Source organism: Pelodiscus sinensis, chromosome 11 (genome assembly GCF_052426305.1).
Source record: "Pelodiscus sinensis isolate ZL-2025 chromosome 11, ASM5242630v1, whole genome shotgun sequence".
NCBI classification, from domain to species: Eukaryota; Metazoa; Chordata; order Testudines; family Trionychidae; genus Pelodiscus; species Pelodiscus sinensis.
Window position 1 is genome coordinate 16,944,953 of NC_143062.1, and position 129,201 is coordinate 17,074,153.

Consider the following 129,201-nt stretch of genomic DNA (forward strand, 5'->3'; position numbering starts at 1 on the left):
TAGACAGAGCCTCTGTGTGCAAAGGGGAGCCAGATGCCACAGTTGCAGAAGTAGGTGTATATGGGTGAAAAGTACTGGTGTCATTGCAGCATTGAAAGCTAGAAGAGCCCACTCCTGTTTGAATGTGCGCAGGCCTGTTAGAAAAGCAGCCAATCCTGCTGTAAAACTGCCAGCACTCAGTTCACAATCCTTGAACAACGTTTCCAAAGCTTGCGCGCCCTCCCCATTAAATACCTGAGCTTTATTGCCTATTTATCACACACACACAAAGCCTTATTTGCATCCACAAGCCATGATCCTTATATCAACAGGTATCAGTCCCTCTTTCAGCACATCCTCCCTTGCTGTATAGACCAGAACAGACTGCAAACCTTTGCACAGCATTTAATGGTGCAATTGTCCAATTATTTACACATTTGCTTCCTAAATATATCTGGTCTTTGATTCACCCTGTACCTTTAAATTAGTGTCCCCCAGAATTAGCATTCCTGGAAGGGTTCTTTCCCCTTCCTTTGAATGGAAATAGATAATCTTTGGTTTCGGCATCTCTTTGTTCTTGCAGAACTGTGAACATTTAAAAAAACACTTAAGGAAATACAACCAGGATTAAACAATGTCATGACGACTCAGCAAAGCAACCCAATCCCTGAGTGGTTCGACAAGAACCTGAATACGCAGTGGCAGATGACAATCCAATTCCTGTGAAACCAGATTTACTCCAATGGAGCGATACAGGTGATAACCGAGATCAGAATCTGGCCCATCTGGACTCATTTATGTGACACAGCAGTAAAAAAAGGGCCTAATCCAGCCCCAATTCAGATGGCTGCCAGGATTTGGGAATTGCTGGGAGAAGCAAGGCCCGCACCACAATCCTTGATGCTTTCCACTCTATGGGTTCCAGGTACAGTGAAGTAGCACCCAGGGCAGGCAGCAGTGGAATCTTCAGGCCATGCAGCTCCCACTGCCCAGGTAGGTTAGAAGGCAGATTCACCTGCTCCCTTTCCACTTGTTGCATCATCCCCCTGGGGTATCCAGAGCCAAGGAAGAAGCTGCTGTGCTCCCTGGGACAGCATGCCTGCGTGTGTGGGAGCTTTCTTCTTCTTCACCCATATGCTTCATTAGCAGATTGTAGCTTCCTCTTGCTACAAGGGTGCAAGGGCTGTGTCCCACGGCAAAGATTTTTTAGGCAATGAAGGGGGCAGGGAGGTAGGGGAAATAGGGTGGAAATATTTTGGTACCATCATTTCTGAATTTCAGAATATAGGATGGACAAATTCCTCAGGCCCTGAGCACAGCCTCAGCATGGGGAATATTTCATAGACGGCAGTGGCGACAGCAACTTTCGTGGCATCGCTGGCTAACACAGATTATAAATGTGCAAGAGGGTCTGGTTTGCAGCATTGGTCCTAGGGCTGACACCTTAAGAACTGGAACTGCCCTGGCTGGAACTGATGGAGAGCTGGAGGCTGCAGGTCTGATCGGAGATCTGCAAGGAGAGAAAAGCAAGGAGTCAGAGCAGCAGGCCAGGTTGTTATAATTACCAGGTGGGTGATGACTAATACCTAGGGTCCCCAACCAAAATCAGGGCTCCCAGACAACATCCACATTATTAACAGTATTATTTGCTTCCCCATTAAAAATGTTAATGGTGATGCTCAACACGACACATATTAGCAGCGATGAGGGAACACAGGCCAAAAGAGGGTGAGAGCAGATTAAAGAATAGGTAGCTAAGTTTGATGTCGTCAAATCTGCAAGGCCTGATGAAATTTACAATTTACTCTCGGCTATGTAAGGAACTAAGCTAAAGCAATCATGAAACTGTTAGCAATTATTTTTCAGAACTCTGGGGAGGGAGGGGAGTTCATAGATAAGTGGAGAAAGGCACACAAAGTCCCTGCTTTGAAAAAGGGGAACCAAGAAGACCCAGGGAGTTACAAAGTATCTGGCTAACTTTGTTACTAGGCAAGATATTAGAACAAAATTATTAAATAATTTGTAAGCACCTTAAAGATTAAGGAATAGTCAAGATGATTTGTCAAAAGCAGACCTTGGGAAACCAACATAATTTCTTCTGTCAGGACAACCAGCCGAGTGGCTTGGGGGAAGCAGAAGATGGGATGTTTCTTGATTTTAGTGCATTTGACTTAGTCCCACATGGCATTCTCTACAGCAAACTAGGGGAAATGGGGTCTTGATAGAACTATTATGGGGAGGGGGACAAAAGTGGATGAAAAACTGTACTCCAAAAAGTAGTTTGCTGCAGTTCACTGTTAAACTAAGGGGCTGCAATGGAGAGGGGCCATCTCCCTGTTTGGGGTCTGGTACTATTCTCCAGCCTGTTTGGGGTCTGGTACTATTCTCCAGCCAAGTCATTAATGAAAATAATGGACAAGAGAGGTTGCTTATAAAACTTGTGGACAATGCACACTGGGGTTGTGAGCATGCTGGAGGACTGGATAAGAATTCAGAACAACTTTGATCAATTGGAGAACTGGGCTAAGCTCCACAAGGTGGCAGCCTCTCAACTCTGAGGGGTGGTGCTGAGCGTATTGGCAAAGGAGGCCTGTCCCTCGTCGGCTGGGTCTGATTGCTTGGGGCCTCTTACCTCTGTCAGCATGTCAGTGCCTATGAACAGGCCCTGTGGGGAGGTGAAGGAGTCATCAGAGAAGGAGCTGCCGGATTTACGCTTTGCTGCAAGGAGACAGAGTCATAGTCACTGCCAGGTGCAAACCCTCCCACCTCCTGCACAGGGAATCTGTGACCCCCCACCAGTCTGGCTCCTCAGTCCTAAGCACAGCCAGGGAAAGAACCCAGGAGCTGTGACTCCTAGCCCTCTGCCCTGCTCTAGACCCCATTCCCCCTCCCACTTGGAATTCTTGTCCTGTTCTAAAGGCCTCAGAGTACCATTGTGGTTCTAGGTCCCTGCATGAGGCCTCAGGGGACTTGGGGGTATATGGAGAGGCAGCGATTCCCAGTGGTTAAAGCAGAACAGCACAGCTGGTCTCACAGGACTGGCTGTCCCTGGGGGAAGTAATTCCATACTGGGCCAGACAGGACCTGAAGGGCATCTCCCTCCCTGATTCATTCCCCTTCCAGTCGTGGGAGCCTGTTACCGGATGCAGAGTCCCCCAGGGCGGTGTCGCTGCTGGAGGACGAGGGGCGCCGGGTCTCGGTGAAGCTGCGCCGATGCAGCTTGGCCTGGGACTCCCGTCTCTTCTCCTCCTGGGCCTGTGAGATGCAAATAGCATGGGGCTGGATGCACATAAAGGGGAAGACCTGAGGTGGGGGGGACCTAAGCAGGAGAGCATGGGGGGAGGTGCCTGGCAAGTAACCCCCTCACCTCTCCCACTGGTTGTTCAGAGATGAGCCTTCTATAGAGGTTACACCTCCAAGCAAAGAATGGTTCTCCGGTCACTGAGGGCCCACCAGAGACAGTCTGTTACTCTAGGTTCACCAAAGGCTCACTGCAACAGCTAATTAGTGTAGAGTTGCTCCCCTCACTCACGCTGGCTTGTTACTGTAGGGTCTCTCATGACTAAACATCACCTTGGCCGAAGATCCAGCCCTCCCTGCACCTCCAGAGCTGGCTGTAGCCCCACCTCCTCCTTTGTGCTCACCATGGGCAGGTCCTGCAGCCGGTGTTGCCCATCGCCCGGCCCCACGTGCACCAGGTGGTTGAAGTTGGTTGGGCCAGAAATGAGCTTCGACCTCACGCTGGGGTCTCGCATCATCTCCCTGCAGGGAGAACGGCGAGGAGCAGATAATAGCTGGCAAGTTCCCTGACTGGGCACACGCAGTTACAAGAAGGGACCTGCTTACAGCCATTTGTGTACAGACACAATGACACACAGGGGCACCCCTACAAGGGGACACGCATGTACACACATGCACACAGACAGCTCCGGAGACATGCATGAACAGCTCAAAGACACACACATGCACACAGACAGCCCCGGAGACATGCATGAACAGCTCACAGACACACACATACAGCTCCGGAGACATGCATGTACTGCTCACAGACACACACATACACACAGCAGTTCATGCAGTCTCCGGGGCTGTCTCACAGACACACACATGCACACAGCTCCGGAGACATGCATGTACTGCTCACAGACACACACATGCACACAGCAGTTCATGCAGTCTCCGGGGCTATCTCACAGACACACACATGCACACAGCTCCGGAGACATGCATGAACAGCTCACAGACACACACAGCTCCGGAGACATGCATGAACTGCTCACAGACAAACCTGTGCATAGCAACACCTGGATTCAAGGCGCAACAGCAATGTAAGCAGTGGGTGGAGGCAGGTTTTGCAGAGGTGAGAGGGGCATTTGATCAGGAGTGGGGCACTGGGGAGTGAATCTGTCCAGCATGCGCCAGGCAGCAGCAGCAGCATGGGGTCCCCACCCTAACATTGTGCCGCAGCGCACAGGGTCACTGCACCACCCAGGTTTAGTGTGACGGGTGGCTGGGAAAACTGTGAGCAAGTGGCATTGGACCAGGCCATGCCTATGATCCCGTGGCCCAGAACACAGCCCCCAGCATGGCCTGGGCCTCGCCTGACTGGACAGGATTTGTTGCCATGGAGGAGTAGGGGGGCAGGCTCACTCCAGCTGTGAGAACATTCATGGTGCACCCCTTTGTTTGTCACTGTGTACTGTGCTCGGCGCACCACACCTACATGATGGCGTCTGGGGGGCAAGGTGGGCAGTGGGGCAGTCACTCCCCCTACCCAGCTAGCTTTTCCATTGGATTTAGGGTGCTAGCATGGGAGCAAAAGCCCAAGGCTCAGTTCCTGGCTCTGCCACAGGCTCTATGTGTGACCTTGCCCAAGTCACTTTCTCCCTTCCCATTTCTCACTTTCCCACTTGTAACATCATAAGACCTATCCTCTTATCTGCTTGCCTGTGAGCTCTTTGAGGCATGGATTGGCCACATCATGCCCAGCAAGATGGGACTCCTGCCCGAATTTTAGGCCTGGAGGTTAACACCACGCACAGCACGATGGGACCCTTTTGGGGGAGGGGTATGGGCACCACTGGGACATGTACAGTACTCTCATGGCTACAGATAGCATGTGTGCCAAGCTAGTTAGGAGGGCATGACCAGCCTCTATTGCCCAACAGGCTTCTGGGGGAAGACAGGAGGGGAGTTCAGGATACACACCTCCCCCCAGTCTTGACCTCACCTCCTCTGCTGCTGCCTCTCCTCTGCTGATATACGGAAAGAGAATTTCCGCTTGTTCTTAGTCCTCATCAGCTGCCGGCGGGTGTTGTCTGTGGTCTCTGGAACATTGAACTCGTCCTGGTCTGGAGCAGAGGGTGAAGTGAGACTACGAAGATGGATATGCTTGTAGTGACGCCATTCAGCCACTAGATGTCAGTGTCTCCTGGACTAGTGGGTTGGGTACGGGAGCCGGAGTCAGAACGCCCACGTTCTATTCCAGACTCTGCCATTAACCTCGGGAAAGCGCCTTGCGCTCGCTCTCTGTGCCTCTGTTTCCCCTCCGAGCTGTGTCTGTTCAGGCCTTCCAGGCAGGGACTGACTCTCACAGTGCAGCACTCAACATCTCCGTCAGGCGCTGCAGTAATGGCACTAATGGGACCACTGCATGCTACCACAAGGCTACAAATAATGGACAGCACATAATGGGGCCCTCATCTCCCTTAGGGGCCTTTAATGGGGGGATGTGCCCCACTATGGAGGGGTATGCAGTGGGTCTGGCCAGCCCCTCCCAGAGTGGTGATGAGGGAGTGCCACCCAGCCCCATTCTGCCCCTAGCCCCATTCCAGTCCCACTCCACCAGCTTTGGTCCCCAGCTCCCAACCCTAGCCTGGCCTTGACTTTGCTCCATGCTGTGGTCCCACCTCAAGCTGAAGCTCCAGTCCCGGAACCCAGGCTTGGCTCCTAAATGAGGCCCACACCTGAGCTCCCAAGATCAGCTCTTGCCTCAGCCTCAGGCGGGTCATGACTTAAAAAGTTTAGGGCACACTCCTGTAGGGCCTATTAAAAGGGAGTACTTTTAATAATGTACATGCCACAATGGGACCCTAGGCGCCACTGCTTCATAATGGCACTAGTACTTGCTGCGGGGGCTCCAGATGGCAGCATGATTCTCAGCCCAGGCACATGGCTGGAACCAGAACCGACTGGTGAGCTCCTAGCTGTATCCCACCTCTGAGAGCAGCTAGTGCCTGTTGCTGGTACACGGCTACCAATCCACAGAACTCCACGGATTAAAAAAACATCTTAAAAAGTGAGTGGTCCTGTAGCACCCTAGAGACGAACAAACTCTACTCCACACTGAGGTCAGTGTAAATGAGGGAGGTCCGTGTCCAGCTGCCCTGGGGCATTGCCAGCTGAGCCCGCCAGCATTCTGACTGCACGGCCTGGGGGGCGGGGCGGGGGCGGGGCTTACCTGCAGACTTGTTCTTGAGGTAGGTCAGGCGCACCTTCTCACTGCCGTAGGTGCAGAGGGAGCCCTCAGAGTTCAGGGACCGCACCTGAGCAAAGGAACAGGAGTCATTCCCGAGCACTGCTGGTCCCAAAGAGCCACTCGGCAGCCCCCCAGAAGGCAGGTCATTGGATCCCACTACGCTGAGGTGTAGAGAGGTAATGGCAGAGCTGAAAAGAGAACCCAGGAGTCCAGGTTCCCAGCACGACTCTTTTCCAGTCACTAGACCCATTCCTCTCCCACCGCTGGCAATATCATCTAGGAGCCCTGACCTCAGCCCTCTCTGCTCTAACCATGAGAAACTGCTCCCCTCTCAGAGCTGTGAATGGAACCCAGGAGTCCTGGCTCCCAGCCCCATTAAATTAAGAATGATCCAAGAAAAGTTCTGCTGCACTTTATCAGCCAAGCTGTTCCACAGTCATTCCAGACCTGGCTAAATCCTGGGACACGGGGCTTCCTTCTTTCCCCTAAAAGCCTCACCTTCTTCAGAGGGAGCGTCTGTATCCATTCAGCCTTCCGCACATCAAACACATCCAGGGCGTTCTCGCTGAACACGCTCAGGTAGGGGGCGCTGTAGCCTAGGAGTAGAGAGACCAAAGGCATTTTAAACTCATGCAAATCCCAGCTAATAGTGCTGTCCGTTTCATGGCGGGACTGGCTGGCATGAAAATGGCTTGTTAAATACCTCTGACGTTTTACTCCAATCTTGGCTCGCACTGTACAAGGGGACAGCAGAAGACACATACATGGCAGTTCATTTAAAAATGAGACGACATGTTAACCTGTGGAACTCATTGCCACAAGAGGATCCTCAGCCCCAAGTGACTGAAGTAGGTAAGTGTCTGTGTGGAGGAGTATGGTAGGCAGGGCTCTAGCTGAAGAGACGCAATGTTTATAGGCAGGATACATCCTCCCATAGCTCAGGCTGTCTACTGCCTGCTATGCCAAAGGGCGGCAGGGAGATGAGTCTGTGGTCCTTGGTGCCCACAATGGCATTTCTGGAAGCTTCTTTTGAAGCATCTGACTGGCCTGGCAGAGATGAGTCACTAGGCTAGATGGACCCAGGGCATGAGCCAGTGGGTGTGGGGTGATACCGGGGTAGATGGGCCCAGAGTGTGAGCCAGTGGGTGTGCGGTGATACCGGGGTAGATGGGCCCAGGGCGTGAGCCAGTGGGTGTGGGTGTGGATACTGGGGTAGACGGGCCCAGAGTGTGAGCCAGTGGGTGTGGAGTGATACCTGCTAGACAGGCCCAGGGGTGGCAGGCAAGTGGAGACTGAGGGTGTGTCTAGACTACCTAGTTTTGTCGACAAAACTATACCAGCGTCTACACTACTGCTGAGTTCTGTCGACATAACGTCGACAGAACTCAGCAGTTTTGTCGACGCTGGTAAACCTCATTTTACGAGGCATAACCCCTTCTGTCGACAGAACTCTGTTGACAGAAGGTGTTATTGCCTGTAACGTTGCATCCAGACTACGGAGTTCTGTCGACAAAGCAGCTTGCTTTGTCGACAGAACTCAATGTGTCTGGATGCTCTTTGTCGACGGAACTTTTGTCGACAGTATCTGTCGACAAAACTTCCGTCGACAAAACGTGGTAGTCTAGACCCGTGGTCCCCAACCCGGTGCCCGCGGGCGCCATGGCGCCCGCCGGGCTCTTTACATGCGCCCGCGGAGCAATCTGGGCTGGCAGGTGCCAGCCCCGGGCGCATGGCTGGTCCCGCCCCCAGGGGCGCCGCGCGTGCCCTTGCCGGTTCCGGCGCCGACCTTGCCCCCCCCCCCCGGGGGCGCCGCGCGTGCCCTGGCCTTGGCCCCGCGGTGCTTACGAGGGGAGCGCCGGCCCCGGGCGCGTGGCGCTTACGGGGGGGCGCCTTCCCCGGGCGCGTGGCTATGGGGGGGACCCCGCACCCGGGCATGCGGCTGGGGGGCGCCGCCCCCGGGCGTGCAAGTGTCCCCGCCCCCTGGCGCCCGGCGGGCGAACGGCTACGCCCCCTGGCGCCCGCCAACCTGAAAAGGTGGGGACCACTGGTCTAGACGTACCCTGAGGCTACCAGGCCAGATGGGCCTGGGGTGTGATCTGGGACAGCAGATTCTGGTTATGGGGCTGCCCCCTGCTGGAGAGAATAGTGCTCTCCTCTTCTCCCTGCACGCAGCATCTCTGCAAGCAGGAGCTGCCTCATCGGCCTTGCCTGCCCCCAACCTCCGGTGACCCCAGACCCAAAGGGGGCACCACTCACAGCAGCTCAGGGGGGTTGCTGGCCACATTAGCTCCTGCTGCCGCGTCCTCCGGCCTTGCCCATCCACGTAGAGCCCCAGCCCACTGAAGCACAGGATCAGCTCACTCAGGCTGACCTCCACGGCCCGCAGGGCTTCCATCTGTGCCACGGCGGCTCCACGGGGGTCCTCAGGGTGGGGCAGGTGGACGGGCGCCCCCTCGTTCAGCAGGGGATAGAGGGAGAAGCCTGCAGGGTAGCCCACGCAGAGCCGGTCACCCATGATGTCCAAGCACTGCACGTAGCCCTGGGCCTGGATCTCCTTGATGCGCTGGGAGTAGGGCCGGGAGGGGGTGAGCTGGTAGCACAGCACCTGGCGCTTGGAGGCCACGCACAGCACAGAGGTAGTGCCCCGGCAGATCAGCCCCGACACCATGGCCTGGCAGTTCTTGGTCTCAGCGATCTTGGTTCCCAGGGACTCTGGTGTCTCCAGCTCGAGCCAGGAGAAGAGGCGCACGCTGTGGTTCCTACCACACAGCACCGAGAGGACCTGGGCCTGGGGAGAGACCAGGAGCAGTTGGACCCGCCGGCAGTCGCCCACCTGGAACACCTCTGCAAAGAGAGACGGACAAGGATGAGTCAGAGAGGTGCAATCACAAGGGGCAGCATTGCTACAGGGCCAGGGAGGCTGCACTGGAAGGGAGATGCTTTTCTTTACCGGTGTAAATTTGGAGTGATCCCTAATTAATTCTGGAATATTGTAAGAAATCACATTGGTGTGTAAACAGGATCAACCTCTGGCTTGGCAGAATTACACCCAGGTGTCAACTTGGAGCGACTCTGATTAACTCCATGAGCTGCTCTGCCTTTACAGTGATTTGTAACTTCCATCGGAACTTGGCTCGGTGGAGATTACATCGAATTTATGCGTAACATTGGGGGTGACCCGATGCTCCAAAATAAAGTCAGAGTATAATTGATTTCAGTGGAATTCATCTTGTGTTGCAGCAGCATTAAAGGAGATCAGCAACTGGCTTAATTACCTAGAATGGATTGCTCACTGGAGTAAATCTTGAGTAAATCAGAATACTTCGGTGCAGCTACTCCAGATTTACACCGGGTTTATGACCAAGGCTGGACTCTGGCTCAACAACTTGACTGCAGCTACTTGAGAGAGCATGTAACCATGGTCAGAATGCAATCAGGAGCCCAGTGAAGTCCATGGACTCACTCCTGATTTATACCAATATGTAGCAAAAACCAGACAGTTCTAATGACCTCAAAGGAAGCTTCTCCACAGGTCACTGAACGCAGAACATGGTCTCTAAACCCAATTTATGTAATGAAGTTACTCCAGATTCACACCAGGTTTAACAAAATCTGACTTACCCAGCTGCACCCCTGTTCATAGCAGATTATCTATGTATCAAAATGACTTTGTGGACTTATTCCAGTTTGTAACGAATATCAATGTGCTCCTAAGTCCACTGACCTAAGTGCAGCTACACCAGATTTACTAGCCGTTTCTATGTAACAAGACACATCACTGAACCCCAAAGTCTGCCTCAAAGATTTCTCTGGGGGCAACTCTAGATTTACACCAGATCCAGAGCCTTGACTAGTGCCAGGTGTGGCTAGCCATCTCTTCCCTGTGCTGGCCCTTGGACCAGCCCAGCTGCAGGTGTGTCAATGCAAAACCCCTCCCATAGGCCTGCGAACGCACCCCCGGGATCACTCTTACCGTTGGTGAGCAGGTGAATCACAAACAGCCCCTCCTCGGTTCCCAGTGCGATCCGCTCCCGGTCTGCAAGCAGGGCAAGTGTGAGAGTCAGGCAGGGGCCTTGAGAAAGGCTGGGCTGCACAGGCCGACTGGCTCCTCCCGATAGGCCCCAACTGCTCTCAGATGCTGCTCGAGTCACGACATCCCCTTGGAAGCTGGGGATTTTATTATTCCTCATTTTCCAAACAGGGAAACAGGGCAAAGGGTGGCACAAGGACTTGCCTGAAGTTATAGGTGTCCGTGAACGAGCAGGAAACAGAATCCAGGAGTCCTGACCCCTCCCTCCTTGCTCTAACTACTAGCCCCCACTTCTTCTCCCAGGGCCCAGGAATCCTGGCTTCCCATTCCACCCCTCAGCCAGCAGATTCCACTGTCCTCCCTGGTGACTCATCCTCGCCCCCGATGTCACCTCACCAATGACAGCAGCGGAGAGGGCCTGTGGTATGAGCGGCAGGCCATTGTCATAGGCCTCCTTGAGGATATAGACAGAGCGGTCGTGGTGCTGGTTCTCCTGTAGGATCCGGTGCAGCTCCATCAGCACCTGCACCCACTGCTTCATCTCGGCCTCACTGTCTGCAAGGAGCAGCAGGGAGCTGGTGGTGGGGGGCACGGCCAGCTGGGAGGATGTGATCTAAGGGGAGCAGGGGAGGGCAGCTTAGTGTTGCTCTAAAAGATGGAGATGTTTAGGGCTGGACTTGGATCTCAGCTCCCCTGGGGTCAATGCAGAGTCACCCCCTCACCGCAATGGGGACAGGGCCGGATTCTGAACTCAGCTCCACTGGGGTCAATCTGGGATCAAGCCCTGACTGCAGTGAGGTCAGGGCCGGAGTCTGATGTCCGTTGCTCCTGGTGTAAACGCAGCGAGCCCATTGGCAGGAGTGGAGTGACTCCAGCTCGGTCCCCGTGGTGTAGCCCAGTAGCACTTGCCCCTTGCGATAAGGCGAGAGGGCTGGGATGGAAGTTGCCAGGATCACACCCTGACCCGTGCTGGAGTGACAGGACTGCAGCTGCGGAGCTGGCCCGGCAGCACCCCACGCCACTACCCACCCGGAAAATGCAGGGCACATCCTTGTTGCTGGCGTGGATGACGTCCGAGGCCAGAACCGACGTCACTGAGAACTGTTCATCCCTTTAAAGAGAAGACAAGAGCCATGGGCACTAAGGATGTTAAATGGCGGTTATCTGGCTAATACAATTTGTATCGACTAGACGATTAGTCAATAAGGGCCGCTCTGCAGAGCCACAGCAGGGGCTCCACGGGTCAGTGAAAGGCTCTTACACTGGGAGGAGAGGGGGAAATGCCAGAGCCTTTCCCTGCTGCTTCCCAGCTGCCGGAGCCCTTCCCCTGCAGTGGGGAAAAGCTCTAGGAGGGGGCAGGCAGCCGGACACTACACTACTACAACGAGCAGCACAGAAGTGGCAGCACAGCTTGGGTGAGCAGCCAGCTGTGGGGGAGAGAGCATCCACCCAAGTATTGCCCCTAGGTTCAGGCCTGTCTTTAGTCACCCTAAGCAGCACCCCACCTCCTGCACTGCTGCTTAGACTGGTGCTGGGGGCGCAGGACATGTCCATGCTGCTGTCACAAGGGTGCGCTGTAGATGATCTTGCATGTGGCAGGGCACCATCCTCACACCCTGTGGGTTCACAGCCCTGGGCACCCTGAGGGTGCAGCCGCGCACTGAGGCCCAGTTACTGAGAACGAGTTACCTGCTGGGCGAGTCTCATGCACTGATGCTTTTTACAAAGCGCAACGCCCCCCTGCATTGGCCCTCAAATCCAATCCCTCTGCCCCTAGGCAGCTAATTGCTCACAGGTGGGCTGAGATGGGCTCATTCCCCTTAAAGAAGCCCTAAAAGGGGCCAGCACCCATTAAAGGAACCGGCCACCCCATGATAGTCACACACGGGAGGTGACTGTCCTCTGCTCAGCACGGGCGAGGCCTGTAAGAGAGAGGTGGAGAGTCCGGAGGGGTGACCACACAAAGGCTGAGGGGACCTGACAGCAGCTTTCAATGCATCCAAGGTTGTCAGGAGGACGACGGTGGATCAGTCGTTCTCCATGTCACCGTGGGTGGGACGAGGAGCAAGCGGCTTGGTTGCAACAAGGGAGATTTAGGTGAGATACTAGGAAAGCTGCCAGGCTAGTTAAGCAGGTTACCACGGAGATGGCAGGATCGCCAGCACCAGTGGGTTCTCCGAACTCTTGTCAGGGCTAGTCTGGGTTTACTTGGCCCTGCCTTGGCTCATGTGCCTGGCCTGGATGGTCTTTCGAGACCCCTTCCAGCCCGACATTTCTATGTAGCCCAGTGTGGGGAAGAGACTGCTATCGCCCATGATCTGGCCACGCTGCCCTCACTGGCATCTGAGCGTAGCGCAGCTTTAACTTCAGCCTGAACTGGTCTGACCCTCCCAGGACAGCCGTTCAGCCAGATTATGTGAGCGCCAAGTGGCACTGGACCTGGCAAAGCCCTGGCACAGAGCCTGCGAGCTCAGCAAGGATGCCGCTCTCCCCACTTACAACATGGTGCCTCTCAAGAGTTGCTGCTTTATATGAAACATGGAAATCTTGCCTCGACGTAGGGTGGTTCTGAGACCTCTGTATTTGGCACTGGTATGGCCACTGCGGGAATATGAGGCCCAGATCTGGGGACCTTAATTCAAGCAGGATGTTGGTAGGTTGGAGAGGGGGACACCAGGCTGGGAGGGCTCAGGGGTCAGACGCAGAGCGGAGAGGGGGGATACCAGGCTGGGAGGGTCCAGGGGTCAGTCTAAGGGCGGAGGAGCAGGGATACCAGGTTGGCAGGGCTCAGGGGTCAGACGCAGAGCGGAGAGGGGGGATACCAGGCTGGGAGGGTCCAGGGGTCAGTCTAAGGGTGGAGGAGCAGGGATACCAGGTTGGCAGGGCTCAGGGGTCAGACGCAGGGCAGAGGAGGGGGGATACCAGGCTGGAAGGGCCCAGGGGCTGATGTGTGATGGCAGAGAGGGCTACAAGGCCAGGTGGGCTCAGTGGTCTGACCAATAAAGACTCTTCTTGGGTCCCCGTTCCCTGCGCTGTGCCCCCCCTACCTCATATCCACGACCTGCGTGATGCTGACGCCACACTGGGAGCCCCGGCCTTCTGGCACGTCGTACAGGAAGAGTTTGAAGTCGCTGACGATGGCGAATGCCCTCTGCCAGCCCTTCTTCACCCCCGCTGGCTTCGGCACCTGCAGGGACAGGGGAGGGGCCAGACGGCAGCAAGAGTTACAGCCCCATTCGCCACAGGAAGTTTTGGCCAGTAGTTGGCTCACCAGCACAGGTGCAATAGTACCCAACAGGACTTGACCCAGCCTCTGTTCCCCCTGCGACGGGGTGACTGTCATATGGGAACCAGATACCGAAGGGTGAGTGAGTGACCGAAGTTCCACAGCAAGTCAGTAGTATGGCTGGGGATGGAACCCAGGGGTCCCGGCTCCCAGCCCCTCTGTGCTAACCCACTAGGCCCCACTTTCCTCACAGAGCTGCAGAGAGGACCCAGAAGTCCTGACGTCTGTGCCCCTGCTTCAACCACAATCACCAGAGCCGAGAAGATTGGGGAATGGGTGTTCCCAGAACCCTCTCTGCCATGCCATGGCACCTCAGACAACAGCCAGGTAGATGGGGGCTCCCGCTGAGGGTGGGGGACTTACCGACAGATACCCCTCGAACGCTGTGCCTGTCCCAGTAACCGGGTTGACCCCCATGGTTTTCCGGAGCTGTTCGGGGGGTGTGGGACAAATGGCTACTCCCCCAGCACAGGACACATGGCAGACGTAGTTACAAGCTGCAGGGAGAAGCCAGGATGTGGGGCATAGGTGAAGGGATTTTAACAGGCACCTGATGTAGGGAGAGGGGCCAGAGACCCAGGTACCACCCCCAGGACCCAGCGTCCATCTCTGGCTGGCAGGAGACCCAGATGCCAGGCCTCCATGCCTTGCCTGGTAGAAGACGTGAACCAGCCCCATGGCTCAGTGCCTAGCTTTGCTCTCTTCAGGAATTTGCCTCAGGGAGGCAATTGGAACAGGCCCTAATTGGATCCCTGCAGGGGCAGAGCCAGCCCTGGGCCTCACTCACCCTCACAGGCGTAGCCCTGACGCAGCAGCCCCACCATGAGTGCGGTGCAGCGCGAGCATTTGGTGGGTACCGTGAAATTCCACATCTTGAAGCTGTGAGATTTTGGCTGGAAAACAGGGGGGGAAACAAAAAGGGGCCTTTGATTTGCAGCAGAGGAGAGATTTTGGGAAGCCACCAACACAGGAGTATAAATGGGTGTTTGTCTGATGTGTGTATACACACACTGCATCCACACAGACCCACACAGTGCTCTACACACATGTACTAACCACCCACATTCATCTTTACACAGCACATCCCACACCCACTGCACAGACCCATGCCCCAGACCCATGCTCCTAACAGACATGCGTAGCTAAACACACCCCTAGGCTGATATCTACACACACAGCATACATGTGTACAACAAATACACAACACACATATACTGGGGCATATGCCACATCCCCATGCTCACAGCTTACTGGCATACACATCCATGCATGCTCATAATCTACATATACACCTCATATATACACGCAGCACATGTATAATGGAAATATATACCATGCACCCCGGCTAGATTAAATATGCATCAGCACTTGCAACACAGGCAGAAAAAATACAATATCGGGGAAACCCAGCAGATGTATCTGACACATGCACACCTTCCAAGCACCCCCTGCCATAGAACAGGCAGGCATAAAACACACAGACTGTGTCTAGACTGGGCCACTTATTCCGGAAAATCAACGACGCTTTACTGTACAAAATCAGCCGCTATTCCGGAAAAACTATTCTGCTCCCGCTCGGGCATAAGTCCTTATTCCGGAACACTGTTCCAGAAAAGGGCCAGTGTAGACAGCCCAGTAGTCTTTTCCGGAAAAAAGCCCCGATCGTGAAAATGGCGATCGGGGCTCTTTTCCGGAAAAGCGCGTCTACATTGGCCACAGACGCTTTTCCGGAAAAAGGGCTTTTCCGGAAAAGCAGCCTGCCAATGTAGACGCTCTTTTTCCGGAAATACTTATAACGAAAACTACTCTGTTTTAAGCAATTCCGGAAATTCATGCCAGTGTAGACACAGCCACAATGTAGCAATGTGTGCAGAAAAAAATACCCACATGACAGCTGAACAGGCAGGGGGTTATCTGAGCTGAGCAAGTGTACACACACTTGTCCACACTGCTACACACAGGTAACACACACGTACACAATCCATGGTACAAACCCTCTCCATGACACCCTCACAAATACACAATAAATCCTCTTTATATAAATGCTCAGATTTCACTTGTATTTCACGCCACACACCAGAGAGAAACCACAAGAACATGCCAATATGAATACACATTCATGCCACACACACTTATGCAAAGCCACTAGTAAAAGGCAAGAGAGGATTTCTCCAGTAGCCATGCATGCAGACCCAAAGATGCTTACATAGGTGTCCAGCACACCCCAACTATCTCGCACATTCAACCATAAAATCCACCCTCCATTACTTTCAGCTCATCAGGCTGACACAGTTACGGTCCGGCAGTTTCCTGTAACCTACAGGTGCAGCTGGCACCACAACCAGATGCACTTGGCCTCCCCACCCTGATGGAACAGGCATTCTAGCTGAGTGGACCAGGGGTGGCCTGTTTGGGTGAGATCAAGCAAGACTCAAACCCCCATCGTGGGAGGCTGCGGCCAAGCAGCTGAACCACTCAACCACTGCATCACACCAGCTGCAGATTGAGCAATCATCTGCCTAAGCGTGGAAAAAAGGACAGTTGTGATCTTACATAGCAGCACAATCAGAGATCACGACTGCGAAACAGAAAAACTTTCATACCTAAAGCCTCCCAGGAACAGACCACAAAAAATACAGACACACACAGAGCAATGCCACAAACACAGCACTGAGCCCTGACTCCCAGCCCTTCTTACCCCTGCTGTAGCACAGCGGTTCCCAACATGGGACATGGACCACAGGCTGCCAGGCTGCAGTGGCTCTGGGACTGTGGTACACGGCCCCGCGCCTCCCTCCCCTCCACAGCTGTTGGGAGAGGAGTGTCCTACATCGCCTCTCCGCCAACCAGAGCCAGGCAGGAATGGGGCCTCCTCCCGAGCGCAGAAGAGCGAGGGGGCTGTGCGGAGCCCAGCACAGCAGCCTTATAACAGTGGTGACCTGGGCAGCAGTGCTCAGCTGGCAGCTGGGGGGCAGCACAGAGCTAGGTGATGGGGGTGGGGCTAGAACCGGGGGGCTCTGAGGTTGGGGGCCTCTAAGAGAGGGGGGGGCTGGCACTGGGAGGTTCTGGGGGCGAAGCTAATACAAAGGGCTCTGGGGGCAGGGCAAGTACTGGGGAGCTCTAAAGGGTGAGGGACTCTAAGAGGCAGGGGGTGACACTGGGGGACACAGGGCATCCAAGGTGGGGAGCTGGCACTGAGGGTTCTGGAGGTGGGGCTAGTAGTGGGGGCGCTTATGGGGGCAGGCTTGGCACTGGGAGGCTCTGGGACCAGGGATAATATTGAGGACAGGGGGCTAATGCTGGAGAGGGCTCAGGGGGCTAGGTGCATTGGGGCTCTGGAAGCCAGAGGCTGGCACTGGGGTGATAGGGGCTCTAAGGGGTGGGGGGCTGGCACTGAGGCATTTGGTTTGGGGGCTGGCACTGGGGGGCTCTGAGGGTGGGAAGCTGGCATGGGAGGATTGGGTGCAGGGGACTCTGGGGTCAGTGGCTGGTGCTGGGGAGTATTGGAGAGGTGGGGTGCACTAGGGGTTAGGGCTGGCTCTGAGGGGGCTCAGTGGACTGGAGTGTACCCTAGTACTGGTGCCCAGAGCCACTGCAAACAGCTGGCTTCAGCTGCGGCAGCCGCCCGCCATGTGGCCACTGATGGAGCCGAAGCCGGATGCTCATGGTGGCTCTGGGGGCTAGGGCTTTTGGCGGACAAGTAATGTTTTATTTGCACATTTACATATTTATTATGCAAATCATGAATATGCAAATAAAATGTTATCGGTCCACCAAAAATTCGTGAATGGGTTTGCCAATCCATGGTATAAAAAAGATTGGGGAGCCCTGCGCTAGCACACCCAGCAATATACTCCCTCATACACACGCCCTCCCCTCCCCAACAGAGGAAACACACCCACAAACCCCAGGTTACCTTGAGTGCACTGGAGCTGCTTCCTTCTGTAGCAACAGCCACATGTGCAGGGGGCTTGGCGGGGGCCAGCTGTGACAATTCCAGGCATTGGGAGCAAGGAGAGAGAGCAGAGTTAGCGTCAGAGCTCAGCAAAAGGAGCCACAAGTGGCTCTTTCCACATCAAAGCTGCAGAAGAGCTGGGAATAGAACCCAGGTGTCCTGCACTGAACCCCACGCTGCTTTAACCCACTGCGCCCACATCCCAATGCCCGCCAGCACCCTGCCCCCACCCAGACTTTCAACCCCCGCCCCTCCCAGGGCTGGGGACAGACTGCCGAGGGCTGGGCCATGGTAGAAGTGTGAGCGCCGGGGAGCAGAGAGCGACAACCTCCATTTAAGCCCCTTATGGGGCATCACGCAGCCAGGCTGTTGGCATTTACTACTCACGTTGGCTCGGAGGCTCCTCCTCCCTTCTGGGCGCAGCTGGGTCTCTTCAGCGGATCTCCGATTTTCCTGTGGGTCTGGGGGGCTCCCAAAACTGATCGCCTCCTTCTGCCAAAGAAAAAGCACCGTGCAAACCCAACCCTGCATCTGTAGCATGTAAGGCAGGGAGGCCTCAGAATGGCACTAGGGGGCGCTCTCCCCTCTGAGTCAGTGCTAGCCCCGGTGCAGCTCTAGGGAGCGCTGTGCTGGAGACAATGGGCAGCTCAGTAGGGGGCGCTGTTCCTTTTCAGTCAGTTATCAACCCAAAGCAGCTCTGGGGGGGATGCTCCAGAGGCTCAGTAGGGGTCGTTGTGCCCTTGCAGACAGTGCTGACCTCAGAGTGGCACTAGTGGGAACTATATGAATCGAGGGCTATTAATTCCCCAACTAAAGCTCAAAGTCTCCCTTGTCCGTGTCTTGAGACCTGAGCCAGAAATAGAAGCCAAGAGTCCTGACTTCCAGGCCCCCAACCTAACCAACAAACCCCATTCCTCCCCCAGAACTGGGGGGAAACCCCGTGAGTCTTAATGCCCTTGCTTCTCAGGGCTCATTGGTTCCATTCTGTCTCAGACTCCCCACCTGCCCTGCTCCAGCCACAGCCTGACAGACATACCTCCGCACTCCAGAATGACAGGAAGGGAATTAGCGGCCCTTGCTGTTTTGTACCTAGAGGAAAGGGAAAGATTGTAACACACAGCGCCAGTGTTACACCTCAGCAGCCACCTGTCTATGGCCCAGGGAGAACTCCAGTTTTTCCCTCCCAAAAGTGTAGATGCTATTTGCCCAAAAGGAGAATCATAGACTCATAGAATCCTAGGGCTGGAAGAGACCTCAGGAGGTCATTGAGTCCAGCCCCCTGCCCAAAGGACCAACCCCAACTAAATCGTCCCAGCCAGGTTTTTGTCAAGCCGAGACTTAAAAATCTCTAGGGATGGAGATTCCACCACCTCCCTAGGTAACCCATTCCAATGCTTCCCCACCCTCCTGGTAAAATAGTTTTTCCTAATATCCAACCGAGACCTCCCCCACTGTAACTTGAGACCATTGTTCCTTGTTCTGCCATCCGTCACTACTGAGAACAGCCTCTCTCCATCCTCTTTGGAACCCCCCTTGAGGACGTTGAAGGCTGCTATCAAATCCCCCCTCACTCTTCTCTTCTGCAGACTAAATAAGCCCAAATCCCTCAGCCTCTCCTCGTAGGTCGAGTGCTCCAGCCCCTAATCATTTTGGTTGCCCTCCGCTGGACCCTCTCCAATGAGTCCACATCCTTTCTGTAGTGGGGGGCCCAGAACTGGACGCAATACACCAGGTGTGGCCTCACTAGTGCCAAAAAAACGGGAATAAACACTTCTCTAGATCTGCAGGCAATGCTCTCTCACACACACACACACACGGCAATTCACAGACCTCAATGAGAACATGACATGCTGGTTAGGGTTGGGATCTGGGAGTTTTCACTTCTAAGTGTCCCACCAGCACTGAATTATTACAATAGCATCTATAGACCCCAAATGAGGTTGGGGGTCCCCGGGGCTCCCCCTCCCCGAGTAAGCCCAGCACATACCTCCTCCCCTCCGTTGTTGCACACACAGTGAGGGACAGCCCCTGCCTCACAGAGCTGCCTGGAGCTCTTGGGCTAGGATTACAAAAATCTGTTCTGTGCCCAGCATGATGGGCCCCTGATCTCAGTCTGTGCACTGCCTGACACAACAAGGCCCCTGATTTTGGTCAGGGAGGCTTGTGCTGCACCTGTCACAACAGGTCAGGAAGGCTTGTGCTGCACCTGTCACAACAGGTAAGCCAATGACCTCGTGCAAGGGTGGGCCTGACAGCACCAAGAAGGACACTTGTCATCCCCCCAGATCTCGATTGCAGGCACCATGCAGGCCCTGACATTGTAGGGGGGTCTCTGGTCCCTGTCTTAGGGGAGTCTATAGCACTTGGCAGGGCTCCTGCCCCACATCTTGTCTGGGGCTCCCCTGGCTAGAGTGGTAACCACCCAGCAGCCCCCCACTCCCGAGACCAGGCCGCTGTGTGAATATTCAACCAGGCTGAAAATTCCGGGGTCTCACCTTCCGCAGACCTGACCTTCAGCTCCTCCTTCAGCTTCTCCAGCTCCAGCTTCAGGGCCTGGTTCTGTGCCTCGGCCTCTTGCAATTTTCTAGTAAAAACAACCCAACAACAAAAGAATTATCTTTATTACTCCAAAGGTGCCAAGGGGCCAGGGCAGCCCACACAGCTGAGGTGTCCCCTCTGGAGACAGATTTACCCTGACAAACTGCAGGAGATGAAACCTGTGAAGTAGTGTTGTCTAGCGTTGCAACAGGGGCTGTGGCACCTCTGTCCTAACCCCAGCTCAGGAGGGAGTGGAATCTTGTGGTTAGAGCTGGAGGGGCTGGGAGCCAGGACTCCTGGGGTGTGTCTAGACTACTGAGTTTTGTCGACAAAAGTGGACTTTTGTCCACAAAACTATACCAGCGTCTACACTACCGCTGAGTTCTGTCGACATAATGTCGATAGAACTCAGCAGTTTTGTCGACACTGGTATACCTCATTTTACGAGGCATAACACCTTTTGTCGACAGAGTTCTGTCGACAGAAGGTGTTATTGCCTGTAGGGTTGCGTCTAGACTACAGGGTTCTGTCGACAAAGAAGCTTGCTTTGTCGACAGAACTCAGTGTGTCTGGACGCTCTTTGTCGACAGAAGTTTTGTCGACAGATACTGTCGACAAAACTTCTGTCGACAAAACGCGGTAGTCTAGACGCACCCCTGGGTTCTGCTCCCAGCTCTGAGACAACACTGACATCTAGTGGTTAGAGCAGGAGGGGCCTGGGAGCCAGGTTCTCTCAGCCGTTGCAAAACCCCCAGCTGTCAGGCAAGTGTCGTAAGGTATGGGGGTCCCACCCCTTCCCTGGCTAACAAGTATCAGCATCTCACCGCTCAGTGGCCAGGTGTGCAGACTTCATCTCAGTCAGCTCCTCCTGGACGCCCTGCTTGGCCCGGATCTCGGCTTCCAGCGCTGACTGCAGCTCCAGCTTGGCCGAGGCCTCCATCTTCTGCAGGCGTCTGGCCTTCCAATGATTGTCCTTCAGAGAGGGCAAACTCAGAGCTGGCTGGGTCAGAGGGAATGGGACTCCCAGCTTTTCCCTTTAGGGAGCAATGGTCCAGTCCCAGTGAACTGGGAAATGGGATATGGGGCCTTTCCCCTCTTGGGGGCGCTGGCTCCAGTCCCACTCAACACATGCAGCCCCACTGAACTCCTACCGGGGTCCTGGCACCAGAGGGCTGTGTGCTGATGTGTTTCAGGGATTCCAGCTCCTCCGTCATCCGGGTGGCCAGAGCCTGGAGATAGCCCCTGGACTCCTTCTCGTCGCTGACCCTGGGGGAGGAGAGACAGTCTGGAGAAAGCTCTGCCAGGAACCAACGAGATCAACTCCAGCAGGGCCTGGGCAGCAGCCTCTGCCCCTGCAATCTATTCCCCAGCCCCAGAGAAAGGAGCCCCCAGCCCGGCACGTTCAAGTCAACCAGGTAAGTGATCTGGGGGAAGTGCAGCTGGAAATGAACCCAGGTGTCCTGTTTCCCAGCCCTTCCTGTTCTAACAACTGGACGTCACCTCTCTCCCAGAGCTGGGGGTAGAATCCAGAGTCCTGATTCTCAGCGGCTGCGCCCCCCCCGGCTCTAACCATTAGACACCACTCCCCTTCCAGAGCTAGGAGCAGAACCTAGAGTCCTGATTCCCAGGCTATACTGCCATTTCCTAGGACAATGTGTCTCATCTATGAGCAGGATAAGCTTGTGGATGCTGTCACCCCACCCACAGCGAGCCCCGTTGGAGCTCTAATCCCGGCGCAGTGTGGGGGGGCTCATACCACTGCAGGATGTCAGCGATCTGGGCCTCCCAGTTAGTGACTGTTTCTCTCCGTTGCTCCAGCGAGCGCAGCTCCTGCTCCAGCTGCCTGTTGGCCGTATTTAGCTTCTCCACCTGACCTAGGAGCTGTGAGTAAAAGAACAAGACAGAGCTAATGGGACTGTAGGAGAGAAGACCCCTGCAGGTAGAGCTGGCTGGAGAAGGGGCTTCCATTCCTTTGCCATTCCAAAATATCAGGAAAAAAATTATATCGAGTCGATCCCAAAATACTTTTTTTTTTTTAATTTTCAATTAATCAAAAAATCAAAAAAGTTTTCTGTCAGGTCAGTTGAAAGGTGTCATTTTTAACTCCCCCTTAAATATTTAAAAACAAAAATTAAAGGTAATTTCAAAATGAGAATTCATTTCATATCAATAAATCAACACGTTCAAGTTTTGGAGATTTCTGGTTTGGGGATTATTTGATTTTGACCGAAACCATTTTCTGAAGTTGACTCTTAACTCACAAAACATTTCAACCTGCCTGAACTGCATTCTTCACTGAAAAAAACATTTTGATGGAAAAATTGTGACCAATTCTACCTCCGCCCTCCCCTCAAATCCTTCCTGTTCCTTTAGCTTAGGATGCCGCAAGAGATAGCTCAGTCCACTTGTAGCTGGCCTGTTGGCTGAGTGTCACTAGCGTGTTCTATTTACTGACCAAAACCTTGACTAATGCAGAGGTATGGTTGGTCTTGTGCTGTGCCAGATCATCAGCATGGACGGCTAGTATAGGCAAGGGAAGGCACTGCCTTCCCAAAATTGCCTACACTGCTCAGGTGCCCAGAGGGGCTGGGGCCGTGTGGCACAGCAGCCTGGCTCCCAGGCAGCCGGGGAAGGTTGGGGCTACACAGTGTGGCAGCCCCAGCCCTCAGCTGGGTTGGGTGGGGCTTTGCTGGAGGGTGGGGGAAAGGTTGTGAAGGGTCATGGTCTCAGGGAAGGGGTGTGGCTTAGAGTGGAATGGGTGAGGCTTTGGATGCCTTCCTCAGCTGGGCCTTCACCCGCTGTCCATGACCATCACATTTAGCAAAACTGAAAGCGCTGAAAACCAGAACATCTAGAATTAAGGTACAAGCATTTTGCTAATTATCTGCTGGTCTCAGATTCCATTTCCCTCAAATAACTGCCCCTCGCTCCCTCTTCCCTGGATGGAGACAGACTGGATCACCACCAGCGGGTCTTTCCCCATCTTCGCTCTGGAGGAGGTGTTAAATGCTCACTGCCCAGATGCAGCCCAGGTTCCATGGCCACAGGGCGTCCCCTGCAGCCACCCAGCTCATGAGAACAGTGACTGACTTGAAACTCTCTTGGCTATTCTCTCTGCGCACCTGCCTTGCAATGTAGTCAGCCTGCGCGCCTCGCCAGACAGCTTCACTCTTTTCCCAATCACATTTGTAATATGGCTTCTCCCCAAAAGCACCTGGTACTAAGCACTAGTTGGAATAAATGACAAGTGATTGGAATCTGGGACCCTTTGGGAAAGGGCTACTCAACACGCGGTCCATAGGCCACATACAGCCCGTGGCCCATTTGTTTGCAGCTCGCTGTGTGGTTTGGATTTACGTGGGGCTCAACACGCAGCCCATGGGTGGGAACCAAAACAAAAAAGTAGCCAATATAATGGTCTTCTGTTGATATGCGTTTAGTAGTTAAATTCCTGGGCTGTCATTGCTCATTAAAAGTGCTGTCATATGGGTGGAAATCGGGTAAATGTTGCATTTTATTGATATCAGCAGAACTGACTTAGATGGGGCCTGCATGTTGTGTAGTCTTGCCTTAATCTTTGTATTCATACCCTTCAGTGTGAAAGAAACTATCTGCATATATTTGCATATATATTTGCATGTATACGTAACCACACTTAAGTTGAGGACCTCGGTATGTGCTGTGAGTATTATTATGGCCCCCAGGGCTTCCAAAGTTGAGTAGCCCTGCTTTAGGGCATGATCAGACCCACAGTTGAGCCCCAGATCTATGCAATCAAAGTTGGCAGAAATGTCAGCATTAAGAAATGCTGGGAGGCAGGGGGGTGGGGGCACCTGTATTTCAGGAACCTCTTATTTGAATGACCCCAAATTTATATCACTAACTCTACTCTGTGCCCCCATGAGGCAAACCAAATTTCGAGGCAATCCACTTAAGCCTGTGGGTTTTACAGCACTTAATACCTTTAAACAGAAAGAGTTTCTCAAGCTTAACTACAGCACAGCTGTAGTGGCAGCAACACATGGGCAAGATCTGTACAAAGCAGCTAATGAGCGTCAGGAGAGAGTGCTATCCATGGGAGAGCTCTGCATACAGACAACAAATAGCCATTAACATTGCCAGTGTTCCAGGCAGCATCATTTCTGGGCTTGCCAGAGCCAGTTCAAGCTGTAGCACACCATTGCAAATAAGTGCCCACATACAGCTCCGAGTGCAGTGCAGTATTTGCTCAGCTGGCCAATGAGATGAGACAGAGCAACCCTCAGGTACCAATCAGTGAAACCCCCACACCTATACTGGCTGTGGTACGCTGTCTCTCTATGGCACTGAGACCACCTACAGCGAGAATGATGAGTGTGTGCTACAGCCTTAGCTGAGAGGTATTCAGTGTTTAGCTCATGCACTAAACTCCAGAGGTCCCAGGTTCGATTCTGCGTACCGATGTTACATTATGACATGGGATAAGACTCTGTGCCTCCTCCTGCATGCAGCAGGGGCTCCTGCTCCCCTCCTTTGGGGGCTAAGACCTAGTGCTTGCAGCTGTATTCCCTGCTCCAAGACCCTTTCTTCTACCACCTGCAGCCCATAGGCAATCCTGCCAACTGAAACCAGGCAGGCTGCAGGACCTTCCCATCAGAAGATGCCCCCTATGGTAGCAGGCAATACTGCACCTTACAAAGATGCAGCCCCTGCAGCTACCCAGTGACAGCAGCACATCAGCCATGCAACCCAGCAGTGACCAGGTTGCAAAGGGCTGGAAGATGCTTAGCAAGTCCCCCTTGGAGAAATGGAGAGATTCAAATTCCTCTTACCCTCTCCTGTTCCTGGGTGAATGTACTGGTCTTGTCCTGCAGCAAACTTGTCTCCTGTTCGTTCTGGTCTTTCAGCTCCTTGTGTTCCCATAAACTAGAACCCAGGGGTTGGAAAAGAACATTAGAGCCACGACCAACAGGAATAATAATATTAACCCCTAGCTTGTACGCAGTGCTTTCTACGCATAGATCTCAAAATGTTTTACAGTAGTGCTCTTCAACCAGGAGTACACATACCCCTGGGGGAACACCAAAGTCTTTCAGGGAGTATATCAACTCATCTAGCTGTTTGCCTAGTTTTACAATAGGCTGCAGCAAAAGCATTAATGAAGTCAGTACAAACTACAATTGCATATAATGACTTATTTCTGCTGCTCCATATGCGATACACTGGAAAGCAAGTACAATATTTATATTCCAATGGATTTATTTTATAATTATATAGTAAAAGTGAGAAAACAAGCAAGAGTGCTATGACATTCTTGTATTTTTATGTCTGACTTTGTAAACAAGTTGTTTTTAATTCAGGTGAAATTTGGGGGTACACAAGACAAGTAAGACACCTAAATGGGGCACAGTCATATGGAAAGGCTGAGAACTACTGTATCACAAAGTGGAGGCTATGTCTACACAGCTTCCCTCTTCCGCAAAAGTCTATGCAAATGAAGCACAGATTAGCATATTGCTGCACTTCATTAGCATAATTAATTAAGAGCCATTTTTGCACAAGGGGTTTTTGTGCAAGAGCCATTCTTCCTGAAAAAATGAGGAAGCTGCGTAGACGCAGCCAGATTGATAACATTATCCCTATTTTACAGATGGGGAAACAGAGGCACAGGGCGGTACTGACTTTCTTCAGGTCACCCAACAGGCCAGTGGCAGAGCTGGGAACTGAACTCAGTCTGGTGCGCTAACCACTCAGCCACATAACAACTGTGTCTGAAGGATATTTCTTTCCCAAGTCCCCCCCTATTAAAAATGCATATTTCTGAGTTTAAAAAATGCAGATTTCTTTAGGGATGTTTTCTTTAAATTTGAAAATAGGAAAAAATGAATAATTTGACTCTGTTCCCTCCATTTAGCCACTGAATGGAATTGAATAAATGATTCTTCCCCCTCCTCCCTCACTCTGTCACCCTCACGAAGTACAACTTCCCAAATTTCTGAAAGGCGACAGAGCAGGAAAAAGGGAAACAATTCCTAGGGTGCAAAAAGAAATCATCACTGGGCTGTCCAGTTCTGTGCCAGACATAGAGAAATGAAATGAAAGGGGCTGAGAGAGGACGGAATAAAAAGGAAAGAGGAAGATGAAGAAAAACTCCAATTTTTTTCTTGCATGCAAAATGTCCCCAAGATAAATTTTCTCACAGGAAAAATCCACCTTTCTCCCCTTCCTCTCCCAGAAAAAAAATAATTCCACTTGCTGCCCCCGACCAATGGGATAGTGGGAATGCTGAGCCCAGGAGAGGGCTGTAGGTTCGAATCACCCCTCCCCACTTACCTCTCCTTCCTGACTTTCTCCAGTTTTCCCTGACGCTGGGCAAGCTCCCCTTGCAATGCCCCCAGCTGGCTCTCCCTCTCCTGCAGTGGCTCACTCAGGCTCCTTCGCTCCCCCTTGGTCTGCAAGTCCCTTTGCAGGAAGCTGGGGTCCTTGGTGTGGTTGGGGCCAGAAGACTCCAGAGAGGCAGTGCCATGCTTTGCCTGCAGGGGGCAAGAGAGTTCATCCACAGGCACCCCCTTGACTAGTACCGTGGGGGGTACTCATGTGGTATTAAAAACTGGGTAAAGCCTTAAAAACTGGGATGCCTAAGCCTGCAAGGGGCCCAAAAGCTCCCTCCAGGCACCCTCACTGACCAGGCAAGGGACCCTCATGCACCCACCATTCACCCTGCTAGAGTCTCACAAACTGCCGCCAGAGCTCCGCTGATCATGCAAGGGGCCTTTATGCACCCACCAACAGCCCCCCTCCCCGGGGTCTGCACGGACCAGACAAGGAGCCCTCGTGTGCTCACCGACCTCTGCCCCAGAGGCCCTTGCTGGGCAGGGAAGGGGAATGCTTTGGGGGCTTCACGCTCTGCCTACGTGTGCAAGGGGCACTAGTGCATTACCCCACACCCACACATGCATACCCAGGCCCCTTCCTCCTCACCTTCAGCCCCTCCAGCTCCCGCCTCATCTTCCTTGCCTGCTGCTCACTTCTCTCCTTCAGCTTCCGCTGCTTGGACACCTCGCTGCAGAGACCTTCAATCCGAGACTCCAGCTGTGGGGAGGTGGAAATCAGCCCCCAGAACCCCCCACAGCCCCAGGGCTGGGAGAATGGGGGCCTGAGGCAAGGGCATGGGGGCATTTGGGCCCTTCCCCTACAGTCAGCACCAGCTCCAGCCCCATGGGAGGAGGAGTGGCTGGTTCAGTGGGCAGAGAACGAGACATAAGGCCATTCTCCCTATACTGATCCAGCCTCAGGGTGAGGTTGGGATATGGACCCTTCCCCCGCACCCACCCTCAGGTCATCCCCTTGCTGCCACTCCTAGTGATGTAGGTTTGCAGCATCTCAGACAAGTCTCTAGCAAGGACCATGACTAACTGCCCAGCCTCAGGGGAGAGACACCGGAGGGTGGGGGAGAACAGGGTCAAGATAGCAAGTCCCAATAGGAGCCAGGACAAGGACAAGGAGGGGAGGCTAAACACTCCCTGCCCCCAAACACTCCCTGCCCCCACCCCAAACATCCACACAGGAGTCAAGTTCAAAGGAAGCAGGGACCCTCCTCAGACCCTGCCACACCCCCTCTCTGTTTGGAGTCACCCCCCAGGATTCCAGCCCCTCCTGACCTAAAGCAATTCCCACAGGGACTGGCTTCTGTTCCCTCTCCTTAAGGCCTTGTCTACACTCGAGATAAGGTACAATGTATTAAGGTCAATTTTTGAGCATCCAGTTTTGTAAAGTTGAAGGTGCATGTCCCCACTGTGCACAAGTGTGTGACATGGTGCATCCCCAGTGGGATGGCTACCATCGACTTTGACAGTGATGCACTGTGGATAGCTAACCCACATTTCCTGCTGCCCCTTTACATTCAGGGTTAGGCTTCCAGCGCCTGATGGGACCAAAACAGTGCAGCAGCTGATTCTGGGTACATGCCATCAGCATCCCATAATGCACTTATCTCCCCATCCCCCCCACAGTTGAAAGCAATAGCAAACAATCTTTTTGTGTCCTTTTTTCCTTGGTTATCTGTGCAGATGCCATAGCAGGGCAAGCGTGGACCTTGTTAAGCAGCAAAAAACTATGGCGATCATAGCAAACTTCTCACGCCTTATGCTGCAGTATGTCCAGAGCCTGTCCAGGGCTTGTCTGAGCGAGGAAGAATCTGAGGAGGCCATAAACAGACTCTTGTGTGAAGCACTTGAGTTGAGCAATTGAGAGATGCTGGCGGCATTCTATCCTCTTGACACAATGGAACGCCGGTTTGGTGCCATGAGGCAAGCACAGACTGGTGGGACTGCATAGTTACGCAGCTATGGGACAATCAGCAGTGGCTGCAAAACTTTCGCATGTGTAAGGCCACTTTCATGTACATGTACAAATTTCTCTTCTCTGGCCTGAAATGCAGCTACTGCTCAGATGGGAATGAATTTGAAGTGGGGAAATCTACAGCGGGGGCTGCTGTGATCCAAGTAGCCAAGGCCATCAGAGTTCTGCTATGAAGGGTAGTGATGGTGAGAAATGTACAGGGCATTGTGGTAGGCTTTGCTGCGATGGGGTTCCCTGTGGTGGGGTGATAGATCTAATGCATATCCCTATCTTGGCCCCAGACCACCTTGCCAACGAGTATAACCACTGCAGACGGTACTTCTCAACGATGCTGCAGGTGCTGGTGGGTTACAATGGCCATTTCACCAACACCAGTGTGGAATGGTCAGGAAAGGAGCATGACACACACATCTTGAGGATCTTCCGTCTCTTCAGAAAGTTGCTCCCTAAGAAGAATGATGAAACTTTCTTCCCTGGTTGGAAAATTAACATTCATCATCATCAACAACCATGGGCTCAACGCCCGTTCATGTCCGATGCCTCCCTCACTATTTCCTGCCATCTTTCCCTGTACAGTGCGGAGTGGCTTAGTTTCTGTAGACTAGCTCCACACCGATCCACTATATCATCTACCCATTCTCTGTGGGCTCTGCCTCTCCTATTCGGACCATCCATTATGCCGAATACCAGGGTCTTAACTTTTTGCTCATCGTTCATTCTGCAGATATGCCCGAATAGCTGTAACTTCCATTGTATAATCCTCTGTAGTAGGTTCTCTTTCGGCTGTATCTTCCTATATAATTCCTCATTGGTGACCTTCTGCATCCATCCTATTCTCAGGATCTTTCTATAACAACTCCTCTTGAACGCCAATATCCTTCTTTTTGAATCTTTCATTATCACCCATGTCTCACATCTGTACAACATGCTGCTAAATACACACATTTTCAAGATGCTTCTTTCCTAAGCTAATTGCTTTACTTTTGGAGGTGTTGAAATGCCAATGGTGATCTTTGGAGATCCAGTCTACCTCTTGCGCCCGTGGGCTCAGGAAGCCGTACACAGGCGGCTTAGACCATGGAAAGGAGCAGTTCATCTACAAACTGAGCAAGTGCAGAATGTTGGTAGAATGTGGGTTTGGATGCTTAAAGGGAAGGTTCTGCAGTTTAGTGACTAGGTTAGACCTCAGTGAAAGCAACATTCCCATTGTTGTGGCAGCCTGCTGTGTGCTCCATAATATCTGTGAAAGTAAGGGGGGGGGGGATTTTATGGCAGGGTTGGGGAGTTGAAGCACAACATCTACCCACTAGTTATGAGTAGCTAGACACTAGGGCAATAAGGAGAGCACACTGAGGGCACTGCAAATCAGAGAGGCTTTGAAAAACAGCTCTATGAATGGCCAGGCAGTGATATGACAGCCATGCACGTTGCTCTTCACAAGGTGCTCCCTGCATTAAGTGTGCTAGCCTGTTAATCCCCTCCCCCCCATTCCACACAAGTAATAAAGATGCTGTTATTGAGAAATCATGCATTTTTATTTAAAGGAACACAAGGAAGCAGGGACAGAAATGGAGTTCAAGGCAGGAGCTTTGGGGGGGAGGGGCATACAACGGTTCCCCTGTTCAGCAATCACACAGCTGTGAGAATGACAGTCTTTGTTGAGGGGGTTGAGTGTGAGGCTGACCTTGACTTCCCCCCCAGGGCACTTGGAAAGAAGGCTATGGAACTTGGCGAGGAGAGAAGAGAATGTGGTTCAGCATGGGCCAGAGGGGGTCTCTGTGCATCTGACTCTCTGTGAGTCTACCAGGTGCATCATCAGCTCCGCCATGATCCTCAAGACATTCTCCTGTATCTTCACTTTGCGTTCCCTGCACGCTTTCCTGTCCTTATTCTCTGCTTACATCTCCTGCAGCAGCATTCTTCTCTATTCATTTAATTGCCCCCTGTCCAAGCAGGTGGATGGCATTGAATGTGACATCCTCCTTGCGTTTTTACCTTCGTATCTGTGCTAGCCAAACAGCTGACAGGGCTGGGGGTGGGGGTGAGGGGGCTTGACAGGAGATACATCGTAGAACGTAGACCCTAATCTTTTAACATAAAAGAACATCTGTCCAAGACAATAGGTTTGTGTCATACACGAGGCCAAAGTTATGCTTTTAAGGGCCCACTGTGTATCAGGTTACACCACAGAGACCTTAAGGGAGCAGCCAGATTCGGTTTGGCAGCTGGCATGCTAAGGGACAGGTTGGGGCTCTCCCTTTTGCTTCTACTTTGAAAGTATGTGCAATACAGTGCTTGCAAATAGCAGTTCTTGCAGCTAGTCAAGCATGTATGTTTGCAAAGAAGGTCCACAGTGGTGTGGCAGCAGGGCAGGTGCTCACATGGCGACATAGTGTTTGGTGCCCCCTGTTTTCCGGGAAAGTGCAACTTTCCCTTCCCACAGGAGCCTGCAGCTGAGATGGTGTCCAGGCGCGGCAGAAGGGCAAGTGCTCACGCAGACCCCACGGAGCCTGCGGGCAGGAGCGGGAGGGGGTCCGGGCATGGCAGCAGGACAGAAGCTCAAACTATGCTTTGTTGGGCATTAGCAAACTGTGGAATCAGTGACAGAGCTTCTCCTGCTTCCTCCAGATTACCATGCACGACATCAGTCTTCTCTGAATCACACAGCTAGGGAGCAGATGCTGATTGAATGTGGCCACAGTGCTTTGTGCCGCAATGATGCCAGGCCACTCACTGCTGGCTTGGCGTGGGGAGGTGCCCTACCATGGAGGACGGAATAAGGCCGATCTCCCCAGAAACTTTGTGAGAAGGATGAAAGAGTTTCTCTATGAGAGCTTCATGGGGATGTGCAGGGAGGATTCCCCCTCCATCTCCAGATACGTCAATAAACTCTTCCAAGGAGCCCCCACTGTACAGGCAGAGTGGCTGCTACAGATCACACCCGATTGCCTTAACCCTCTTGTAGCATGATTAAAAATATGAACTCACCAGAAGAGCCCTCCTCACCATCAGGGCCCGGCAGCAATACATCCTGGGAGGAGGAGTTTGGCTCCAAAGTTATAAAAAGGTCCTGGTTGTGGGTGAGACTGGATACTCCGCTCGCCTGCTCAACATTCTCTTTCTCCTCTGTCATCCACACTGTCCTCCCCACTGTTGTCTGAGGCTGTTGCCTGAAGAGTCTCTTGATGGACTGGGATGGGACACTGGTTGGGCCCCCCTAGACACCCATGCAGCTGCTCCTAGAAGCGGCATGTTTGTGATGTTGACCCAGATCATCCATTTGCCTCCTTTGTCTTCTGGTACACCTGCCTGAGTGTCTTTATTTTCATGTAGCTCTGCTGGGTGTCCATGGCGTGTCCTTTCTCCACCATGCCCCGTGCAATCATTCTCGGCAGAGATATCAGTGTTTCTTTTGCTGCTTCATAGTTCTGCCTTAGCAGATTCCTCTCCCCACAAGGCAGTGAGGCCCAGGATCTCCGGCATGCTCCATGCTGGAGCTCGTTTGTGACCCTGGGCATTCATAGTCAGGTGTGCTGCTGAGGTGGACTGCCGGCTCTGAGGGCTGCTCACCACGCTGGTCACACAAGAAAGGAAATTCAAATTTTCCCAGGGAGAGCAGCAGAGTGGAAAGTCCTGGCCAGAGTGATCACACTGGGGGACTGTGGGACACCTCCTGGAGGCCAAGAACGTTGCCTTTCACGGTGCTGCATCTGTACTACTCTAAAGTCGACCATGCAAGGTCAAATTTACCATTACTTCTCATGACAAGCAGGAGTACCAAAATTGTCTTTAACAGCCCTTCAAGTTGACAGAACAGGGTTGGTGGTGCAGACTCATTGTTTAGAAAATCGACCTAATGTGGTGAAGTTTGACCTAAACTCCTAGTGTAGACTAGGCCTCAGCCACCCAGAGAGTCTCAGAGACAGCACAGAGGAGTCAGGATTATTGGAGGACTTGCAGCAGCAAAGCCCTTGTGATGCAAAGAGTTTGTATTTTCTAGGTGCCCTGCCTGTTCTTAAAGGCTCCCAGCTTAATTAGACTCAGCTGTCCCTGCATGCCAGGTAACTGGGATTTAACCCTGTCCCCCACCCCCTTTGGGGAATGCAGTCAGTGCTGGCCAGCAGGGGGCACTGTGCATTCAGCACAAGAGACATGCGATGCAGCATGGTGCACAGTTGATGGGCTGCCAGCAGGAGGTGCCAGGGGGATGCAGTTGGTGCTGAATGATGCATGGGTACAAGGAGGCATCAGGGGAAGTCCCACCCTTAGCACAGGGAAGCTGAGGTTGGTGCGGCACAATGCAAAGCTGAAGGGCATCCCCCAGGGGGCATCTCCTGCATGCAGCAGGGCAGGACAAGGCCTGGTGCTGCACACACACACAAGGGCCTCACTTGGAGGAGGTACCCATGCTTGGCGCAGTCAGGATGGGGTGGGCACTGCCCAGTTACCTCCTTGCGCCCACTTTCCACCCGTGCCAGCTCCTTGCGCAGGCCATCCACGCGCCGGGCAGCTGCCTCGGTCTCCTCCTGCCGTTCCCGCAGCTGGCGCATGTGCCGGAGTAACTGGGCCCGCAGGTCTCCGCACTTGGCCTCAGCACAGCGCAGTTCCTCCACTGTCTGCTTGTGCCTGGCCAGGAGCTCCTGCAGCTCCTGGCCCTGGGCCGTTTGCCTCTCCTGGGCCTCCGATAGCTCCTGCGGGGGTACAATCTCAGCTAAAGAGAACTGCTGAGCTCCACCCCAGAGGCTGCTGCATCTCAGCACTAGGTGAGGGATCGGTCTCGGAACAGCCCCTTTTCCCCACCACAGTGGGGGCTGTATCTCTGCCAGGCAAGGGAGCCCAGTTCTAGGCGGGTGGAACAGGGGGCAGCAGCAGGATTCTTGGAAACATCTCACCTTAAAGGCCTGGTCCCTCTCCTGTCTGAGTGATTTCACTTGCTTCTCCAGGATTTTCACCTGCCCCGATGCCGCCCCCTCCAGTCGCTGTTTTAATGTGTCTTCGGCTTCCGACTGGCTCTCTGAGCATGAGAGAGAGACCAGGGAATTTTCTAGGATTCCTTACATAGGCCCAGCCAGCCCGGTATCCCCCTCCTGCTGCCCTGGATCAGAACAAGGGGCCCATTTAACCCAGTATCCTCCCCCAGCACCCCCCACACCAGACCAGACCCCAGTCAGATCAATGGCCCAGCTGATCCATGGCCCCTTTCCTGCAGGCATCGGTACCTGTCAACTTTCTACACAGCATCTCTGTTTCTCTCTGCAAGCTCCCATTTCTGAGTCCATGGCTGGGGAGGTGGAAACCTAGGGGTGCGAGTGGGAGAGGGGGGATCGGGGCAGCACATCTGCATACGAAACCGTCAGGCAGAGCCAAAAGGGGTCAGCCCCCAAAACTGGGTGAAATGGAGTGAGCAGGAAGGAGCAGAAAGGTCTCAACCTCTGGGAGGGGAGAGGGGTTAGAGCAGGGGCTGGGAGTCAGGACTCCTGGGTTTTGTCCCCAGCTCTGAAGATTTTAGGGTCTAGAGGAGGAGGCTGGCAGGTAGGGCTCCAACCTGGGTCTGATCCCAGACTCACTGTCACTTCCTCTGTCTGCTGGGGGTGCAGAACACCCACACCTTGGTGTGTGGAGACCACAGGAATAAGGGTGTAAGAAGGGGAGCTTCTAAGTTACTAGACAAGGCAGATTTTTTGGATTTAACCCTCCGAGCCACCACCTGCCTCACCTCTAAGTTTCCGGGCCAGCTCCACCTTCTCCTGCTCCAGGTTCCGGATCCTCTTCTCCAGCTGGGCCACCGCAGGGGACATGGAGGGGGACAGGGGCTTCACAGAGAGGGGGCTGGGGATATGGTGGAAGTAGGGGGTGCACATGAGTATCCTGCCTGGTCAACTTAGCCCAGGGTGTGGCTCTTTGTCACCCCCTGGTGGCTGCACAAAATAGCAGAGGCCTTGGCATCCTCAGGCTGGGTGGTCCTTCAGCTGGACCCCTAGAGTCTTGTGTCTCTAGATCTTGGGGTGACAAGTTCAATCCTGGCCAGAGGGCACTAAGTTCACACATGGCCCATGAGGGGATACCAGGAGGGATGGGCTCAGTGCAGCCAGGAGAAGGGATACTAGCTTGGATCGGACCAGGGGAAGCGGAGACTGACGGGATGAGACCATGGGTCTGAGCCTGAGAGGGGGGATTACGGACAGGTGTTGAAATGATAATGCCTCTGGCGCCCACGGGATCAGCTATGGAAGGGGAAGGGGTGTCCTGCCTGGGGCCTGTACTCACCAGCCGGTGGTGAAGGTGAACCCCACAAAGGGAAGATGGTGGCCGGTGAATGCATTGTGTGAAATGGGAGGCAGTGTCTCCTGGAGATCAGAGAGGGGACGTCACAAAGAACATGGCAGCTGCGTATTCCTCAGCCAGCGCGGATACACCCCTCTCCCAGGTGGGGCGCAGGGGCTGAGGAACCTCAATGAACCTACAGCCTCAGGGGAGAATGTTCCCCAGCACAGCACTGCGGCCAGCACTAACTGCAAAGGCAGAGCCCCCTTCCCAAACCCCACCCTGTGCCTACAGTACAACACCCCCTACTGTCCTTCCACCCCCTTTAGCACAGCGCTCCCTACTGTCCTTCCAGCTCCTCCCTGCAGCACAGCACCCCCTACTGTCCTTCCACCCCCTTTAGCACAGCGCCCCCTACTGTCCTTCCATCCCCTCCCTGCAGCACAGTGCCCCTACTGTCCTTCCACCTCCTCCCTATAGCACAGAGCCCCTACCGTCCCTCTACCCCTGGCTGCAGCACCATGCCCCTAATGTCTCTCCACCCCCTGCAGCACAGCACCCCCTACAGTCCCTTTACCCCTTCCCTGCAGCATAGCGCCCCTTACTCTCCTTCCACCCCCTCCATGCAGCACAGCACCCCCTACTGTCCCTTTAACCTTTCCCTGCAGCACAGCACCCCTTACTGTCCCTCCACCCCCTCCCTGCAGCACAGCGCCCCCTACTGTCCCTTTAACCTTTCCCTGCAGCATAGCGCCCCTTACTCTCCTTCCACCCCCTCCATGCAGCACAGCACCCCCTACTGTCCCTTTAATCTTTCCCTGCAGCACAGCACCCCTTACTGTCCCTCCACCTCCTCCCTGCAGCACAGCGCCCCCTACTGTCCCTTTAATCTTTCCCTGCAGCACAGCACCCCTTACTGTCCCTCCACCCCCTCCCTGCAGCACAGTGCCCCCTCCCAAGTTCCCACCCCCCTGCAGCACAGCATCCTCTAGTGCCTTCCTCACCAACTCCTTGAGCGTGTCGTCGTCCACATCGAAGTTGGAGGTGTCTGCAGGGCTGCTGACCTCAGGCACATAGGGAGGCGTGCTGGTTCGGATGTTGTCCCAGTCAATGGCCTTGAAGAAGGGGTGCCGCTTGAAGTCCTCAATGCCGTTCTGGCCGAGTCGCCGCTCCTGCTGGCACAGCAGCCCCCGGATCAGGTCCTTAGCTGGCTCCGACACATCTGTGACATCTGGGGGGAACTGCAGGTGGTCCTGGACGGGGCACAAGCCAAAGGGGCTCAGTGCAAGGGCACTGATGGGGGAGTCAGGCCGGAGCTCCTTGCTGGCTTCCTAGCTTGATGCCCTTGTGCCCATTGAGCTTGGTGATTCCTGGACAGAGCTGTCAGTACATCGGCCACAGGATCCCCAGGTGTTCAAATGAACATGAACACACTCAACTGGTCCAAATGGCCACACAAGACACTCTCCTGCATGCACCGTTTAGTCAAATGCAGGCAGATGCATTTGTATCCATCCCCCTCTGCTTCTCCAGACTTCACCATGCTACACCCGTTTTCATCCCCACGCATCCAGTCTTCCTCCATCCATCCATGCAAACACCCCTCTGCCCCTCCACTCCTCTTATGTACCCACCTGCATCTACCCACCCACGTTCCCCTCCCCCTCCCTCCGCCCCCTCCACTCCTCCTACTCCCCACCAGCATCTACTTACCCTCCCTCCCCTCCACTCCTCCTACTCCCCACCAGCATCTACTTACCCTCCCTCCCCTCCCCATCCCTCTGCCTCCTCCACTCCTCCTACTCCCCACCCGCATCTACCCACCCTCCCTCCCCTCCACTCCTACTCGCCCATCTTCATCTACCCACTCATCCCTCCCTCTCTTCACATCTACCCATCTCCCTGCAGACACCCATCCATTCACCTAGACATCCTCATTCACATACCTGTTCCAGTGACATAGCCAGTGGCCCCAACTTCAGGTAGGTGGACAAAAATAGGGAGAGGAGCGGGACAGGAGGGATGTGGATTAAGCCCAAGCCCCATTCCCTGGCTGGAGAACAGGGTAGGCCTGGATACAAAGTGGGCCCACTCTGGTCCACCTGTGGCTACACCCCAATCTGTCCATCCACCCAACCAGCCCCATTCAACCACCTATCTGCACATAGCCGTCTACTATCCATCTACCCCATTCCCCATCCAGCTGTGCTACTCAGCTACCCATATTCATCCATCCACTGCCCATATTTACCAATCCATCCATCTTCACCTACTCATCCACCCACCCAAGTTCTTCCCTCCATCTATATCCATCCATTCAGATAACTCACATTCATCCACCCATCCATCCATGCCCATTCCTCATCCGTCCACCCCCATCTACACACCCACGCCCCCCCCCCACCTCCTCTCGGATCCTCCCAGACGCCCACCCCTTTGCAGCAAAGCCCGCACTGTCCATCCCCGGTTCCCGAGGCCCCCTCAGCAAGGCTTAGCCAGGGCACCCTGCCCTGCCAGGCTCACCTGATGGTTCATGATCTTGCCATAGGTCTCTACTAGGGACTCAGCGTAGAAGGGCGTCTCCCCGAAGAGCAGTTCGTACATGCAGACACCCAGGGACCACCAGTCGCACTCGGGGCCATATTTCCCCTTCCCGTCCTCCATGGCCTGCAGGATCTCAGGGGAGATGTAGTCAGGGGTCCCCACTGCCACCGCAGACTCCACCTGGCCAGGAGGGGACACAGGGCGTCTATCTCTGTGTGCAGCCATGGCAGCCCCTGTCCCATGGGATCCTCAGCCCAGAGCAGACAGAAGCTGCTGGTCAATCCATCCCCATCTCCTCAAAGGAAGGAAGGGCCAGGAGCCCTATTGTTCAGGAACTGTAACTCTAGATTAACTCGAGTCCTGGGCAATAGGCCTTAGGGGCCGATCCCTCCCCACTGGGAGGAATATGCCATAGGGGCTGATCCAGGCTTGAGTCTGTGGGTTTCCTGCTCTGCAGGCAGCACACGCTCAGTGCCTGCGGCAGTCTGTGCCTCTCACCATCCCATCTGGTCGCAGACGAAGACAGGAGCCAAAGTCGGCCAGACGGATGTGCCCGTTTAGATCAATCAGGATATTGTCCGGCTTGATGTCTCTGTGGGGAGAGAGGGGAGAAAGCAGAGAAGCATCAACCATTATAAAGTATACAGGACCAGAGGGCTACAGCTGGGGGGCTGGGAGCCAGGATTCCTGGCTTGTACCCCAGCTCCAGGAGAGGTGTGGGGTCCAATGGGTTAGAGCAGAGGGGAAGTGGAGCAGGAACACTTTTACTAGTGGGGGTGCTCAAAGTCAGCCTCCTTACTCCTGCCCCCCAAGCTGGGAGTGGGCACTGAGCCAGGAGTAGAGCCCCAGGGCTGGCAGCTGGAAACTGGTGGGGGGAAAGCCAGGACCCTGGGGGCAAGACCGGCAGCAGAGCCCTGGCTAAAACCTGGGGTGCAGCAGCACCTCCCACAGCCCTTAGTTCCTGTGCCTGTGGCTGGGAGCCAGGCTGTACCTGTGCACGTATTGCAGCTGGTGGATGGAGTGAATGGCCAGCACCATCTCGGCAAGGTAGAAGCAGGCCATGTCCTCGGGCAGCCGGTCTTCAAACTTGCTCAGCAAGGTCAGCAGGTCCCCACCCACATAGTAATCCATCACCAGGTACTGCAGACAGGAGCAGGGTTAGCTGGGAAATGGGGAGGGGGGAATCCTTGCAGGACATGAAAAATAACTCCCAGCGACTACGAGCCATCTTCTGGGAATACCCAGCATCTGCAGCTCCTTCCACCAGCAATGCCAGCCACCCACACAGTGCCCCCTGCTGGCACCACCAAGCCTGCCCCCCACACCTCCTGTTGGCAACACCACAGCTCCTCCTGCTGGCAACACCCAAAGCTTGGTAGCTTCTCCAGCTAGCAATGCACAGCATCACCTGCTGGCAACACCCAGCCAGCTGCACAGCTCCACCCGCTGGCAACACCCAGCCAGCTGCACAGCGTCACCTGCTGGCAACACCCAGCCAGCTGCACAGAGCCACCCGCTGGCTACACCCAGCAGTTGCACTGTGCCACCCGCTGGCAACACCTAGACAGCTGCACAGTGCCACCCGCTGGCAACACCCAGCCAGATGCACAGCGTCACCCGCTGGCAACACCCCGCCAGCTACACAGCGCCACCTGCTGGGAACATCCAGCCAGCCACACAGCGCCACCTACTGCACAGAATAGGGCCTTGCAAAAAATTCCTCTGACTGCAACTGGATTGAAACCAGGCAGGCAGGCTGTGCAGCCGCTTGCTCCAGGGAAGGGTTATCCAACACATGGGGACAAGGAGATGGTGCTCGAGGGACAGGGGGTCCCCTAGCAATGCAAAAGCTCTCCTCAACTTCCCAGGGGAGAGTCTTACCAGGTACTGCTCATCCTGGAAGGCGTAGTGCAGGGTGGTGATCCACTGGCTGTCCCCTTTCACCAGTACATCCCTCTCTTCCCGGAAGCAGGCTGTCTGCATGTGGATCACAGGGAGACGGGGAAGGCTCAGGAGATGCATCCCAGGGGAGGGAGGCTGCAGGGCTCTTTCATTACAAAGCCACTGCAGAAAGTGCTGCAGCATTGGAGTGATGGGCCCATCCAGCCCAATATCTCCCCACATCCTGCTCTTCTGGATCAGACACATGGGCCCATCCAGCCTGGTATCCCCTAACCACCAACCCTTCCAGAGCAGCCCATGGGCCTATCCTGACCAGTACCCCTCCCCCATCCTCTGCCAATCCATCAGGCCTGAAAATGGAGTACCTGCCCTTGTTCCCTGCCACTAGGCAGAGGATCTGTGGGATGACAGGGAGAGAAGCATGGGTGGGGCTTGGGTTAGGTACCTCTGCTCTCTTCAGCATCTCCCACTTGTGCAGTATCTTCATGGCGTAAACCTTCTCGCTGTTCCGCAGCCTGACCACTGCCACCTGGGCGAGAGAGGGGATCAATGAGGGGACTCCAGGACCTGGTTTGAATGAGCCCTGAAATAGCTGTAGGAGCAGCAGGAAGGACATGGCTGCTTCCCCCGCCCTCCCTGGGAATAATCCCACTCCCTCCGTTACCTCCAGGCCCCAGGACCATCCCTGCCCCCCCAGTGACAGCAGGTGGTACTGCACCCTGCCGGGACCCAAAGCCCCAGCCCCAGCCAGTGACAGCAGGTAGTACTGCACCCTGCTGGGACCCAAAGCCCCAGCCCCAGCCAGTGACAGCAGGTGGTACTGCACCCTGCCGGGACCCAAAGCCCCAGCCCCAGCCAGTGACAGCACCCAGAAGGATACAGCCGCAGGCTGTGCCTGGCACTGTGGCAATACCTGGGGACCACTAGCCCTCCTGAGTCCAAGCCGGGATGGCCGGCAGCGCTCACCTCACCAAAGGCCCCTCGCCCGATGACTTTCAGAATCTCAAAGTCCTCCCGGTGCAGGCACATCTCCTTCACCTTGCTGACCAGCGGGGTGGCTGGGCAGGGACACAAAGAGCACAGTTTGGGGACTGCCTGCTGCCTTGGTGCTACCCAGGGGCTATGCAAATGAGGGCACTGCCTGGAGACACAGAGGGGGGGCTACTGGATTGAATCCAGGAACGGGATCGATTGGTGCAGTGCATCTGTACAATGGGCAGAACAACCCTCCCTTTGTCTAGTTAGACTGAGAGTTCTTTGGGAAGAGACTCAGTCGCAAGTGTCTGTGTAGCGCCTGGCACAACGGGGCCCTGATCTCAGTCAGGGTCTGTACAGCGCCTGGCACAACGGGGCCCTGATCTCAGTCAGGGTCTGTACAGCGCCTGGCACAACGGGGCCCTGATCTCAGTCAGGGTCTGTACAGCGCCTGGCACAATGGGGCCCTGATCTCAGTCAGGGTCTGTACAGCGCCTGGCACAACAGGGCCCTGATCTCAGTCAGGGTCTGTACAGCGCCTGGCACAATGGGGCCCTGATCTCAGTCAGGGTCTGTACAGCGCCTGGCACAACGGGGCCCTGATCTCAGTCAGGGTCTGTACAGCGCCTGGCACAACGGGGCCCTGATCTCAGCCAGGGTCTGCACAGTGCCTGGCACAACGAGACCCTGATCTCAGCCAGAGTCTGTGCAGCGCCTGGCACAACGGGGCCTTGATCTCGGTCGGGTCTGTGCAGCGCCTGGCACAACGGGGCCCAGATCTTTCTTAAAACCTCTGGGCATGGCCAAAACATGAGTATATCTGGTTGGATTATTTGCACTACAGGGAATTAGAGCCAGGACTGCTAGTTTTAAAACCATCAGCCTCTCACCTTACCCTGGGGGACTGCACCTCTGGCTCTAAGCAGTAGCACAGTAGCATGCAGAACCCATGGCTGAGGCTGGACCCCCTTTGGGCCAAGTGCTGCACAGACCCACAGTGAGGGACAGTTCCTGCCCCAAAGCTCTTACAGCCAAGACAGACACAGGTGGCAGTAGAAACAAAGGCCCTGAGAGGGGAAGGAACTTACCTAGAGTCACACAACCCTTCAGTGCCAGGGCAGGGAACAGACTCTAGGGGCTTGCCTACAGCCAGTAGGGAGAGCAGCTGTCCCAGTTTTATAGGGACAGTCCTGCCGTTCAGGGCTTTGTCCTGTATCGGTGCCTATTTCCCGCACCCCCTCTCAATTATTCACACTTGCTCTCTGGTCACTCTAGCAGCAGCCCACAGCAACGTGTCTCAGAGCCCACCCACCTCCATGGCTTCACAGCTCCAGCACAGCTCCTTTTAGCCCCAAAGCACAAGTCCAAGTGTGGATTCCCAAGCCCCAAGATGCCCTACCATGGGTGGCAGTTTGCTGTGCAGATGTACTTGGGCTTTGTCTACACGACATGCTTTGCCGGCAGAGAGTATGCAAATGAAGTGCTGGTTAGCATATTGTTGTGCGTCGTTTGCATAATGTATTCAAGAGAGATTTTTGCGCAAAAAAAAAGCAGGGTGGACATTTCCTTTTTGCACAAAACCCCCTTTTTGCACAAGATCCTTATGCCAGCCGGGAGAGGGATAAGGATCTTGTGCAAAAAGGGGGTTTTGTGCAAAAAGGAAATGCCCACGCTGCTTGTTTTTGCATAAAAACCCCTTGTGCAAAAACGGACCAGAAGAGATTATGCAAATGAAGTGCAAGAAAATGCTAATCAGTGCTTTGTTTGCATTTTCCAGCAAAGCACATAGTTTAGCCATAGCCCAATGGGCCTGACTTGCTTCCCCTCCCCAACCTGCTACACCACATGTTCCTCCCTGACCCAGGGTTAGAACCCAGGAGCACTGACTTGCTGCCTAGTGCCCTGTCCACTAGAGCCCAGGACTTTCCTAGCTAGGGCCTCCATAGATTATATATGATGATCTAAACAAACTGGCTAATCCCCAGCGAGGGGGCATTACATGGGCTCTGCTGACTGGCTTCCAGCAGGTGTTTTGAATTCCAATTATTCCTTCCATGGAGCAAAAATGTTTTGCAAGACATTGGGCAAAAGGAGAGGCACCCCGATGGCTCAGCCAGTGACTGGATCAAAGCCACAAGAGACTTGCTGAGCTCAGAATTCCAGCACCATAAGCCTAGCTACTGCATGAAGCAGGTGAGAAAATGAGCCAGGGAGAGTGGCCTGGCTGTAGCCCCCGCAAACATGCTTGCTCAGTGCTGTTTGCATGGCTCAGGGAGGGGGCCTGTATAAATCACTCTCCCTCCCACTCAGCTCAGACCCCACACTTGTCCCAGGGCTGGGAATAGAATCCAGGAGTCCCAGCTCCAGTGCTCTAACCACTAGACCACACTCCTTCCAGAGCCACTACAGAACCCAGAAGTCCAGCCTCCCTACCTGCCCACAGTAGCGAGCACAACACAAAAGTGAATTATGATGTTGCAACTTTTCCAGACTGTCTCCAATTAGGTGCTTGTGGTTGCTATGCACCAACTTGTTCACCTGCCTCAGATGCCCATTTCCCCACCCCTCTGCAGCACCCCAAGGACTGGTGTGCTCAGGGCATGCCCCATCATGCTGTGCCCCCCCTCCACCCACGACAGGGCCTGGGATAGTCCCTAGAAGTGGCAAGAGACAGTCTGACTCTGAGGTTATTTCAGCCTAGTGCCAGTTTCAGGAAGAGTGCGCTGGTTTCACCAGGAACACAGATGAGACCTGCCAAACTTGTTTCAAGCATGAGACACCCAACAGTGGCTGGATGGGAAATCTCTGGGTGTGCACAGCCCTTTGCAGACTACCCTACAATAACAAACCAAAGCTTATGCTCTTGGCTTTGATGGAACAGTGGGGTCTTGTGAGTGGCTCAGGAGAGCCAGAGCGTGCAGGTTCTAGACCAGCTGTAGAAGGGGGTAGTAAGGCCTATTGCATTACAACAGGTAGACTCAGAGACAGGATACCTGGGTGCTTGTCTTGGGTCTTCACAATTTTCTTTCCCACCTGGGCACAGTAATAGTGATGGGCAGTGTCTACTGTAAACAGCATGGAGGGTGGGGTCTGGTCTGGATGTGCCTGGGAGAACCTGCATTGCTGCATTCCTCCCTCTAGGACCCTGGCGCAGCAACAGTGCCAGGTCTGGAACCACACAGCAGGGACTGGCAGATCTGCCTCTCACAGCCTGGGCACAGGTCCCTGCTCAGCCACTAGGAACTCAGCTGAACAGTGACTGACCTAATCAGCTCCTGGGTCTGATGGGGAGCAGCAGGGAGAGTCTGCCGATACCAGGCTAGTTGGGCTCACATGATCACAGTGTTCCAAGCTCAGCTCCAGGTGCTGCTGTAATCATCATAAGAAGCATGACCTAATGGGGAGCTGCACTAGGCTGGGGTCTGTCGGTTGCACTGTATGGTACCAGCAGTGCACACTCCTGCTGCACTATGGCACATGAATGAAAAGATGCCTGCGGTAACAGGGCCCTGCTGTTGGCAGGCCCAAAATCCTGGCCCAGCCTGCGAAGGCCTGACGCTCAGTTGGCATTCCTGGCTCTGCCTGGCTGTACTGGGCTGGGCTGAGTGTTCATCACTTACAGCCTATCGCTTGAGGGTGGCAGGGAACGAGGGTCAGTCTGTTACTGCCCAGCATCTGGGGGATTCTGGAGCAAATCAGGAAACTGGAAAAAGGGGGCCCTGGTGCCTCCGTAAAGCTAGACCTCTGAGCCACTCTGCAAATGCTTGCAGAGCAGAGCACTGGTCAAGGGCACCTATTAACGCTTCAGGCTTTATACCAGGCCTGCTCCATCCTCCTCAGAGAGCGTAACACAGTGAAGACCCAACAGGATGGCAGAACTAGGGCACATATAGAGCCAGTGGCAGGGGCCGAGGGGCACACACACAGCTGGTGGCAGGGACCAGACCAGGGGCACACACAGAGCCGGTGGCAGGGACTGAGGGGCACACACAGAGCTGGTGGCAGGGACCGAGGGGCACACACAGAGCTGGTGGCAGGGACCGAGGGGCACACACAGAGCCGGTGGCAGGGACTGAGGGGCACACACAGAGCTGGTGGCAGGGACCGAGGGGCACACACAGAGCTGGTGGCAGGGGCCAGACTAGGGGCACACAGAGCTGGTGGCAGGGGCCAGACATGGGGCACACACAGAGCTGGTAGCAGGGGCTGAGGGGCACACACAGAACCAGTGGCAAGGGCTGAGGGACACACACAGAGCTGGTGGCTTTTGGGGAGGAATAGGAAATCCTATGAGAGAGGTTGGGGCACCAAGCACTTCTATTGGGGGAGTTGTAGGGAGTCCCTGAACTGATGGGTGCTAGGAGGGTGGTCTGAGGGAGCTGGTGGGAGATGGAGGGAGGCAAGTCGCCCTGAGCTAGGTGAGGAACTCGGCCTACACAAACTGCCACATGGGAGCACCTCCTCCCCCCACTCCAGAGCTTGTGTGTAATGCAGCAATATTTGATAAGTAGGAGCCTACCAAATTCTCAGTCCTCTTGGGGCAGTTTCACAGGCATGGGGTTTTTGAAGTCATAAATGTCATGTTTCAGCTTTTTAAATCTGACATTTCACGGTGTAGTCCTGACCCAAAAAGAACTTTGGCGGGGGTAGGGTTGCAAGGTTATTTGGCGGGGTTATGATACTGCTACTCTTACTTCTGCACTGCTACTGGCAGGGCTGCCTTCAGAGCTGGACAGCTGTAGAACGGCAGCTACTGGCCGGGAGTTGGACCCTCCAATCGTGGTATTGCCACCCTTACTTCTGTGCTGCTTTCAGAGCTGGGTGCTGGAGGGTGGAGGCTGGCAGCTGGAGGGGATGGCTGCTAGCCAGGCACCCAGCTCTAAAACTGGCACCCTGCCAGCAGCAGCAGCATAGAAGTGAGGGCGGCAATGTCATAGCACAGGGGTCTCCAAACTACGGCCCGCGGGCCGGATGCGGCCCGCGAGGCCCTCTCATCCGGCCCGCGAGGCCCTCTCATCCGGCCCGTGGAGACCTTTTTGTCTACGGAAAAAAAATTACGTGAAGAACAATTTGAGAACAAACTTGTCCGATGATAATCTCAGGTCACTGTTGATGTTAGGGACAACAAATCTAAAGCCAGAAATGTCTGCTATTTTGGCATCCAGGAAACAATTTCACCATTCACACTAATACAGGTGTTCATGTGTAGTGTATCAATGTGTTATTAAATAATAACTGAATAAAATAATATTAAATAAATAATTAAAAACAACATCCATGTTTTGATTGTTTTTTATTTGGACCTCAAGTGTGTAATCGGCCCCCGAAATGCTGTTTGATAGTTAATGCGGCCCTCGGGCTGAAAAGTTTGGAGACCCCTGTCATAGCATGTCACATTTACTGCTGTGCTGCTGCCTGCAGAGCTGAGCTCTAGGGCTGCCAGGTGTCCAGTTTTCGCCTGGACAGTCTGTTTTTTCTGGCCCCCCTGTCCGGTAAAAAAACCCCAGAAAATACCAGGCATATAAAATGTCCGGTATTTTCTGTTTTGGACAGAAGGCCCGTGGAGACATTCTTCCCCTGCTGCATCTGGTGGGGGTAGGGGGAAAGCATGGGGATTCCTTAAAGGTGCCCCCCCCTTTTTGGGGGGCTCAACAAGTTTGGTCTTCTGGGTTTGTTTGTTTTTTCTCCGTGTTCGGGATTTTTGGTGAAAGCATCTGGCAAGCCTGTCCAGCTCTGAGGGCAGCAGCACAGCAGTAAGTGGGACTTGCTGTGGCATTGCCACCTTTATTTCTGCGCTGCTGCCGGTGGGGTCCTGGCTTCAGAGCTGAGCGCCTGGCCGACAGCCACCACTCTCTGGCCACACAGTTCTGGAGGCAGCACAAAAGTAACGGGAGGGCAACACTGCAACTCCCCTAAATAACCTTGGGACCTGCCTGCCACCTGCCTTGCGGGTCAGTTTGAGAAACTCCCCCATGTGAGAAAGGTTGGTCTCCTGTGAGGTCTGCTTGGGACAGGGTAAAAGCGCACTTCATAAAACCAGCTTTCACAGGGCAGCCCGGACTTCGTCGTCTGTGACACGTTTTTCATGGCCGTGAGTTTGGTAGGTACCTATTAATAATGCTGCTTGGGGTGCCGAGGCCACTCATCTCTTTGCAGCAGCTGCAAGGAGACAGCTCAGCACCTTCTGCTGCTAAAACCCTACGTCCTTCAGCTAATGTACAAATGCCATTAGCCACTAGCAGTGTGGGGCTCATGACACACAGCCAAGCAGGCTGATGCCAGCCAGTAGAGGGCAGCAGCAACTCAGATCTACTGGCCAGCATGCTGCAAGGTTGAGCATCCTCAGTCCAGCCCTCCCTGCTCCGTGCACTGGACACCGCCCTGCCTTATGCCCCGAGCTGGTGATTGACCCATCCAGCCCCTCACCCCATCTCACAGCTGGACCCTGCTCCAGAGTTCTAGTGCCAGAGAGAAGGGGCTAGAACAGTGAGGTGCAGGGGCTGGGAGCCAGGACTCCTGGGTTCTAGCCCCAGTGCTATGAGGGCAGTAGGAGCTGGGGGGTTAGAGCACTGGGGAAGCTGGGGCACCTGGCTTCTATCCCCCATGTTCTGGAGGAGCAGTGAGCACTGGGAGGAGTCCAGCTCCCTGGTGGGGCCACAGGAGAGAGAGATGGTGCCCAGGCACGTTGGGGCAGGTGCCAGCTGAGTCACAGGCACCGGCAGTGTCAAGAAAAAACAAACAATCTCTGCTTCAGCCACAGGGAGGCTCCCTACAGAGCAGGTTTGGGGGCTGGTGGGAGGCAGGGGGGTTAGGAACAGGAGGAACCAGAGACAGAATTAGGAGGCGGGGGCATGGGGATGGCAGAGGCAGCATGAAGAGGCATGAGGATCAATGGGGAGGAAGCAGCATGAGATTCACGAGTTCCATGGACCATTATGATTATTGAGACCAACCTCCCGTGTAACGACCATGGAGAATCCCTGCATGAATCCCCCTTTTGGATCAGAGCAGGTTAATCACTGGGACCCCAAGGCTTTTTCAGAGGCACTGTTGGGGGCCCAGCGCACTGGGAGCGGCAGTTGGCAACAGGGAAGCACCAGGAGGGGAAGAGCTATGGCTGGGCTCCGCTGCCAGCCCCCTCGTAACAACTCTGTGGCCAGGCAGGAGCCAGATTAAACTCTGACTCCTGCAGTCACTGGGATGTCTCCTGCCCAAGCACTCCCTCCTCTCTCAAGCCAACAGATCCAGCTCCAGCCCACACGCCGAGATCAGGGTTTCATGTTTGCAGACAGAGGTTACAGGGGCAGCAGCCAGCCTGTGCACAGGACGGGGAGCCGGGGCTCTCAGCATCTATCCCTGGCTTGGAGGAGATTGGCTAGACAGAGGGAAAACAGACACCAGGACTCCCAGGTTCAATGCCCACCTCTGCAGCCAGTACAGCATGTGCTTCCGGCAAGTCCCTGCCTCTCTGAGCCGCCCGTTATTCGCTAGCTGAGGGCTTGTCATACAGTTATGAGTGTGACCGACACGTTGTGGCTGCAGAGCAGGGGATGCCAATAGTCTGTCATGGAGAAGGCAGGCGTTTCTGTTGTTGGGAGGCCCACACGCCAGGAGTCCTGGTAGGGGAGGGAGGCGACAGTTGGAAGTCAAGATTCCCGGGCTTTCTTCCCAGCTCTGGGAGAGGAGTAGCATCTACTAGTTAGAGTGGGTGGGGAACCAGGACTCCACTCCCAGCTGTGGGAAGGTCCAAGGATTCATGTAGCTTGGAGTCCTGGGCTAACAGCGCTTAGCCCTCTCTTCTAATCCCGCTTTGATTCACTCTAGAAACCCTCCCATCCGTAGCTAGCCTTGGCTCAAGACCCTCTTCCCCGCAGTCAAGTCTCCCCTCACCATCTGTATATTACGCTAAACAGGTGGAGCTCCTGGGGTCTCTCACAAGAAGGCTGGTTTCCTAACCCTTTAATCCTTCTCATGACTCTTCTCTAACCTCTCCCTAATTCAGCCATAGCCTTCCCAAAGTGCACTCACTGGAGCTGGAAGCAGGATTCCAGCAGCAACCACACCCAAGCCAACTACAGAAGTAACATGACCTCTCTACTCCTACTCGAAATTCCCGTTTGCGCCTGTGACTGAAGTAGCACAAATACCACATTGAGTGTGAATCTGTTGTCTACGGGAAAGCTTTGTCGGTATCAGATCAAGTGTGAATGAAAACTGATGTAGTTCTACCACAGCAACCCCCTCTCGTGAGGACTCCCATTCTGGGATGGGTGCCCTTTTTGGTTTAGTTTGGCTCTCTTGAGAAGGGATGTAAGCCAGCCTCAGAAAAGTCATTCTTGTACCAACAGAAGGCATGTACCACCCAGCCAGGGCCCTGGCACACTGCATTATGTCTGTCCTGGTGTGATTTGTTTAGTCACTAGTGTTGTATTGATACATCCCCCTAGCAGTTCTGGCTGCCCAGAGTGCGAAGCTCTCTCGTTGTGGTTTGAAAATAAGCTGGCAGCTGTTTGAAAATAGCATTGACTCATGAAAACCAGATGAATTGTGGGATAGCTGGAGTGGACTCATGGGAGATCCAAGAATACACCATGTGAAACACCCCAGAGTGCAGTGCGCCCAGCAGGGGAACACTGCACCCTGCGATACCTGTGTGCTTACTACATACAAGTAGTTTTGCTATTGGCCTTATCTGACCCCATCACTATATTGTCTGAACACCTCATTAGCATTAAGGCCTTCACGGTTATACCATCCCTGAGTGTAGCACATGGTTATCCCTATTGTACAGATGGGGAAACTGAGGCACAAAGTGTGTAAGTGACTTGCCCTGTAGCTCATAGGAAGATCGTGACAGGGCTGGCAAGTAGACATGGGTCTCTTAAGGCCCTGGCCAGCATGCTAGCCATGGGTACATCCTCCCTGGTGGGGGTTATACAGCAATAATTATGGATGTGTAACTGCAACTTTCCCTGTTAGCCAAGTCCTACATCTTCTTCACAGCCAAATTACCAACTGCAGAGTCAGACTGGTAGGAGCTTCTCAGACCCTGGTGTCAGTGCCAGGCTGTGGATTCGGGCAGCAGGCAATGAGAAGATGACAGGACGCTTGGGTGGGAGGCACGCCCAGCACCCACTGTGCAGCAGGTTAGTGAGTGGCTCACGGAGGTCAGGAGCAGCATGAAGCCGTGGGCCTGCTGGCAAACGCAGAGCAAGCCACGCCCTGCCTGTGCCTGGGGAACATTGCTAAAATCTCCAGGGTTGGCAGCTCCATCAAAGAACAGTCGTAGCTTATTCAGCTGAGCTAGAGTGCAGAAGATCTGCAGAGGGCTAGGGGACTAGTCTGGGAGCTGGGCTTGATTCCCAGCTGTACTACAGACACCCTGCATGACCCTGAGGAATTTGCTTTCCCCCTCCTGGCCACAGGCTCCCCTTCTAAATAATCCACCCGTTGTCTGATCTGACTGTGAGCTCTTCAGGACAAGGACTGTGTGTCTCTGTGCAGCACCTGGCCCCACTGTCCATCAGGGTCTGTGTGTGCAGGGCCCTACAGAATGGAGGACAGTGAGATACGGAGAGGGGCAGGGATTTATTTGCCCAAGGTCACAGAGGAAGTGGATGGCTGAGTTGGGAACTGGAGCCAGGTTTCTTGCATTTCAGGCCAGGGCCTAGCCACTAGGCCACATTTCCTCTACCCTTTCATTCAGCATGTCCTCTTCCACTTCTCTCTGAAGCCTCGAGTCTCTCTAAATAGCCTGGAGGACCTAGGACTGTGATTCTGTTTGCATCACTGATGCTATATAAAAAAAAAATGAGTTACATTAGTTTCACAACCCGCTTGCTTTACACCCATTATCACGTGCACTGATAGACAAATGCTGCTAACGAGCAATCTGAACTCTGCCCACCCCTTTGTAGCAGAGGATTAGCGCCCCTTGCAGTATATCCATTAGAGGAAGGAAATAATCAGTGTAAACTGGAGCATGGGGTAGGGAAAACGGACATGTCTGAGGTCCATCTGTAGATGGCAAAAAGTGATTGTTGGTGGCAGCAACTGTGCATTGTAGCTGAAGAAGCAGAAATGAGAGAACTGTGAATAAAACCCAGGAGTTCTGACGACCTCTCTGTCTTCTGTAGCCCCCTACACACCTCCCAGCATGCCCTGCTTCAACCTCTTAACAGCACTTCCTGTCACTTCGCCACCCAGAGCCTGTTCCTTGGGGCTTGGCCACTCAGGAAAGTTTTACTGATTATAGTTTATCAGTACAAGAGAGGCATTATAGGGTTTAGCTTGAACCCTTTCCAAGTGACATTAGTTAACCTGAAAAAAAGTCCTTCTTATACTAGAACTAGCATGGCTGGCTTCACAGCATTCAAGGCTAGAAGGGACCGTAAGACCATCTCGTCTAACCTGTATATCCCAGATCAGAGCATTTCACCCAGCCGTTCCCCATGTCTTGAGCCCAATAATTCATGTCCGGCGAAAGAATCTTCCAGCAAGACAGCGAGAGGAGACTGGACATGGAGACATCAAGAGACAGACTCCACCACTGCCGTTGGGAGTTTTCGTGGTTAATCCCTGTCCCTGGGAAACTCTGCTGTCTTATTTCTAACCACAGCAAGTCTGGCTTCAACTTCCAGCCACTGGGTCTTCTTCTGCCTTTCTCTGCTCTAAAAGGCTCTTTTAGTCTCTGGCTGGTTTTCCCCATGAAGGTGCTTTACATGGTGAGCAAGTCACCTCTTGATTTTCTTTCTGATAAACTAAGCAGATTGGGCTCCTTCAGGCTCTCGCTGGCTGGCCCACGGATCATTTGTGTGGCTCTTCTCCACACCCACTTGGATTTTTTCACATCCTTTTTAATCAAACACCACAGGTGAGGCTAAACCAGCATAACTGTACCGGTTAAAATTCACACCTTCATTCACACCCTATTGGGCGTGTTGGCAAAGTGGTCGATAAAATAGTTCCAGGTCTCCCATGTCCTGCAGCTGCGCTTCCTTTAGCAGTGATCCAGTTATTGGAAAGCTCTCCAGCAGGTAGTCAACAAAGCTCCTGTGTCAGGGAGCTGGAATGTCCGGCTGGACCAGCCAATTCATTCCTGGCTTATCGCTATTGCTGGGAGCTAGAGAGCTCCTGCACATGCTCCCCCATGAGTCACAAGACTGAGGCAGCCTGTGGGGGAGTGTGGTTTCCTGTACAATCAGTTGGCTCATCTCAGCCCTGACCAAGATAAAAGTTGTCCCTTGGATGCTGGGCATTGCACTGATCCCCAATCACTCACTGGGAGCCCCAAATGAAATGGGGGGTCCTGTTACTTAGACACCCCCAAAAAAAGACTGGGGCCCTCCGTCATGCCAAGCACTGCACAAACCATCCCCTCTCCTGAAGACCAGGGTCTCCTTCATACCACGTGGGACCGTTCCTGCCCCAAGCACGTTACACTCTCCCAGACAAAAGGATTCTTCTACAGTGGGGACCCAGAGATGCTGAAAGGGGGACCAAGGTAGGGTTGCCAGGTGTCCGTATTGACCTGGACGGGCTGGTATTTTCACCTCCTGTCCGGTAAAAAATTTCAGAAAATACCAGACACCTAAAATGACACCAGTATTTTCTGATTTTTTCCCGACCAGGAGGCAAAAATACCGGGTGCTTACCTGGCTCCACAGGGGAACTGTCTGGCCCAGAGCAGGAAGACAAGATGGCGGATGGCCACTGGCCACCTGTTAGGGCCAAAAAGCCTCAAAGGCATTTCTTAAAGGGGCCATGCTGGGCTTTTTTATTATTTTATTTTATTTTTTGCTGAATAACTCTTGGGGTCCTTTTATTTTTGTTGTTCAATAACTTTGGTCTCCCCCCCTTTTTTTCCCCCTAATCAGAATTTTGGAGGGGGGGGGTTGTGTTCGGTATTTTTGGTTAAACCATCTGGCAACCCTAGACCAAGGCCACACAAGAAGCCTATGCCAGAGCAAAGAACTGAGCACAGCTCTCCTGAGTCCCAGGCCTGTGTGACTTACCCACAAGACCCCCCGTGCCCTGCTTCTTCCTGCTGCTGTGCTCAGACCACCATCCCAGAGCTGGCAATAGAACCGGGAGTTCTGGCTCCCAGTCTCCCTGCTCTGACCACTAGACCCTATGCCCTAGGATAGATGACTGGCTCCTGTGAGGAGAGGGATGCAGGGAAAGTCACCCAGAGGACCAAGGAGGGGGCATGGCAAAATTCAGCAATCACAGTTTTGGCAGGGCACAGTGCAACTCTTGGGAGCTACCACAAGTCACCTCTGCACCCTAGGTACCTAATCTCATACTCTAACCACACATTGTTAGTCCCCCTGCCCACATGCCCATCCACACCAGGAACAGAACTCAGGAGTCCAGATTCCCACCCTTTGCTTCCCTAAAGAGCAGGCCCCACTCTGTGCTACACCAGGGGACAGAGGGAGCCTAGGAGCACTGACCTCTCTCCCTCCCCGGCCTGGATTTGAACCCCAGCTCCAGATCCTTGTCTCTGCTCTGCATGTACTCTTCAAGCCACATGCATGTCGAAGGGCCATGAGCCACGACAGCTGCCATACTGTTAGTGGTTAATGAGAGGCTTTGGCAGAGTCCTGGCTTGCAGGAGTAGCACCGACTCTTGAGCGAGTTCCCTCCCCCCCAAAGCCCAATGCCAGCAGGTTACAGCGTGACTCACATTTGCTGTGCTTGCTGCAGTTGATCATTAACAACCCAGCGTGATGCTGCCATCCTAAAGTGACCGCTGGGCACGGCTGGGAGATGGAGCCTGAATGCAGGGCCTCCTGCAATGAAGTGCACAAAGGAGGAGGATTCCATACCACCAGCACCCCCACTTGTACATCCTTTACCTGCCCTTTCTGCTCTGGGGGGGGAAGTGACATGCATGTTCAAACACCAGCCATGTACACACATGCATGCACATGGCCATGCTCTCACGCCAGCTCCATACACACACACATCCAGGCTCACCATACATGTGCTCTCACACCAGCTGCATTTAGAATAGTGATAGAAATGTAGCCGTGTTAGTCTGGGGTAGCTGAAGCAAAATGCAGGACAATGTAGCACTTTAAAGACTAACAAGATGGTTTATTAGATGATGAGCTTTCGTGGGCCAGACCCACTTCCTCAGATCAAAAAAAAAAAAAGAAAGAAAGAAAAAAAACAGCTGCATTCACACACATCCCAGCTATTCACAAACCCCTTGTGCTCTCACACTAGCTGTATTATCTGTCACACACACACACACACACACACAATCTCACCAACTACTTCCACAATTAACTTTGGACCCTGAGGAAAATAGAAAATAGCCCTAACACCCATTGGAGACACGCATCATGAATCAAAGAGCTCTCCGGGGGAAGCCCGGCCCTGCAGTTAGGACACTAACCTGGGCTGTGGAGGACCAGGATTCAAGTCCCTGCTCTGCTACAGACTTCCTGTGTAACCTGGGGCAAGTCTCTTTCCTTCCCCCCTTTGTGCCCCAAGTTCCCTTCCCACTCTATAGTCCCAGTGTGGGTGCTACAGGGCCGGGATTGTTTCTTTGCATGTCCCTGCAGCACCTGGCCACATAGGGGCCCTGCTCTCAGGTGGGACCCCAGGTGCTACTATAATGTTACTAATAAGGTGCATTCCCCTAACAAGCTCCTATGCTTGGGCTTTTCGTGTGCTTTCGTAATGCATCTAGTAAGTTAGCCACACGTACAGTAACCTCGCTGAATGGGACATCAGGCGCCTGATGAGTGTGTGTAGCAAACACCTCTCAGAAAGGGTTAAAGAGAGTGCTGAGCAGTTGTAACAATTGACCAGCCATTCATTAGAACACCTAGTGAGTTATTAGCTCTTAAAAGCCTGTTTGGAAATGGAACTTGAACAGAAGTGTTGGCAAAAGGCCCCCAATTCCGTTCTTACTGCAAGCCCCTTGGTGCTCCAGCACATTCAGTGCAAGGCTGAGGCAAACCAAACACTCACATAGCTGGAGCCGAACAGACAAGGGTTAAAAATCGGTGATGTCTCCTTTTCACAGCTCAGAGTTTGCTGGAAGCCTCAGTTCTTTACCAGTCAATCAATCACTCGGCAGAGAGCCCTCTGAAATCAACAGCTATTGTTGTATCCAAAAATTACCTGCCAAGATTCCAGCCTGGTTACCTTGGTGACAAAACAACACACGCGCACGGTTGACACTTGGGCTCTCTTTTTAAACATGCATTAGCTCTCCTCGCTGATAGCAACAGGTACAGGGAGAGGTTTGTATTGCAGCAGTGCCTAAGCATCTACTCTGAGATTGGCTTTCCCACCATGCCAGGTGCTGCACAGACATACAGGTTCCATAGAGATCAAAGGGGCCCCCTCATGCCAGATACTGCCCAGACACACCCCAAGTATTATCTGGAGCCCCACGTTGTGCCACGTGCTACAACACAGACCCCCCCCCAGATAAAAATATGGGGAATTACTCCCCCCCTTCAAGCTGTGCTACACAGACACAATGGGAGCCTGACCTTGCCTTGAAGAGGTTAGAGTCCAAGCAGATAGAGGATTATTCACCCCATTTTGCAGACAAGGGAAATGAGGCCCAGATGAAGTGACGTGGCAGAGGGTTCCCAAGCACTGTGTGGCAGAGCCAGCCCTTGAGGCCAGAAGTCCAGCAGGCTTGTGTGGTGCTTTCACCAGAAAGCTGCCACTTCATCCAACCTGGCAACTTGATACGGCCCAGCTCGGCTTTGGGACGGAGCAGGAGTCGTTCCTGCCCAGGAAGTGCTATAGCAAAAGTAGCCTTACAGGGGATCTGAGGAAAAAGAGGGGGTTTGTGGAAGGGAGGGGCTCTGCCACTGCCCTTCTGAGGAGACCTTGGCTGGGCCCTTTCTCCTCACACCCTTTAATGGCTGAAGTTCTGAGCTCAGCAGGGTACAGATGGTCTTTCAGTCAAGGGATTGGGGTCTGGGCAGTGCTCCCTGCGAAGGGGGCCCTGATCTCCTTTGGGCCTTCTGGGCACTACCCAGATGCAGTCTGGGCAAGGATACACATGCCATAAATGGGGCTTCAACCTCACCCTGGGGCAACACTTGGCCCAATTGCAACCCTTCCCCCCACCAACGGAGCTGCAGCAACAAGGCAATACCATATTACTACTAATAGTGCACACCATGTAATTGGCATTACCATAGTGTTATTAATTACATGCGTGTCATAGGGGAACCCTGATCTTGGTCATCATATCTTGGTTCTACCTTGCGACTAGTACTCATGCACCTGCTATAATGGGTCCCCCCCCAACTGGACCAGTGCTGGCACACCAGGGCCCCCTTCCCTCTCTCATAGGGATACAGACACAGGTGCACTAAAATGGCAGGGATTTCAAAAGCTGTTTTTAAACAGACATCATTTCTGAGCTACAGATCAGGAGCTGAATAAATCACATTTGCTTTCAAGTTAGTCACATAAGCCTCTACTGTGGTCCCATGGAGAATATGCTTTGCCCCTGAAATGGTTGATTAACTTTAGCAAAAAATAAAAGGTAATTTCCTGCCAAGTGCCAGGCCTGGTTTTCTGAAGTTTGGTTCCTACAAGATCTCCAGCACGATCAAGTGCTTTACCTAATGCAGCCAGCGCCTAAACCAGAAAAACAAGTCCTGTTCAGTTGGGGAGGGTGAGTAATTGTATTTCCACTGCCTTGCAAGAAGGAGCCAGCAGAGGTAAGCGTTACATCATAGATGTTTTTTTAAAAGGCTGCTATGGCCCAGAGTTTGAGACAGGAGTGGCAGGCAGCAAGCTGCGAGATGCTACCTTGGATGTGATTCGCGGGTCCTTTTCTGGTGTATTATTATAGTAGGAAAAGCAAAGTCTGGTCTCCACTGGGCCATTCTATAGACTGCTGGAGATCTTAAGAGGTCTGCCAAATAAGGAGCCAAGGAAGTAATATCTAGATTATAACATGCATTGTAAGGTTACCAAGGCACCTCACTCACAACCCAGGATCCCCTTGTGTCTGGTACTGCCCAAACACGGAACAAGAAATGGTCCCTAAAAAGATTTTTTAGATCAATTTCAAACTGTTCTTCTTCCAAATGTAAATAAAAGGCACCCACAAATCTGCTTCAGATTGAAGCAGATGCACATGGAGGGAGGAAAAGCTACAAGAGCCAGTTTAGGTTCCGTGCTAGAAGAGACAATCTGTGACTTGCCAGCTCTTTCTCTACATCAAACAGATGTTAAACAAGAGCATTTGCAGCCTGTGTATCACAGGAGTAGCAGAGGCAGGATTAGAACCCAGGGTTCTCAATAGCAAGCCTGTTGCCCCCTCCCCGTCACTCACCTAGAGCACACACCTTCACTTTTAGCCAAGTGATAATCCATTATTGGGGGGTAAGGGCTAAATTCCTTGATCAAGATCCAAACTTCAAAGAAAAATAATTAAAGAAATCATAAGTAAGAAAGTGGTAGAAATGTAGCTGTGTTAGTCTGGTGTAGCTGAAACAAAAACCAGGACTATGTAGCACTATAAAGACTAACAAGATGGTTTATTAGATGGTTTTTAATATGAGGAAGTGGGTCTGGCCCACGAAAGCTCATCACCTAATAAACCATCTTGTTAGTCTTTATAGTGCTACATAGTCCTGTTTTGTATAAGTAAGAAAGATTTTGCTGTCCATTCAAAAACATCTGATGGCCTGGATGCGGCCCATAGCCCATCTGTGGACTACCCTTGCTGTAAGCCCTTGTCTGCATACAGTATCTGTACCACTTTAATTCCATTGGTGTAGTTAAAATGGAACAATGCACCTGACATAGTCAGAGTTCTACTATTATCAATGTACTTTTGCTAGGGCAATGCTGTCCATGCAGCAATGGTTTTTAAACCAGGGCACATAGACCCCAAGGGGTATGTGAGTTTTCATCAGGGTCTACACATAAAAAACTCTGTAACAGTGGGCACTACACTTTATTTAGTAAGACTTGCCATTCTAACTATGGATAGATTATGACCCTGTCTCAGATGGGGGTAGATTGTAGCCTCTATTTGGAAAAGGGTGCACGGCAAGTTTGAAAACCACGGCCCTACAGGAAGAAGGGGAAGAAACGAGACCAGCCTCAGTAACAGATCTGAGAAGGAAATTTCTTCTGATGCAAAAGTGGCCAGAGGTAGCTGGGACTTTCTCACCTTCTTGACAGATCAAAGATCAGCCACTGCTGGAGATGGAGCAGGAGTTGAACTAGTGCTCTAAGGTGGTCCCAAGAACTCTCTGGCCTTGACACGTGGTTGGTGGATCCTGCTCCTGTGCTCAGGTTCTAACTAAGCAGCAAATTTTTGGGTGTGAAGGAATCCCCCCCACTTCAGAGTGACAGAGACGGGGGATTGCTTTCCTCTGCAGCATGGCATGGGGGTCACCTGCTGGGATCATCTGGCTACGTCTCACCTCAATGATCCCTGGCCATACCTGGGGCGTCAGACATTGGTGGCCCCTCCTATTCTGGGCCCAGGGCTCACGAGAGGTCAGGTACCTCAGGACTGAAATGCTTTAGTCTCACTAACGTCATTGAGCTAAGTACGGAGGTGGCTGGGTGAAGTTTAAAGGGCCTGAGATACACCAAGGGATCAAACTAGATGACCTCATGGTCCCTTCTGGCCTTAGACTCTCTGGAACCGCAGCCGTGCTAGGCATGAGTATCTCTCCCCCATGCCCCAGCCATGAGTACAAAACCTGTGGGTAGGCCAGGCCCGAGCTTTTCCTTCGCCGATGGACACCTTCAGTCCTGCATGTGTTTAACTTGAAGCATATGTCTCATTCCCTTGCTTCCCCTATGATGATACCCATCTCTTTCAGGGACCAGGCCTTTGGTCCACAATGGCTGGGTAGACTAAGGAAATTATTCTTAACTAGGAGGGCAAATGGGCCCCCAGTTCTCCCCCACCCACAGGGTTAAACAGCCAGCAGCTGGGAGTGGAATTCAAATTCACCCTGGAAATGCCAAAGCAAATTCTGTCTGACGGCCAGGAAGGTGGCTGATTCCCATCACATGCAGAGCTTTTAAATCAAGCCTCGACGTTTTGTCCCCAGCGTGATAGATCTGGACCCTCCCTGACTTGTGGGCTTAACTCAGGAAGCAGCAGGAGAAATGCTCCAGCCTGGGGGATGCATGAGGCCCAGTCAGACCATTATAACAGCCCCCTTCTGGGCTGGACCTTAAATTGTGAACTCCGCTTGGCTTGTAAGCTCTCTTGGGCAAGTGGTGCTTCAAGAGAAGCCAGCACAGAACCTGGCCACATGGGGCCATATCTCTGCCCAAAGGCAGGAGGGCTGGGCAGCATCTAGCACAACCGGGACAGAGACATGCTTTTAGTCAGCTGGAACAGGACATTGGCCCTGCTTTCAGTGCAGGGGTCTGGCCAGCAACTAGCTCACCCCTGCTGCCTAGTTACCCCCCTCGCCTCCTCCTCACACACATTCATTCTCTCTTGGGACCGGAGGTGGTACTGGCCTACTCAAAAGGACAGCTGGCAGAGGCGACTGGTGCCTGTGGGGAGGAGAGGGTGCAGGTGGGGCCACCCAGAGGAACAGGGAGGGCGCGTTACTGGGCACCCCAGTTGGCAATTGGTTTGGTGGGGAGACAGAGGGGCGGTGCCCACCCAAGTTCTACAATGAGTCACCTGTGACAGCTGGTATCAAATGAGGTGGCTGTAGCTGAATGCGGGAGTTGCAAAAGCTGGGAGGAATGTTTGGAAGATGTCAGCTGTTTGCAGGGGAGTACTAAAGATGCTTATGGAAGGAGGCCATTGGCCCAAACCTTTGGGAGGAGCTTGCCTTTCACTTACCGGTGGTTCCTCAAACACACAGTCAGGGTGCTTTGAAACAAACTAAATGGGGGCTGGGTTCCACAAACAGCTTGTTGCTGCGCTACAGCCAGACTAGCTCAAGGGTGAGCTCTTCAGGGGAGGAATCATCTTTTGGTCTGTTTGTTTGTACAGCACCTAGCACAATGGGCCCCCGGCTGGGGCTGGGGCGGCTGGGTCTGACTGACATGTATCAAGACAGATCCATTCTGGGTAGAATTAGTCCAACAACTTGGGGTGTTTTCCCCCCTTATCACACACCTCTGAAAGGCCAAGTGCTCGCCCTATAGAGCTTACAAATAGGAAGGGAAAAGGGTGGTTTGATCCCAGTCTCCGAGTACCTACATGACGAATCCAAATTTGGAAGTGGGCTCCCCCATCTAGCACAGAAAGGTCAAATACAGCCCAGTGGCAGGAAGCTGAACAAATTCAGAATGAAAGGAGGAGCCCCTTTCAACAGACAGAATAATTAACCAAGGGTTGCAGGGGATTCCCCATCTCTGGCAATGTTTAAATCAAGACTAGACGTGTTTCTACAGAATAGCACTAGTCCAACCAGAAGTTACTTGAGGGACATCCTGGGGCCAATGGTAGACCTTTCTGACCTTAAAAAATCAGTCCGAAACTATGGTTTTATTTCTGAATGGCATTGTTTTGACCCAAAAAATCAATACCTTGATTATCTGCCTGCTTCTCATTTCCATCAAGTGCCAAATTGTAAATGTCTGTTAAAATTAAAGGGCCTGGAACTATCTCTTGTTAACTACAATTGTTAAACATTGCAGCAATAGTGGTGTTCATCTGTGGATCTCAAAGCACTTTACAAAAGAACGTTAGTAGCCCCATTTTACAAAGGATGAAACAGCAGCAGAGAAAGGAGCAAAGACTCAGCCAAGGACAGGGGCTGAGCTGAGTCTAAAACTAAGGACTCTGAAGTCTCAGTCCAGTGCTATACCCACTGCCTGTGGAAGCATAAAGCCGTTGTAGCTCTGTTCAGGTTAAGCACCACACACAAGATGGTACCTTCCCAAAGAACCCCAGCCCATGCGCCAAAGCTCACAGTTTTAAAGTGTTTATTGTTTCTAAAGTGCTGAATACTTAGAAACCCCATTGGAGCTAATAGGATTTGAAGGAATTCCAGAAATCAGGCTCTCTGTGTGTTGCCAACACTAGGCATTCAAAACCGCCAGTCAGCCCCCTCCCCCCAAAGCCCCCCCCATGAGATTAATGCTCATGTTTCTTTAAGGTAAAGTCATAATGAATGGTGGGTCTTTCTTGTCACCTGTGGATTTGAGCTTTAAAGGGGCACATTTCCCATCTCACACTATTCCTTCCTCTCCACCCCTCAATCTGCTAAAATTAAGGCATCTCACCATGAGCTGAGGTTTCATGGTGGAATTCAGTGTTTTCCTGAATCCTCAGAGCTGTTCCTGCTGTAACTGGCACACCAGTAGTGCAGCAGCGCCTGGACCCTATGACCAAGAGCCAGCTCTGCTATTGTACCTGGCACAGGGCAGATCTTATGTAGGAGACAGTCCCTGCCCCAATGAGCTCACAGTGTAAAAAGACAAGGGGGTGGGATGAAAAACAGACAGCACTCGGGGAAGGGTCTTGCCCATGGTCACACAGCCGGCCTGTGCAAAACTGGGATGAGAACACACACGTCCTGTCCCCGGGCCATGTTCCTGATCAGGGTTTCCCCTTGGAACATGTGAAGGAAAGACAACGGCTCTGCACCACAATCACGGGATGAAATTCTATGGCCTGTCTTTTCCAGCAGGCCAGATTCTGTAAGATTCTGCCAGCCTTGTCTGTCTTGAGCAGCAGTGAGAATGTTAACAATGCTGACCTCCGCTGTGCCATTGCTGGCTAACAGAGCCAGCAGGCAGGCTCCAGAGCTGTCAGTTCAGGCTTTCTGCCATCTCACGCAGCCATTGCTGCACCAGATCATATTTTCAAAATTTTCTCTGCAAATCTTGGAGATCAGGAGATCTGTCCACTTGTTTAGCTGCCCCTGCAGCTAGGCCCAGTGTGCCCCTGTGGCATAACATTGCCTTTAGGATGCACTTGACTTGTTAAGTCCCATAGCACTCCCCAGAGCTGCATCGGTCCATTCAAAAGTCCCTAACAAGTCCTGTCCTAGCAAGAGCTGTGTGGAATTTTTCTGAGATTCCTCACAAAAATGCTAGTTGGTGAACTTGAAGCATTTCCCAAACACTCTGAGCTCCCCTGCTTGTCAAATCACAGGCAGATTTCTTGCCAGGTTCCCTGTCAGATCACCTCGCAGGCTGCTGGGGAACCACATTTCCAGGTCTGTGGTTCCGGGTCAGCCCCACCACATGGAGTGTCCCAGACTGGGAGAGGGACTGGGGCTTCAAGGCACCCTGCAGTAGAATGGAGAGCATGAGGACAGCGCCTCTAATTGGGGCTCAGTTCTCAGCCCCACTGCAGGAGCTTGGAAACTCTTGCTTTAGCCAGGTCTCTCAGGCTTCCTACTATGAGCATCTTCTGGGGAAGCTGGGTCCCCACACAGCCCAGGGAACCAGTTGGCCTGGCAAGCCAGGAGTCCTGGGGGCCCAGTGACTTGGCAGGGATACTAACCCAGGAGTGGCAATCCCCAGCACCCTCAGCAGCTGCTCACATGATTCAGGTCCCCTTCCTCCAGGTCATTCAGTGGAGAGCTGAGTGAAACTGACAAGAAAGATGTCAGTTTCCACTGAGCACCTGCTGGGGTAGGGATTACATTTTGGAAACACTGTTTTAAAGTCTGACATCTCCTGCAAACCAAAGCCTCTTGCAACCCAGAATCCCCAAATTTCAGTCAGTGCTAGTCCTAGGACAATGGCATTGCAAAGGGGACAGATACACCATTGGGGCAAGATATAAGAGCCTGATGCGGATCTCACTTTCACACCCAAGGGGGGCACAGAGTCATGCCTTCTCCTTTGGAAGCTCTCCCACATGTTTACTTCTGAAAAAAGGACTTAAAAAACAAAGAACACGGAAACAGAATCATCACACACACCCCTTCCCTTCCAATCTTCATTCCAGCAGCATAAATCACTCCCAGCATGGAGAAAACACGTAAGCAGTGGGAGTGGATGCAAACTCATGCAGCACAGAGATTCCTGTTTTCCAGCAAACCAGCTAGCAGGGAGTGGAAGGAGAGAACACAGCACTTTACAATTAGCTAATGAAATATCATGACCCACCCTTTACAGCATCTGAACTATCAGCCTGAGTTTTACAGGAGGGGGCAGACCTGTGAACATTAGTCTGACCCAATCTGAAAAGATCTGAGCGCTGTCTAACCCTGTGCCTAAAGCAGAGCTGGATGTGGTTCAGGAGCCAGATCCAGCCCACCTAACACTTTAATCTGGCCCAGAGACCACACCTGGCAGCTTTCTATTTAAATCCTGCTGCCCATACCACCAAATTTCCAGGCAGCAGGATCCTATTTAAGTGGCTCATGGTTGCGGTGCTACCCTGACAGGGACTGGAGCAGTGAGCCATTTAAATAGCTGCAGCAACCCTAAGTAGCTGCCAGGCAACATGGTAGAGGTGGGCCTGGGAGCCATGACCCCTTTGCTGTGTTTTAATTCAAAGCCTCTGGCCCCAGACAACTCGGGGGGGGGGGGGGGGGGTTAGTCTCCAGCCCTGCCCCTTCTGTGCAGGCCCTGCCCCTTCAGGGGGTGGGGCCAGCCCATGACCAAGTACCAAAATTAATTAGGTGCCCCCCCACTTGAAAGTTATTGCCCAACTCTGACCTAGATCATCATAATTTGGGGACAGGAATACAGTTGTTCTGCACCTAGCACATCTGAGCTTTCGTCTGCAGACTCATAGGCACTCAGGAGCACCGACAGCCTCCACGGGCCCCTGGGCAAGGTTGGATGGGCCCTCTCAACCCTCAGAACTGCCCAAGGCACACACCATGGTGCTTCTGCGATGCTTTAAAGCAGTAGCTGGGAGCCCCCAGCCCCTTTGAATTGCCGGGCCCCAGGGCAATTGCCCCCATTGCCCACCCCATCAGCCAGTCTGTAGGTACGACAGCAATGCAAACAAAACATCCCCAAAGTGGCCAGTAGATTCCAGTGGATTTGAGGACAATGCTGGGAGGCTGCAGGGAGCCAATGTAGGACGACCTTCTCCCAGTGAAGGTCTCCTGATCCCTAACAAAATTAGCTTAAATCCTGAAGCCTGAGGTATGACATCCCGACCAAAGTTCATTAACTGGATAGTTTTGTTAACCATATAACCCAGGATGGACAATAATTTTTTTTTGGGGGGGGGGCACTCCAAGAGTTTGGAAAGTGGTCAAGGCCACACACGGTCAGGGACAGAGGTTGGGTGAAGAAAGGAGCTTTGGGGTAGGGGACTAAGGTGCAGAGAGAGCGTGGGGCTCTGAGAGGGAGTTTGGGTGAAGAAGGAGCAGGAGATTGGGGTGCCAGGTCCAGAAGGGGGTCTGGCACAGGAGGGGATTCTGGCCTGGGGGAAGGGGGTTGGAGGAAGTTGGGGTGCAGCAGGGAGTGGGATACCAGAAGCAGGCTCTGGCTGGAAGCTGCTTAGGTAAGTGCCTCCCAGCCAACAGCCTGGTAGGATCTCAAATAGGCTCCCTGCCTGTCAAAGCTCAAAGCATTTGGCTGTTCCATGTGGCTCTCTGTGCTGCAGGGGCCAGGGATCTTCATGTGCAATCCCAGCTTCAGCACAATCTTTCAACTCCCATTTCCAGCCAATAGAAGCTGAGAGATTGTGCTGGGGCAGAGGCAGCGCAGTAAGCCTCTCCCCTCCCCTCACACAGCGCAGAGAGCCACAGGGAGCAGCCAGATGCTTTGAGCAACATGGAGCTGCTCCACGCTGCAGGGGTGGGCAGCAGGTCAGATTAAAAGGCTCATCAGGCTGGATGAGGCCCATGGACCATATCTTGCCCATCCTAATATAACCCATCCAGTCTCTTTTTGAAGCCTCAGTGACTTCCTGTAGGAGCAAGTCCTATAGTCTAGACGTAGTCTACCCTTTGATCAGTTGTGAGTTTCATAAAATCATAAAAATGTCAGGTTGGAAGGGACCTTGAGAGGGCACCAAGTCCAACCCCAGGACTGAGGCAGGATCAAGTAAATCTCAACCATGCCTGACAGGTGTTTATCCAACCTGTTCTTAGCAGCCTCCAATGAGGAAGATTCCACAGCTTCCCTGTTCCAGAGTTTTAACACCCCTAAGAGTTGCTATGTCTACCATGGCACGTTGTCATTCAGGGATGTGAAGAAACACCCCCCGAAGGACAAAAGTTTTAGTGATGAAAAGCATCCGTGTGGACAACACTTTGCTGAAGGAAGCTGCACTCCTAGTGACAGAGCTTCCACCCCTCTGGGGGTGGCTTTATTTTGTCACCAGGAAAGCTCCTAGTACAGAAGAGCAGCCCCATCGTGCACCTGTTGGCATGGCTGGAGCAGCACGGCTGTGCCATTGTAAGATGTGCAGTGTAGACATAGACATTGATTTCTAATGTTGGATCCGAGATCTCCCTTGCAGCAGTTTAAGCTCATTATTTCTTGTCCTACCTTAGTGGACAACTGAGCAAATACATTAAGGGCTGTTTTTAAAGAGGATGGAGAAGACTTGTCAGGTCCCCACTCAGCCTTTTCTCAAGACTACATGCGCCCAGGTTTTTAACCTTTCCGCACAGGTCAGGTTTTCTAAAGACTTTTTACCATTTTTGTTGCTCTTCTCTGGACTCTGCAGCTTGTCCACGTTTCCTAAAGTGTGGCACCTAGAACTGGACACAGCACTCCAGCTGAGGGCCGCCCCGTGCCAAAGAGAGCAGAACAATTACCTCCCAAGTCTTGCAAACAAGTCCCCTGTTAATGCAACCCAGAATACGAGCTTTTTTGGGGGGGTAAACAACTGCCCCACTCTGTTGGCTCACGTTCATTCCAACCCCCTAGCTCTCTTGAGCAGTGCTAGTCATTTCCCATTGTATAGCCCTGCATCTGATATTTCCTTCTCAACATGTAGTGCTTGTCTGTTTCCTTCAGATTTCACTGTGGCTCCTTGTTGTTGAGCTATGAGGCCAGGAGATCCTGATCGATTTTCTCCCCCCTTTATCATTTCTCAGCCCAGGAGGTTTGTGGCGTAAGAGCAGCCATCCTCCACTGGTGCGAGCAGAACATTACAATGCACCCCATCTACTGGGCTCTACGGCAGGGGTGGGGAACCTTTTTTGGGTCAGGGGCCACTGACCCACAAAAAAAAATCAGTCAGGGGCCACGTACAAGTGAGAAGCAGAAAAACTCCTCCCTCTGGCCCCCGACTGAGAAGAAGAAAGACACTCCCCACATTCACCTTGCTCACCAGAGCCTACGGGGGTCTTAGCCTAGCAAATTGTGTGTGCTCCAGCCCCCAGGATGACAGCAGGGGGGCTGGCACACCAGCACAGGCTCCCCCAATGCTGGGGCAGCCCTGAGCTTTGGGGGCTGGATCCAGGCAAGCTGAGGGCTGCATCCAGCCCCCAGGCGCGAGTTTCCCCACCCCCGTTCTACAGGCTGCAGCTGGTTTTAGGACAGATCCATAGCTAGTGCAAATGAACGTAGCTCTGTGGGCTTCAGAGTTTGGCTGCAGATGGCAGGACACCGAAAGAGACCTCAGGTAATACTGATGCTGTGGCCAACCCTTCACACTTGAAATACAACGACCCTCAGAACCAAAGTGTAGCACTCAGCAGTGTCCCTCCCCATCCCATTGCCTTCTGTGTTTAGACCAGGTTATGGGAAGGGACCCTCCTTTGTAGTCAAAATGGCTTCAAATTGCCATTTAGTTATTTTGGATCTGTCAAACTTGACACACCTTAAAAAGACACCTTCCCGCAAGGCCCCTTTAAAGGACGGCTGCATTCGTATACCCAGAAATCCTTCTGCACTTTGGAAAGCATGAGCCCTCTCATCATTCACTCCACATCTGGATCAGAGGGGCCAAGCTGCTGGGAGGCAACAGGCTAATGCCAAACAAGAAATTGACAAGCTTTTTACAGGCTCTGGTATGAAATGTGTGAATTTCCTTCTGTGGGAGGATGCTGTCCCAGATGCTACAGCCATCCCTGGATGGACTGAAGCTGGGGAGTCTGTGTTTTTAAATAAGAGGCAGCAGGTGGATTTCTGAGTACTTAGAAAAGTTGGCTGCTAAACAGGAGTGTCTCAGTCTGAACTAAAATGGGCCTACCACACACTGACAAGGATAGACTGACTCAGTCAATCAGAGTCAGGTCAGAGGGACCATAGAGCACTGACTCTCACCTCCTATCTAATACAGGTCAGAAAATACCACAGCAGTTACACCTATACTGAGCCCCGCTGCTTGTGCTTTTCTTAGAGATCTGCTCTAGGAATGATTTGGGGTAGCTCTCTGGCTTGTTCTGTACAGGGAGCCTGTCTAAATCATCACACTAGCTCCTTTTGGCCATGGAATCTATGAACCTACATCTGACTAAAGCACCTTCCAGATGGACAGCCAGTCTGGAGTTGGCAGCATCATGCAATGGAAAAAATCCCCTCCCCCTCTTACTTTCAGTGTCTCGGGGAAACATGGAGTCTTTATTTCTAACTTGAATGTTTCTGACTTTAATTTCCAGCCACTGGCTCTTTTCCTCGCATTCTCCACTACATTACAGAGCCCTTACAACCTGCTGTTTCCTCTCTCTGATCAAACCACCTCTCAATCCCTCACTGCCCTCAAAAAGCAGCACCACACATCTGGCTTGAGGATGGCCATGTGGTTAAGGGACTGGAGATCAGAGTTCAATCCCCAGTTCTGCCCCAACCCCTCATCACACCCTGAAGGAGACACTACATCCTCTCTGCCTTGGTTGCCCCCGTGTATACGTGGTTCGCTAGTCAATAGGCATTTCGAGGATAAACGAGCCAGGCCAAGAGACTCTGATACTGGAGGGACAAGAGCCCTGGTAGGCCTGGGTGATACAGGGCAATTGACCAGAATTGCTAGTCCCAAGTGAGAGTGAGCTACTCACAATAACTATTGTGCTTTAAATTCACATGCTACCTTACTCCAGAATGGCTTCCTTGTATTAACAAGCCCCAAACACTTAACAGTGATCCAGATTCAGCCTAACTGCAGGGGGGGAGGGCTGCACGATGTGAATTTGTCAAGTCTGAGGCTAAGTTTCTAGAGGGTCATTTCAGGAGGTCCCTCCACCTCCAATGAGTAAACAAATGCAGCCACCTTCACTCTCCCTGCAGCCCAGGAGGAGGAAAGCAGAGAGCCCTGAAGGAAGCAGCATGTGAGTTTGTGCCACATGCTCATGCCTCTGTTCCCTCCAACTGCCCCATAGTGAACAGGGATAGGTGGCACCCAGAAATGGGCACATTGGACCCCCACTGACAGAGTACAGGGCCTCTCCTGCCTTGCCCATGCCCCAGTGAGATACCCATTATCCAAGGTGGGGACACCCCTAGCCATCCCACAGGGTGAGGGGCCAAACCTGTCCCCTTCCATTATCCTCTCCCCCTTTGCAAGGTGCTGGGCTGCAGTATATCCTGTAATTGCACCCCCTAGGCAGCCCTCACCCCACTGCATGGGGTTGGGGGGCCCTTTCCCCATTGCGTGCTGGGGCAGACCCCTCCTTGCAGTCCCCCCGAATTGCACTGGGCTCGGGGTCTTACAGGGTAGGCTTCTTTCTCTCGCTGCAAGGAGCTAAAAGGGGCAGCCCCACCCATCCCATGGGGCTCTAGGGACGGAACAGGACGCCCCCCTCCTTGCTCCGCCCCCGACCGCACGGAGCTCTGGGGGCAGGACTCCGAGCACTGGAGTGGGGGCAGGAGACTTACCCCACTCCAAGAACTGCTGCACGCTGCGCTCCCGCCGCAGGGGGGCGCCGCTGCACTCCCGGTACAGGCACAGCAGCACGTCCAGCAGCGACTCCAGCCCGGGCCCCTGCAGGAGCTCCCGCAGCCCGGCCAGGCGCCGCTCCACCGGGCTGCACATGCTGCCCCAGTCCGGCCGCTCCAGCCTCGCTGCCTGCCTGCCCTTCCCCACTCCCGCAGGCCGGGCCCCGCCCCTGCCGGCCGGCCCCCAATGGGGAGGGAGCTCCAGACACCTGGGCCAGGTGGGGAAGGGGCGGGGCCAGCTGTGCCAGATGTGCTCTGACAGCTCCCGCCCCCGGGGCTGGGGAGGGAGGGGATGGGAAAAGAGATGAAGGAGAGGGGGAAGTCGGAGACTGATACGGCTGCGGGGGGAGGAAGAGACAGGGAACAGAGGGAGGAATGGCGTGTCTGGGGAGGACAGCAGAGCAAGTTGAGAGGCATGGATAAGAGCTGAAGTACAGCCCCCAGGGAGGTGTGCAGAGGGGGGTGGGGTGGAGTGGACAGAGGGGACACCTGGGGGGAACGGAGAGCCAAATCTGCAAGCAATGGGCAGCTCAGGGAAGGGTAGCTCAAGAGACTGAAGAAGAGATGTGGAGCCAGGATTTGGGGTGAATGGACAGACGGGGAGAGCCACTGGAGGGAGAAGAGAGACAGACGGGGAGAGAGAGATTGAGATTAAAACAGTGAGGGGCAAGCTAGGCAAACGAGCAGGCCACATGAGTGTGGTAACCAGGCCAGGCTCCCGGGCCAGGGTAGTTTTGCTAACTGTGCTTGCCAACCTAGACCCTGTAAGTGCTTGGATGGAACGGTAGCAGTGATTTGATTGGACGCAGTGGGAGCACACACTTCTCCATGTTGCGTGTAGTCAGCATGCACCTCACTTCATGTGGCCTTGCTTTAAGTATGTCACTTCTTCAATAGTGGTAGGAAAAAATGAACCAAAAAAACCCATCTGAAAACCAGTAGAATTTAGTAACTGTGTGCGCACGCGAGCGCACGGCTAAACAGAACATCTCCTGGGCCACACGCAGCCCTCGGGCAGAAGGTTGCCCACTACTGAAATAATGAAAAGAGGGAAGAGGAAATTAGAGGTGAACCCCTACCTCTCCTCTGCTACTGAGGGGCAGCTTGCCCATATCAGGACCATGTTGAGATAAGCCCCTTCCTCACTGGGAACTCTGATGAGACCCCACAAACTCAGCTGACAGCAAGTCAGGCAGCACTGGAAGAGACTGATGTTTGACTGACCAATCTCAGGCTGTGGGCAAAGCACAGGGAGGTCTCAGACTCCTCTCAGCTTCCTACCCTGTGAAGGAGGCAGCTGCTGTTCAGATAGTACTGCTAGTGAGGGGTGCACTGGCTTCAAGGTAGTGACTAGAGCCCCATCAGGCAGTGGCTACATAGTAGGGATGCTAGCATATAGGCAAGTAAACAATTAACTGATAAAACAGAATTACCTGATAAGCCCAATCGACTACAGGCACTCCCCTCTCCCCCTACTGACTCTATCAGAGGCAGCAAGGGGGAGCAGGAGCTAGTACCCATGAGGAGCTATCTTTAAGCAGGTTCCCCAGGAGCACCATATCCACCTGCCCCATGTACTGCTGCCTCAGATAAACACACAGCAGCATGGAGGGTGAGGGCAGGCAGGCTGGAGCAGATACACGAAGGGAGCTGGTTAGAAAGCCTGCGCATATCAGCTCCCATGGACCCATCTGCCCTGTCCCTGCTGCCTCCTACAGAGGCAGCCGGGGGGGGGGGGAGAGGGGGGAGAAGAGAAAGTAGGCAAAAGCTGGCCCTCTTCCTCCCCCCCCCCCAGCACCATGGTGCCTCCTGCCCCTTCCCCAAGAGGCAGCAGTGTGGGTGGGGGGAGGGCAGAGGAGGCTGCAGCAAAGCAGCCTCTGTCCATGGGGAGCTCAAACCCCCTGTGGACAGGGGCTACTACCATGCCAGGCAGCAGGGCAGGGGGTCCATAAGGGGAGCTTTTTTTAAAACGCCATCCTGCTCCCTCTGATAGAGAGGCAGTAGGGGGCTTCCCAGGAGTGGGGTCAGAGCAAACTGGCTGCTAGCCCTGCCCCCAGGGACTATTGAATAACCACTAACATTTAATGTTTACAAGACTACACAGCTATTCAATTACATGACATCTAACATCCCTACTACACAGGGATGATAAAGACTATGCTTGGTCCTGCCATGAGGGCAGGGGACTGGATTTGATCTCTCAAGGTCCCTTCCAGTTCTAGTGTTCTATGATTCTATAGTTTAAACCAGAGGCCATGTAAGCTGGAGGGGGGGGGGGGGTGGAGTGGAGGGAGAGTTTACATGAAGCAATACTACCCCCTGCTGGAGGACTGCATTACAGTTAGCTAACACCAAGCTAACCAGGAGAGGCTCCATCCTACTCCCCAGCTATCATTTAGAAATGGAGAGAGACTCTTCCCTACTTTCAGGATACCACAGCAGAAAGCAGGGACTAGAGCAGCCCCAGCTGATACCAGACCCAGGCAGCTTGTTTTGTTTGAACCAAGATGCACTGGAGCTTTCCCAGACACTGGGCTAGGATTAAGGTTCAGGATTCTATACCTGCTTTTACCAGACCTTTGCTTGTCCTCAGGCAAGTCCTCCTCTCACTGCTGCCATAGTTCCAGATGCCCATACTTCTACACCTCACAGCCAAGGCTGCAAAGGTAGATCTAATGATAGTTGACCACCTCCCTCCCCACCCAGGCTATGTCTACACTGGCCACAATTTCCAGAAAAGGGATGCAAATCAGGTAAGTCAGGATAGGGAAATCTGCAGGGGATTTAAATATCCCCTGCGGATTTAAACAAACATGTCCGCCGCTTTTTTTCCGGCTTGGGGAAAAGCATCTAGACTGGCGCGATCCTCCGGAATAAAGCCCTTTTCTGGAGGATCTCTTATTCCTACTTTGAAGTAGGAATAAGATCCTCCAGAAAAGGGCTTTATTCCAGAGGATCACGCCAGTCTAGACGCTTTTTTCCAGCTTTTCCGCAAGCTGGAAAAAAGCGGCAGACATGTTTGTTTAAATCCGCGGGGGATATTTAAATCCCCTGCGGATTTCCCTATCCTGACTTACCTGATTTGCATCCCTTTTCCAGAAATTGTGGCCAGTGTAGACGTAGCCCCACAGTATAGCACTAGGGTTTCCTAAGAATGACAGGAATCAGGGACTCTGCTCAGCTGAGAGTAGGTGCTACTTAGCAACAGGAAAGGGTTAAAGGCACATGATAGTAGAAGTTGTCCTACAGCAACTCACTAGGGCTACGTCTACACCGTGGAGCTATTTTGGGACACCAGAAGTATCCCAAAATAGCTATTCGGTGTCTTTTGAGCAAGCCCATTATTTCAAAACAGGCTAGCTAATCTGACGTCCTTGTAAGAACCTCATTGTATGAGGAGATGTTTCAGAATAGCATTCTATTTTGAAGTTCGGGGCTGTGTAGACAGCACCAAATTACAAAATTAGCTATTTCAAAATTAACTTGAAATAAGATGTGCATGCAGTGCAGATGCACCCTTGCTGATTTGTATTGTAGAATCAGTTTCAGCCTTGAGCACAAGTCCTCCGCCTCCCCCCATAGAGAATATGAGGAGTTCTGGTTTCACTGACCTCCCCAAATCAGTGAAAACACTTTGTTCTAAGAACTTCCACGCTGCATAAAATCCCATCATTATAAAACTTTCATCCTTCCCTCAAGTTCTGAGTTGGGCAAAAAAAAACCCCTAGAAGTTTCAACATTTCCTTTCACTTTTGAGTTGATGCTTTAACTAATATGAACATACTGTACTGCCTACTGAACATTTTAAATGGACTTTACAGCAAAGTCTAAGCCCAGCTACAATGAGGGAGTCTCAGTGACAACTTGACTCTTCCACTGCTCCTCCCATCCATCCACTGAGGAAGTGGACATTCCCAGAAAGTGTTTTGATTAAACGGCACTTGCATGGAAGACTAGAACATGTGAATGGCTGCTGCCAGTCACAGTTGGCCATTAGGGGGAGAAGTCATGCTACCTTGCCCCTAAGACCTATCCCCCATAGGCAGACTTCCAGTGGGTGCCGTACAAGCAGGCCCTTTTATTTTTAATAGAAAGGCCCAATCTAGATTCTACCCTCAGTTGAAAAGCCCCCAGAGTAGGTCTCAACTCTGCCAAGCACTTCATACATCCCCCACCCATTGTTGAGGGTTGTTTGTGCCAAACAGCCCCCAATATCATGTCCTGAAGTCACAACTCTCTGCAGCTAAGTGACAGCTACATTTCAGCAGCGGGGGGGCAGAGACTCTTCCATCTGAACTCCAGCAGCCAGGCTGTGCACCAAGGATGGCAGAGCTTGGATCCTGCCTTTAAATAAAGCTAGCTTTGACAGGAGTCTGTGCTCTTGGAGGCTGGCTGTACAAGGTTTCTGGAATGTTGTGCTGTACCCATTCCACCCAGCAGAGGGCAACCACATCCAACCCTTCCCCTCTTGACTAGTCCAAGCTGGGTCTAGGTCACATAACATATTTGTCTCTGTATTTGTCCCCACAGCTAAGGGCAGCTGCATCTCATCCCCACACTCAGACTTTCACAATGCTGGTGCCACTGTCCGACCCCCAGGAGGGCACCACAACCTCCCCCACCTGCATCCCAAACAATTACTACTGTGGAGAGGAATGTGCATCTCCACGCCCACCTGCAGACTTGCACATTTGCTAGGTAGGACTGTGGATCCTTCCTCTTTAAGGGCAGGGAACCTTTGATCTTGCTCCAGAAGGAGACAGACACTGCCTGCAGTACAGAAGGCCCTCCTCTCCACATGTAACCTGCCAAGCATTAGACTGGACAATTGTTAACAAAAGGAGCTGGGTGTTGAAGGATGGTGAAGCCCATGGACTAAGATGCAGCACAGGTCAGGAAAAATCCCATCTCTCCACCAGTTGGAAAGAGGAAAGCAGCAGCACAGGAAGGGTAGCTCCATGTACACACAGGAACCGGATCACTTTATCAAGTGATACAGCAGGAGGCATAAATATGCTGACAGGGTCAGATTCCTCTTCAAACAGTCCTGTGTGCCCATCCTTCAGCAGCTTCTGCTCATGTTCCCCTCCCCCCTCCAGTTGTGCAGTGTTCCCTTCCCCACTCTTACTGCTCACCTGGTGGTATCTTCAGCTCACTCTGGAGGGGGGGGGGGTGCTGAAACATGTTACAGCAACTGCAGTCAGAAGCAAGTTAAACTGTATGTAGTGAGAGAACCTTACCTCTTCCTCATGTAGCCTTTCCCCAGGGGAAAGGTGGCTTTGTGGTAAATAAAAGACCCTGACTTTCAGGCCAGGGCCCTCAAAACCCAGCTTCCCCTCACACATGCTTGGCTCAATTGCTGCATGCGTAAAGGGGAATAAGCCATTTAGAGTGCAAGCAGCAGCTCCTCAACAGTTGTATCCCAGACTCAGGCCAAATGGGTTCTAGTCCCAGCTCTGTCATTGACCTTAGCAGTCCCTTCCCCTCTTTCATAGTAACTTTCTAACTGGTAACCCAATCCCAGTGTCAGCTGACCCCCACTCCCCTCTATCAGGAGCAAGATAGGCCACCACTGCCTCCTCCAATAGCCATCCTGTAATGTCCAAACCCATAGATAGCCCCAGAGTCAAGTTTAGATTGGCGTTTTGGGCCTGCACTGAGGAGCAGTTCTCCAGCTCAGGAAATACTCCAGAAGGCGGCCCACGTTGGTAGAAGCTCTTGCCAGCACAGATCTTTAAGATATACCCATTCCTTTCACAAAGCTCAAAAGCCACCTCCCCTGGCATTTCCCATAAAACAAGACAGACTCAGTTGCAGAACTTGCCAATACATTTTAATGTTTCAAAAAATTGTATATAGGCTTAAACAGAATGCACTTCCCTCTGATGCACAGGCCTGGGGGAACCCCTTCTTGAGAACTGCTTCACTGCACAAGAGGTAAACAAGGTACATAGCTGACAGATGTGCAGTCCTTAAGTCTGACTCCTGTGCCACAGGAATCCACATGAAGCCCAGGATACAGCTATGACAATGGACAGCTGGAAACATTCTAGCCAGTCTTGAAGTATCAGTTTTAGCCTCTTGCCTGGCACATGGCTGCTCCAGCAATACTTGCCAGGGGAGGGTCTGATACCAAAAGGCTTTATTCTCCATTGGTGGTGTCAGCCACACAAAACCAGGTACATACCAAGCACAGCCAGGTTGTTACAGCAGATAGCTGAAAAGGCTTTGTCTGGGTTCCCCTGTGAAAGCAGCAAGAGAAACCCACCTATCCATGTTGCTTCCAGTCCAGTCACAAGAATAAGGCCCATCAATAGAGAGGCCCCCACTTTAGCCAGACCCTCCTCCCTCGTATCAGCCTGGCAGGAGGATGCTGTGGCTTACCCTTTAGGTCTCCCCCAGCACTGTGCTGCCATTGCTTCATAAGAATCTGCCTCGAGAGTTTGACAAAGAGCCTAAATTGGGTGCCTACTCCCAGCAGGATTCAGTGCACCTAACTGGGTGCCTCCATAGGTGGCGTGGTAGGCCTCAGTCAAGCACTGCTGGGACAGAGAATGGTAGTTAAAACTGCAAGCAGTGGAGTGGTTGGAGGACTTCTGGCAGGGCCCTTTAGTTGACAGAGGCAACCAAAGAAGAATTTAAGCAATTGCCATCAGCCTGTGCAGCAGTGGATCAGGAACATGGTCATCCTTTCTCCACGGGTGCTTGGGGAATAGTTCCAGGTCTAGACTTGGAGGACAACCACGTCAGACAGTTCAGTGACAGTCACTAGCAGACTGAAGCATGCTGCCAGAGTAACTGTCCTGAGCCCACCTCAAGGTTAGTCCCAATGCTTCTCAGGATGAGTGTTTCTCTAGACAGACAAAGTTAGAGGTCAACATCTGACCATGTGATACAGTGCAAAGTGTGTCAGTTAATGTGGATTAACAGGCTCAGATTAGGATTTACCTTGCACATCTCAAACCATGGTGAAGACAGAAGGAAGGAAGTGCTACAGCAGAGTAGCCTGAACTGAAGCAACCAATGAAAGTCCTGGGACTGAGAAGTCAGACCTGTGACACTTTAAGGAAGATGCGGCCTCAGGACTAGACTATCTTTAAGAAATTCAGGCTTCCCAAAACAGAGATGTGGATTGTGAAATTTACAAGAAGCCAGGTCAGTGAAGACATGTCTAAGAGGAAGTGATGATGCCGAGGGGGTTCAAAGCAAGTATGTAGGCTTGCTGTATTCTGTAAAAAGGAGTCTGGGAGCAAAAGGCACAACAGCAGCACCGAGATTCTCCCTCCCCCTCAGAGAGGTCAGTCTAAGACCTCCCTCCCCCCCCTTTCAATTTTAACTAGTCTACATTTGATAGCTAAAACCAAGAGTCATTAACTCATTTACTTGTGAACGAGTGGTGGGATCAGGAAGCCCTGGGGGAAATGAGACATTAACCCTAAAACAAACCACCTAGGTCCTTAGCATAAAAACTGCTCTGTACATGGGAGAAAAATCAGATGAGGATTGAACTGATGTTTTTGGACCACATTCTTACAAAAAAATTAGATCAGTTGCTTAACCACAATGGGAGTTACACCCCCTCCCAAATCAGACAGCTGGGGAAGAGCTGTTGCCCCAGCAGAAGGGTGAAGCTGATTCCATTGCTAGCAGTGCTTCCAGGCAGGAGAACTGAACTGATACTTGCAGCTTGACCATGCTGCCCCTGCCACAAGGAGCCATTCATTCACCTTAGTAAGACAAACCAGTTGCATTAGCAGCTCCTGGAGCAGCACCTCAAATGGAGAAGAGGGGAACAAAAATGTGGCCTCAAATATATTAAAAATATCATTCTTGTGCACAATGACATTATGAGGGTTTCATTCAGATCTTAATCACTCCTATAGATGGGCACATTTGGAAAGTTGTTAAGTTCGGTGCCTTTTGAAGAATTCAAGCTGTCCACCAGCTTTTAGGGGTTGTGGATCTTTGGCAGATTGTCAGATGTTGGAATCCAGGCATCTTGCTGCCCATCCTCCCACCCCCATTTAAAAGATGCTGGGGAGTCATTCATGTCTGCGTTTGGAGGGAGGCACTAGATGGGGGGGCAGTTCTGCAGGTAGCTCATGCCCTTCTAGCTTCACCTTGATCAAGTGGTTGGCCAGGGCAAACTCCTCATCATCCAAGAGTCCATCTTTGTCCACATCAGCCAGTTTCCAGATCTTGCCCAGGACAGTGTTGGGCAGCTTGGATTTCACCATTTCCTTCTTGGCACTGGCACCTGTGATCTTACCATTGACAGGTGAGAGGGTGTAGAAAATTTCATCATAGCTGGGCTTGTCCTTGCCCACCACCCACTCAATGTCATCAATGCCCTCACCAGCCCCCTCTCCATAGCCATGACCAAAGGGCCCATTCATGGTGCCCTCGAAGGCTCCGCCCTTCACCACCTGCGTGGGCATCTGAGACTCTTCCTGACGCACCATCACCATGAGCCGGGCAATGTCATTGGCCAGCATGTCATCCACTGCATCCAGCAGCTTGGGCTTCAGGGGCTGAAACTTGCTGAAGTCTTGAGCCAGAAGGAGCTCCTAGGAGAGAAATGGAAGAGATAAGCATTCAGGGCTTTGGCACTGGGGAGCAGGCTACTCCCCCATCCTAATACCCCACACCTCCAACCCACCCCCTCAATGCTCACATGTCCCTGCCCCATCCAGCCATGCTCAACTGTCCACAATCCCATCTATCCTTGAATGGATAGATTAATCCCCACAACCCAAAATTCCCATATGCCCCTACATCAGGCCCTTCCTAGTCCTAATGAATACAACCCTTATCTTAGACATCCAGACCCCTTGCTTAAGCTACAAGTAGCAGGTGAAGCACTCAACTGTCCTCCATTCCAGAGGTGGTTGCAAAGTGGCACATGCACCATAGGAAGTGGGAAGATAAACAGCATATAGGGGAAATTTGTATTTAAGCAAGGTACCAGCTTCCCATAATACCTGACATCTTGCGTCCTGTGAATATATTTTAAGATTAGCCCTTCTTCCAGGACTTGGGATCCTGAGAGACAACAGCACCTCCCTATCAGCCTGTCTCAAATCCAGCCACTGGCTTGTATCAGTGCCATGCTGGAGTTAGAGGGACTCTTGCCCTCCCTCAAACATGAAATCTTATCTGATTCTGGTTTTAGAGTGAACTGAGATCACCTGTGCTGCAGGAGAACCAAGGCAGACAGGAATGCTCCTAATCATCTATAGTGGGGGGCCACTAATGGGGCTCATTTCCTTGCTAGAGGCTAGTCAGTTAGAAGTCTCTAGCAATGACTCCAAAGGCATCAGTGACTGCCTAGAAGTCATAGTCATAGCCTGACTATCAGAGTGGCTCAAGTACAAGGGTAGGCAATAGTTTTTGCCTAGGGGCCACTTCAAAGAAATTTTAAGTGACCCTGGGCCACCCTGGAAGGGGTGTGGCCTAAACAGAAGGGGGCAGGGCTAACCCACTGCCACCCATGGCCTGGAAGAGGCTTGGCACACTTCCCCACCCCAAGGTCAATTAGGGCCTGGTGGGCAGGAGAGCACCCAAAGCCTCCCTCCCACCCTGTGAGGAGCTCATGGCACTTTGAAGTGTCATGGGCTCCCTGCAGGACTGGGGCAGGGCGAAGGAAGCTTCACATAGCTCCCCCCGCCTCCAGGCCCTAATTGGCCTGGGGGCAGGGGAACACACAAAGCCTCCTCTGCTCTCCCCTCAGCCCTGTGTGCAGCATGTAGTGCTTCAAAGCACCAGGCAGGGCAGGAGGAGGCTTGGGCACTCCCCCACCCTCAGGCCCTTCAGACATGGCTTTGTACCTGCATTTTGCGCAGACTGGGGAAGTCTCCAGGGGAGATCTGATGCTCCCGCTCAATCTTCAGGTAGATTTCACCCAGATTGTTCACCAGCTCCTTTTTCTTGCTGTCCTTCCCAAAGACATTGGGCATTTCCTTCTTCAAAGAACTGATGATGTAGGCATGGACCTAGGGAAGGGGGAAGAGAAGAGCAATAATGCCTGGTAGATAGCATAATGTTCTACTTTCCCTGCCCTAATCCAAACCCAATTCCTTCCCAGAGCAGGAAATAGAATCCAGACATCCTTGCTCCCAACCTCACTGCTGTTCTAACCCATTTGACCATGTTCTGGCACTAAGGAGAAAGACCATGGAGTTCCCATTCCTACCAAGAGACCTTATCCATGCAAATCCATGCAAAACCATGAATCACTCAAGAGTACTTCCTTACAAGAGCAAACAGCTTTATCCTCACTTCAAGGGGAAACTGAGGTACAAGGGTGGGGAAAGATTACCCAGCAGGGCAGGAGTAGAGCCAACAGAAACAGGTCTTGGAAACCCCTACTCAGCAGGTTCCACTGCCTCAGGTCCCAGTCTGGGGGGAAGCTGCCACAGACTGCTGGTGCCCCCCTCCCCCATATGCAGTGGCTTTACGCCTTAGCTTCTGGGCTCATCATTTCCCAGGGAGCCTTCTGTCTATGCAAATATGGGCATGTGCATCAATGGATTGTGTCACCACAGAAGGATTCTTTATTTTAAAGGTGAATTGGGAAAGTCTCTTCCCTCTGGGCTTCAATATTAGAGAGACTTGAACCCAGGCCATCACAGACCTACTAATTCATTCCCCATGGAACGCAAGTTGGTCTTAATTGGCACTGGCCCAAGAAAGAAGTTCAAGATCATCTAAGTGACTTGAACTCCTTAGACCCTATTTACTTTCACTGTTCTTGCAGATAAGACTATCAAGAGTGCCTAACTAGCATCTGGGTGATAATGGCCCATGGAGCAGTCATCCATTCTAAGCCATAAGAAATTAAGGCCAGAAGACCTTTGAACTAGCCCAGCCTCTTGCATAAAAAAAGTCAGAGCAAAAGCACTGTTTAGTGCAGGGGTGGTGAACTCTTTTTGGATTGGGACCACAGAAGGAAAAATAAAAGTCAGTCAGGGGCTACACACAAATGAGAAGTGGAAAAGCCTCTTCACTGAGGCCTGACTGAGAAGACAGACACTCCCACATACCACAATATAAGGGTCCCAGCCTAGAAGACTGTGCATTCTAGCCCCCAGGCAACAGCAGCGGGTCTTGAACACCAGCATGGGCTCCCCAATTCTGAGGGGGAGCTGAGCCTCAGGAGCCAGATCCAGGCAAACCAAGGGCTGCCCCCAGGCAGGAGGATCACTAAACCAGGGACGGGGATTAGAGAACTAAGGACTTGAGGTCTGCATTGAGTCCAACCTGCCACTGACTAAGTGACAGATAAGTCACTTTGCTGTTTTAACTCAGTTTTCCCATCTGTAAAATCGGGATCATACGGGCTTACAGGTATATTTAGGATTGTAAGGCACTAAAATATTTGAGAACTTCATCTAGCTATTCTCACATGGAACCTATAGTTTGAAGTATAGCATCTCTTCTGGAGTGACAGTATTTAGAGACCCCATTTAGACAATCTATTGTGTTCTTTCATCAGTCCTTGGAATAGTCACCCTCACTAGGGAACATCTGCCCCTGTTGGTATGAATCTTGCTTTCTTGTTCTGTCTTCTGCTAGACTGAAGAGCCATCTACCACCAGAAATCTTCCTCAGGTAGGGTCTTAAAGACAGTGATCAAGTCACCTTTAGCCCAGGCCCACCATCTGCCCATGAAGAGCCCCTGTATGTGGGGGTCCCAGCAGCAAACAGGAGCAGCCCTGCTCAGTCCTGGTTTGTGCAGGGACCAAAACTCCCGGTGGCTCTAATTTAAACAGTAGGAGCTGGACACTTGCCCCTTGGCTGCTACTGCCTTTTAAACTGCAGTACTGCAACAGGGTTTGGTTCCAGCATGAGCTGGGACTGGACAGCTGCCCACACTATGGTGGCTCTGGGGGCCAGGGAACACCGCTCTTAACATGGCTGTTGGGAGAGGTGTATCCTGCCCTGCCTCTCAGCCAACCAGCACCAGGCTGGGGTGGGGTCTCCTCCAGTCACAGAAGAGTGTTTTCCTGCATGGCGGCTTGCATGGAGCAGCTCCATGCAGACCTCCCACCATGCAGGAAGATGCTCCCCAGAGACCCTGTCCCTTCACAGTGTTGGTGCAGAGTGCTGGTTGGCTGAGATGGCGTAGGACATGCCTCCCAAACAGCTTCAGCTAGAGTGGTGTACACCAGTGCTGGCCCCCAGAGCCACTGTGACTCAGCAGCCAGAGGTCTGCAGCCTGGCAGTTCGGCTGCCCTAGTCCAGCAAGTCCCAATAGCAGAGCCTGGACTCCAGGACACAGTTAGGCCATTCCATTAGCAGTAAGTTAGCAGAGATATAGGAACAAAGTTGTAGCCTGATTTAAGTATTATGGTCAATGATCAGAACCCCACTGTGTTAAGTCCTTCATGGACATCGTACAAAAACTTTCTGTTAGACTGTAACCAGAGTTAGAGTTTGAAACTGCACATATTTTGGAAGGCCTGACCAGCCATATAAATGCTATTCCTTTCTGAAGTGGATTGTGCTGAATCAAGCACTAGTTTGAGAAACCTAGTTTCAGCTCTGGTTTTAAGAGCTATTTCTGACCCATATCAATGTGAGCCTTGTGTTTTCCCCGAAACAATCAAGTTTTTACTGTTCCTGGATAATGCAAATAGAAACTGAAAGAAAAGATCCATAAAAAAAAAAAGAGAGACAGCTGTGTTCCATAAAGAGCTGCACTTTTCCAGACGGGTTTCACTTCTCTAATATGTCACACTTGAAGATAAGCTAATGCCCAGAACAGTGCAGGGTCCAGTCAAGAGGTGTTTAAAGATGGAATTTCCCCAAGCATGGCTCAAGTTTCTATAACTTCTCTAAACTGACTGACAGCCTCAACTCTCCAGCAAGGGAAGTTCATCTGAGGGGTTTACCTGCTATAAAATGAAGCTGTTAGTAGTCTGGCAAGAAAGAAATATAACTCAAAAAAAATCCCTGTCTTATCACAGAACCACACTTCTGGGAGCAGTGCACCGACAAGTGGAGAGGTAAGAAAAAACCCACTACTAATTAGTGAGCAGTACAAGCTATGCCTCACCTACTATTAAAAAACAGCAAGTAAATGGTCTGGTAGCACTTTATAGGCCATCTACATGTTTTCTTAGTCTATAAAGTGCTACCAGACCATTTGCTTGCTGTTTTTCCCCCCGTAACAGACTATCACCTACTATTGGATTGGAACGGTGACTTCTCACCCATGGGGCTGTAGCCAGACAGCCAGCCCCCCCCCCCATCTCAAACAATCTTGCTTGCCCTCTGAGATGTCTGTATACAGGGCAGAGAAAGAGCAGTAAAATCAGCATAGTCTATGCTGGCTCATCTGATCCAGAGAAGCTGAAAAAACAGATATGTGGAGAGAGAGCGCGATTAAGGCAATCAGCATAGCCATTAAGCTTTGATGCAAGATCAGGATATGCGAGTGTGCCCGGCTGGCACCCATGTTGATACGAACACACAGTCCCTGGGAGAGGAATTTCCCACTGAGAAAAAGAATCCCCAGTAATTCCAATTTAGTTCTCTCTTACAAGTGAGAATTAAGTTCACAACTCCCTTGTAAGAACTGGTCTCACAAAAGACAGACCAGCCCCATTTGGCATGACAGACAAGAGAAATACGTGACTCCATGAGTATAAAAATAGGTCCAGCAACACACTCACTTTGAGTGTCATTCTACCCTCTACCTGCTGGTCGGGTTAGGTGTTTGACCTCCCAAGGTTCTATGGGGACGCCCACCTTGTATTTTCGTCTTTCCTAGGAATTGAGGGACCGGCCCTGGCCTGACATGCTTGAGTCGAGAGGCACAGAAGGGGTAAAAATTGTACCTGGATGTGGTCCTCTGTCTTAAGTGTACACATAGAAAGAGTAAGCTGTTACTTGGTACCATTATTTCTATTTTTCTATCTTTATCTTCTTTGTAACCATTTTTAAAATCTATATTTTGCTAGTAGTTAAGAAACCAATAGCCATTGCAACCATATGATTTATAAGCTTCCTCAAACCTGTAACTGTTTAAGTTTTAACCTGACTCCTTCAGTTGCTGTAATAGAACCAAGCACAATTTAAAAGAACTTCAGCCAGTCATAAAGGGACAGAGATAGGGAGAGCTTGGGCGTTTGGATTTGTGTCACACCCAGGTGGCAAAATCCATTGGGGCGCTTCTCAGCCTTCCCGAGGCTGCCCGCTGCGAAGGAATTATGAATTCTAGCAGCTGAAATCTGAAGTGTAATAAGCTCTCTGTACACTTATTGGGACGCCCTTCAACCTCTTCCAGGTTGCCCACTGCAAGGGACTCAGCAGTTGAAGTCTCGGGTGTATAGTACACACACCACACACACACACACACACACACACTCACACACACACTCACTCACTCACTGCCCTGACCGTCGGCTGACAGGGGCTTGCACTCATACTGGACTATCTGCACCAATGCAGCCTGAAATAGCAAGGGTGCTGCAGGCCAGACCTGGCCAGCCATGATACTCTGGGCCACCAACACCCCACAGCCGACTGGGATCCTTAGGCAGGCTCCCTGCTTGCTATGCCCATGTATACCAAAGTGGCCAGCTCCTGAGACCACGTGCATCTGTCTGGGGGGCATGGGCAGAACTCCAATACAATCCTCACAGCTCCCATTGGCTGGAAACTGGCCAATGGGAGCTGGCTGGGCCATGCTAGTCATCCTTCCCTACCATCCCGGATGCACTCCATACATAGATGCATGTGGCCCTAGCAGTTGGCTGCTTCAAATAGCATGCAGAGGCATGGCAGGCTGGGAGCCTCCCTGAAGGTCCTGCTGTGTTGCAGTCCTGGAGCTGCGCAGGGTAGAGTGACTCCCAGCTAGTGCCTGGCACTCCACTTCCCAACCCTAGGTCACAACCCAAACCCTCTGAACCTCCTCCTGCACTCCTGCCCCAGGTCAGATTCTCTCCTGCACCAGTGCCCCTCCTAGACCCTCCACCCAGAGGCTGTACCTCCTCCATTAACAGAGTTCAGCTCTTGACAGCTTACAAAATTCTTGGAGTGCCCCCCCCCAATCAAAAGTAATTGCCCACCCCTGCTGCATAGATTCTACAATAGGGGCTTATACTTATGCTGCTAAGTAGTAGAAACATTGACCAGGAGTCAGGACTCCTAGGCTCTTTTCCAGCTCTGTGGTGGGGACACAGTTTAGTGGATTAGAGCAGGGAGCTAGAGACAGCACTGATAGGAGCAGACTTGGGAATAGCAAACTGCTCTGCAAAGTTGAGTGAGCCCTTACCTGCTCTAGAATTTCACCTGAATATCCCAGAGTGGGAGGAGAGACCCAAGAGGGGTAAGTGTCTCATTGTGGCTCTGACAGAGGGGAAAGCAAGCTGGTGTGCCCCAGTGTAGTGCTCTGGCAAGAAACTGGCCTGCTGGGGCACTTAGCTGCAGGGGGATGGGCAGGATGCTCCCAGCCTGGCTCCCAGCTTCCTACAAGCTGCCATGCTAGCAGCAGGCAGCCTGGCAGGTTAGAGAGTCTAGCTGGGGGGCAGGGGGAGGAGAAGGGCCTGAGACTGCCCCAGCCCAGAGCCCCTGAACCTCAATTTCACAGGATGGGTGCTGCACAGCCCCTTACTCTGGTTGCTGAGTTTTTGGTTTGCTGACCAGGGAGCAAGGCAAGGTTCACAGCCTGCTGTTGCTCCTGGCTGCCCAAGGAGGGAAAAGGAGGAAGGCACAAGCCGTGCACTTTGCCTCACTCCCTAGTCAGCAAAAACCTCAGCAACTGGGGTAAGTGCAACTATGGCCTCTCTGCCCCTGAAATGTCCCCCTTGTCCCCCTGCACTCACCCAGCCCTCTGCCCTGAGCTGCCATCTCCTTATATAGCCCCAACCTTGACTCCTGCATCCCCATACCCAGCCCTAGCACCTCACCCCCTATGTAAACAAACTGGCTGACCTGAGCCTCCCTGCACCCCACCCTTAAATTTCACACAGGTACTGTTGTATGCCTAACCCCCTCCCTGCAAGGGGGAGCGGGATGCGACAGGAGAGTACCTGTAAGAAATTTAAGTTATTCACCTCTGCTCTGAATAGCCATGGGGACACTGATCTCAGTCCAGGGGGACTCATGCCTGCAGACACATGGCATAATAGGCACACCCTTGCACTTGGTCAAGTGAACTCTGAAATGGGACATTAATGCTAGTCAAGAATCATCTTTGTTCAGAGAAGGCTTCACCTAGATCAAATCCCCCCACTTTGGTCTGTGGCTCAATGGAGAGGGAATGCTTGAGGCACCATACCTTGGCTAGCCTGGCTCTCTTGATGAGGTCATTGAGCTTGCGGAGTGCAGCATTCCTGGGCAGAGACTGGATGTCTTTGAAGAGATCCTGCTCTTCTGCTTCAAAGAGCTTCCTGTTGTCAGGGATGAGGAGTGGATGGGACCAGAAGGAGCCAATGTAGACTCGCACCACCTCTGGTGTGTTGATGATCTTCCCTAGTGACCACATTAGAGCACCGTAGACCCGCATCAACTGTTGCGTCTCGATCTGGTCAGCTTTGTTCAGCACCACCCGGATTTTGTCCTCGTGGTTCTTCAGGGCCTTGATCACCTCTGAAAACTCATCCGAGATATCCAGCTTGTGAGCATCAAAGAGGAGGATAATGCGGTCCACACGCTCTGCAAACCACTCCAGTACTGCCGCAAAGTCATAGCCTGTGGGAGATGAAGGTCGTGATGTATAAACTATAACTAGGAAGGAGTCAAGGTAAAGCATCAATTTGCAACTCTGAAGACTCTGGTCTATCTCCAGTCCTGTCACTGAGGTTGTGTCTAGACTATGGGGTTTTCCAGAAAAACTGTCCATGGAATGCATCTGCTCTTCCACTTTTTTGCAGAAGATGTGCTCTTTCGGAAGCCCTGTCTTCCTTGTGCCACGAGGAAGAAGGGCTCTTCCGAAAGAGGGTTTTTCCAAAATTTGGCCCAGGGTAGATGGGCCAAATTCTGGAAAAGCCTCTTCTGAAAAAGCTATTGGAAAAAAGGTACGCAAATTGTGGAGCACAATGTGTACCTTTTTCCAATAAAGCCCTGTAGTGTAGGCATAGTGTCAGGCTCTGGCTCATCATTGCCATCATGCCTCAGTCTCCTCACATCTTGTCTTACTGAGTTGTTGGGGTAGCACCTAGGAGCCCCAATGCCAGCCATGGAACAGAAACCACGCAGACAGACTGCCCCAGAACTTCCAATCAAAGCCATCTATTAGACTGCACACTAATCAGGGACTGAGTTGTGTCCTCCACCAAGCACAACAGGATCAGCTAAACTGACCAGCCAACGCAAGCTATGCCATCCAGCCAAGAAACTGGATGTTTCCAGAATCCCAGTATATGCCATAAGATTAGATGGACAAAGGGACTTTAATCTACTGGCAGCTTGAGAAGATTACTTGGTTTAGCCCAAAACATTTTGAATTTGACCGTTTACAGGTTTTGAATTGTAATAAGCTTCAAGAAATTGGAGTTCAAAGATCAGTGTTTGAGTCTTAAACAATGCAGTGAAACTGCCATGAAAGCCTCTCACCAATAGAAGCTATTACAGATTGGACCTCCCTGGCCCAGCTTCCTTAACTCCCATGTCCAGGACTGTCAGGTCCCGGACACAGGAGTTCTCTGGACCAGGATGGTCAAGGAGTGCCAGCTCCTCTCCCCAGCTACCCATCACTGATGCCCCAGAAGCCCTGCAAGCTCCAGGAAGTGGCCCTGCAGGCACTTATCGGCCAGCTGTGAACACCGCAGCCCTCCCTTTCCTGGCCCCATTGGCTGTGAGGTCAGCAGTCCCCCTCCCCTGCAGACTCCAGTGGCCCTGCCATCTTCCCAGCCTGTGGGCTATGCACTCTACTACCCCACAGGCTACAGTGCCCTCACTGGCTTCCCAACCCAGACGACTGCAAGTTCTGGTACCCCATGGGCTCAACTGCCCTGCAGGCCAGCTCTGCACCCATCTGCTGGCAACATCTGTACTGGGACTAGTCCAGCAACATCCATGATCCAATGTTGCCAGACCAGAGAATCCTGGATCAGAGATTTGATCTGTACTTCACCCACCCTGTCTTGTTCAGTAAACTTTTCAACATCCCTATTATAATCATGCAGCTGCAATAATTTTTAGTTGTAACAGTTACTAAAATGCTCCAAATGGGGATAGGGCTGGCAGCCAGTGCACTCCCCTCTCCCTCCTGGGGAGCCATCACACTGTGCTTACAGAAGGTTTGCTAGTGTGCTCTTTGACTGGTGGGCTGGAATTGAGCCAGCCTACTGGACCATGTTTAAAATGTAAAGCACACAAGGGCTGTTGCCATTAACTAGGACTGTTAGACAACTAGCCACTAGCATCCCTAATTTATAAAGCAGGTTACTGAATTTGCATTTTCACTGAAGCGTTGACAAATTCATCCACATCTATCTAGAACTCAGGGAAAGTGTCACTGACTTATGGCCTCTATTAGGGCCTAGAGATCACAGCACCTGTGTGCTAGATACAGTCCAGTGAGCCTCCTGGAAGAGCTTGCTGTCTAACAAGCCCAAGTCACAGCTTGAGCCTGGCAGCTATTAGGGATGTTAAAGGGTAACCTGTTAATAGGCCTTCCCTCCATCCCTCCCAAGCAGGTAATAACCATCCTTTGCCTACTTAGAATGAATCGGGGACCTTGCACACCAGGTGCTGTTATCAGTGGTTTTCAGTTTGTGGGTCCCTACAGACTTTTAAGTTGAGGTAGACCCCTTTGGAAGTTTGGGCAATTTCAAGTCAGCCTCCAAAGTTTGAGCTGGGAACTGAACCTAAGGATCCTAGGCCCCAAGTTAATCCACTAAAACTTAGAATCATAGAGCTGGAAGAGACCTCAGAAGGTCATCAAGTCCAGCCCCCTGCTCTAGGCAGGACCAATCCAAACTAAATTAACCTGGCCAGGGCTTCAAGCTGAGACTTAAACACCTCTAGGGATGGAGACTCCACCTCTAGGGATGGAGACTCCACTACTTCCCTAGGTAACCCATTCCAGTGCCTCACTACCCTCCTAGTGAAAAAGTTTTTCCTAATATCCAACCTGGATCTCTCTCACTACAACTTGAGACCATTGCTCCTTGTTCTGCCATCTGTCACTACTGAGAACAGCCTCTCTCCATCCTCTTTGGAACCTCCCTTCAGGAAGTTGAAGGCTGCTATCAAATCTCCCTTCACTCTTTGCTTCTGCAGACTAAACAGACCCAACTCCCTCAGCCTCTCCTCATAAGTCATATGCTCCAGCCCCCTAATCATTTTGGTTGCCCTCAGCTAGATCCTCTCCAATGCATCCACATCCTTTTTGTAGTAGGGGGCCCAGAACTGGACACAATGCTCCAGATGTGGCCTCACCGGAGCCAAATAAAGGGGAATAATGACATCTCTGGATCTGCTGGCAATGCTCCTCTTAATGCAACCTAATATGCCATTAGCCTTCTTGGCTACAAGGGCACACGGTTGACTCATATCCAGCTTCTCATCCACTGTAACCCCCAGGTCCTTTTCTGCAGAACTACTTCTTAACTGGCTGGTTCCCAGCTTGTAACAATGCTTGGGATTCTTCCATCCCAACTGCAGGACTCTGCACTTGTCCTTGTTGAACCTCAGATTTCTTGTGGTCCAACCCTCCAATTTGTCTAAGTCATTCTGGACCCTATCTCTGCCCTTAGGACCCCATCTTTCCTCTCCAGAATGGTATGAAGTAGTGACACTTGGCTTCTAGAGTAAAGCAAAGAGACCCACAATCCACCCTGAATCCAAGGTGGATCTCAGATTTCTCCAGAAGTGCAAGTTTAACTCTCATGAACCTGTCCCTTCATGCCTCTGCCTTCAGTGTGCATGAGAGAATCCCATGTGCCCACTGCAGCAATGACCACCTTGAGTGTCTACATGCAGCAGCAGTGCTGGTCAATGTATGCTCCAAGCCTGGTGAACCTGGCATTTTCACATGTTACAGCTAGTTATTCTAGGGGTAAAATAAGGTGTTTAAAACACTGGTAGCTGGTAATGAGTAACTTAACTTCTGAAAACAGCTGATTTGCTTATCTTGAGCAGAGATGGGGAACCTATAGCCTGGAAGGAGGGGGGGTTCAGATACAGCTCCAGCTTGCATGGAACTAGCCCCTGAGGCTTGGGTCCCCCCAGCATGGGGGAGCCTGTGCTCTAGATCTGCAGGGCTCCCTCATGGGGCTGGACTGCTAGCACAGGGCCTCCCCCAGCATCAGGGAGCCAGAGCCTTGTGGGCTAGTCAGGCAAGCCAGGGCCAGATCTGATTCATGGGCTCTGTCTGGCAGGGGGAAAAGTGGCTCCACATGCTGCTGCTGCTCCACCTTCACCCAAGGTGGGGAAATGGCAGCACAGCAAATCACTGCCTGGAGGCCCTTCCCCTGCCACTGACTGGCTGTAATGGTGGCCAATAGGAGCAGCAGGGGCTGGTGCTCCCCACCACTCCATATTCATTCCTTAGCAGCTGCACCAAGTAAGTGCCCCCCCAGTCACCCAGACCCCCATACTCCTACCCAGATATCCCAGTCTCCAACCTGATCCTATACCTCTCACTACCTCCTGTCCAGCCCTCCCACCCCCAGCCTGCTCCTGTAGCCTCCCCTACCAAACTTCACACCCTAAACCTGCTTCCCAGTAGACCCCTCCAACACACTGAACCCTGCATTTTGGCCCCTCTCCAGAGCCTATGGGGCCCACAAGATCTAGTAGCAGGCTCTGGTGAGGGAGGGGAATGTGGGGAGTGTCTTCAGTCAGGGGCAACGTCAGTGAGGCTTTGTTTCTCAGTTGAGGCCCCTGACTTTGGATCAGGGGCTGCTGACCCCCTGATCCAAAAGTGTTCCCCATCCTGGATCTAAAACTAGAAGTTTCCAGCAGGACTGGAAAGGTCTCGTGCTGGTGACAGTTGAACAGGAACTGAGCCCAAATTGTGCACACAATGTTTCAAGTGCCAATAGCACATCAGACAGACACTGCTGTAAAATTCTGAGCAAAGGTATGGGATGCACAAACACCTGGAGTGGAGCATCCCCAAGGATCTCTCTTGAAGAGCATTTAGTTGTCCAAGTGCTTTTCTAAACACTAGCACACTTTCCAGAAAGTGAAGTGTGTCTGAGAATAAAGTCTTTCAGTTAACGTGATAGTGGAAAAAAAACAGATGAGGAATTTAGACTCAGAAGAACTGATTCTGAGAAGCAGTCCTACTGCTATGCAAACTATTGGGGGAAAAAGATCAGACCTCAGCACTTTAAAATGAGAATAATGCTCCTTTGTACAGATGGGAAATTAAGATAAGTATGTTCAGGGGGAGGGGCAGGGGGCTTCTCCAAGTCTGATTAGCCATGGGGTAGAGGTAATAGAACCAAACCCAAGTCTTGAGACCCAATCCAGTGTGCCAACCTCTGTGGGTCATATTGCCTCTAAGCTCAAATCTCTAGTTTGAGATCTTGAAGTGGCATTGGTAAGCATCCCACAGCATTTACGTTTCATGCTTCTTGCACTTCTATACAAGGGATGTTAGATATGGTGTAACTGGATAGTCACGTAACCACATGAAATCTTTGTAGTTACACAACTGTTGAATAGTCCCCAGGGGTGGGGCCAGCAGCCAGTGTGCCTCTGGCCCCACTCCCAGGGAGCCCCTTGCCATCCTGTGCTGCTGCCTTGGATGCAGCAACCCTGTCCATGGGGCACTTGAGCTTTTCTGACCATGGGGAGTTCAGACCCCCCCCCCCCCCCCCATGGATAGGGGCTGCTACGGTGGACCAGCCTCTGTCTTTGGTCAGTCTGGGCTGCTGCAGATAGAGGCAGACTGAGCTGGTGCTGGGGAGAAACTGGCTTTTAAGGCAGCTCCCCCCAGCATGAGCTCCTGCCTGCATCCCCTCCCTTGCTATGGGCAAGTGGGTCCACTTAGCCAGCCTGCTTGAAAGCTGGCTTCCCACATATCAGCTCCAGCCTAACCCCCACCCCACTGCTGCCTCTCATAGGCAGCCAAGGAGGGGAGGGAAGGGAGAGAGATGTGTAGTCAACAAGATTAATTGATAACCTGGGCTTATCAGTTAATCATATAGTCAACTACAGACTGACATCCCTATTCTACAGCACTTCACATGTAGCGACTCCATATCCCTGGTGTCAAGAAGGGACTGAAGTAATGTACTCCATAGTCAATTTGTACTGTGAAAGTCACTTTGCTCAGTCCTGTAAACTAATGACCAGTGGTCCCCGAGTACAGGGCAAAAAACCCAGAGATCAGCAACGAGGGGGGGGAGACTGCAACTCACAGCTTGGAGTGGCAGGGGGGGTGGGAGTGGGGACAGGCCCGCCCTACTTCACCACAGCCTAGCCCAGGGCTCTAGCAGTGGCAGGCTGGGCTGCCCACTGGGGTCAGCAGGGATCTAGCCCACACACTGAACCAAATATAACAAAGTCAGCCTGACTGTAGTCAGGCCACTTCCAAACCCCCCTGGTTCCACTGTTGCTACTGATGCTTGGGGTCATCACAGTCTGAGCCCCCAGCAGGGGCAGAAAGGTCTTCTCTTCCGTGTGGGGGGCTGGCAGTCCAGGATGGTGCTCAGCCTCAGCAAGTTCCGTGGCGGCCTCCCAGCTTGGGAGCTTTAGGCAGGCTTCTGCTCCCTCCAGTGGCTGGGGCCCTACTGAGCAAGGCTTTTATACCACTCACCACATCCCTCGGCTCCAAGGGAGTCAGAGGGGCAGCACCAGGCACAGCCCACCTGGGCTCTGAGAGGTGTTCCTCCCCCTGTGGGTGAGTGAGCCACCCCTGCTCACTATATACTGCAATAGCAACTAGAAGGCCTTCTCCAGCTGAAATCAAGATCTCACTGTGCCTAGACAACACTAACTCAGAGCTTGCAATATCAAGAGGCTAGGAGGGGAAGGCACTGAGAGACAATATTTGACACTGATCACAGCAAAGATGACTGGCAGAGCTAACAGGCCTCAATATCCCCATTAGGGATGTTAAATATCGGTTATTTGGTAGCCTAGTAACCTCATGAGTTTTTATTGGTTCGTTGACTATTCTACAGTCTCCAGGATAGCCTGTGCACCAGCCCCACACCTGAGAAGTCCCCTGCCACTCGGCACGAGGTGCCAGGTAGGAACTGGTCTGTGAGGAGAGCCAGCTTAAAGACCAGCTCCTCTTGCAGACCAGCTGCCTATTGCCCAGTGCTGTTGCCTCTGACGAAAGCAGCAGCACAGGATGGCAGTAGCCCCTGTCAGGGGCAGGAAATGTGTGTAGTCTAGAGCAGTGTTTCCCAATTGGTGCTCCAGGGAACCCTGGGGTTCCACGAGGAACTAGCACTCCCCTGCCTCCTCAAAGAGAGCTGGCTAACCAGCAGAGGCATGTGCGGTGAGTTGTATGGGCTCGTGGTGCCCATGCTCCACCAATACTTGGAGCTGGAGTAGGCTCCCCCCGTGTGTCCTCCCACCCCTGCCCCCCAAGTGTCTCTTCCCCAGCCCTGTCCCATCCCTGCCATGCGCAACCTTCACTGAGCTCCCCCTTACCAGCTGCCGCCGCCCTGCACGGCGTGCTCAAACTGGTGGGCGGGGAGACACCTGGGCGTGACATAACATCATGGCCTGGGATTTTAAAACTGCTGGGCGCTGTGTGGCTGAGTTGTGGATTCAGAGTCCGGGGACAGAGCGCAAACTTCAGCCTCTCAAAGTGAAAGGCAGAAGGGGAAGAGCTGGGAGAGGAAGGGGCTTGTGCGGAGGGGGAGGGGAGAGGGGAAGGCACCAAAGGGACAGGGTGGAGGAGAGACTCTACCAGGGGGTCAAGTGCAGACAATGAGGAAAAAGGCAATAGGGAAGGTGTCAGTGGGAGCAGGACAGGATGATGCTGGGAGGGGAGAGGGTAAGGACACTGGGGGCAAGAGGAGGGAGGGGGAGGTTCTGGGAGAAGGCTTGAAAGAAGGGGTGGGCATGAGGAAAGCTGGGACGGAGCAAGTCATGTGTGAGGGCACAGAGGGGCATGAGGGAAACGGGGCAGAGGGTGGTGAGCATCAGGGAAAGAGGGCAAAGGAGGTAGGGGCAGTGAGGGAAGGGGAGGCACCAGGAGGGTGCAGGTGCCAGAGAAAGTGCAGGTGCCAGGGGATTCTGGGGTGAAGCAGAAGGGCAGACACCTACAGGGGAGGGACCAGCACCAGAGGAGAGAGGCAGGGCAGGTTTGTACTGGGAGGTGTTAGAAGAGAGGATGAGGAGGGATAGCTCACATGATCAGAGTGGGGCTACTAAAGGAGTGGGCACAGGGGGGAGAGAAGGGCTGGTGGAAGGGGGCAGGTTGCAGGAGGGCTGAGGGCAGTGAGAAGGGCAGGAGTCATGACAGCAGAGGAGGGTGAGAGGCTGGGGGGCAGCAGGCACCAGGGGAGCTGATGGAGCAAGGGGAGGAGACATGGCAGTAGAGAGAAAAGGTAAAGGTTTAAAAATATTAACAACTTGGGTGCCACAGTGGCACATCCAAACAAGCCACATGAACTCAGTACTTGCGAGCTGTGCTTTTGCACAAGAGTATCTATGGCAGTGTGGATGCTCTCTTGCCCAAGAAAGTGCCGATGGCAATTTTAGCCATGGGGCTTTCTTGAGCAAGAAATCTATGTTGCCTGTCTACACTGGCCTCTTGCACAAGAACAGTTGCGCAAAAGGGCTTATTCTGAGCAGGAGCATCATAGTTCTTGCTCAAGCACTGATTTCATACATGAGAACGTCAGTGTACTTGCATAAGAACATGCAGCCAGTGTAGACAGGAAGCAAGTTTTTGCGCTAGACCGGCTGCTTTGGCGTAAGATTGTGCCAGTGTAGACACAGCCAAGGGGAGGACAGGAGAGAGGCAGGGGCAGGGAATCAGCACTGGCTCAGCATGTCTGCATGGTTGGGGGAAGGTGCAGGGAAATTGAGCTCAGCTAGGTTGCAGAGAGGGGAGGTCTGGGGAGTTGGGTGGGGGTGTGTGTGGAGCTCAGTTTGGCTGCAGGAGGAGGAAAGTACTGGCAACCGGGGCTAGACTCAAGGGGGGAGAGAGGGGCAGGGAATCGGTGCTTGGCTCAGCAGTTTTGCAGGGCTTGGGGGAGGTGCAGGGAAACGGGCTCAGCAGTCCTGTGGGGGAGGCATGCAGAGAACCATTGCAGGGCTCAGCTGGGCTGAGATGGATGGGGGAAGGGCATATGGAACAGATTGGCAGCTCAGCTGGGCTGTGAGGGGCTGCAGGGAACTGGTGCCTCTTGGATTGTGGGGCATGGTTTTGGGGGAGGTGCAGGGAACCAGCAGGGGTGGGCAGCTCAGTTGGGTTGCAGAGGATAGAAGTGCAAAGAAGCCTAGTTGGGGGGGGGGGGGGGGGAAGAAGACCAGGAGTCCTGAAATGACCTCCCCAGTCCAAAAATCCCTCATCTGGGACCAGGGCAGGTCCAGAGGGTGCCAGATCAGGGAGGTCCAACTCCTACCCAAGTCCCCTCCCTGTCATCCTAGTGCCCAGCAGGACCATGTCCTTGACCCCAGTACCCTGCCACCTACCTGCCCCAGCACCTTGCCCCAGCACCCTGCCACCTGAGCCAGCATCCTTCCACCCAGCAGCACCCTCTCCCCAGCCCCAGAACACACTTTCACTCTGTGCCCTGCCTCCACCAGCACATTTGGGACCACATCAGTGGGGCTTGGGGGTTTTTGGAGGGTTGTTGGGTTTTTTTGCATCTCACTTGCGTGGCCCCAACTGACTTTTCTGTGGGTCAGTGACCCTCGACTCAAAACAGGTTCCTCACCCCTCTCAAAAGACAATGCTAAAACCTTTTGAGTTTGACAATTTATTTAAAAATGAAGCCTGGCCAACAAGCCCCCAATTGGGTCCAAACCCCCATCTCACTGCAGCATCATAACACTCCTGCACCACCTGACCCCAAATCTGAGCTTTTCACACACTGGAACCCTGTCCTGAGCCTCTCACATCCCCAAACTCCTGCATCCCCACATCCTCAGTCTTCTGCCACAACACTCCTGCACCCTTCACACACCACAAATCTGTGTCCTGAACCTATCATGCTTACAACCTTCTTGCCCCGAGTCCCTCACATATCCAGCCCAAACTCCTGCACCCTCACATCCACAAGCCCATGGCTTGCTCAGCACCCCAACCTTCCACTTGAGCCCAACACTCCCAAGCCTGGAGCCCCCTCCCCAAGCCAACATCTCCTTCTCCTGCATCTAAATTCCCTCCCAGAGCTTGCACTTCTCACCCCTTCCCACACCCAAATCCCTCATTCCCACCCCACACCTCCTGTCTCAACCTAGTGAGAGTGTATAAGGGCTGGGGATGGCAAGTGATGGAGAGGAGGGGAACAGAGCAAATGAGGCCTCAAGGAAGGGGGGTGGAGGGTCTTGGAAGGAATGTGATTTTCATGCATTGGTGGGGATTTCCCCTCCCCTCCTTGTTTTGCTTGACAAACCCAGGAGTTCCTTGAAATTGAGAAGCTGAAAAGGGTTCCTTGGCCAAATAAAGTTGGGAAACACTGGTCTAGAGCATTAACCTATAAACTTTTGCTTATCGGATAATCAGTTAATTTACTACACTATTACATCCCTAATCCCCACCAGTGTTCCCAGTAAGCTGAGTGCTTGAGATGACACTCAGGAGAAAAATCAGCTGGGAGGCATTTAGCAGAATGCCCATAGCTTGCAGCATGGGTTTCTACTAGTGGTGCACATCTGAACATGCCCCAGTGCAGATAATTTATTCTGCACATGGATGGAAAAGGAACACTGATCTCCACTAGCAGTTGTCTTGCTAGACTATGCTAATTTCCCTCAACTCTCAAGACAAGGATTATCAAGTTTCAGTTGTACTGTAAAAGGGAATCATGTGTCATGGGAGAATCCTGTTCGCTTCTTACATTCCTATACCTGGCTGTATACGCAATTGGAGTGTTCTTTAAAGTCCACTGGTCTGGCAATGAATTGTTCCTCAGTTATATCTCCCCCCCTTCCCCCCCCCCCCATCAGTTAATTTACTGACAATGAAATGAAAACAGGAAGGAGCCAACTGTTAGTTTCTGCAGAAGCCAAAGGGGAAATCTGCTGTTGTATTTGCTCTGAAGGACAACAAGCCAATATACCAAAAACAGTCAGTTCCTCTAGGAACCTCAAAAAACCCCAAAAAACCCAAGAGATTGTATAGCAGTACTGACACTGACAACTCACAGGATGTCATTTCTTAAATTCTTAGCTCCCAGAACCAGATTATGTAATGCTCCCTTTAATAAAAGGGAGCTTTCATGGTTAGAGGGGAGAATCTGAAAGCTGGACTCCTAAAGTCTCAAGCCAGATAACAGATCTGTCAATTTCAGGATTTCTTGAAGCCCCTGCCAACTTTTCCAGTGCTTGGCTTTGTCACTTAGGTAATATAAGATGGGGAGAGGGGGCATCTCTCAGGCTTATAGGACAGAAGTTTAACCTGTATAGGACATTGGTAAGGCTCTATGCCCTTTAAAGCAAGGTAGGAGTACTGTTGCCTTTCACAGACCTGTCATTGAATTTAAGACAGTGTGCACGCCTTTGCTGTACATGGCTGCCAAACAGCACCCGAGGGATCCAATACAGTGCTGTTGCAATCTTGCTGACATTTCTGCATAGAGGAAAGCACTTGCTAGATATACTAGCGGGTACAGGGGGTGCATTGTGGACAAGGGGAAGAGCGTCAACCCATCTGCTTAGACTGGGGTCTGCAGCCTTGTGTCTTTAACCAAGAGACTTCAAGAGCCACACCACAGCTATTTTTATACATACAGATGTATGCTCTGGGGCGAGTCAGGAGGCGACTGAGGTTGCATGCAGTCCCTCACCAGGCAGCACTTACTGCATACAGATCCTGGTTGGTGGTGCGGAGTGGCTAAGACAGGTTTCCTGCCTGCCCCAGGCCCATATTGCTCCTGGAAGGGTTCAATGTGCCCATGTGGGGAGCACTGGCTATGCCAGCACTGCCCCCTCAGTTCCCATTGTCTACAGTTCCCTGCTCCTGAGACTGTACCTGGCAGGAGCTATGTGCAGAGACCCTCTACCACCCCCCACGGGGCTCTGCTGGCTGCTAGTGTCAGCCCTGCTGCTAGAGGTCTCAAGACAGGGCTTATTTTTGAGCTACTCCTGATCCACAGGTTGCCCTGGCACAAAATCAACATTGGTTAACTGCAGAGTCACAAATGAAGAATTGAAGATCAGCACTTCTAGTACATGAGGAACCTCAGACATTCCAATCCCATAGCTGCTTCTGAATCAGCAAGTCTGACATTAAGGAGTAAGCCAGTAGCAAAGAGCAATATTTTCAGATAGTGCTTCTTAAAGTCTAGGAGGAAGTAGTTGTCTGTTTGCTAAAGTAGGGGCCCCCAGGGCCTGTGTCACTTCTGGCTAGATCACAACTAGAGGTTACAAGAGCCAAACACTGCATGGGACTGGAGACTGTTGAGCCAAGAGCAGATTAGTCTTTGCGTCTATAGGCAAGATTGGGTTGGATCATAGTGACAAGGAACACAAGTAAATTGCGTCTTGGCTGACAAGTTTTGCCAGTAGGGCTTATAGACCATCTTTGTCTTCCCTGGAAGGGAAGTTCAAGCAGAATCAATGGTCCACAAGCTTCCCAGGTTTCTACACGACTCCTTTGGCTACAACACTGCAAACTTATAGCTATGTTGATCCTACAATATTAGGAGATCTGAAGAGTTTGGTGTAAGCTTGCCATTTTCACCAATAGAAGTTAGTTTCAATCTCTCATTAGACCAAGATCTTGCTCTGGTCCAGCAATCTGTGGTCTCGCAGGACCATGGATGTTGCTGGACCAGAGCCTGGCTGGGAGCGGTGCCGCCAGGGTCAGAAGTGCAGCCCAGGCTAGTGGCAGGGGGGCCAGAGGCAAGGAGCGCAGCCCAGACTGGGGCTGGTGGTAGCAGGGCTACCTTCCTGGAGCACAGCTCTGACTAGGGCCAGGAGTGGAACCTAGGCTACAGCCTTTTTTGTGGAAGAGAATATGCAAGTTGTGCTCTTCGATTATTTTTTCAAAGGAGGTTTTGTAGCTAAAAATCTCCATGTAGACAGGGCCATTTGTCAGCACACACTTTTGCAAGATCCCTTACTCAAAAATTGAGGTTTAAAGGATCTTGCGAAAAAGGGTTCCCCCCCCCCCAACAAATGGCCTGTCTCCATGGGGCTTTTTAGTGGCAAAACTTCTTCCACAAAGAATTGGAAGAGGATATACAAATGAGTGTGATTTGCATATCCTCTTCCACAAAAAAAGCAATGTAGCAGGGCTGGCGCCTGACAGCAAGGCTGACAGCTGGGAGGGAAAACTTGACTTGCAGGCTTGCATGTGGTCCTAGAACTTACACAAGAAGTGGGGAGGAAGAGACTTGCCTCAGATCACAGAAGGTCAGCTGGAAAGATGGGAACTGAACTCACATATGACTCCTAGTCCAGTATAGGAATGTTAAATTTAATCTAATCAGCTGAGTAGTGGATGGAATTACCATCTACTAAATTGGTCAATGTCAGGGGAAGGGGAAGGCTGCAGAGCCAGTGGGGGACTGGGCATGAACTGGGAATCAGCCATCCTGGCTCATGCCCAGTCCCATATGCTGTACCTCTGCCTCTCCATCCACTGGCCCCATGGAGATTGCACAGGTGGGAACTGGCTTAAGCGAGCTCCCCCAGCACCAGCTCCCACTCCCACCACTTGCTGCCCCAATAGAAGGAGCAGAGGGGCAAGCAACTAGTTGAGTAGTCACTTAGCTACCCAATAAGCATGTTTATTGGGTAGTCGATTACAACTAGTCACTTACACCCCAGTCCAATGTTTAATCACACCAACTCAAGAGCATTTGAAGCATGCTTATGCTGGAACATTAAACCCTATAGGACTCAGCCCCTTTTTATAGCTGCAAGAGTCAGCCTTCATACATGTTCACTAGCCCTTCCCCACCACAGTTATGGAGTTGATGGATTTGTTTTTGGTTTGAGCAATACTCTTTAGAACACAAATTAGGAGTTTGCATGTAGCAGACTCCATCTTTCCTGTGACTCAGGAAGACCCACAATGGAAGGTAATCCAAAACAGGGGCTATGTAGCTCAGGAACAGAAAGTTAAGCAAATGGTGCTAAAAGCAGTTCTAAACACCACATACCCAGCTGACCTGTGCATTCTTTATAGATCGTTTGATATGCACTTAAGCCTTCACTGAGGCAGAGGCCAAAGCCAATACTCTTGATTCTAAAGTCCCCTGCTGAGTTGAGTAAATTACAGTTCTCTACAACTTCCAGTCTCAGCTCTGCCACCGAAAGCTTGGCAGACCATCACATGAAAGTGTTAGCCAGCATCAGGTAGAAAGTAGATAGATCAAGCTGTGTAGCGGTCCAGCACTACTCAAAGCTCTTTACAGGCACACCATTCAAGGACTTGTTTGCATCAGAACACATGGGGTGGAAGGAATGCAGGGCCACTCACTCTAGAATGTGTTTGACCCCTAGCCAAGATTATGGCAAGTCACTAACATCTGAGGTGAGAAGCTGGCAGGTCTGAGACATGTCCAAGTCACCCTCAGAATTGCTGGTTGTGTCAGCAAGTCCACCCATATTTTCCCCCTTCATCACCTTTGAACCCGATCCCTTCTGAGCCCATCTCCCTGGAAAGTAAAGATTGTTCTCTGGCTTTGTAAGTGAGAAAACAAGCATACAGAAAGCAGTTTGCCTCAAAGCCATAGTAGGGAGTCTGGAAATTGAAGCCATTTTGCCCCCTTCCATCCTCCAGCATTTTAGCCACAAGGACAGCACAGGGGACAGATGAAACTACTCCTGCCTGGAAGAATGGTCAATAGCAGACATTTCAGAAATACCTGAAGATTGGAATCTCAAGAGCACTTAATCTGGCACCTTTCATGCAGTTAAGGGGAATTCAAGACTCCTGCTACATAAGGAAGGGCAATTTGCTAACCTCTGAACAGAGGGCAAGAGTTAGTCTAAATAAAGGCTATTTTCCATGTAGCAAATGGCTCTCAGATGATTAAAACTATTCAGGGTGTTGCCCTGGAGGAATATTCATTGAAGCAGCCATTAGCAATTGTTCTTGGGTCCATCCTTGGTCAGATGACCTTAAGATGGAGGAGGAACCATTAGATAATGTCACACTGACTCACAACCAGACTGCTGGCTCTGGCAATGGGGGGGGTCCTCTGTGCTTCTGGAAGGCAGCCTCGAGCACTGTCTAGACAGCACCATTCTTCTCTCCCTGCCCCCACCCCCAATTCTGAAGTGCCTGGGGCTCTGGCTGCCACTGCTGCTGCAGAAGCAATAATGGCAGTCAAGAGCCCTGGCCCTTTAGAATCACTGGGCCTTGGGGCAACTGCCTCCTTTGCCTCTTCTCTACACCCCTCATTGGCAGGCAGGCTCTTGTGTATCACAGGTCATTAAATGTCACCTGAATACCCTTGAGTCCAAGGTCTTCAGTTAGAAGACAAGCATTGCAATATTTCAGTCTGTGTCTGTCTGGGTCTCAGACTTGCATCCAAGACTACAGCTATGCTACAGAGCTTACAACTGTGCCACTAATGCTGCTAGTGCAGATGCTCTAAGCCAGGGGCAGGCAACGTACAGCTTGCAGGATGGATCCAGTCCATGGCCTGCTAGGACTCAGGCTGCTCAGTGGCCAGTTGCCTCTAGGTGCTGCACATACCTTGTAAAGGCAAGACTTTTTGCACTGCCTCAGTCCCCAGCACAATCACAGCTCCCACTGTCCAGACACTAGCCAACAGGAGCTGTGATTGTGCTGGGGACTGAGACAGCATGAAAATCCCCCTCCCGCAAGGGGTATATGGTGCCTAGGCACATGGCTGGATCAGCCAGCCACTTTGAGTGACCTGGGGCTGCAATAGGCAGGAAGCCTGCCTGAGGGTCCTACTGGGTTTCAGGGTTTCTGGCCCTGCCTAGGCAAGCACCTGCTGGGCAAAGCCTGCCCTGAGTTACCACCAAGCCCTCTGTTACAGAAGGAGTACAACTTCCTCCCAGGCCCAATACCCCTCTGTCAGATCAAAATCCTCTCTGGCACCCTTGTGACCTGGACCAGGCCATTACCCACTCTTCACTCAAACCCCACACCTTCTGTGCCCCAAGCCTCTACCCTGCACTCCCTTCTGTACCACATCAGTCCTAGATTCTGCACCCTTCCATGGTGCAAGGTGGCCCTTGACCACTTAGCCTTGGGAGTGCCTCCCTCCCAAGAAAAAGCCCCACAAAAACCCACACCTGTCCACCCCTGCTCGGAGATGACTGGAGCAGCCTCCTATCCACCCCCACCCCCAGAGGGAAAAGGTATTCTCTCAGGGTCTGAGACCCTGGCCCAAAGCTGAAAGTTGTGGTGAGCCTTCCCCCTCCCCCCCCCCCCACTTACAGATTTGTACTGTAGCCCACAGGCAGGGAACCTTTTTTGGGTCAGAGGCCAATCCACAGAAAAGAAATATTTGGGGGCCACACACACACACTAGAGACAAACCCACACTGATGGGTGCCCCCCCACCCTCTGAGAAGGAAAAACACTCCCACATTCCACTTCTACACCAGAGCCTACGGGTCCCAGGCTAGAGGCTTGTGAGCTCAAGCTCCAGCTCCATGGTGGGACAGGGCAGAGGGTGCTAAGTGTGCCAGCATGGGGGCAACCTTGGGGGTGATCCAGGCAAGTTGGTGGTTGCATCCAGCCTCCAGGCCAGAGGTTCCCCATCCCCACTCTAGCCCCTGTAAGCAGTGGTAGCTATGTCATCACACTGATCACAGTAATTTTAGTCAAAGGGGTGGTTTAGTTACACTTTAGTGACATACCCACTAAACTGGTATGTATATGGCCCAAGGCATCTCAATGCCTGAGGCCTTGTGACAGCAGGACATGTTAGGGGAGACGTTATTGGGTCATCTCAGCAGATGACCCAGGCTCTTGCTGCAGAAAGCATAAAACCCAGATGTCCTGGATAGCTTGGAGGAAGATTCTTTTCCTATCAAATCTGCTTAGATCATGGAACGTGTTAACACACTAGCCAGACAGTTAAGGCAAGTCTACACCTAAGTGAAAGTATGGTCACGGCCCTAGCCCTAGGAGAGCTCTATGTAAACCACCTAAATGAGTAGCTCCATGCCAGAAAATTATTTATACTGGTGCTTTACAGCACTAACTTGCTGCACTCAGGGAAATATTCACACCCTTGAGCCAGCAAGCTGCAGCACAGTAAAGTGGCTGTGTAGACATAGCCCTAGTCAGGATTATCTGCACTAGTTGAGAGCACTAGTGCAGCTTATCAGTATCCCATCAAAGGATACTTGTTCTAAAGTCCTTATACCCCAGACATTGATTGGGCTGCACATGCGCCCCTGACTGTTGATATTCATTTACAGCAAGTGCAACTGTCTCCCAGGCCACCTAGCAGTCTGAGATAAGAAGCCAGGTTTGGAGGCATGAAGTGTCAGCCATCAGCTTTGGGGCTCAATGAGAGAAAGTCTTACTACAGCTTGCTTTATGTAGCTCAGATGCTGTGTCTATATGTAGGGTGGGAGTTGTATACAAACATCCTTTGACTTGCTCTTAAAAGTACCAAAAGTTCTGCACACTAGGGATGTAAAAAAAACTCAGTTAAATGTTAGGTTTGCCTAGTGCTTAGCCAGTTGTCCCACCAAAGCAGCCCCCCAACCCCTACTGGCAACTGGCTAACTAGAAACAGTAAGCATTACCCATTTAGATAACTTGTTAACCAGTCATGTCCCTACTGTGCATCCAGTGACATCAATGAACACCATACCCTACCTCACCTTGCAGTCAAGTCAGTCAAACTTTTTCCAGCCATCATTCCATGATCTACCTGCTAGAGCTCTCCACTATGGGATGTAGACTGAGCAAAACCAGTAAACTGCACAGGTGTATGTGCAAGCACAGTTTACAGCAATGGACTTTATAGCACCAACACTGACTTCCCAATATTGGTGTAAATCATTTAAGAACCAACTTGTCCTTTGACAAGTTGTTTTATTCATTTTCCTGCTTGTTATATAGCCTCTATGTTCTCCTGCTGTTCAACTAGCAGCTTTAAGGGTAACATAACATGCAAGGACTGAATTTAGCAATAGTTTGAGGGAGAAGTTGTGCTCTGTAGTGGCTGGATTCTTCACACTTCTCCAGGGATAGATAACTTTGTAAGATGCATCTGAGGAAGTGGGTTGTGCCCATGAAAGCTCATTTATATGGAGAAATACCTCAGAGCTAAAAGGGACCTGAAGAGGTCATTGAGTCCAGTCCCCTGATCTTACCGCAGGACCAAGTACCATTCCTGACAGACTTGCCCCAGAACTCTAAATGGCCCCCTCAAGGATTGAACTTACAACCCTGGGTTTAACAGGCCAATGCTCAAACCACTGAGCTACTGCCCCAAGATATACCATCTACATGTTTTATTAGTCTAAGGTGCTGCAGGACCATTTGTTTTAAGTTTCTGTAAGACCCAGAACTCCATTATAAAGGGCCTCATGACACTACTACTGAGAGATTTAGTGAGCTGAACACTGCATAGGTCTAGCATCCAGAACTACTCTGAAAAGAGGATCTTGGGTAGGTGTTATGTAAGCTATGAACCTCCTTCCTTCATTTTGTTTTTAAATTGTTGGGATAGTTTATTTAATGGTAGTATCTAGTGCCCACAACCCTAGGTCAACGGCTCTGTGCCAAATACTATGCAAAAAAAAGACAACACCAGCAAACTCCATGGGCAGGAAGTATATCCCTTTTATAGAGAAGTAGTTTGCCTAGTGTCTTACGGAATCCCAGGAATTTATCCCATCTTTCAAGTCAGTCAAGTATCATAACTTACCTTTGCCAAAGGGAGTGCAGCCATGTGTTAATGCAGATTGCTGTTTGTTTTTAAGACCTTGGGTAGTAAGAATCAGTTTTACTTTCTAAACTTAAGCTTTGCCTACTTGGGAAAGTTCTTTAATTTCATATCTTGGGTTATACATTCATTTAGTTACACTGGAATAATCAATCCCATGGAGACACTAGGTATAAAGGCAGCCTTCTCAAGTTTTTCCTTGGGAAGGGTTTAGAATAAACTCAAGAGTGATTTATTCTGGTATAAGAGTGTCCACATGCAAGGGTAAGGATGCCAAGAGGTGGTAATCCACTAATTGTGTAGTCAATAGGGGAAGGCTTCCTCAGTCCTAGTTCACACCAAGTCCAGGAGCTACCCCCTGCTGCAGCTCTGTGGTTTAAATGTACTAAGGCAGCCCTGCTCCTACTACATTTAAACTGCAGAGGTGCCTGGGGCTTAGCTCCTGAACCTGGCACAAGCCAGGATTGCTCAATCCCATCTGCGGTTGGGGGGGGGAGGGGGAAGGGTCCCAGAGGACAGATGGCAGTGAACAGTGAAGCAGTCTCCCATGCAGCTACCTCTGATAGAGGCAGCAGTGCCCCAGGATGGGGTGGGAGACAGGCAGCCCTGCAGAGATACTGCTGGGAGGAACTGGCTTTTAAGCTGGTCCCCCCCCCCCAAAGCACTGGATCCTGCTCCCCCCACTCCCCGCTGCCTGTGATACAGATGCAGCAAGGGAGGAGCAAGTAGTTGACTCAACTTCTCACTTACTCCCTGTAGAGTCATGTCTTGAACTATTGCCTCAAGTATGGCTTACATGGGGGAAGTCTCTGCTAGTGGTACAGGTATGTAGTTTGTTCTCTTCTCTTCCCCCCCCACCCCACAGGGATGTATGTCCCAATAACATCTAGAAAGTTAAGGCATCAGACCTTATTTTCCTTCAAGATGTTTGAGTACTGAAGTGACCTGGCTATCCCTTTACTGTTGCCTAGACAGTTCACTACACTAATGGAAGAGCATGTTTCTCATTATAAATGCCTTGGTTTGTAAAGGGGAGGGGCAGAATTTTTTCCACATATGATGGTGCTTTGTTTATGTTACATCCTGGTTTCTCTGACTAAGGGTAGTAAGAGCCTTATCTTTGAAAGCAGCTTCCTGAAGGTATTACTAGTCACTGGAAAGAAAAAAACCCAGGAGGATTTTGGAAATGCTGATGTGATTAAGCAAGTCATTTTCCTTCTGGCCTTTACCATAACCAAAAGAGCCACAACTACAACAGGGGCTTCTGGAGAAATGCAATTGATGCTCAGAAGTGTAAGCTAGGTTAAGACTCTGCATGGGGATCTGAACAAGCCCATAGATGGACACAAGAGAATGTGCAGAGAAGCACAGAAGTGATACATTCAGTTCCTCCGCAGGGTAATGACAGCCAGTGGGGTGTTTTGAAGCTGTGGAGTACAGAAGGGGGTGAAATCCTTTGGCAGAAATATTGAGAAGCCAATAGAAGCAAACAAGTACTAGGTCAAAGTCAGGTATTTGGTACAGTCGGACTTGGATCACAGCTAGTACTAGGCCCATAGACCAATAAGAGGCCAGAAAGATTTTTTCAAGACAGATGTGAACCAGTGGGGGCTAGAAGTAAATATTTATGGTGCTTGAGAGCCAGGTCAGTACCAAACTTTTCAGCATAAGGCTTACCCCAGGCTGTGGATTCCACAGTATCAGCCAGCACCCGGAGTGGGGCCAGCAGCCAGAGAAGAGGAACTGGTAGAGCTTGCAGTGATCCACCAGCCTCACTCCCATGGTGCCAGATGCCCTGCACTTCAGAGATTAATGCATGATTAGAAGGTACTCCAAGCACTGTCCTAGAGCTATGTATCACATTGATAAAGGTGAGACTATACTACTTTCAAAAGATTGAGGGCTGTGTATAAACTTATGTAGAACAGATCCTATTTTTACTCAGAACACTCAGCCACAGGAAATTACTGCCTGCCAAATTCTCCCTCAATATTTAACCATGTAGATAAATAGCAGCTCAAGTCTGGCAGTCATGTTATAGCCTAGGGATGCTGCAAGACAAGCAATAAGAATCAGATTATTGGTTAGCAAGACAAGCAATAAGAATCAGATTATTGGTTAGCAATATGAACCAGATGCATAAGCCAATGGTGCTCAAAAACACCCAAGATCTCAGAATGCTGCTTTCCTGATAGGGGACTCTACAGGGAAGAGGATCCAAGTTCAAGACGCTGTTTGATGCCATGCAACCTCTAGAATGCTAAAGCTAACGGGTGCTGCAGGCTACAGCTGAGGAAGGTATTTCAGAAGCCTCACTGCACACACTGAGCTGCAAGATCTTGAAACCTGTCCACTGAATCTGTAGATTAGCCAGGATGGTAAAAGCATTAAGCTAAAGCATACTAAAATGTGAGTCAGAGGGAGGGTGAAGAAAGACTATTTAGAGCACAGAATGGGGGGGGGGGGGTGTCGTTCAGGACTCCTGGCTTCTCATCTAGAGCCAGCAGATCTAGTGGTTTAGACCAGGGAATTATTGGAGGATAAGTACACCAGGATTCTATTCCATTAGGGATGTTAATTAATGGTTAATAAGCTAATTGAGCAATTGATAGAATTACCATCAACTACTCAGTCAATAGGGGGCTCTTACTACATTTAAAGTCCAAAGCTGTGGTAGGGTTTGCTTCCAGGGACAGTGTGAGCTGGAACTGGTCATAAGAACGGCCGTACTGGTCAGACCAAAGGTGCATCTAACGCAGTACCTGTCTGCCGACAGTGGCCAGCACCAACTACCCCAGAGGGGGTGGACCAAAGACAATGATCAAGCGATTTGTTTCCAGCCTCTGATAAACAGAGGCCAGGGACAGCATTTCTATCCCCTGGTTAATAGCCTTATGGACCTAGCCTCCATGAAATTATCTAGCTTCTCTTTAAACTGTTATAGTCCTAGCCTTCACAGCCTCCCTCTGGCAAGGAGTTCCACAGGTTGACTACATGCTGTGTCAAGAACAACTTTCTTTTATTAGTTTTAAACCTGTTACCCATTAATTTCATTAGGTGTCCTCTAGTTCTTCTATTATGGGAACTAATAACTAACTTCTTTATCGTCCTTCTCCGCACCACTCGTGATTTTATAGACCTCTATCATATTCCCCCTCAGTCTCCTCTTTTCTAAACTGAGAAGTCCCAGTCGCTTTAACCTCTCCTCATATGGGACCCATTCCAAACCCCTCATTTTAGTTGCCCTTTTCTGAACCCTTTAAGGCCAAAGTATATTTTTTGAAGTGAGGAGACCACATCTGTACACAGTATTCAAGATGTGGGCGTACCATAGTTTTATACAGGGACAGTAAGATATTCTGTGTCTTATTTTCTATCCCTTTCTAAATTCTTAATATCCTATTTTCCTTTTTGACTGCTGCTGCACACTGTGTGGAAGTTCAGAGAACTATCCACGATAACTCCAAGATCTTTTCTGATTTGTCATAGCCAAATTAGTCCCCATCATACTGTATGTATAGTTGGGGTCCCCTGCCCCGCACATGCATTACTTTACACTTATCCACATTAAATTTCATTTGCCATTTTGTTGCCCAATCACTCAGTTTGGGGAGATTTTTGAAGTTCAGTCTGCTTCTGTCTTGACTATCTTAAACAGTTTAGTATCATCTGCAAACTTTACCACCTCACTGCTTACCCCTTTCTCCAGATCATTTATGAATAAGTTGAACGGGATTGGTCCCAGGACTGACCCTCTATTTTGAAAATGTACCCCTTGTTTCCTGTCTTTTAACCAGTTCTCAATCCATGGAAGGACCTTCCCTCTTATCCCATGACAATGTAACTTACACAAGAGCCTTTGGTGAGGGACCTTGTCAAAGGCTCTCTGAAAAATCCAAGTAAACTATATCTACTGGATCCCCCTTATCTGCATGTTTGTTAACCCCTTCAAAGAACTAATAAATTAGTAAGACATGAATTCCCTTTACAGAAACCATACTGACTTTTGTCCAACAAATTATATTTTTCCACATGCCTCACAATTTTATTCTTTACTACTGTTTTGACTAATTTGCCCGGTACTGAAGTTAGACTTACTAGTGTGTAATTGCCAGGATCACCTCTAGAGCCCTTTTTAAATATTGGTGTCCTAGCTAGAGATGTTAAATTTCATTTAATCAACTAGTTGATGGATTTTCCATCAAGTAATCAAGAAGCAGGGGAACTGCAGCAGGGTTAGCTCCCAAAACTAGGAGCTAACCCTGCTGTAGCTCTGCCTTTTAAATGGCTCTTAATCCATTTAGAAGGCTGCAGCACAGCAAGACAGACCCTGCACAAACAGGGCCAGCTGATTCCCAGCTCCCACTGGGTTCCCCCCCCCCCCCCACTGTACTTTTATTTTTAAATGTGTTAAGAGCCAGCAGGCTCTAATACATTTAAAAAGGAAGAGGCACAGCATCTGGGACTGGGCACAAGCTGAGAATCAGCTTATTTCCAGCATGTGCACAGTTCCCCCCCCCCCCACCTTCCCAACCTCCTTGCCCCCATGGAGATGGTGCAGGAGAGGGGGAGGGGCAGGAACGGTTTAAGCTGGCTCCCCCCAGCTCCTGCTCCCTGCTGGAAGGGACTAAACACTTACATCCCTAGTCCTAACTGGCTCTGGGTTTGCTGCTGCTCTTTCTCCCCATTCTCCTCCCCAGCACTGACTCCTGCTCCTCTTTGCTGCCTTTAATACAGAGGCAGCAGTGGGGGAAGTGAGTAGTCAAGTACTCCCTCAGCTACCCAATAAGCTTATGTTTATCCAATAATCAACTATTTGACTAGTTGCTTACATCCCTACTCTCCATCCCTGCTGCCCACTTACTTACAGAAGTAGCTTCCATTTAGTACTTCAGGTTTTCCACTCAAGTCTGTGGGATGGGGACAATGGAGAGACCTACCATCTAGAGGGTTCATTTGCTGAACATGTGATTTTTACTAGTACATTGATCAATTCCAACATTTAAGGGAATGTTTTAGGACTAGGTAATGGGCAGAACTATGTTGATTTGAGTGAAAAATCAGAACCAAAAATGGGTGAAGTGGGGGGGACATGAAGCTACTGCCATGTTTAATACAGCCACAGCTCTATGCAACTCTGCAATGTCTGTAGACCAAATACCTTGTAGCATAACCATATCAACTCTGCCTACCACCCCAAGAGTATCATGAAGATACTGGAATAATGTCTCCTGCAAACTGAATGGGGAGATGCCTACTATGAGGAAAATAGGGATGTTAGCATAGTCATTTAAATGATTAACTAAGGAGCCCAGGCTCATCAGTTAATCCAAATGACTACATACAGATAAGTAGAGAGAGTGAGTGAGTGTATTTTTAAACTGTCTCCCCTCATGGACTAGCTCCTTCCTACCACCTCTGATACAGAGGCAGCAGCATGGGATGGCAGAGGGCTCCCCAGGAGTGAGGCTGGGAACCAGAAGCACATTGGCTGTTCACACCCCAAGCAGGGAGTAGGGTTGCCAGGTGTCAATATTCACCTGGACAGTCTGGTATTTTTGGCTCCTGAGCTGTCCGGTATTCTCTGAATTTTTCCCTGGCCAGGAGGAGAAAGTGCCGGGCACCTGGCAACCCTACAAACACTCAGCACCGGGCCTCCCCTCCCCCCAAGCCCCCAGCCCCATGCTTACCTGGTTCCCCAAGGCTGCTGGCACAAAATGGCTGCCAGCCAAAAGACCTAGGGGAAGCAATTCTTCCCCTGGGTCTTAGTGATCAACCACTCCCCTGTTCCTGCACTCATGAGGTTTTTATTGGGGGGGCATGCACTTACATCCTTGGAGTCTTTCTGCTCAAGAACTTTGGTCTCTTCTCACCCCCCCCCCCCAGCAGAATTTCCCTGACTTTTGGGGGGGGGGGGGGGTGTTCGGTATTTGTTTCAACCATCTGGCAACCCTAGTTGGGAGCAGATTAGCAACTGTGTAACCATTAAAAATTGTTGCAGCTACATAAGTTTACTAAAAACAAACAATATCTAACATGCCTAGAGGAAAGTGTGTTGAAAGGAGTCCCTCAAATAGATGTCATGGACAGGTGGAACAGAGGGAGCACCTAGTGCCTGCACTCAACTTAGCCTACAGAAATAGTGCCCAACCCCTTAATCTAATGTTCCTAAACGTCCAAATTCTGCTGAAAGCATCTTGCCATGGTTTCTGAATCTATCACACCTCAGATTCTATACAAATCTAATATCCAATGTATATAAAATCCTGTACAGATGAATAATGTGAATAGACAATGCTCTGAAGAAACTCAAACATGCAGAAGTTCAATATTACAGTACTACTTTTGGAACCATCAGTTAGGGATCCTTGGCAGAAAGGGAAAATTCTCCCCCCAAAGCAGGAAGCATCATCTATTCCTGACAAAGGGATGTAGCAGTTATGTTACCCAGAAGCACACAAGTAGCTATATCAGTCTACCCATGGCCAATTTTGCCAGAGGTAGAATTTCCACAATCGCCACAAATGAAAGTGACCAATACTAGTGTGCTAGTTTTAATCTACTAGTGTGGGTGTGAAGTTCAGATTGTATTCACTCTGCTTAGGTTGCATATGATTTCTACTGTCCTATAGCAATTGTGTGCCTCAATTTTCCTGGGCATTACACCAATAGCTAGGTGGTGATGGGAATTTTGCACATACAGTGACTGATGCTTTCTGTAACCTGAGCCTGGGAGGGGGAATGTGATCAGTAGACACCTTTTACCAGGGAAGCTGGACAAAGGCTGGAGGTGGGGCTGGCTGCAGGGGAGATTAACTGCTAAGAGCCTTGCTGTCTTGGGGTGCCCAGATGGGGAGAAGGGGCTCAGCCAAGGCGCTGACCCCCCCCCCGCCCCCAAGATGGAATGTACTTATTGCATCTAGTTCTTGTGCTAATAAGTCTGTTCTATGTTTTAGTCCACAAGGATACAGCAGTCTGTTCTACCTACTGGCAGAGAGTCACATCTGGCTGTGGATGGGGGTACAGAGCCTGGTGCCTTCCCACACTTGAGATAACAGAGGTCTCAGACCAACATCCAGATCATATATCCCAGGCCGCCAGTTAGGCTTTGCAGCTGACATGCTGTTCCAGTATGTCCTATGTTGCCACAACTTCACTGTTACACCCCAAGTAGGATAAAGCTAGAGTACCTACAGCTATCTGTGTGCTGTGGACACAGCTACAAAGGACCTGAATTAAAGTTTACAACTCCCATCTGCAAAAATGTAGGCTAAGTACTTTTGAAATTTTCACTCTACATTTAGGGTATGTCTTGCTGCAGGGAGTCAGCCTAAGCTTAGCCATATGTTGCTCCTACTGGGGATGTAAAATCCTAGTTAATCAGTTAATTGATTAAACCTAAGGTTTAACTAATTAAGCAGGATCCCACTCCCAGCCACCCCCAAGCATGAAGCTTCAGCTGTTGCTACCCACCCTTTGCGGGCTAGCAGCAGGGGTCAGCAACTGCATGTGTTATGAGGGTCAGCTTCTGCTCCTGGGCCTTTGTGCAGGGCAGCTGATTCCCAACCGATATGGTGCTGAAGCAGCCCTCCACCCATAGCAGGCTGTAAGTGGGGAGCTGTTCCTGAGCACTGGTTAACCATTACCCAGTAAGCATCACTTGTTAAAGATGATGCTTACTAGCTACCTATTTGCATCCCTAGCAGAAAGTACCATCATGACCTGGGGAAGGCAACAGCAGCAAGACTAGCACAAGTACCATAATTTAGCGTATATAACCTGTGGGTTATATTTGTTTTTACAAACCCCACACTCCCCATGGGGTATACAGATTTTTTTTTTTAACCACACACTCACCAGGTGAGTGAGCTCTCCCTCACCTCTTCCTGTGGCTGCGCAGCCATCAGCTTCTAGGCAGGGGAGCACTCACTCCCCTGTTCCTGTGCAGCCACAGGAAGGGGCGGGGAGTACTCATCCCCCTGCCCCTTTCTGCAGCTGCACAGGAACTGGGCGGGGGAGCGTTCCCCCGCCTAGAGGCTGGTGGGTCCTGCTCCCCCACCCCTTTCTGTGGCTGCACAAGAACTGAATGGTGAGTGTTCCCCCACCCAGAGGCTGCAGAGAAACCTGTGGGATGAGTGCTCCCCTGCTCAGAGGCTGGCAGCTGTGCTGGAACCTGGGTGGTGAGTGATTAACTATACCCCCGGCACAGAAAAGTCTTGTATGCCCCACAGGTTATATTCTTGCATATGATATACAAGATTTTTTTTTACACACAGACACACAGACACACATAACCATGGGGTATATTCGGGTGCGGGGTATATGCACTGAATTACGGTATGGCTTGCAGCCTCAATGCTGACACCTGGACTGGTCTTCACTGATCCTAAATAACCAGCACCCAGGATAACCAGGCTCCTAGGTTACACAGATGCATCTACATTAGGAATTTGAACTCAAGCTTGTTCAATAACTGCTTTAAGTCGGTTCCCTTGTAATCATAAAGGGCATTACAGGATTAATCAGGGGATTAACACATCTGAGACCTACAATACTTCAATTAGGTTGAGTTGTACAGCTACAAGTTTTCCAACATGCAAATACAGCCAGCCATTATCCCCATCTCCAATACAGTGGGAGACGGGGAACAAAGCATATTACTCTCATTTTGAGAAATGGCTCAGCTAAGTCAGTCATTGAGATGCTGTGAGTGCCAAGCGCTTCAGATCATGTTTCGCAGATAAAATGGGAATGACACCCCTATTTTAGTTAAGCCACAAAAAAGCACACTAAATGAAGCCAATTACTCTGGGGCAAAGGCAGAGATGGACTAGAAAGGTGTCCCCAGTCTAGCCATTAGACTGCATTCCTCATCCAATCTAGGAGTCAGAACTCCAACATCAGCTCCTATTTAATTTCTATTAAAATTATACCCCACATGCAGGAGCAAGGGAGTTGTTACTCTGAAGATCTCTTCTAAATAAAATAGCAGACCCAATAATAAAACCACTTCTCCCTACCTGAAGTCAAATGCCCTTGTCACTGACTAGACCATGCTGCTCTACCTCAATAGCTTTAAAGCACTGAAAGGCCAACAGGCATAAGTGCATCCAGGGGGTGCCATGCTAAGATGGACTGACTTGTCCATTCCTGAACCACTGTATTAGCACATCAGATAACTGTGAAGCTGCCAAAGTTTAAGTCTCAGCTCCTCAAATCAACTTCAAGTTTCATCTTTGGACAGACTTTCCAAGTGAGGGATCATCTCTGACTATTCTCTTCTGAACTCAAAAAGCTGAGAATATTCACCACTCCCAAGATATAGCTCCCAGAAAGCTAGACCAGTACAGGAGTATTGGCCACCAGTGCAATATAATTTGCCGCTTTACCAATCATTGCTATACTAGATGTTTGACCCTGGTGTCAACTCAAACCTGGCTCTAAAGAGAAGGAAAGCTAAATGGAGGACTCAGTTGGTCTAACTATTTAGCCAAATTAAAACAAATCCTAATTCCTTTGCTCAGTGCAGTAACCTTCTCTCTCTAAGAGGCCAAAAAGCAGCAAGCAAAGAGTCAGTTTTGGCTCAAGCTAGTATCAAAACAGACTATTTGGTACCCCCAGCATCCTGCTTCAAGGCTCCATGGTCCCACTGGTCTGTCAGATCCCATCTGGGAATCCTTATGTAATAGAAGCAGTGGAGTGCCTTTAAAGTAAGCCATTACCTCTGCTTATGCGTTGCTTCTCTCCTGAGAGGATACCAGGTGTGTCAATGATACTGATGCTGTCCAGGACAGGATTGGGTAGCTGAGCACACATGAACCTACATGAGAAGAGATACTCAAATTAGACAGGCTAGGCACTTTCCTTCCATGGTATGCAAGAAGATTAGAGTCCAAAAAGAGAACTATGTTGTCAGGCTGCAGGCTGGGTTCAATTGCCTATTCTGCCAGATGCTCTTTGTGAACTGGGACACATCTCTTTGCTCACCCCACAGGGAGCTTTAAGGTAGTGTCTGCTATCTGTAAGATAGGGAAATTATCTCACAGGTATGAGGGGCATAAATCAAGCCTCAGGTATATGGAGAGGAAGGGTGCTAAGAGACAGCAGGCTTTTAAGAGAAGGGACTGTCATTAGCACTAGTAGAAAATATTTACAAATAATTTAACCTTTGACTCAGTTTTTTTAACCTTAAGGAAGTGAACCTCTTGCACTTCCTTCTGTGAAAGAATTGAGTCTTTAGCAGCTTGGCAGAATTACTAGCATTAGTGTCCAATTTTAAGCTACCAAATGGTCAGTTTTCTATAAATCAGATGTGACTCTAGGTTTATGTACAGAGCAACAGATCAGCTCAGCCTTATATGCTTAGTCACCATGCAAGTTTGTAAAGATAAGGACAAGGGAGTCATACTGTAGCAGTGCTGTTTAGAGAGACACTTTGGTTATCTATGTCTAAGACAGCTAGACTTGCTCTTCTGTTGGTCTAAATGAGTTTCAAGAGGCTCTGATTTAGACCAGCTCAACATCTGTCACCTAAGAGAACTAGTTTAATTACAAGTATTAAGCCAATGATTCTCAGCATGATCCATGAACCACTAGTGGTCCATGACAGCCTTAAAGGTGGTTTGCAGGATCAGGGCTCAACCACTGCCCCCTGGTGCTGGTGCTCTAGCCCCAGGCCCCCATTATGAGGGGGGGAAATACCAATGCCAGCTTCTCACTGCAAGGAGGTAAGCCTCATAGGCCAGATCTGGCTTGTGGTTCTGTGTGCTGCTGCTCCTTCTACCCCCTCACTGGGTGGAACAGTGCAGGAAGTCACTTGCCTGGAGGCTTTCCTCACTGCTCCCATTGGCCAGAATCACAAACAGTAGGAGCAGCAGGGATGATCCCTGGGAGTGGCAGGAAACATGGAGCCAGGTAAGTGTCCCCCCCTCCCCCGCATGTTGCCCTCATGGGCAGACAAGGGATGTAACCATATACTCAATTAACCAATAAGCAAAAGCTTATTGGTTAATGTACATAGGCTACATACATTTCCCCCGCCCCCACTAATAAATTTTTTAAGCAGGATGGCCAGCAGCCTGGATCAGTCCTGGCATGCACCAGGTCCAGGACCTCCCCCTGCTGCAGCTCTGCATTTTAAGTGCACTGGGAGCAAGGTGGGCAGGCAGCCTAGCTCAGTCCCAGCTTGTGTTGGGTTTGAGAACTCAGACCCCCTCCTGGACAGGGGCTGCTGCCACCCCGTGCTGCTACCTCTGTTGGGTGATAGGCAGCCAATCCACAAGGGAAGCTGGTTTTGAAACTGGCTTTCCTCATGTGCCAGCTCCTGCCTAGCACCCCACGCTGCTACCTGATACAGAGACAGCAGCACTGGGAGGCAGGGGGCTCCTCAGGAGTGGGGTTGGAGCTCACTGGCTGCTGGCCCCACCCCTGGGACTATCAAATAGTCGAGTAACTGAAGAGTCAAGCATGAATTATCGATTTACTGAATATACCATCCCTAGCCCAGACTCAGTACCTTCATGTACCCCTCTCCCACTGAGATCATGTACCTCCAGGCTGCTCCTAACCTCCCAGCCAAACCCACCGCCCCCCTGCACCCATTTGTCATTATGGGTTGTTGGCTGGTCATCTGCAGAAAAGTCTGTGTTGAGCAAGGTGGGCCACAGGCCAAGAAGTCTGAGAACCACTGCTTTGAGCTCAACAGTGAAACTGACTTTATTGTCCAAGCCATCTGAATAGTAGCAACATGTGATTAAAATGGTCACTTCTAACAAGCTATAGTAATGGAAATGTGCACAATGTTACACTGTTGCTTACATCCAAGTCATTATGATGTAACTGGAAATTAGTCAATATGGAAAGTTAGCAGCTGCAACGTGCACTGATAGTGGCAAGCTTTGATGCCAATACCACATGTTTTAATAGAAAGTGTGACAATAGACTGTGTCACCTAACCATTACACTACTCCAACAATGCTATGACCAGTAATTTCATGTTGCCGGTCACTGTTTCCTAATGTTACCAGAGTTTCTCTTGAAAAGTGAGTCATCTAAAGGATAATTTGCTGGAATCTCTTTCCCACTAGGCAGATCAACTGGAAAGATCTTAGCCTGTTCTTATTTCAGAGACTGAGGCCACAGCAATTTTAGTTCCTCAGCAGCTGCTTTCTGTTGGGCTTGCTAAGCAGCAAGGAAGAGTCCAATCCACTACAACATCACAGAGCTAACATTTCACAAAGTGGCAGGAAAGCTCTCGGCTTCTGCACAAAACTCACTGTAAGCCTTCATTCTTAGTATTTATGGTACTGAACAGTTTTAAAAGCTGGACATTTCTGCATTATCTTCCAGCCACAAAAGTGTTGGTTACTAATTGCATACAGGCACCTTTAGAATGGAGAGCACAGCACAGTAGTTAGGGGAGAAAAAACAAGGCCATGCAACTAAACCTACTACTTCTTGGAGTCCAGAGACCCTGCATTGCTCCTTGAAGAAGCTTTAGGATGAATGCAGAAAGACATATGTTAGACATCAGATCAAGAATCCACTGGTTAGGATAATGAGTGGAGACTGATACACTTTAAAATAGCAGTACATAAGATTCATTTTTAATGACACCAGACCATTGAGGAGACAACTTGGGTTAAGCATTAACAGTCTTTGCTTTCCTCCGACAGGGAGGCCAGAGGACAACATTCCAGAGACCCATTTAACCCTGGAGTTTAAATGCCCTCTAGGATTGGCATAGTAATACACAAGCTAGCTCAAACAGCTAGTAGCTACTTATCTGGAATTATGCAAAAAACCTCATTCTGGGCACAGATGAAGCAGCCTTTAATAGGGAGGGCCCTGATCATTAGTTAGTTCAAACTGCATGCTATGCCCACTAGTAGTATTTTCAAGTGTTTCATTCATGCCTTGCTATATCATGCCCTCATTGTCAGCAATGAAACTGTGTCAGGGCAGGAATCCATTTCTGGATGATGGATAATTCTGGGATATCCAGCTGCAAGTTCTCAACTTCCTTATAGGGGTTTTGTATTTTTACCTCTGAAAATGAAACTCCCCTTTCAAGTGCAGCAAAAGCAATATGCTCAGAAAAGTCTACTTGCATAGGCTTCAGGCAGCCATTTACTCACTAGGTTAGTAAAGTTACACCTCTGTGCAAGAACAAGGAAACCCAAGAAGAATCCCATCCTGAAACAGGTATTTGTTTAGTTTGAGAGAAATTAAACTTAGCAACTCATTGGTTATGCTTTGGGGTGCCAGTCTTTAGAAGCGCAAAGATACAGCAGGCATCAGGAGACATGTCTTTTACTACCAACTGTGGGCTGGCTTAGCTAAATCACTTCAGCCCTGGCTCAGTTATTCGATATGTAAAACAGGGATGTTACTCTAAAGGCTTGGAAACCTACAAATGGATTTTCAGTTAGGGCAGGTCTACACTATAGGGAAAGGTAAGCCTAAGGCATGCAATTCCACTACATAAACATAGTGGAAGTCAACATACTTTAAGCCTGGCAGGTCAACTGGAGAAATGGTCCCATCAACTTCTTACTCCTTGCAAGAAGAAGTACTAGCATTGACAGGGTGCCCTCAGCATTTATTTAGCATGCCCCCAGTAGATCTTCCAATATTTGACTTAGCAGATTGACCTTGGCAGCTCCCATCTTCCTGGTAATGTAGATATGCCCTTAGCACAGCCTCTGCCTACAGCAGGCCAGGGTACCCCATAGGCAGCAGCTGCTCCATCAGCGACATGGGAACAATCCCTACTTGAGGCACCCATGGTCAGGAGCTGCTTTTGACCAGGATGCTGGAGCTATCTTTAACTGATTAGAGAATGGGATTTTACATTCCAGTGCCTTCTCATAAAAACCAGAGGCTGTGCACCAGCCAGGAACCAGGGATGTAGGGCACTCTCCTGCCATGTAATAGAGCCATCTTCTTCTGTTTCCAAGAGTTCCTGAACCCCCTTCCAGCTATCAAGTACAGGGCCAGATAACTGGGCTCCCAGTTGTAGAGGGAAGCTGCCCTATTAAGATTTTTAAATGAATTATGCGCCCTTTTAGAGTTACTAGCCTCTTTGGTATCAAGGAATGGAGTTTTAGAAGTTTAAGTTAACTTGCTTAATGTTACTTTATTTTTCCCCCATTACAGCTTGGGCAAATACAGAGTCAGTTAATATTTGTTGAGGGTCAGTTCCTGTGACAGTTGCTTATGGCCTGTCTCAAACCCAACACATAGCTGGAGGCACCAGGATGGTTTGTTAGGTACAGCCCAGCATTAAATGCACAATGGCAGTTCCTCAATCCTATCTAAGAGTAGAACCCCAGTGATCATGTCTTTTAGCTACTGGACGTCCAAAGTCATGCCTCCAGAGAGGGGGCACTACCTCGAAGTTAGTACAGGGACCCACATGAAGAAAGTTGACAAGAGTCTGGGGGCTGCCAGAAGAATTAGCAGGCTCCCTTGCACCCAGGCCCGCTCTTAGGGCATCCACATTAGGGTCCCACCGCTTGACGGCACTAAACTGGGGTGCCACGCGATGCCCCCCACAAACCCAGACTCCCCTATTGAAGAACGCACTGAGGCAGCGGCTGCAGGTAGGAGGGGCACCGCAAGACTCCTCGCCCCCAGCCCCTCACCTGGGGAGGGCGAGAAGATAAGGGGGCCATGCGTGGCAAAGGCAAATCCAGCCTCGCACCACTCCCCCCCCGCCCGGTGAGGAAGGCTGAGCCCCTCCCACAGCCACAGGGCGAGGAACCGCGGGACACCAGGCACGGCCCCAGCCACAGAGGGCGCCGCTCGGCCCACGCGCCGCTCACCTGTTGAGAAAAGCGTTGCCGAAGGCGTTGAGCTTGCGGAAGGGCCGGCGCGGGTCGACCACCAGGGCGTTGCCCGGGACGATGCCCTCGGTCTCGCCCCCCATGACGGCGATGAAGGAGTCGGTGGTGGGCTCGGGCCCGATGCGCATGCCCGGGAAGTCCTGCTCGATGAGGTGCCGGATGAAGGTGGTCTTGCCCGTGCTGTACTGCCCCACCAGCAGCACCATGGGCTTGTTCTCCCAGTCGGCCGGCTCCAGCGCCGGGGAGTGGAAGTCGTGGAAGCGGTAGTGCTCCTCCAGGGGCAGCAGCTTGGTGGCGTAGAGCTGCTTCAGCCCCTCCGAGACCGTGCGGAACAGCTCCGGCTCCTTGCGCCGCCGCGCGTCCTTGCTCACCCAGCTGAACATGGCTGCGGGGAGGGGGTGCGTTACAAGTGGGGACGGGGGCGCTACAGCGAGGAGTAGCTGAGCGGGCCGGCAACACCCACCTCTCAGCCGCTTGCCACGGAATGCAACGCCCCCCCTTCGCCCTAGAGCCTGTTTTTATATGAATAGGTCGTCCCTCGGCCACGCCCCCACAAAGCTGATTGGTGCCCGCCACTGCGACCGCGGCGGCCCACCTATCCTTCCCGCTACGGAGGCGGAAGTAGCTCTAAATTCTTTCGTCTCAGTCCTGAGCCTCACCTAGCCGCCATGATAGTTATGGAGGCGGAAGTAGCTCACAATACATCTCCTGCCCGCTCCTCACTAGCCACCATGACAGTTAATGAGGCAAAGGAGACTCAACCATTAGCGAAATAGCCGGATCCTGTCGTGTTCAGAGCCCGCGGGGGTCCGATCAAAGCCACATTGACAACAGGGGTCGATGTCTCCACCCACTGTGCCTCACCACTACCCTGACTCCCCAATACCATTGTCACTGAATCAAAAACTCCTCACACTATCCACCAACCCCAACACTGCCCATCAAATCAATTCCCAGTAGGCTTGCCAGATGGTTTCACAAAAAATACCGAACCCCACCCTCCTTTCCAAAAAAACTGCAGGGAAAAAATTCTGTTTAAAAAAAAAAGCCACGTGAAAGGTTATTGAGGGGGAAAAAAAACGGGACCAGGAATTTTACTAGACAGAAGGCACAAATACCGGGCTGTCCAGTTCAATACCAGACACCAAAAAACCCTAATTCCCAGCCCAACACTGCTTACAGAAATGAGGGTTGCCAGCCTCCCAGGATTGTCCTGGAATCAAAAATTAATTATGTTGTGTATGAAAACCTTCAGGAATGTGTCCAGTCAAAACTGGCAACCCTATACCAAAATCAATGTGCCAACCTCACATGCCGATGCTGCCCCTCTAAATCAACCCCCCAGCACTGCCCACCAAAATCAAACTTGGGGCAGCAAGTATTGTAGGCAGGGGGAGGCTGAGCCTTCCCAAACAGCCTGGTGTGCCCTGCCCATGCTTCACTCCCAGCCTTCTTGCTCTTCTAGCAGATCAGGTGGGATGGTGTGGGGGTCAAACAACCTGCTGCACGGATTTGGCCAGTCTTGGGCTGGTGCCCTTCTTGGCACAGCAGTGGAGGTGCTGCAGTGGCACCTCGTTCTCCAGAGTCAGGGGCTCTACAACTACAGCACCCACCCCATCCCGCACTCTGGCCCTGGGGTTAGGGGCTCTGTGGCTGTGGGGCCTGCCCCATGCTGTGGGACTGGAGTCTGGAGCTCTGCAGAGCCCACTCCGTGCTCTGGGAATGGTTGGGGGTGCTGCAGACTCCACGCTCCTTGCCTGCCACATGTTCTGTGCTCCTTGCTTGCTACATGCTCTTGGATGAGGAGGGGATGCTGACCTGGGGAGAGGAAAGCCAGCAGCAGCGGAGGACTCTTGCCTCCAGCAGGGGACAGAAGTGGGGGGGAGCTGGCGGATAGGGAGGAGTCTAGCCTCCCCTAACTGCCAGTCTACTCACCACCACCTATGCAAACACCTGACACTGACCACCAAAATCAACTCCCAAAGTCTATGATGTTGCCCAAAAGAGCCAACCCCAAACCCAAATCAACTGACACTGTCCACTGAAATCAACTTGCCTACTCCAATGCCCACCAAAATCAACCCCCAACTCTGGAACACAGCCCACCAAAATCAATCTCTAATCCTGTGACACAACCCACTGAAATTAACCTCCCAACACTAATCACCAAAATCAACTCCCCAATCCTGCCACTGAAATCAAATCCCAACTCTTAACAGTGTCCACTGAAACGACCCATCAGCCTCCTGACTCTATCTCTGTAAGCCCTCTCCACAAGCACCCTCAATACCATTCCCCCAACATTGGCCTCCCAGCCCCTGTCATTCAAATCCACCCAACATACCCCCAAATCCTCCAGAAACCATCCTTCCCAATCCCAGACACTGTCCCCTGACCTTTTGACGCTATTCCTCTCAGTCACCCTCTGATTCTGCTGGATGCTGCTGCCCCAAATCATCCCCTAAACCACCTGACATCCTCCCATCAAATCCCCTGACATCATCATCTTCTTGACCAGCTAAGCTATCTGGCTATTTGATCCATGGGTCTGATCTCGGGCTGCTGGGAAAAGTGATGGTGGAATACTGGGTAAGCTTACCCCAGTGGGGTGAACTTAGGTGACAAGAAAGAGGGATATCAGACTACATGGGCCTATTGGTTTGATACAGTTTGGTGGGAAGGGAATAATACTGTACTGATCTTGTGGTGTTTCTAAGAAACAGGGAAGAGACGATGAGTGGAGAGAAAGATTAGAGACTCTTAGGTTCCTATTCTAGCTTTTGAGGAGTTTCCCTGCCTGGGAGTGATTCGCGCCCTCCCCCCAGACACTACCATGTTTCCTCCTGGAGAATCCATGCTGGATTTCCATCCATCCATTTTCCTCTTTATCACTGCCTCTGTCTATAGCTCCCTTAAATATATATACACACACACAGTGAGATGGCCTGACCCTCACCGGAGCTGCCCTCCTCCATTTCAGCCCCTTTGGCCACTCCTTTCACCTCCCTCTGCATCATTTAACAGCTCAGCTAGAACCCTGCTTTGTCAATGGGTTCTAGCATCACAGATGAAGTCAGCAAAGTTCTGGAATGAATCACTGTTACGTAAAGGCTTGCTGCTATGCCCCATCACCCAGCTCCTTTCAGCTCCTTCTCCCGGGCAATTCTGCTCATGATGGCAGGTATCAATGGCAGCCTGGTTAAAGCCACTGGCCATGTGAACTACCTTTCTTTCAGGAAAAATGGAAAGAGCAATCAAGTCCTTTTATGGAGCAGGAGAGCTGGAGACAACAGAAACCACCCAAGGCAATCAGCTGTATGGCAAAACTTGAGATTGGTTGACCCATGTTGGGTGTGAGGTTTCCCTGAGACTGACTGCAAATGCAGGGGCTGGGAGGTTGCTTAGCAAGCTGAGCCTGTGATCAGGAGAGAAAGGCAGCCAGCACACAGCAGGAGCATCAGAGAGACAGAGCTCCTAGGGCTGGCTGGAGAGGCAGGCCTGGAAACTGAGAGAAGGAACACGGCTGGTTGTTTGTTCCTGCTGTGATCAGGGACACAGGACTATATGGACATTCTTTGCAAATAAACAAGATTTCACCAGAGAATACTCCTTAACTTACTCCTTAACCCCCTTCACATACTCCTCCTCTCAGAAACAGCCTGGCAAGACCCACATGTTGGCCAACTCCTTATTCCAAAGGGGCAGCAGGTCAAGTAGGGTGTGATCAAGTGCCCACTGAAGCCACTGAAGAGAGTCCCATTAAGTTGCTGGGAATCGTCAGTCAACATGTGTGGACCAAACCTTTAGTTCATCTTTTGAGGACCGCTTACATAGTTACTCCACACAAGCATTTAACTTCATAAATGGCACTCGCACAAAAATGAGGAAGCTAATTAATGGAAATTAAAAGGTATAGTCACAAAAGTGAAATGCCTGCAAGCTTCATGGAAACTTTTTAAAAACACCATAATGGAGGCTGAAATTGAATGTATAATCCAGATTTAAAAGCATAGTACGAGGACCAAAAAATGCCACTGTGGCTAAACGACAAGGCATCCTTAAAAATTGGAAGTTAAGGCCTACTGAGGAATATAGAAAGAAGCATACATTCTGGCAAGTCAAATATAAGTATAATTACGTAGGCCAACAAAGAATTTGAAGATGAACTAGCAAACGACTGGAAAACTGACATCACAAGCAGGATGCCTGCCAAACATTCAGTGGGGCCACTGGATGATCATTGTGCCAAAGGAGCACTGAAGGAAGATAAGGCTATTGTGGAAGAGCTAAATGAATTCTTTGCATCAATCTTCATTGCAGAGGATTCAAGGGAGATTTCCACACCTGAGCCTTTCTTTTTAGATGGCAAATCTGAGAAATGGTTCCAGATTGATGTGTCAGTAGGGGAGGAGTTGGAACAAATTGACAAATTAAACAGTAATGAAACCAGGACCAGATGGTATTTACCCAACAGTTCAAATTTGAAACTGTAGTAGCCTATCACTTACATGGGAAACTGAGAGTAGCTAATGTGCCACCAATTTTTAAAAAGAATTTTAACAAGCTCCAGAGGCAATACTGGCAATTACAGTAAGCCTAATGTCAGTACCAGGCAAACTAGTTGAACCATAGTAAAGAACAGAATTATCAGACACACAGATGAACATGATTTGTTTGTTGGGGAACAGTCCACATGGCTTTTGTTTAGGGTAGTCGTGCTGCGCCAATCTATTAGCAAGCTTTGAGAGGTCAACATGTGGACAAGGCAAGGTGGACAATGCAGATAGTGTATTCAGACTTTCCGAAAACTTTTAACAAGGTCCCTCACCAAAGGCTTTTAAGCAAAGTAAGCTGTCATGGGGTAAAAGAGGAGGCCTTTCATGGATCAATAACTAGTTTATGGGTATGTCTACACTACCCCGCTAGTTCGAACTAGCGGGGTAATGTATCATACCGAACTTGCTAATGAAGCCCGGGATGTGAATTTCCCGGGCTTCATTAGCATAAAGCCGGCGCCGCCATTTTTAAAAGCCGGCTAGTGCGAACCCCGTGCCGCGCGGCTACACGCGGCACGGGCTAGATAGTTCGAACTACGTAGCCATTCCGAACTATCTGTACTCCTCGTTCCACGTGGAACGGGGTTCGCACTAGCCGGCTTTTAAAAATGGCGGCGCCGGCTTTATGCTAATGAAGCCCGGGAAATTCAAATCCCGGGCTTCATTAGCAAGTTCGGTATGCATACATTACCCCGCTAGTTCGAACTAGCGGGGTAGTGTAGACATACCCTAAGATAGGAAACAAAGGTTAGGAAATGGTCACTTTTCAAAATGGAGAGCAGTAAACAGTTATGTCGCCTAAGGATCTGTATTAGGACCTGTGCTATTCATAGTGCTCTGGAAATGGGGTAAACAGTGAGGCAACAAAACTGGGCAACACGTTGGCAGATTAACTTCACATTGGAGAACATAATCCCAACTATACATACACAATGACGGGATGGAAATGAGCTGTTACCACTAGGAAATAGAACTCGGAGTCACTATGGACAGTTCTCTGAAAAGATCTGTTCAATGCATAGCAGTCAAAAAAGCAAAAAGAATGTGAGGAACTATATAAACCAGAGAATATCATAACGTCACTAAATAAATGCATGGTATGGCCACACCTGGAATACCGTTCTGATTGTCCCATCCCTAAAAAGATATATTAGAATTGGAAAAGGTACACAGAAGGGCAACAAAAATGAATAGGGGAATAAGGGATGGAGCAGCTTCAGGATAAGGAGAGATTAATGAGTGGGAATTTTCAGCTTGGAAAAGAGATGACTAAGGGAAAATATGATATAAGTCTATAAAATGTCTCTGACTGCCAGAAGCTGGGACTGGATGACATGGGATGGATCACTCTGCAATTGTCCTGTTCATTCTCTCTGAAGCATCTGGTACTGGCACTATCCAAAAGGATATTGGACTAGATGGGCCATCGGTCTGACCCCATATGGCCATTCTCATGTACTTGCATAGCCATGTGACTGCAGTATCTAACAATCTTGACACTGTGGCTACGTCTAGACTGCAAGCCTCTTTCAAAAACGAGCGTCTAGACTACAATCAGTACTGTCAAAAAAGCAGCCACCGTGGATGAGGTGGGACCCAGAGCTCTGAGCTGCCAGGGGCACTGGGGACACACCAGAGCAATCATCTGCAGTGGCAGTAGGTGCTGAACCCTCCCACAATAGATTGTGGGGTTTCAAACCCCCACCAGTCCCATTCTGTCAAGAGCATTCTTAGTAAAGTAAGGGGTAGGCCATAGGCTTCCATGAATTTTTGTCTATTGCCTGGGACCTTTCCCTGACTTACTAAAAACTACGGGGCTGCATCCCTTGCTCACTGCGCTCACCAACCGCCCTCTCATGGGCTGCTTTCACAGCCAGAGAGCCTGTCAATCTTGCACTGAGCCCAGCTGCACTCTCCATGGCCCCAAGTCACTCACACCTGTCTCTGCTCCCACTCCACCACACCCCTTGACAGGCCCCTATATCTGAATGCTCTCAGACATCCCACTGGCTCGTGCCCTTCAATTGCCAGCCATTCCCCGCCCCACCCTCCACAACCTTCCTATTCCTGCCCCACCCACCAATAAAATATTCGCATGCAGAATTCGGAGCCTCTCCTGGCGGCTAGCATGGGTCTATGCAAAAGTGACCTGTCAGGAAGTGTTGTGCTCTGTGGGCTCGTGGGCCTCACATGTAAATGAAAACCAAACGCAATTAGTAAAATGGGGCCCAACTCCAAACAAATCCCTTTCGTTCCAGGTGCTCCTGGACACCTGGCTCACTAGCGATGGGCAGGGGCTGGGTTACATGCAAGCAGCCAGATAGAGAGGGAATTACCCATTTTCCGCACCCTGTTACTGCCCGTCTTTGCAGGACGGCAGCGCTCCAGATGTGTAGTGCTCCATGGCTCCCCCATGGTTCCATGTCTCTCCATTGCGCCCTTTCTGCATGGAGCATGTACCAGCCCCGCAGCAGGAGCGCACGTGCCAGCAGGAAGGGCACAATGAAGAGACATGGAACCATGGGGAAGCCCCCATCGTTACATGCCTGCAATCTACTGAGAACCAGGTCACAGGGGAAGAGAGCCTGGTGGGGTAATCTGGGTCACCAGTCCTTATCTCAGGGTTCCCTGGCCCACTGCCCAACCCCTCCTTCCATCCCTACCCCCACCTCCATTCCTATACCCACCCATCCTTCCCTAACCCCTCCCCACCCCCACACTGCCCATCTCCCTGCCTCCATTCCTATATCCCCCTCACCCCATCCATCCCCTCTTACCCCACCACCCATCCCCACATACACCCTATTCCCCTTCCTCCCTTCCTACACACACCCTGCACTCTCCCACAAATTCACTGAGCTGCGTGCCCCTCTCCCTCAGGAGCACCATCAGGCTGGGCAGCACAGCCCTGGCCACCGCAGCAGAGCCACAGCCCGTCCCCAGCTCAGCCTTTCTGAAAGGGCCTGTTGGGGCAGCTTTGCTCCATGGCGAGCCCAGGGAGCCTGGAGTGCAGAGTGGCCGCTCCGGAGAACCAGGGAAGCAGCCGGGGTGCAGTGTAACCAAGCCATCCCCAAAGGGCCATGTGTGCGGTGTTGTCAAGACCAGCCCAGCTCATGGCAGGCCCAGGACAGCGCGCATGAGCCAGGGGCCTGGCCCCAGGTCACCGGCACATGCGGGAGCCACTCGCTCAGGGGAAGACCTGTGGCACAGCCCCCAAGCGCTGTGGCTAGGCCCAGGCTACACAGAGCAAAGCTGCACTGCAGGCGCATGGGCTAGGCAGGCTGGGGGCAGGCCTCAGAGGGAGGTGGATGCTGCTCCAGGGGGTGCAAAGGGATGGAGCCGCCGCCCCCACCATTTCATGGAGCAGTCATGTGGTCAGGGCTCCTGGGGCAGGGCCAGCGGGGAGGCTGTGCGGTTGAGTGCGGAGGGCAGCGGGACGCAGAGTGGCGTGATGACATCACTCTATCATCCCGCAGGAATTTTTTTTAGAGAGAGAGAGAGAGAGAGAGATAACCATGATAAAATCTTAACCTTATCACTGAAAAAGGCACCAAGGGCACCAACTCTGAATAAATCTCAGCTGGCCCCACCTCAGGAGCAGGGCCAGATTCTGACACTCGGAGGCCCTAAGCTATGTCACATGTGAGAGGCCTCATATCATAAAAAAATATTATTTTCATAAAAAGGACATTGACTCCATAAACACAAAAGCTTTTTGTTCTCACAGGAAAACAGGAGAGGCTATGACATTCTTTTTACACCACGAATAAGGAAAATTCTTTTTTGTATAGAATAAATGAACAAAACAGTTGATTAATTCTGTTAGGGAAATACAACGTTTCTGCAGACTCCATATAAAGTAGATTTACAAATGTTTATTTCAATTTAATTTTTGCTACAAAACAATGGATTGTTGGGATTTTTCTTTTGCTGTACTAAATAAATGCAGCAAACTGACAAAAGGAAGCCAACACAAATTTATCATCCTCAAAATTCATTCGACCCGAGTCCATTAGACAATCACCTACAAACTCAGTCACAAGAAGCATGAACAGCACATGAAGCAGCAAGTGGCGTGTGCACTAAAACACACAATTGTACGTATGTACCAATCAGAAGAAAGAACACACTACCGCTTAAGGTAATGAAGAAAAACAGGAGCAAAGGTATTATATGACTGAGCATGCTGAACAGTAAACAGAAGATGGTGGCCTTCCAGTCATTGCCAGCCAAAGGGGGGATGCATGATGTCACTCCTAAGACGAGTTCCATATGAGCGTGGTAGGATTGCTTCATGACACTACCACCTCTGGCCTCTCATTATTTCCAGTTTTATTGGCAGTGCAATTATTTATTTATTTAAATAAGTGATGAAGGCACGGCCAGAATTTTACCAATAGCAGCTGGCCAGCAAAACGCTGTCTTGGGAGACTGATGGCCAACTGATTTGTAGAAGTACCAATTTTACAATCGCAATTATCTTTTTTTTCTTAGCCCTGGCCTCCCATCAGTCACTAAGGAAGGGGAAGGGTGTTTGTGTAGCCAGATGTGTACATTTTTCTCATATTTGAATGAAAATGTTCTCTATATTTAGAGATAATCTTTTTTCCCCATATCTCCTTTATTTATTTTGATAAAGTGTTAAATGGAGTCAGTTTTTTCTTTTTTAGAGGCCCCTCATATGGCAAGGCCCTAAGCTATAGCCAGGCCCACTTCAGCATCAATTTCTCCTCTTAACCAAAACAGGTCACAAAAGGGCATGGCTGGGGGTTGGAATTTTCCACTCTGTGCACAGGGTCAGAGATGGCCCTATATTGAAGCAGGGAGATTCTCAGAGGGGCATCTGCTGCCAGCAAAGGCAGCATTAACCTACTGACAGCCCTATGCAGGATTATTCCCCTCAACACATCCTAAATATGTGGTTAGAGGGTCTCTTTGGCTTGCTTGGGGCCCTAAGGGATTGCTTAGCCTGCTTATGCCTCACATCGTCCATGACTGCCAGGTTGGGGAGAAGAGAAGGCAGGAGGGATTCTGCCTTGCCTGGAATGGTCACCAGGCCCCATACTCACAGAAAAGATGACACCAGACTCAGGAGTGGGAACTGACTGTTATTACGCAGAGGCCTGTAACTCTCAAGTACTTGAGGGTGTGTGAGCCTAAGCTGGTCAAGCCTCTTGGAAATTCCCTAGCAAGCAGGTCTGAGGTAATTATATTCCTATATTGCTGTTTCTGTCACAGTAGTAAGTAGCAGTCTCAGTTGAGACTGTGGTGGTGTCAGGCCAGGTGCTGCACAGATCCTGACTGAGATCAGGGTCCCCTCTGCCCCAGGCACTGCAAGCAACACACAGTGAGAGACTGTCCCTGCGCCAAAGAGTTTACAATATTCAATAGCCAATGGGCAGGTGGGGACACAAAAGGGAGATGGGACGATGGTCAAGGTCACACAGCAGAGCCAGGAATAGAGACCCGGTGCCCCAAACCTCACCCCTGCCAACTACACAGCATTGTCCTTCTCAGGAGGGGGGAAGGATAGACAGAGAGAGCACTCCAGTGCTAGGGCGCTTCACTCCACGGCTCACCCTGGGACATTATTACTGTCCCTTGGAATGGAAAGAGAACTGGCTGGCATGCTGGCATATGGGGCCAGCTGCTCCCGGCTTGTCCAGTAAACAGTTTTCTTGCACCTGCTCTCAAAGCATCTGATGATGGCTAATGGTGGAGACGGGATACTGGGCGGGGTGGGCCCATGGGTCTGATGCAACATAGCCATGTCCATGCCTCTAATCACATAAGAACATAAAAACATAAGAATGTCCATACTGGGTCAGACCAAAGGTCCGTCTAGCCCAGTAGCTTGTCTGCCGACAGTGGCCAGCACCAGATGCCCCGGAGGGGGTGGACCGAAGACAATGATCAAGCGATTTGTCTTGTGCTCCAGCCTCTGACAAACAGAGGCCAGAGACACCATTTATATCCCCTGGCCTTTTATGGACCTAACCTCCATGAAATTATCTAGCTTCTCTTTAAACTCTGTTATAGTCCTAGCCTTCACAGCCTCCTCTGGCAAGGAGTTCCACAGGCTGACTATGCGCTGTGTGAAGAACTTTATTTTATTAGTTTTAAACCTGCTACCCGTTAATTTCATTTGGTGTCCTCTAGTCCTTCTTTTATGGGAACTAATGAAGAACTTTTCTTTATTCACCCTCTCCACACCACTCATGATTTTATGTACCTCTATCATATCACATCAAAGGGCTAGTGCAACCAAGGCTCTATGCAAAGCCCTGCTCCAGCCTTTGTCCCAGCGGACCCCTCCAGCCAGCTGTGGGGGGGGGGGGGCGTCAATGGGCTGCTTGGGGATTAGATGCGGATGGCTAAAAATGCCTCCAAGAACCCAAGCCAAGAAACCAGAACAAAATCAGCCTGGATTTCCTCCCAAATAAGGGAGAATGGGAGGGTGAGTCTGCAGATTCCCCAGAAGGGGCCAGCGCCTCATTTTTTCTGCTATTAAAAGATTGCTGCCTGGGCTCTCAAGCAAGGGCAAACTGTACCTCATGGCAGAGGTGGGGAAGGAAGGGGGAAGCAGGCAATAAAAAGCAAGGACTCAGAGGGAGAAGGTCATGGCAGAGATTCCTTGAGCCCTGCCCAGCCATGCACCCCTCCTGGCTTGGGCATGCATGGAAGGGCGAGGTTCCCATTCCACACAGGCCTTAACCTTGAGTTCAGAGCACTTGTTGTTCCACTTCCTGTTTGTGCTTCTCACTCACCCCTCAGGGATTGCAAAAGGCTTGTGTGGTTCTCATGCCCTGGTCAGTCCTCTCAACCGA

The 129,201-nt window shown here is 51.4% G+C and overlaps 2 protein-coding genes and 1 long non-coding RNA gene across 6 annotated transcripts; all 3 read right to left on the bottom strand.

Moving 5' to 3' along the window:
- Positions 1-368: 368 nt before the first annotated feature.
- Positions 369-68,233, bottom strand: CDC42BPG (CDC42 binding protein kinase gamma). Of its 3 annotated transcripts, none has more exons than XM_075939170.2 (36): positions 67,976-68,231; positions 40,283-40,374; positions 39,762-39,845; positions 39,296-39,391; positions 38,406-38,554; positions 37,913-38,006; positions 37,394-37,594; positions 35,875-36,123; positions 34,874-34,953; positions 34,323-34,435; positions 33,499-33,620; positions 33,055-33,297; positions 27,227-27,337; positions 26,579-26,778; positions 25,078-25,171; positions 22,023-22,147; positions 21,418-21,532; positions 21,091-21,239; positions 20,224-20,312; positions 18,765-18,817; positions 18,116-18,217; positions 17,690-17,758; positions 14,561-14,666; positions 14,137-14,270; positions 13,535-13,674; positions 11,517-11,598; positions 10,884-11,100; positions 10,431-10,493; positions 8,714-9,301; positions 6,956-7,053; positions 6,440-6,524; positions 5,210-5,330; positions 3,624-3,741; positions 3,120-3,234; positions 2,612-2,697; positions 369-1,489 (listed from the first exon to the last, which is right to left on the bottom strand). In XM_075939170.2, exons 1-36 carry the CDS (start codon positions 68,130-68,132, stop codon positions 1,424-1,426), a joined length of 4,806 nt encoding a protein of 1,601 aa, XP_075795285.2. In that variant the 5' UTR covers positions 68,133-68,231; the 3' UTR covers positions 369-1,423. The 3 variants fall into 3 exon arrangements, 2 of the variants coding, with proteins under 2 accessions (XP_075795285.2, XP_075795284.2); XM_075939169.2 differs by having other exon boundaries at positions 18,116-18,220; XR_012906514.2 differs by lacking the exons at positions 369-1,489; positions 2,612-2,697; positions 3,120-3,234 and having other exon boundaries at positions 5,210-5,353; positions 18,116-18,220; positions 67,976-68,233.
- LOC112543610 (uncharacterized) lies at positions 49,851-54,465 on the bottom strand. The gene is made up of 3 exons (XR_003086842.3): positions 54,278-54,465; positions 52,980-53,085; positions 49,851-50,086 (listed from the first exon to the last, which is right to left on the bottom strand). It is a non-coding gene; the product is annotated as an uncharacterized LOC112543610 (long non-coding RNA).
- A 5,618-nt stretch (positions 68,234-73,851) lies between the features above and the next one.
- Positions 73,852-120,844, bottom strand: EHD1 (EH domain containing 1). Of its 2 annotated transcripts, none has more exons than XM_025178173.3 (6): positions 120,775-120,844; positions 117,798-118,203; positions 112,695-112,792; positions 84,321-84,733; positions 77,863-78,027; positions 73,852-76,602 (listed from the first exon to the last, which is right to left on the bottom strand). In XM_025178173.3, the coding sequence occupies exons 1-6, from the start codon at positions 120,833-120,835 to the stop codon at positions 76,078-76,080; spliced, it is 1,668 nt and encodes a 555-aa protein (XP_025033958.1). In that variant the 5' UTR covers positions 120,836-120,844; the 3' UTR covers positions 73,852-76,077. The 2 variants fall into 2 exon arrangements, with proteins under 2 accessions (XP_025033958.1, XP_006136615.2); XM_006136553.5 differs by having other exon boundaries at positions 120,751-120,829.
- Positions 120,845-129,201: the final 8,357 nt, after the last annotated feature.

What these genes read in the sequence shown, in the direction of transcription:
- CDC42BPG (XM_075939169.2), bottom strand. Translation starts at nt 68,132, where the DNA reads ATGTGCAGCCCGGTGGAGCGGCGCCTGGCCGGGCTGCGGGAGCTCCTG. An exon ending in GGGAGCTGGAGGGGCTGAAG is followed by an intron (nt 26,779 to 27,226) that starts GTGAGGAGGAAG and finishes TGCCCCCTGCAG; the next exon opens with GCAAAGCATGGCACTGCCTC. An exon ending in GAGAAAGTCAGGAAGGAGAG is followed by an intron (nt 25,172 to 26,578) that starts GTAAGTGGGGAG and finishes CCTGGGTTCTAG; the next exon opens with TTTATGGGAACACAAGGAGC.
- EHD1 (XM_025178173.3), bottom strand. Translation starts at nt 120,835, where the DNA reads ATGATGCAGAGGGAGGTGAAAGGAGTGGCCAAAGGGGCTGAAATGGAG. An exon ending in GAAGCAACGCATAAGCAGAG is followed by an intron (nt 84,734 to 112,694) that starts GTAATGGCTTAC and finishes CATCTCCCACAG; the next exon opens with GCTATGACTTTGCGGCAGTA. An exon ending in CCAGTCTGCGCAAAATGCAG is followed by an intron (nt 76,603 to 77,862) that starts GTACAAAGCCAT and finishes TTTCTCTCCTAG; the next exon opens with GAGCTCCTTCTGGCTCAAGA.